Here is a 121,940-nt window from a genome sequence, read left to right as displayed (position 1 = left end):
AGGGTCCCTTCCAACCTAGGTGATTCTGTGATTCTGTGATTCTGTGATTCTGTGATTCTGTGAGAAGCGCATCTCGTTTACCTGGCACAGTAGCACATTGACTTAGTTACAGCTACGGAAGGTTGGTGAGGGCTCACAGGGCAAGGCTGTGTGGTGTTTTCCCAACAAAGGCAACTCCTGTTCAGCCCTTCCGTTCCCCAGGCTGGGGGAGGGACCGTTGCTGCCGTGCCGTACTTTGCCCTGGCCTCTTCTTACTTACCAGCTTCTAGTCTAACTAGTCAGTGTCCATCACTGTACTCATTACAACTTTGGCTTCTCATTCATTGATAAATGGTTCAAAAGCCAGTGCTGACTTTCCCTGAATCTCTCATCATCCTGAGAGAGCATTTAATGAGCAGTTTTATTGAACACATTCAGCCCTGGTCTACACCGCAGACCTTCCACAGCCATCACCTGCCTTACCACTCCTGCGATATGGTTGCAATCACACGCTGTGTCCCCTACTCCTTGATTGGATAAAAATATTTTTAAAAACTCCAAACAGTCCCAAAAAAGGAAGGAATCATAGAATCATAGAATGGTTAGAGTTGGAAGGGACCTTAAAGATCATCAAGTTCCAACCCCCCTGCCCTGGGCAGGGACACCTCCCACCAGACCAGGTTGCTCAAAGCCCCATCCAGCCTGGCCTTGAACACTTCCAGGGATGGGGCAGCCACAGCTTCTCTGGGCAACCTGTTCCAGTGCTTCACTACCCTTACAGTAAAGAATTTCCTCCTAATATCTAGTCTAAATCTCCCCTCTTCCAATTTGAAACCATTACCCCTTGTCCTGTCACTACATCTCCTGATAAAGAGCCCCCCTCCGGCTCTCCTGTAGGCTCCCTTCAGATATTGGAAGGCTGCTATGAGGTCTCCCTGGAGCCTTCTCTTCTCCAGGCTGAACAACCCCAGCTCTCTCAGCCTGTCCTCATAGGGGAGGTGCTCCAGCCCTCTGAATACAAATCACTAACCCAAACCACAGCCTTCCAGGAAATATTAATTCTCATCCAGACAATATTAATGTTAAAATAAAGGTACCTTTAGTTGCGTAACCGTTTCAGTGACTGTCTGGCAACTAGCAACCTGAAGTTCATTTGTTCCTACCGAATATAATAAACTGAACACAGTTTTTTTAATTGCTGCAACACTTCCCAAACAGATGCTTATTCCTCCCAGAGTTAGTCAGCGCTCAGTCTTAAGCCACAAAATTATTTAGATCGTATCACTTCTCCTTTACCTTCACTCTCTCCGTTCCTGTCTCTTCTTTGTATAGGACATCAAACGCTGGAAGTAACACAGATATATTTGCATTTTGAATAACTGCACTTACTAACTGGAGGCAAAGGGACCGTATAGTCTCCATAAAAGGAATTGTGTTCAAATCACATCTGTGCATCACAGTAGTGTGTGAAAAACAAACAAGCAAAAAATCAACGAATCAAAAGCTTCAGCAAAAGCTATGCCTAGTTAAACAAATGAAAATGCCCTATTACCCCTTCCTTGGACCTTACTAAATAAGTTTCTGGGAGAAGCAGAGCAGCTGAGGCTTTCTCAGAGACAGATGAAATGAGTTCTCCTCGCTCCAGGAACAGGTCTCCCTCATTTGTTTGTTTTTAAAATCATTAAACAATCCTGAAACTCAACCGCATCCCTCTCGAGACACGTTAAGGGTGATTTTTTTTTCCCTATTACAGGCAAATGCTCACCATTTAAAACAAATGTGTGGTTTATCCTAAGAAACTCCAAATCAAGTCAGACATCGAAGTCATTCCCTTGCTGCAATTCAGTGAAGGATGCATTCCCAGCAGGAGATAACACAGTAGATTTTTGAAAATCCAGCAAACTTCAAGGGAGATTCAAAGAATGGCTGCTTCATTCCTGCAAAAGGAACCAATTAAAGACCCAGTGCTAAAAGGAATTTTCAATGTATTGCTCTTGAATGAAACAATGTTTGAAGAAGGAAATGAATTTGTTTATGAGAGACATTGTTGGCTTTGCTGAGTTTTACCACCAGAGTTTTCCTCCAAGAGGAAGTATATCATTAAACAAGAAGAAAGCAAGCCACTATCGGTCCCAGTAAGGCAGCCTAACCTTAATGCCAGCAACGACACGGCAAGGCTCCTACCAGAGTTTCATTTGGCACTTTTAATTATAAACCCTCTAGAACTGCCAAGTTCCAATTTACATCCAAACTCCTTCTGAAAAGTTGGGATTTAGACTTGAGCCTATTACATCTTCTTATCTGGGGTTCTTTGGTTTGGTTTGGTTTGGTTTTTAAACGTGGGTTCTTTAGGGTTTGGACTGGCCTTATGTTAGACATTTCACAGAGCCCGTCATAACAGGGCCCCAGACCCCATCAAAATACAAATAATAATTTATTCATCACAGCAATCTGACCTTTCAATGTACATTTTTGGAAGCTGCGTTATCAGGTATATCTGCCAAGAAACAGGCCCCAGAAAATAGGTCCTACAAACTGTATACCAGAATCAGATAATTACATTGTATGATAATGAACTAGCACAGTTAAGGAAGCATCAATACTGCCTTAGTGGTTCCTAAAAGTAAAAAAACTGAATTAGTGTGCCATCAGAGCTGTGTTATTATACCACAGAAACACAGCACAAAGCTCCCAGCACTTCTCTGTTCCTGGCCTCATGTTCCTTCCAGTAAGAGGACCGTGCCCTGCTGCTGCCTCCGTAGCTCCGGCCCATTTCCTCCTCCTCCTCCTCCCCGTAGGGGCTGCAGAGACCTACCCAACAGCCGGGACTGGAACCGAGTTTTGCTGAGATCAACTCATAAGAGGGGAAAAAAAGAATGAGGGTAAAAGAAATAGGGAAATAATATGGGAGTCAGTGAGAAGGAGAACACTGAAGTGCTGCTGCTGCTTTAAACCCTGCTTATGCCTCCTTACAGACACACAGATAAGAGTTGCGGGGGCTGAAGCCCTTAGGAAAGGGAGATGTTGGAGATAACTGCAGCAATCCTAGAACCAAAAGAAGGAGGTGAAATAGTAGCTGACCTAGATGTATAAAATACAGGCAGTTTTGCCTTCAGTAGCCCCATCCCTGATGAAGTTATTGGCCATACCAACTTAATTTGCTTCTATCTTCTTATTTGCTCTCTTCTAGTCCAGTTAAGTCAGTATATACTGACGTAACTAAATACACAATATTCCTTCAAAGTAGAGTTTGCCTTCCAAATTTTACCTAGGGTCTCCTAGAGCACAGCCCTGGTTAAAAAAAAGATGCATGAAGCTTCAGAGAAGTCCCACGCTCAAACAGCTCATCCTCTCATCCTCAGACTCCCCTGTAATTTCCTCTGTTCCTCTTCATTTGCTGTTGAAAGGGCTCCTGTGCTAACCAGAGACCAGAGCCCAGCAAATACACTAGCCTATTCCTTCTTGCAACCTAAATAAACAACGCAGCTCTTAGCTGCCAGCGTATCCAAGTCCTAACCAAGCAGTACCTATACCTATCTCTCTCTTTTTTTTTTTCTTTCTCGTAAAGAAAAAATCAAAGAAAAAAAGGGGAAACCACATTTCCCAACTTCCTCTGAAAGTTTTGAGTCTAACTCAACTCATCTGCATCAGCCTGCCTTAGCTCAGAGCCCTCGCTAGAAGGACTCTGAACTCCTGGCTGGAGCTGAACTCAAGGCAAACCACACAGCTGCGTGGCCGGGCAGGAGTCGGAGCCCCTCATAAAGAGGTACTGAATATATTGAATATATTCCTCTCTCCCTCCCCTAGAAAATCTGCAAACTGCTAATGAGATGTAGAAGCTGGGGATGAGACTGGCCCTTAGATTTCCTTCTGCAGTATGTGTGGAAGCTCAGGCAGATCCTTGTCCAAACTTTGGAGATTAAAAACAAACAAACAGAAAACACCAGGATCACAAGAATGTATTAGGAAATAGCACTGCCTACATTAATAATATGCAGACTAATAATTAACAACAGCCTGCCATTAACAGCAAAAGCTTATTTAAGGAATTAAGAGGGAGCATGTACAACAACTCACTGTTCTATGCTGCTCATTACCTCACACGTGTACACTAGTATATCTTCATTTTCTGTAATAATGTGCTAGTTTGCTTTTCGTTTGACTTCCTTTCACACACATTCAGATCACTTTCCCCACTCCCTTTTTTTTTCCATTTTTTATTTTAAAAATTTCCTTGTGCTCCTTTGTGCAGGAAATCTCTGCACTGCACAGCTGCAGCTGTCCTGTTAACTGAGAGGAACATTAGGTGATTGATCCCATTTGCTTCCCCATCTCTACCTCTACCACGACAGACCTGCAGAATGTGAGGGATAGTGAAAGGTTCTGAGATGTCTCCCTGAATGCACAAAAAGAGGCTCAAGTGGTTTCCCTCTCCTGAAGACATTGAAACCACACTGAAAACCCCTCCTAAATTCATCTTTGTTTTTCTTCCAAAAAATAGTATGGCGTTTATTTTTATTATCCTTCCATTTTTGAGACCTTGTGGCTCACATTTTCAAGCTTATGAGCTAGAAATGTAACTTTTTACTCTTGAATGGAAGCTACATTTCTAATAGAATCACACGAATTCAGAAGGTGGGACTTCATGAAAATACGCTAAATATTGTGAAGTTTGGGCGAACTGGCAGCGCTGGGCCCACCCCCCCAGACGGAGGATCCCTGGGGAGCTGCAGAGCAGTGGCCCATCTGCACCAACCCTCCCCAGCTCCGTTCCAACTCCATCTGGCTGCCAGGCAGTCCCCGGGGCTGGCACTCTCTCCAATGCTCTTTTAAAAGAGATTCCCAACTCAGGGAGATCCTCTCAGACCATGCACTCCTCTTCCACCCAGGCTCATTCCCTGGGTTCCTCTCCATGGCCAGAAGAGTGACTGTATTTGTATCATCCCAGTTCCTCCCCTTGCACAGCGAAGGCAGGCCCAGCTCCCACCCCATTCCCACCGCGCTGTCCTTAGTGTACGAATGGTGTCGCTTAAACCAGGAGTGGATGGTGTCATTTGGGTTCCCTTTCTGTACCCGAATCCTAAGAGAACAGTGGCCACAGTTCACCAGAGGCAAAAGCACAGATGAAGGGTGGGTGGGCACACAGCGCGATGTTCTGCCATGCATGGAGATAAGCTGTGTAGCAACTTGCTTTGCCTTTCCAGTGCACAGTCATATTCTCCCTGCCTAAATTTGAAAAATCCAAATTGCAGCCACAGGGAAGACAGGCAGAATACTCTTCTGCTGAGTTTTCATGGACTAATCAGTTAATAACGATGATCTGCAAAGGAATATAGGGCACCACCAGTGGGATAGAGAATGGGGAGACTGCAAATGAAAGTGTTCACTAAGAAAGAAAAGGAGCAAAGCCATCAGCTCTTCTTAACAGGGGGAGTTCTCCTCATACCTCATGAAGCCCAACAGGACTCCAGTCACCAACGTGGAATCCCAGAGTTACCATACAGAATCACAGAATCACGGAATCACAGAATCAAAGAATCTTCTTGGTTGGAAGGGACCTTTGAGATCATCGAGTCCAACCACAAAAAAAACCCCCAAAAAAACCCCCCCAAAAAAAACCAAACCAAAAAAAACCAACCCACAACACCAAAACCAAACCAAACCCCCACAACCCCACACCACACCCACCCACAAACAGACACAAACCAACAATCTTGGGCACTAGAACATGCCCTGATGTGCCACGTCTACACGTTCCTTAAATCCCTCCAGGGATGATGACTCTGCCACCTCCCTGGGCAGGCTGTTCCAGTGCCTGACCACCCTCTCAGTAAAGTAATTCTTCCTCATATCTAATCTAAACCTCCCCTGCCCCAACTTCAGACCATTTCCTCTGCTCCTGTCATTATTCCCTTGGGAGAAGAGGCCAACACCCACCTCTCTACACCCTCCTTTCAGGGAGTTGTAGAGGGCAATGAGGTCTCCCCTCAGCCTCCTCTGCTCCAAACGAAACATGCCCAGTTCCCTCAGCCTCTCCTCCTATGACTTGTTCTCCAGACCCCTCCCCAGCTTGGTGGCTCTCCTCTGGACACGGTCCAGCAGCTCCATGTCCTTCCTGTAGTGAGGGGCCCAGAACTGAACACAGCACTCGAGGTGAGGCCTCACCAGTGCCCAGTCCAGAGGCACCATCACTGCCCTGCTCCTGCTGGCCACGCTGTTCCTGACGCAGGCCAGGATGCCGTTGGCCTTCTTGGCCACCTGGGCACACTGCTGGGCATACGTGCCACCCCGATCCCTCCTGGGAATGTCAAAATCTTTGTACTCTAATGTGTATCAGAAGAGCAATCATCCTGATATTAAGCTACCCAGGAGATGGATTTCAGGTAGAAAAGAGACTGTAGAGTCTGCAGGTGTGTCCTCAGCCTACAGCAAAGGTAAGAATATTCAGAGGGTCTGATTCTGTCCACACACTAGCAGATGACCTCTTCCATAGCATGTGAGCCACTCTTTATGCATCTCTTCTCCTTTCCCTCTAATCTGTTGCTACAAGATGAAGTCCACGGTAGACCTGCTATTATTACAACAGGGTTCTAGACTCGGCTGTCAAACAAGTCACAATATTCTCTCAGAAACAGCACAGAAATTGTTAATGACAGTATAGAGGTGAGTATATTCAACTTCCCCATCATACTTTCCCAATGAATGATAATTGTTGAACTAGACCGTGAGGAATTATACACTCTCTCATCATAACTTGGACACCAGGAGAATGCAACATGCAAACCTTCAGAAAGCAAAAGAGATTTTTTTCTGATGTTGAGAATACATCTGAACACCCCATCTTTCCTTCAGAGTATGTCTCACAAAGAACCTCTCATGCCAATTAATCTTCTGGTATCACTATTCTTTCAGTACATAAAACCTGAAGATTTGGCCGGCCAAAGTACGATCATATTTTTTAATTACATAATTTTATGTTTAGCCATTTCCGTGCTTATGTTTTACTGAGATGCAGGCAATGTACTTTGATTAAGAACAGTTTGAAAACTAAATAATCACAGCAAGGAGGGTTGGCTGGATGTTTACCTGCTTTAGCTGGTTACCTTTGGCTGGTTACATCAGCCCATTTATTTGACATGAACAAAGAAACAACTGGTTCTTCAAATCTATATCTAACTTCAAAATCATCATTTTCATTCCCCTTCCTTTTACGTCAAAGATTCTTGTCTGCTCAGGACAAGGAGCAATCAGGCAAAATTTGGTATTAGCTTTAGGAAGCCTACGTGGAATTAGTAGCTCATGAAAGTTTCAGTTCCTGGAAACGGCAGAGAGACAGAAGCCGTCTGGTGTGCGCGAGGGCTGGCTGGCGGAGCAACGGCAGGAGCACTGCCACGTTCTATGATCCAACATCAGCTCCTCCATTCCCTCACGCCGCAGCAAAACCTTAACTACAACATTATCTTGACAACATTTCCTCGACTTTGATTGCTTGACTTTGCAGCCGGGAACGGCTTTTAACATTGCTGTTCGTAGGTCTAAATATATGCTTTAAACCAGAATATTTGCTGCACCATTGAAGAAGTTTGTGTCTTCCTTATTTTCAAAACAAGTGTCTCTCGTTTCTGTGGAAAACCACTGCGCTCTAGTCTTTTCAGAGGTCTACAGTATCGCTAGGAGGAAGAGAGCAGGTGCCCAAGGCAAGAGCCAGCTTCCCTTAGGAGATATCTCTGAAGGCTGAGGTTCAGCAGCACCAGCAACCCCAGCTGGTGGGCACGCTGCTGCCTGCACACCACAGCCCCCCCGCCAGTGCCCGAGGCTGGAGGGAAGGACAACCGGCAGATGGAGCTTTAGGGCAACCCAAAAAGTCACTTTCCGCCTTCCCTCCCACAGCGCTTACTTGAAAGTTGCTCTTAACCGTCTCCCCAAAGCCAGCCACAGAAGGCTTCCTGCCAGGAACGCAGAGCCCTTCAGAAACCAGAAGCCAAAGCACTGCAATTATTATTTCTTCAGACGCTTCCTCCATAACCCCGATCCAGACAAACGCATCTCCATCCTGGCACCTACGTTAGCTGCTCTGCGGGACACACGGACACAGAACTTGCCATGACACCCTCACCCAGGCAATGCTGGCTCTGCCAATTTGTGCCCCTCCGTTTCTCAGTTTCAATAGTCATACAAAAGCATACAAAACTGGGAGGGGTGGCTGACACACCAGAAGGCTGTGCCGCCATCCAGCGAGACCTGGACAGGCTGGAGAGTTGGGCAGAGAGGAACCTGACGAAGGTGCAACAAGGGCAAGTGTAGGGTGCTGCACCTGGGGAGGAATAACCCCCTGCACCAGGACAGGTTGGGGTCTCACCTGCTGGAGAGCAGCTCTGAGGAGAAAGACCTGGGAGTCCTGGTGGACAACAGGATGACCATGAGCCGTTAATGAGCCCTTGTGGCCAAGAAGGCCAATGGCATCCTGGGGTGCATCAGGAAGAGTGTGACCAGCAGGTCCAGGGAGCAGGTCCTGCCCCTCTGCTCTGCCCTGGGGAGGCCCCATCTGGAGCACTGTGTCCAGTTCTGGGCTCCCCAGTTCAAGAAGGACAGAGAACTGCTGGAGGGCTACAGCAGAGGGCTACGAAGATGATGAGGGGCCTGGAGCATCTCTCTTACAAGGAGACTGAGGGACTTGGGTCTTTTTAGTCTGGAGAAGAGAAGGCTGAGGGGGGATCTGATCAACACCTATAAATACTTAAAGGGAGGGTGTCAGGAGGATGGGGCCAGTCTTTTCTCAGTGGTGCCCAGTGACAGGATGAGAGGAAATGGGCACAAACTTGAACATAGGAAGTTCCACCTGAACATGAGGAGGAACTTCTTTCCTGTGAGGGTGGCAGAGCCCTGGAACAGGCTGCCCAGGGAGGTGGTGGAGTCTCCATCTCTGGAGACATTCAAAACCCGCCTGGACACGTTCCTGTGGGACCTGCTCTGGGTGGACCTGCTTTGGCAGGGGGGTTAGACTAGATGATCTCCAGAGGTCCCTTCCAACCCCATATCATTCCCTGATTCTGTGATTCTGTGATCCTTTTAATATATGTACACCCAAAGCAATGAGTCATTCAGGTATAGGTTCACTGTAATATATTTATACTCAAAGTGGTTTTTTCTATATGCTTTCATTCTTTGCAAAACAAGTTTAATGCCTATGAAATCACTTCTGCTTAGTCTGGAAATGCAGAGAAGGAATTAGAAGTGAGTAACAACAGGGAAATCCTGTCTTCTGCTACCCTTCAGTATTTCCATCTACATTAAATACAAAAACAAGTTTATTTGAAGTTGCTCTCACTGTGCAAATCTTATCTCTGACTTTTCAAAGAACACACATAGCTAGAAATATATTTTTTCTTTATTCTATAGCCTCCCACTCCAGTACTGCTCCGTTAGTCGTCCAGTTCAGGCACTGGGTGTTTCCAGAAGGAACTTACTGTACCCTACATTACTGGCCAGCATTTTGGGTTTCCCTGCTTTTTTAATACACACACGTGCACAGAGCACTCCTAAAACACCAAATTCTCTGTGTGACGTGGTTGCCACAGCGCAGCCTTCCCCTTCAGTCCTTGAGCTGAAACGCAGTGACACATACAGGTACATACGTGTGGGAGAGAGTGAGGACTGTGGGTCGCCTACGGTTTTCAGCGACAAACGATTTTAGATGCACAAATTAACAGAGAGATGGCTAATTACAATTTTTTTCCTCACTTAGAAAATGTGTCCCTTCTGCACGGATGTGTGATTTGATATCCCCTCCACCGTTCTCCCCCAGCACTCCCCAACCCTCCTGCTGATTTGGCAACTCGTAGCTGCTCAAGTGTCCACAGTCCCTACCAAATTTAGGACCTAAAAGTTAACTTGTTTTACCTAAACTTGCTTTTTCCCAGGTCCACCTTCCTTCAATTCAGCTTCTTGCTTCTAACCTTTCAGCTTATCAGCATTGATTTATTTAATATAAAGAAGTGAGGTTACCTTAGATCAATTATACCTTTTTTTCTGTGCAATTTCCAATCCTTAATACATCTGCTGCTGCTCAGCCGCAGGGACAACTTGTCCAGCTGGATCCTAAATTATTTCAATCCTTAATTCAATTGTATTTTTGCCACAGCCCAGCCAATGAGCATAATTCTTTTATGGCTAAGAAGCCTCTTTAGAAATAATCCAATAGCCCATATTAAAATATAGGTCGTTGTGAAAACTGCCAAGTGCCTGACTTGTCATAACTTTGAAGACAGGCTCTGAGTCTCCTTCGGCATTGCTGATTCTTTCGGTGCTTGGAGGCTTAATTTTAAAACAATCAGCCTAACAGAAACAATTTACTTATAACTGTCCAAACTAGTCAATGTTAGCTGGGAAGCTAATTTGCTACTTGATGCTGCACTCGGAATAAATGCTACAACTGAGGGCAACTGGAGGTTTCCAAGTGCTAAATCAGTTCACAACTTGATGGACCTGTTGCTATAGAACCGTAAAGGCTTTGGACAGTAAAAATAAGTAAAACCCATTCAAACCTATACATGAGGTGACCACAAGAAACCACCTGTAAGATGAATGTGTAAATTTACATAAGGCAAAACATACACAAAAGTTCTTAAACTTTGAGAAGAAATTATTTTTGGCCCTTCAACTAATACTTCAGATGGGATTGGACCCTTTTGAATGTTTATATTTTTACAGATTCACTTTGTTTTTAAAAGAAATAAAGAACCGGTCTTGTTCAGTCTTTTGGAGGAGACTATTTTCAATGAGGCACTGTTTGGATTTTTTTCTCAAAAAAAAGGAGAGATGGAATCACAATATCAGAAGCCTTACGGCCACTGACAGACACAGCGGTCCTTTCTCTCAAGCTACCAGCAATGGAAAGCTAATTGCTTCTATGGAAATAAGATGAATCTGACTTTTTTCTGTGTTTGTGCTTGTTCAGCATCTAGCACAAGAGAACTCTGATTTGGCTATAACTGCAGCCTAAGCCTTGGGCAACAGCAGGGTGAGCTGCTGCTTGCACGCCGCCTTCCCTTATTGAAATGGCAACTTTATTGAGCACAATTCACTTGTTTCTGAGTACTCTCAGAAAAGCCAAAAATGACAAACAGAATTTAGATAACTGAGGCTTTCATTTCCACATCTCCTCTCCAGATCTGCGCGTAGTATTCTCACTGGCCACAAAGGGAGTTCTGTTTCTATACCAAAGGAAATAATGTGGTCCCAAACATTAATATTAGGCCTAGAAGAAAGCACCAACAGCGAATAATTTAAATGTTCTCACTGTTTGTTTGGGCTTTAGTGTAATCAGTGAAATCGGCTGGTTTGCATTTGGAAAAAAGCATCAGCCCTACTGTATCTTCAGACAGGGGTGCATGATGTCTCTTAAAATAAACAAGGCTACATAAAGATTGGCTTTGAATATGTTCAATAATCAGTGTAGTACACAATAAACTTAGGATCAGAAGCCCGTGTTAAGGTGCCTATTTCTAATTAAGCAAGATATCAGTGCTCATTCTCAGTCTTTTTTGCAGCCTGCACAATTGGACATATTTTCCTTGCTGTACAAGCAGAGATATCAGCAAGAGACTGGCACCAAGAGAAAGGGCAGGTCCTCCCAGCAAGCAAGGACAGATTGCTTCTGGTTTTTTGCTTAGTCTTTTCAACAGGAGGAAAATAATACCCACCACAGTAGTGGAGTAAAAAAACTAATCTTAGGATCATCTGAAATTCAATGCGTTTTCATATCATGATATATTTTGGGTCTCAGCCTAGCTTTGGACATGGAGCGAGGTGTCTTGTTCAGGATCCGCAGACAACAGAAATTATGAAGTATCTTACAAAAGCCTTGATTTAGGGAGTTGCATATAATCCTATGACCACATGGAGTTTCCACTTAACTCCCTTTTCACGAATTCTACCCATAGGCATGTAAGCACAGAAGACTGCTACATGCAAAACGAGCTTCCCAAAGGAAGCCAGGTTAATCTGGTACCTAATTCTGATAACTGCCTTTTATAAAAGCAAGGAAAATGTGGTAGATATTAATCTATCACAACTTCACAAAAGCAGCTGCTACAATGACACTTGTAATTACTAGTCTGAGCAGAAGAGATGGAGATAAATAGAATTGTTAAGACAGGAAAGGAACTGATTAAAGAGGATATAATAGTATGTTGTGCTATAAGGATAATTACAGGCTTGGAGTGAGATTACCCATCCTGAAAGATCTGTTATTGGGAACGAGCTTATTAAATATTTGCATTAATATTAGCCACCCAAAAGTTTGTTTTTGCTAATGAAATTTGGAGATGATGAAGTTGGCAGGCAATATTAAATCAGTGAAGAATAGGACTCACACAGGGAAAAAAAAGGAATCGTACGGTAACAGAAATGGGATGGAAGCGAACAGAATAAAATGTTAAACCTGGCCTTTAAGGATTAGAGAAATGACAGAGAAGAATGATTTGGGTGTTTATAATCTGTCTGTGGACAAATTTTTAATATAGGTGTGAAAAAGGCAAGTGAGATTCCCTTCTCATTAAAGTCTTGGCTGATAATCCTGGGAATTACTACTGTTTCGCCAAATGCTAGCAAGACTTCATCTGAAATCTAGGCTATTTTTGCTCATAAAAGGCTTATTCCAACTAGAAAAGAGGGGCACACGACACGGTGAGCCCAGATGGTGGACTACAGTGGGCCCCAGCGTTCTGCTTCCCTCACTGTTCAAAGCAGGGACTAGGTCAGTGCGTGCCCTTGCTCCCTTCTGGACCCTGCCCAGGCAAGATGAAGGCAGGAGGATGGAGTGCACCTCACGCACAGTCAGACTGAAATTGGGAGTGCTCCCAGTTTCACCCCACTTACACACAGCTCTGCTAATTGCTCTCCTACGACTACATCTGAGATAGAATAAGCCTGACGCGAAAGCAGCAGCAAGAGCTAGCGGCTCAAAACAGGTTGCGAGAAAGAGTATTGTTGAAGCTGGAACTTAACTACTGGTGTGAAATGTCTCAAAGTAGATTTATAATCTTTAAAAGACAATAAATGCTAGTAATCTGGAGAGAGGCCAAAGTGAGGTGAGGAGGGTTGTGCCTATAGAGAGGGGACAGTGGTGAAGTGGCGAGGGGTAAACCTCCTGGACTTCAACATCATGCTCTACACCCACACACATATTCTATATGTGATAAAATGATAAAGAGGCCATGGGATAGCTTGCTGGGTGACACTGATGGCTCCCTTGAAGAAGGTCACCTGATGCCAGGGGTAGTAGATCCCAGGTAAAATGAGCTTGGGAGGCGCGTATTTGTGACAATCTCAAGGAACTTGATAAGGAAGATACAAGTGCTACTATCATAAAAAACAGGGAGAGGCCCTGTCTTCCCTTAGAACTTGGCATTCTTGCATAAATGGAATACCAAAACATCGTGGAGTGCGTTTTGTAATATTTATTTTCAGCTTGGAGACAGTTTGTAGCATGACAGACACTGACTGTCAAAATGCAGGGTTGCACCAACCCAAATGGTTTCCAAAATCTCTCAGTGAAAGAGATGCATTTCTTTGGCTCTAGGGAAGAGATACTATGACAACAGCCGGCTAACAATACAACACAAAGCTTTTAAATACTAAGTAAACACTACGTTTGGAACAGCAATATGATTTTAGAGGTACTATGAAGCAAACCTGCCCAACCCACTCTTAACAGTCCAAGAAGCCGGAGCTGATACATATCTACTGTCATCAAAAGGCGTCTGATACAGTCTACAGTGTGGTATCCTTCACCTGCTAACCTAGAAAGATGGGCACCCCTGCCACTGCCATGTTCCTATCACCGCGAAATTGTTTTAACATTGATTCAGGCAGAAGGCTGTTGTCTACTTTGTTCCCAGTTCCTGCAGCCACTGGCTGTGCCCTGACTTTCTTCTGTCACAGAATAACTAGACCTAACTTCGTTCAGCTTATGCACTTCATTTGAAAAATGTTTAGTCTTTCAGTACGGGTGAGCCCCAAGGCCAGGATGAGCTCAGAGTGGTTGTGGATGTACCAGGTCATGAAATTAAATAGTTGGTGTATATATTCTCTGCCCCTTTTTACTCTTTTCATTATACCTTGGATTAGAATAAGAAAGTAATGTCCTGAGTCTTCAAGTCCAAATCCCAGCTCTCACAAGCAACTTCATTATACGATGCTGCTCATAAAACAATATCCTAAAACCCCGGTCTTTAGTTCCCACTGTATTCACTGCTTCGATACTTAGAACTCTTCTTCTCATTTTCCAACTAAAATTATCATTAATCTTTTGTCCTTTGGTTTAAATGGTGGTGGGTTGTTTTTTTTTTTCTCATTGACATTTACCTCAATTTATTTATAAAGCAACCGTATCCCCTCTCAGTCACTGCTTGGTTTGGCTCAACTGACCAGCTCTTTCATCAAGTGTATCAGGCACAACACGAAGCGAGACTCCTCCAGATGCACCAACTGTAGAGTGTGAGTTTCGACATATTTGAGCGCTGTTTGATACAGCCCTTTCTCAAAGGCTGGTTGGTAGGAAGGGCAGCAGCCGGGTCCTGCAGCTCTGGAACAGCAGTGGCAGAGGGCTGTGCTGCCCCAGGTGGAGAATTCAAACCCTGCTGCCGAGAAGCACGGGGAACCTTGGCTCCGGCAGCAAAGGCAGATCTGGAAGCACACACTAAGTTGTTGTTCCTAGGGATGGTTTTTTTTTTTCACAGACACTAACTCGGGAGGGTGAGAAGCCCAGCTCACTGTTACAGCATACAGTATATTCTCCTGTGTGTTGCAGAGAGAATGATAGACAAAAATTTGAATAATTGATGACAAACCTAGCAACACCTGACTATTTTCTGAAGTGAATTATAGGCTATTTCGCAGTCAACAGTGGAATATCGCTAACAGCCTGCCATCTTGCCTGGCTCCATTGAGGTTTCTAAACACAATATTCCCTTTTCTGACTTCAACTCTACCCGCTGTCAGGCTCTATTAGGCATAACAAGATCCAGACAGATTCAAGATTAAGCAACTTTTTTATAAAATCCAATTGAGGACTTTCTTACCTTGAGGGTGCAACAGATATTACATTAACCAGATCGTGCACACTTGCCATGCAAGAACTAAAGACATATATATATATGCAGAGTGACTTAATTCTCTTAGGAAATAAGCGGGGGCTTTCTAGATTCCTCCCACCATAGCCATCATGATCAAGCTCAGCTAATTCAGACCTTGTGGGGGAAAGGGTGTTCCTTAGCAAGGCCTTATTTTTCCAGAAGCAGTATGTGAGTGCTGTTGTCTAGCGTAGGAAGTCTGTGCAGATTATTAAGGCAGCGACAGTCACGTGGAGAGAGGGGAACCAGGTTTAAAAAGCTCCTTACTGGCTAGGCTACGGCTTCGGCTCCCAGACACTGCACTCCCAGAGTGGCGGAACCAAGAAGAAAGAATCCCCCTTCAGTCATCTTCCCCCTCCCCATAGGTACCAGGGAATGGGACAGAGACACCCCCAGTGCTACCTGGTGAGTTTGTCAGCAGGATGGGTTCAGGGCCCCGCAGCTGGGTCGGAGGCTCTGCGTACGCCCAGAGCAAAGCTCGGCCTTTATTTGCTGCGGGAGAAGGGGCGTGCAGGCTCAGCGAAACGCAAGGGAGCGGGGCATATTTGGGGGCACTGTGTATAACACGGGTCTGTATTTGATGCATTCGGTGGCAGTGACTGACGGATGATGATCTGAGGAGTAGGCAGCAGCGTAGCTGCGCATGAGTGTGAAAACGTGGGTTGTGCTGCATGGGCAAACAGCGCGTGTTTACAGGGTACTATGGAATAACTGTGCACAGGGGAAGCATGTATGGCATGAAGTATCAAAAAGAATAGAGAAAATGGGGTTATGTGGAGTATTCAGAGAAGATGAGGGCAGGAAACCAGAGAGTAACAAAAGGGGAACATATGAGCTGCGTGTTCTAAGTATGCAATTGCTCTGAAACAGTATAGCCACTGCTCAAATACTTCACCCAGGCAAGGGCTTTAGGATCCAAGTCACAGTTTGGATCTTGAAGCTTGAACCGAGAGCTTTTTGTGAAGACAGAAAATGTGCAAATTGTCAGTAGCTGTCTTACTAGCACCTTTGTCATCTGTGGCCTAAAGAGAGAAGGGGAAGATGCCCGTATGTGAGCTTTAACTCTGAGCTGGGATTCTTCTTCATGTTCCAAGTTTGCAGAGGAACCTGGTATTGCATGTGAACTCTGCCTAGCACCTCTTCATATATTGCAATTATAATACTGTATTATCAGTCCTAGCAGAGTAAATAAGAATGGTAGGCTGTAACACCACTGAGAATCCTCTGCGATCTGACCTATTCTCATTGATGCCAGGCTGAAGGGAAGCCACTTAACACTGGGGAGGGAGGGGGGTGTATGTGTGCAGTTTCTACCTTTGTGCTCAAATTTTATTCCCTAAACAGACACTGACATACAGTAACTGCTCACAGCTGTAACAGGAAGAGCCCCTGACAACAGCCCCCTTTCTTGCAGCGGTATTTAGCCAACCTGTGGCACCAATCACTGTTGTTCTGCCAGCTAAATCTTTGCTCATTTTAAACCTAAAAGGCCCAACTTCCATTTGGAATAGCAGTAAATAGTTAACGTCCTGCAAATACTTCAACCTGACAATGGAATCCTACCAGCCCCACGCTTTCCAGGAAAGAAAATGCTGGGCATCCCTCGACCCTGGCATGGGAGTATTAGCAGCGTCCAGCTCTGCCATTCGCCCTGCACCCCACCAAGTTCTGATGTCAAAAGCCAAATTCCACTGTTTAACTAAAGCCACGCTAGCAGGGAGGGGGGGAAGCTCAGCCGAGAGAGAGGGGGCAGTGGGCGACCCAGATTAGCTCTACCTGTTGCCGGCTAACGGCGCTTGCAGATTGCTTGACCGGGGATGCGGGAGCCCGGCGGGCAGGAGCGGCTCCGAGCGCCCCGCGGCGGGACGAGCCCGAATCGTCGAACTTCGAGGCGAAGCCGCCGCCGGCGGACGAGGGGCAGCGCGGGGCTCCGGCCGGCTCCCGGGGCGGGTCGGGGCGGCAGCAGCCGGGTCTCCGCCGGGGTCCCCCAGGTGCGGCGGCGGCGGCGGCGGCGGCTGGGCAGGCTACGGGCAGCGGCTGCGCGCCCGCCCGCCCGCCGGCCGCTCCCCCGCGCAGGAAGGGCGCGGGCAGCCCCGCTCCCCGGGGGCACCCCCGCGGGCGCGGGCAGCCGCGGTCCCCCCTCTCCCGCCTCATTTGCATGGCTCTTATTACGGCCGTGCCTCGCTCCTGCCGCGCTGACACCGGCGGGCTTGGAGCGCGGAGTCGCCTCCAGCGGGAAGCGCGCTTCCCCTCTCTGCGCTCCCGCAACCCCCCCCCCCCCCCCGCCTCGCCCGCTCCCCCTCCTCAGCTCCCCTTCTCCCCTGGATGTTTAAGGCAAAGATGAACAAACAGATCCAGCCCGACCGCAAAGTGTCGGTGGTGGCCCCCTTGCCGGAGCGCCCGGGGCCGCCGCCCCCCCCGAAGAAGGACGTGGAGCTGATCCTGGTGAAGGAGCACAACGGGGTGCAGTACACGGCCAGCAGCCTCCTGCCCGCCGCCCCCGCCCCGCGCTACGGCGTCCAGGACAGGGAGACCTGGGGCAAGAAGATCGACTTCCTCCTCTCCGTCATCGGCTTCGCCGTGGACCTGGCCAACGTCTGGCGATTTCCCTACCTCTGCTACAAAAATGGAGGGGGTAAGCGCGCCGCTTGCGAGGTCCTTCTCCCCGGCCCCGCGCCCGCACCGCCGCAGGGGCGGCATCCCCCTCCTCCTCCTCCTCCTCCTCGCCCGGAGTTTCAGGGGGAAAGGCAAGAGCCGAGGCTCTCTCTCCCGGCGGTGCCGGTTGGCGAAAGCAGGAGCGGCAGCTCCCTCGCTCCCCGCTTCCCCCCCCCCGCCCACATCCCCTTCGCCCCCCGGCACCGCGCGTCCCGCCGAGCTCCGGGCCCCCGGGGCGCACGGGTCGCCGCTGCCGCCGTGCCGCCCCCGTCCCGCGGGGTACGGGCTGCTCGCACACCCCTCGGAGTTGAACTTAGTTTGGAGCACAGGCGTATCCGCCGTCTGCTGCCACTTCAGCCTGCTTAACGCTATTTTTTTCGTTCGCAAAAAAATAGCAGCAAGAGGGGAAAAAAAAACACCCCAAGCAAACAAAACCGCTCGAGTAGAAACACGGCATCTAGGAAAGTTAGCGCCGGAGCACTGAAAGGTTCCTCGGGGACAGTTTTAACGCGGGATCAGGATTTCTGCCCTCCATTCTGCATTTTAGGGGTTCTCCCCCCCCCCCTCCAAAGTAGGTAGGAGACTTGTTGCAAACAAAATCTCACCTCCTGCACAGTTTGGCAATGACAGCAACAACAACAACAACAAAAATTACACACAATAACTACGGTTAGCTCAGATTGTCTGGCACATCTTCAGTAAGACCTTAACTCCATCATCCCCTTTCATCCCCCTGCAATACGCTGTGCTGTCAGTGAGGACTCCACACGGTGATGGAGTAACACCATCTGCAAGGCGGGCAGGTGCCTGGGGTGCTTTCAAATCACACACCGGGAGAACAGACCCTGCCTGGCAGATGGAGGGACCGCTCGTGTGAGCGGTACAGATAGAACCGCCGCTAGGTAGAAAGCCTGTTCCGTAAGATAGTTATGTATGTCTTGATAATGCGGTTGCCTGGTGATAAAGGCTAACGGTTCACATTCGTAGCACGAAATACTTGCTGAAAAGAGGAATGCAAGATGGGAAAATCCCTATCGATTAACATGGAATTACACCAATCCTTGGAACTTTATCGGATACTAGAAAGGGCTGGTACTGAAACACTTGGTCTAGTTTGGTACCTCCAAAACTTCTGAGGGGAGTCAAAAAATCTCTCTGCTCACCACCCAGAGAGGCTGAAGGATGTAGTTAGTACTGAAAAACAACCTCCATCCTTATTTCATTACGTCCAAAAATAATTCTAGCAATTCATACTCCGGTAGCACAATGCAGCATGAACCCAGCAGGCTCCCGCGGTGTCAGGTGCAGGTGCAGCAGCAGCGTGGGTGCCACTCAGCACACAGGAGCCATTGCCAGATCTCTGGGTCACCTGGCAATTTTTAGGGAAAGAGATATATTCCCCCCTATCTCCCATTGCACAAGCTGACACCCAGCGTACTTGAACTTGTTTCGTGTCGTATTTTGGGTCACTTAATTTCCTAACCAACTTCCTTTGTAATTTGCTGCTAGCTCAGGCACAGGAGGCAACAGTCTGCAACTCTCTTGCATTTTGTTTAGTCTCCGTGTGTTATGTCAGTTCAGCTAGAGAAACCTGGGTCTTCATCAGCACCTTTTAATTCCACTGCTTCCAAATTGCAGTGGAGAGGCAGCTAACTACTTCACAGCTGTAAGGGGCACCTTGCAGTGAAAAGTTTGCACCGACTCTTCCACACCATCCAGGTGGAATCAGAGCTTTACAAGCAAAGGTAGAGAGGCCCTATGCTATCAAAGCCTATAGAACGGCTGAGAACTCTTTACTGATACAGAGATTACAAACACTCAGTTACTCTCTTCTTCAAGAGAGAACAAACCACAGTATGAAGCATCTCCAATCAACACCTCGGATCTCATTCCTGAACACATAGATAATACCACAGCACCCTTTATTGGCACTTAAAAGGCTTATTTTACCATAAAATGAAAGATGCAATAATCCCGATGGTCAAAACCCATCAGCAATGGGCTTTTCCTAGGGTGGTGTTCTCATGGAGGACATCAGCTGGCTGAGCTGGGCAAAAACACATCAGCCGTGGCTAATAGGGGGACAAGCTAATTTTTACAACTTGATTGTGTTTGGCTTAATGAAGTTTAATCACATCCAGATATTGAGATTATTTTTCTTTTTCTATGCTGTTTGATAGAGTGTGGCCATCGGTACCTCAGTCATGACAGGATTTCCAGGATAGACCCTGTGCTGAAAAGTGGGGAATGGAAATACAGCCAGGGACTGGTTAACAGTTCTCTTCCTTCTCTTTACAACAGTTGTCTCTGTGGTATTTTAAAAAATTTCCATCCATTATCTCCCATGTTGGAAATATACATGTATCGGTTTTGGTTAGTAGAAGCTCCTGTAAGAGATTCAGGCTCTAAAGTTTAACTTTACTGAGTTATAAGCCAACTCAGTCCTTTCTCTCTGTCAAACTGGGTTTGAGGGTTTGTTTGCTCTGTAGGTAAATTTTCCTACAAGAGCAAAGAGCATGAGGCAACAGGCAGAACTATAGGATATTGTTGGATTTTGTTGCTATCTTTCCAGTCCTAGATCACAGATATTCTCAAACATATTTTTTTTTCCACACTGCTACTGGAGGAGGGAACCTTTTTAGCACTACAGCAAGTATTACTACCCCAAAAGAATAACCCAATGGGTTTCATATAAGTGCTGTCTTACCTGTCTCCATACAGAAGATGTAATAAAAATAAAGTACTAATAGATATGGAGAAAATTTAATTTCATTATCTTAGTAGTTTTGCTGGAGTGCAGAGCAAACTAAAGAGACAGAATCAGGCGGCGTTTCTATACCTGGATAGCATGCTCAAACTCGCTCTTTAAAAAAGTTTTACAAGATGCTCGTCATAGAGTTATAGTTTGGTTTTTTATATTTATAAGGAGCTACTAGATAAAGCAAAAAAAAACCAACCCCGAAACAGATAAAAGTTGAATTGGATGAATTGGATGGCATGTATAAAGTAAATTAGTGGAAGGGAAAAGGTTTCCTTTCTTTCTCCCTCAGCTTCTCTTTATTCTAAAAGCCTCAACAATTTCTCAGCCTCAGCGATTTAACTAGAGCTGGCTTTAGACAGGACAGTCAAATGTGGGTTATGAACTTGTATATATCTTCAACGGATTGATACAAAATAGGCAGTGAAGAGGAAGCATGTTGCAATGCCACAAGTACTAAGCCACTAAGGTATTTTTACGCTTGTTTTCAGCACAGCTTGTGCTGTCTAGCAAAAAGAAATTCTGTTATCCTTCCAAAATCTATACCCACAAAGGTTCTACAAATGCTCTTAGATGTTGAACAACAGAGTCAAGGACATGGAAGTGGTAGAAAATGACAACCCCCCTTTACATCTGAAAAAAGTGACGTGGGTGACGTGTGGACTGTTATGTTCCTAAAACTGGCTATGATTATTTTAAAATGCCAGCAGACACACTAAGGGCCTTTCCATGCTTGTAAAAATAAAGCGTGAGAACATACAGGAACTCAGAAGGAAAGCATAAATGCACACTGTATTCCCTCATTCACAGTTGAATTTTACAAGGACATAGATACACACCCCCACCTCATTACTAGCCAAATCCTTGAGTTTTCTTTCTTTGATAAACTCCAGGGAAATTTCCTGATTAAAAACTAAACATGCAGGCTTTTGGGTTAGAACTTGAAGTTCCATACATACAAAACTCTGATAGTTTACTTCAATGAGTTTAACTTACACGAGGCATACACCACCCAGTGGTAGTATATAGACTTTTTTATGTTAAGTAACCAGAGACAGCACCGGTGGTGTTAACAAAAAAACCCCCTATATTTATTTTAACAAGCTCCCAGTAACAAAAAGCTAGAGAGTAAGAAGCATCCAGCAGCACTAAAATGCTGAATGAATAGCCAGAAACATCTGTGTTTTGGGAGTAGCCTGCTGAGAGACCCCAATGGGACTTCTGCACAAAGATAGATGGCAGAATGTAACCCTTCTGTGAACAACTGTGATTTTTGGAAACATTCTTCTCCTATTAAAAGAAAAAAAAAAAAATCCCCAACCTTTAGTAAGATCTAAAAAGCCGGAGCATTTATTTTTTTGTATCAGTTACCTGTTTCCACAGGAGTTGCCTGCCTTACAAGGGCAAAGACAGATCCAGTGGCTGTATGATAATATGAAAGGGGCCACGGAAAACTTTGAGGACGGTTTAGTATGAACAGACTGGATGGGCTCTTGGCCTCGCTGACTTCTTGGAAGCAGGATATGCTCACTATGTGCTCTACACTACTTTATAAGATGATAGGGAGGCTCTGTACAGATGGTAAAATTCTGCAAGCTCTCATTAAGCAGACAAGGCAACACCCCAGAAGGGGGAATTCTCAAACTTCGCCTTGTCGGTTTGGCTGCTCAATAAACGCCACAACTTACATGTATTTGACTGCTGCTCACCGCACAAAGGAAAAGCACTGTTTGCGGCAAATCAAATACTTTTTATGCAGTCCATTTGTGAGAGTTTCAAGGAGCAGGGTATGTCACTGGAGAAATCATCAACTACAGTCATTTCTACTGGCTATTCTCACAAGTGCTGGATCCTCATTATAACTTATTTCTGGCAAAAGCCCATTTTTTTTTTCTATTTTTAAAAAGAGACTCCTTAGCTGTTTGGCTCTGTCTGTAAGTGGTCAGCATCAATGTACTCAAAACAAGTCTTTATAACACATTCAACCTTTTAAGTGCTCCCCAGTTCTGCAAGAGGCTACGCGGAATTAAAGAAGAAGAAAAGTATTAAAATTAGACTCTCATCAACTTAGGGAAAGATTTACCCTGATATTTGGATTACATCTAAAATTTTACTGATGCCAAATGAAGTTGAGTAATGCCTAGTATGATTAACTAATGCGCTCACAGTGGGCGAGGATGATGCTCAGTCGTAGTTAACAAAGCTATTGTAGTTTTTGTACAAGATACTTTTAATGTTAATGTTCATTTTTGTTCCATTTTCCTGCATAGTCATAGGCAAAATTAGTATTTCCCATTGAACTTGGTGGAAAAATAATTTACCAACGTAAAATACTTTTTTTGTGAGCCAAAGTATTTGCAAGGTCAGTCATGTTCAGACTACTCATTAGAAAGCATGTAATTGTCGGATTAGTCACTGGAGACTTACTGTATCATAAGAATCAGATTAAGCTTTTCATGAATTTACGAATAGCTGCAGATAAATATTTTAACAGTTCTCTAGCTATCGTAATATGCACTTTTAATCTCCTCTGAAGCATTATTTTTTTTAAGTGTTTTTAGACGACAGTATCTCTAGAATAAATTGTTTGCTTCAAAGAGCAGTTCGCCAGCAATCAATACATTTTAGAACAGAAGTATCTTACAGTTTATCCCGATGCTCCCTTTCCTATTCATACTTCCCCACGCTGTAACGCAGGACTGAGCAATCCCCAGAACAGGTACCACAGGCAAATCCGAATATCCCCAGACAGGGCCAGCCCAAAGGCAGGAGCCAAGAGCTGTCGCACACTGAGAGTGACACCTGTGAAAGCGTCCCCTCCCGCAGAGCGGTGAGCCTGGCCAGCGCACCGCTTCCCCAAAAACGAGCCATGATGCTGACCAGCAGCACCTTGCCTTTCTACCGGGCTCTGCGCCCTGCATTTCGCCAAATGTCTGCTAGCAAATTTCACCACTATTTTGAGAAAAAAATATAATCTGGCACTTTACACTTCAAAGGTGGATGACCTTTGCCTTGTAATATCAGGGTTTACATTCCAAAATAGCATTGACAATGATAAGAATAAATCAACTTTGAAGTAATGTCACTGCAAAGCCTACGCCAAGAGTTTGACTCATCATTCAATCACAGCTTAGATGCAAATCTAGTGATTTTGGTTTCCTAATAAGGGGTTTTCAATTCCCATTCGCACGTCAAACCGGTGGCCTCCCATAGGTTACACTGATCCCCACACCGCGTCGAGGAGCTTTGGGCTCCCAGACATTGTGTAACACTGAGGACAACGTTCAGTTGTGTGGTGTGACAGCACCTCCTTCCCCAGAGCTGGATTCAGTGGCCAGCTCACAGTTGCTCTCTTCCCTTTCTCACGTGGCTTCATCACTTCCCCGTCCTTTCCTTGATCCGCCTCTGATCATCCTCAGAGCCCACATTCACTGAGGCCATCAGCATCGTAGCTCACTTGCCAGGTGCCAGCTGCTTCTCTGAAATTCACTGTTCTCCTCTACTGGCCTTGTTGGCTCCTCAGAATTAAATAATTCAGAACTATAATGTCTGCAGGGTTATAAACTAATATGTCATACACCTACTACATACACACCATTATGAATAGTTGATAAGGAAGAACTGAATCTTTCTCACCCAAATCTTTCATCAATTCTAAAATTCTAGTTTCTGACTCTGGGGTGAGATACCATGAAATGGTGTATAAGTGGTACACTATATGGACTCTCAGCTAAATATCTGTCTGAGCAGAGGTATTTGTCCCTGTCTTAGCTGTCCCTGAACAATTCTAGCAACCCATAGATTGACAATTTTACAAAGACATATACAAACATAGAAAGGTTCTAGACAAGATGCATACTATTCAGCTTGATGTTACACCTTAAGAGGACCGTCCTGTAATTAAAGCAGGGCAAGCGTTCAGAACTGATCCAAGTTCTATCTGATCACCAAAACTGGTTTTCCACTTTTGCTCCTCCACTTTACCCAGACAATAAAAAAAGCTGGTCTGAACCAAATGAGCTGTTCTGACAAAAGCAAAGATACCTCTTTCTAAGCACACTGAATGAACACTTTTGGATTACCACTCAGAAGCACCTTATTCACAAGTAAGAGGCAGAAAAGACATCAAGTAATAAACTTAGTTCCGTTGTTTGGAAATTTAAAATCTCTGCTTAAGGTCTTTGCCCCCCGCCCCACCTTCATCCCTGTAAGCTCTTCTCCATTCTGCCAAGAAACAGAAGTACTGAAATATCCCTAGAAAGCCATTCCAACAGGAGATGTATCCCTCTTGAACAAGTAAATTCTGAAAGTCGCATTAGGAAGCCTTCTACGTGCATATTAACTCCTATTAAAACAGATACAGGAGTTTCTTACAGTTTGGCTAGAGATCTCAGGTTCTGGATACTCATTCAAGCTGAAATAGCAGGCTCTTAAGCTTCATCTGTTTCTAGTCTGTTTTCTCACTAACATCTTTTTAAGCTCTTTATTAAATTCACTGGGAGCAATGGAAAATAGAAAAGCCATATTAGGAGTGTAGTAGCCAACAGCCCTTCTGTACTGAATTAACCAAAATACCTCTTCGGAGACTGAGACATGGTCTACATGGTTTTGGGGCAGAAATTCCCTTTTGTTCTTTGGCAAAATCTCACAAACCTGTCTGTCAGTTCAGTGACTACATGAATACAGCTCCACCGGTCTAAAGATGTTATTTCAAGACAGGTACTTTCCTCCCCATACTTACACCGACACAAGACAGAATGCTAATACAACTTCTTCCACATGAGATCAGAGGGAACATACAGCTTTAGTCAGTGTTTAGCTATGCTGTGAGGGAAATCATGATTAAAATCAGTCCACAAATTACTCAACCTCTTGCTGTGAATTAGAATGGAAACAAATAGTTTAAAGAATTTTGAGCAGTTCTGAGAAGCAGCATCAAATAGAGCATGCCTTCATTTTTGCTACGTCTAATGGGAAGCACATCAACAGCTCCCAGTCCTAAAGCCTTTGTCCCAGGTTAAACAATTGATTAAATAGTTAAGAACTGTAGCATGGCTCTCTAATAGCGGTTTGCACTGCAAAATCCATAGCATTTACATACATTGTAATTATTTGATTATGTTGTACCTAACTAGTCTCAGCACTATTACAAAATAATAAACCATAACCAAATTAATTCTATACTTAGATACATATTTATATTATAATATTGTAATTCAGGATGCAGGAGAGAAATTCAAATGAAGTGTCTTTGCAATACAGTTATAGATCTTTCAGTACTACCTTTCTCTTAGTACTTTCCATTCTCTTTGTATAAATCCTTCATATAGAATATAAAAACCATGATAACGGATTTGGGGGAATCTTGCAACTGACTCTTGCAACAACTTCCTGACTTGAAATGTGACAATGAGAACTAATAATAATTTCACTGAATTTCACTGAATTTTTTTAGAGTTGGAAGGGACCGTATAGATCATCCAGTCCAACTCCCCTGCTGAAGCAGGATTGCTTAATAATAATATATAATTATATATATAATATATATTATATAATATAATTGTAATATAATTATAATTTATTAATTATATTAATACTAATTGTATCGCTATTAATTAATTAATAAATAATTAATAATTATAATTATATTATATAATATAATAATAATAACAACAACAACAACGAGTATGTAAAGATTCCAGGAATATCACACTGATTATAAACCTTCAGTTTCCCTTCCTCAGGGCATCTGGAGACAAAGGATTCATGTTAGTAGCCTATTACCCGTGTCTTGACAACCTGTAATTCCCTCCTCCAACTACAACTCCTTAATCTTCACCTTTCCTTCTCTCTGCCTCCAAGTTAAGTCTTGAACCTTTCACGGCAAGATTTCATCTGAATTGTGTAGATTTTATGCACGGGCACCAGGTCAGAATAGTTTCAACTGAAAGACTTTATTGACACTCAAAACTTTACTTCCTAAAGATGGATATCCAAGTCCTTCAGGCAACCAGCATGAAAAGTGCCTAGACCCCCCAGTAACGCTGGATAATCCCTGTTCTCGTGGAAATTCTGGAGAGATAACTATAGTATAATTCAGCATCTTAACTTCTGTATAGGTTCAACATACTTAATTTTAGCCATACAGATTTTGAAATCTTTAATCCAAGAAGAAGGAGGAAAGAGGTGGGGGAAATGGAAGGGAAGGAGTTAAGTTCCTTGCCTTATGACATATTGTTCTTCACAAAGACAATAGGAAAGAACCTCTAAACTACTTGTCAAGGCTATCCTCTGTTTTCTATTCACTCTTCCTTCTCCTTTCCCCTATTCTCTATTTAAACAAGTTTTGCAATCTCTCTCCTGAAGCGTGACAAAGGTGACAGCACAGTACTTCACTTTGAGAACTAGGGTCTGCCATTCAGAAACAGAAACTGTCAGCAGGGAGGTCTGGCTACGTCAGCCACATTCTTCTTTACACTCACATTCATCCAAAGCACTCTACCAACTCTCCAGTGCACGGAATTTCCTGATAACGTATTACTAAACAAAACTTGGACAGGATTGGGCAAGTAGTTGTCTTTTGCCAGTCCATAAATGTTTTTTATGACTAGCATTCTGATTGCTGGTATGCAGTAAGACAAGCTGCCCTTATTATACGATAAACCTTTTTATAGAAGATGGTAATTTTTCCAGTGCTCCTACTCTTTAAGGCTTTATGAGCACAATCGCTTACTTCCAAAAGCACAAGGGACTGCAGAAGCTGTGCTCCTAACGTCGGTATTAACTGGTTGCTATCGCTTGGCTGTTACTATTGTTGAAGAAGATACACTAATTTAAGTGTCCAAAATAGAATTCAACTCCAGACTGGTGGTGTTAGACTACACAAATATATAGCCTTTCTTGGACTGCTTTGTTATAAATTGCTTCCCTAGAACAAACCCAACACCAGAAGAGCAGTACTGGTTTGATCCCTCCCCGCTGAAGGATGCAGAAGTTGTGATTTCAACAGCAGAAGAATTTTACTCCTTTACAGTCTTTATTTCAGAGCTGGAGAAAAATATCGCATGATTTCCAAGCCCTGCGATTAGTGACAGAGTGAGTTAAAAGCCACGCTATAGCACTCTTGTCAGTTTGAGAGACAGCTTTTGCGGCGCTGATGTACAGGAAGGATTGTGGCCGGGTAATTGCACAGCGTTCAGCTTTACTCAAGTCCGCAGAACTGCGGGAAGCTGCTGATTTTCTGGCCCGTGGGCCGCACGGAAGAATACAGCCTACTGATTGCCTCGCTGACCGTCCAAACAAGCTGGTACCATGGGCCTAGCGTATGCACTGAAAAAAGCAGCCGAGTATTGTGTATCTTATTTTTTGCCAGCTATTTATAATTTATTCTGCACCTTCTGACCTATGCATACTGGATAGCACTCTTCACTGATTTAACTTTTATTTCTGTTTCTCTCTTTTTCTCTTCTGTAATCAACCACCTCTTGCAATGTCTATCCTGAAGCACGCCAAAGGTGACAACACATTACTTGCCCTTAAGGTCGGTAGCTCAAGGAAAAGTATGATACTCATTCCAGCCAAATTCCACTTTAATTAAAAAAAAAAAAAAAAAAAGGGAGAGGCTGGACTTCTTCTGACACACCACTCTGGAGTAGAATAATGGAAAACTTTTTTCAGACCACAAGGTGGAGCAGTAGATCCTTATAGATCTTATTAGATCCTAACCTGATAATTAATGTAACATCAACCTACTGCATTTCTAGAAATAAAAAAATTACTGGAGGACCTAACAGGGTGGCTCATGAGTTTCAAATGCAGAGCTGCCTAGTGATAGCAGTGATTGCTCCTAAGCAGACCCTTCTTGGATTTCCTGATTCATTTCATTTATTGGGACGCTATAGAAGTGGCAGCTTTTAGGGATACCTAATTCACACCAAGGAGCTCATTTGTCAGCACGGCCACGATGACAGCAAGGAGACAATCCATTGATAACAAGATGTTACCTCTGCACACACCATTTTTTCAAATAAGTGCAACATTAAAATGGAGATGCAGCCTCTTCCCCCCCCCAAGGAATGATACAGGAGGAAATAATTTCTCAAATACTAAGTTTAGGAGGTTGTTCTATGCAGTGCCCTCAAAAGATTTATCTTTGGAAAACAAACAAGCTCCACACAGATTTTCACTGTCATTCTACAATATAGAATGTTAGTTCCATATTGTAGAACTATGATGAATGTTTCTTCTTCAATGTCAGTGTAACCCGCCTTCCAGCAGGTCTCAGCACCCTGCCTTCTTGGCAGAAGAATCATTATTTCACAACACCAGTAACAGAAAGCAAAGAGTTTCAGGGACAAAGAACAATTAACTATATTGGACTAACTACGGTATTAGAAAATTCAAGGCCAAGTGTTATCAAAACATCAAGTTCACAGCTTAGAAGTTACTTAAAAGTATCCTTGCTATGTGAGTCGTTGTCGGCACGCGGGACTGTATCTGTCTACTCATGTCCAATATGACTGATGCTAGAAGAAAGCTCAAAAGCTCATGGCCCCAGCTGAGGGGTGATTATAGATGTACGCAGGCATCTTATTTATAAAATTTATCAAAAAACTAAGGAAAAGATTGTACTGTGGAGTGGTTTTGTCTCCTCTCTAAAGAGAAATGCAGATGTGTCAATGAGATCATGAGGCAGGTGTTGGTGAGACCAGGGACACTCCAGGATGTTGTTTTGGGGAAGAGTTTGATCATTTGCTCTATTTCTGCAGTTTGTTTCTCATTTATGTATGGCTGTACAGCCTTAGCTAAAATCAATAGATTCATAAACCACAAGGGAGAAATCCTGACCCAGCTGAAGTCAATGGGTGGTTTTTTTCCATTGACGTCACTAGAGCCAGGATTTCAACCCAAATAACAGACGTCTCTCTCTTAAGGACTCCTAAGTAGACAGAATTTCCAGACTAAGAATTATGTGAGAAGAAAAACAGAGTAAAGTAATAAAAAACTATTCAGACTAAACTGATATAGAAGACTTCCACTGATCTTCACTCAGTGCGATAACTCAGTACTTCACCTAATAAGCAAAATGTCAGGACTCACAAAGAAGATGGCCATAATTACACAAAATGAATTTACTCTGTGAGAGTTAGGCTATGACCTCGGCATTCTCCTACGCAGGGCTGAAGCAATAAAAAAAAAAAAAAAAAGCACTATTTTAAGAAGTGCTTTTACTCTCACAGTTTCATAGAGACAAATGATTAGGCAAGAATTTCTTTCTAGCTCTCAAGGCTAAAGAGAAAAGCTGGGATGATACAAAGCAAGTACAAGACTAAAATCCAGCAGGCAAATAAAAAGGCTGGACTAGAAAGTCTTCATTTTAAATTATTCTGGGGTCTAACCCATGATTTTGGAACTTTTGAAATTGGCGGTTGTAGCAATATAGCTGGCATCGGTTACTCTCCCTCCCTTGACTCTTCCCTAACAGAAAGAGACTGAAAAGAGTCACCAGGCTGTCCCGAAATTGCAGGTTAACCCTTCACTGACGCATACAGAGGCTGGTGACAAAACCGTTGTTTCTAACACTAAACTAAGAGATTTGGAGATTGAAGATTACCTACACTTTTCCTTTCTAAATACTGTTTTACAGTCATGAGTATTATGTGTTTAAAAGCTGTTTAGAAATATGAACAAAAATATATAGCTGTGTGATAAGTTGAAAGCGCCAAGCTCAGCCACACTGATTTATCACAAGCTCTGAGTAATGAGTGAACAAAATTGCCCCACAATCTGCCTTAGAGAAGGTTTGCTCTGGGATGGAACAAGAAGGATTTTGCTTCAAACTGTTAATAGGCCTCTGCTTCATCTGGGCAGTGAGCTGTGATGGGCCCTGAGGTCGTTTCTACATTCTTCTCCGGCATTTCAAACTAGGAGGCCCTGCGCAGAATGGCAGTGACAGAGTGTGTACTGGACAGCTCGGACTGAGGGGAAAATGTACTTGGTTGCTTGAAGCCTATTAGGAAAACAGTCCACTAAATAAGAACGAACACGAAGCTCGGGTTTCAAACTTCAATAAGAACTTTTGTCTGATTAATTCCCCCAGAAGAGGGGGAGCAGTCCCACGGAAGAGGAAGGAAGGGTGTTGCCAGCCAGCACAGCCGGGCTGGTGCAGCGCTGTTACGGTTTCGTACTGGTCTGGGCGAGACTCAGTTTACCCTTCGGAGCAAGGGAACGTCAAGGGAAATGGCTCTTACAGTCCTCCTGTTGCAGGGATGCTACTGAAAAGTTTTGCTTTGTGCCCGCAATGCCCAGATTCTCAGAGAGCCCACCTGATGGCTCTGTATTGCATCCAGAATATTTCCAGCACTACCCTTGGCCAAACACAGATTTTTTTTCCAAATGGAAAGGTTTTCTGTGAAGAACATGTGGCAGTTTTTGTGAAATTCTTGTGTTCAGTGCTAATAGAAAGGTACAAAGTAAAGAAGTCACAGCCATGTAGAAGCTACCCTTACCCCGGCCTTCCAAACTTTTAGCCCTATCCAGGAGCAGCTATAATCTTTGGTAAGAGTACAGGGGTTGGCATTGTTCCAGGCAATTATGCGGTAGTAGCCATCACTGTAATGGTAAATTTACCAAAGTCATTGCTCACAGCATCACACACAGCCATTAACGTTTACAAATAATTTAAATCGATACAACATTTGTCTTACATAAGAAAATACTATTTATGGCTAGACAGCATACTATCCATTTCAAAATATGTGTGAAAACTGTCCTGTGCAGTTTACATAGCGAGTCTAAGAAATACAGATGTACAAGAAAATTGTACATAAAGAATACTCCCCAGTAGTGTTGACAGAAAACATAGATGGATTTCAATAAAACATGGAGAATGGCTTTACAGTGTATGTAACTGTTTGCCTTCTTACTTCAAAGCCCCGTATAAACATGCATTATATGTAGTTTACAGTATAGTTATTCTGCTTCCTTTAGTGGCATCAGAAAGAACATTCATCATGAAGGCTCCGTGTATAATGACTGAGACTGAAGGTTAGATTTACTAGAATTCTTATAGATAGGAACGTATAACTGTCTCATACTTTTGTGATAGAACATAACCCTTTATTCCTAGGAAGAATATTTAGAGGATTCTGTTGTGCAAGAGTTTGTAAAGATTAAGATAGTACAGAAAAAGTATTACACTATTGCAAATAAATCTCTAATAAAGCCTAGAAGGAAAAGGAATGTTTTGCTTTGGTGATTGAGTCCAAAAATTGGAGTTACAATTTAAAATTGGATTAATCACTAAATGGTAAGGCAAGATCTAAGTGTACCTCAGAGTGTTTATACTTAATTCTTCTCTAGCAGAATTTCAAGGCATTTACCTCCTATTGGTTTGTACATTAATCCTCCTGAAAGCTGCCTGGCACTTGTCTGCAGCTGATTTAAGATGTCTTAAGCACTTTGTTTTACCCTGGCACAGTTATGAATCTCATGCTGCCTAAAATGGGTACTGCGTCCTCTCCAGAGGGTGCTTAACTCTGGGGCTGTTTTTCATTTTGACAACCTACAAAAGAAAAAGCAGTCTTTAAGAGAAACACCCTCCATCTGAGGTTGCGTTGTCAACCAGAAATCGCAGTTACGTGTACAGAACAAAGCACGTTTAACATGCCTTGTCTCACTATGTACATTAGCTACTACTGGGGCTCTAATAGCTCTGCCAGAGCAGTCGTATCGCCTCATATTAGGCACCCAAGGCAGGAGGCATCACTAGGAGGTGGGTCTCCCCGTGTATACCCTGTACGAACTACACAGGACAGCGAGCGGCTCCCACAGGGACAACTCTGAGAATGTTAGAAAGAGTAGAAAGACCAAAGCAAGGACTAACACTGCCTGAGTGAGGGTCTGAAATCCAAAGGATTCATCCCAGGCTCTTTTCTAGTAAGGTGGTGGAGCATCTCAGGGGTACAAACTTGGCATTCCTGAAGCATCAAATGTGCAGCTCAGACAGTGGGTACCGCAGCTTGATGTGCCTACAGAAAGTGCCCACAGAACTCTTCAACCTGCCGATGTACCAACCTGCTGCACCAAGAAATACCTGTAAGGTGGGGATTTTAGGCAGAAAAGCAGGAATCTCTATTACACTGTAATTCATTAGTTTAGTTCACTCAGTCTCTTCAGATTATAGAAAGAAGGCTGAAACACTTGATTGCAGTGCTTAAGCACCTTCACAAGTATGAAATAGAAAGTCCTGCAGGGTATTTAATTCATGAGGGTAAGCACTGCCACAATCAAATGTCAGATATAATCGAATTAGAAATAATGTTATTTTTAAAAAAAAATAAAATATTTTTTTATAGCATCAAAGTTACTAACCTGTGAAATAAACTACCGAAAAAAAGCAAAGGATCTGCCTGACATCTTCAAATCAGGATTGTATGTTTTTCTGACTGAAACACTGGTTTATGTTAGAAAGAAGGTTAGATCAAAGTATCTAACAATCTATTCTGGCATCAAAATCAGATGGATCCATGAATTTTTTAAACATTCATTTTTGTTTACAGCTCACTGAAACAAAACAAACACAAACGGACACACAAGTTCTCTGAGAAGGGAGACAAAAACATGACTAACAGTCTGTATCTGAACCGAAGTAAAACTGTAGTTGCCAAAATCTCCCTGGCATCAAGCAAGGACTTCCCTATGCTTAAGAGGCAGCTAAAGGTGGTGAAGTAGTATTTCCTTTCACGTACACGACAATATTCTGTACATGACAGAAAACAGTTTTTCAGCACACACATTTCAAGGAAAACTTCTCAAATGAGGTTATGTTATTATGGATTTTCTAGTGCTGGAATCCTGCTTATCCTCACCCATGAGCTCACAGCAAATATCTTCTGTGGTCTTCACTGGAAAATATTTTTAGCCATAGATGTTCTGCCACCAATAAATCAGGGTACATTTTGACAGACACTTGATTTTGTACATCTCAAGAACAGCCTACACCTTACATGGGTGGTTTTGTTGATATGCAATTGCAGGTGAATATATCCTTGTGTCACCCCTAATAATTGCGAGCTGGGGAAAAACATGAATAGAACACTCCTATTAATAAAATGATACAGTAGTATTTTTTTTCTTCTCAGTTTAGCATCTCTTAAGCTTCCAGTCACATCTATTGTGAAGCAGCAGCATTCTCCAGCTAGGCATCTGCACCCTGACCCTGCAATCCAGTATTATGCGCTTCCTCTGACCAGCACTTTCTGAAGACTTTGTGAACTAGAAAGTTTGCCATTTTGTTCCCGACAGTGTTAGCTGTTCCAGGAAAGGATACTACCACTCCTGCAAACCCTGTCCTGTTGAACATTAATAATAGAGATTTCATAAATCACCTAACAAAACAGTCTACAAGCTGGCTCCTCATTCCAGCTCACTTACTCTCTCATTTCTTGCTTAAACCAGCCAGGTAGTTGAAAAAGAAAAGGGCACAAAATCAACAAGATGGATTTGGGCAGGAATGTTAGTAGCTGACCTTCACATTGTTACAAACCTCAGGTTATTTACTTACCAAACTACTGTCAAAACTCACTTTGATGCCAATTCATCTCTTTAGAAACAAAGGGGCCAGCTCCAATAGCTATAAGGAGGCACGATGTAAAAACAAAAGCTATCACTGCAACCTTGTAAAGCAGATTTTTGGACTTTCTGTGGTCACACTCACAGCAGAAGACGGGAATGGCTTAATTTCCTAAGCAGCAGTGAGGGTGTTGTGAAGGTCAGCAGCAGGAACCCCCCTGGCAAAGCTTCAGAGCTCCCACTGCCACCCTGGCCATCTTGGACCAACCTGATATTTGTATTCTCTCAAACTCACCATGTCTCTTTATTTATTCTTTAATTTCCTATGAGACAACATAGGCCAGGGTTCTGTTCTTGTATGTTCCTGTGATTATCTTTAAACTACACACTGTTGTAAATGTGATCATTTCATTAATTTATTAAATAGGACCTTGGCCGATGGCTTGGGTGTTATTTATGAATGAATCATGCTGCTCTGAGTAGCTGGGTATATTTAACTCTCATTAATTTGTTCAAAATAGCTACTAATGGGTTTCTTTAGCTCATTACTCTTGTAACAAAAAGCCAAAGAGATGACTGGGTTTGCATGGAAGGGCTTGGGTAACCCTTTCTGTTACAACCCGGTGACCAGTTTATAAATACACTGCACTTAAGTCACTTCAAGTGATTTCAAGGCAGCAGCAGGTTAACAGCTCACAGCAAAAAACGCAGGCTTCAGTTGGCTTCAGCCCATGAACAACAGTGAAACATTTCTAGAAACTATTTGTTTTCACTTTCTTTTGAGTGAAAGGAACACTATTAAAATTGGAATTCTGGAAAAACTGAAGACTCTGGGCCCAAATTGAGAGTAGAAATGTAAATAGGTTCAAATCTTGCAACAGTTTGTTAGAGGGAGTAGCTAAATATAAGGGCTTCAAAAGAAACATGTCATTCACCATGGTATAGCTCCACTGGTTTTATGATACAGAAATACTTCCCATGAAAAAGGTTGCATACTTAGAAGATTTTATTGCATACTTGGAAGATTTTATATGTGCAAAGTGCTGCTAAAGTTTTTATAGTATGTCATGCAATCTGTTTTGCAGAAAAAATGTTATTTTTGACTACTATAATCTATTGCGGGCTGGGCTCAACATCATCATACAGCTGCTGTTAAAATCATCATCTTGGCTTTGACACTGGGGTTACATCATGCTCCTTTGTATCTCTGACTTCTCTTTGCTGGCCACACAAACCCTTATTGCTTTTAATCTCAGGTCAGTAAAGGTCTTCCCTCCCACCCCTTCTTCCCAGGAGCCAGCAGCAGGCTCAAGCTCGCCTCCTCCAGAGGAGCCCTCGCTGGCTGTGCAGGTAGCCAGTCTGTTGAAGAGCCAGAACTAATGTTCACACACTGAGAAACCCCTGCCTTTCCAACTACCTAATTTTTCTACCTGTGGTGATCTTGTACGATCTAGATTTCAAGAACTCTGCATGGGGGACTTCCTTTTCCATTCACAAGAGTCTGCACAGATTAGAGGTTCCACCCATTTTCCTTGTTGTCCAAGCAAGCGTACTACTTTCTACCAACTGTTTGCCGATACTGTTTGATGTACTGTTCTGTATGAAAGAAACAAGAAGTATTGATGAGATATAGAGATTAGGTTGTATTTCAATTCACCAATTGGGAGATCTTTGTTTTTAGACTGTTTTCCTGCACTGGAAACACTCCTATCTGAAAATATACTGTAATATTTGCTCAAAGTTTGTTGTTTTAGCAGAGATCCCCGCCAGTTAACATTTTGACTAGAATAACCATGGTAACAAATGCAGAAGGCTAATGAGCACAAATAGTTCAAACTTGTTTCAACTACCCCTATCCTGGCCTGCTCCTTGTATGTGCATCAACAAATCCTTTTAGGATAACAGCAGCTGTTTAAATGATCTTCTTTCAGTCATTAGTAAATTAATGCTTCTTTCTTTCTGGTATTTAAAAGCAAGATGAGACCTCCTTGTAGGACTGAGAGGAGTATGTAGAGCTGTATTCCTCTTTGCTTCCCACCCTTTATAAGATGCTGTGAACGCTGATGAACAGAGGGAGGAGACACTCTGTGCAAGGATTCTGTTATACCAAAATTTAGAAGTTGTTTTGGCACTGGACACAGGAATGCAAAGCCTGCTTTGTATTTTGTCCTTCATTAATTAAATGTAATAGGGGTTTTTTAAAAAGAAAAAACTTCTGTGAAAGTTTCCACTTGAAGTTTCACACAGATGGTTCTTGTAGAAGCTGAGGGTTTGACCTAATCTAGTTTTGCATAACACACAAGGCTGTCTTAACTCCACGTATACGCTGATGCCTTAAGGGATGTATATGGATCTCACGAAATCTGTTAAGAGAGATGTGGCAATTCGCAACAGTCCAAGGCCAACCTGCAGCTTTTTTGCTGCACATGACTCAGTAGCAAGTCAAGTACGGCTCTTATGCCAGGGCTGTATTACAGATGTTATCAATTACTTCAGATTTTTAGCTCTTAAGGGAAATGAGGAACCATTAGGGATTGCTGAGACCAGTATCGCCTTGTGGGCTGCAGCTGTGTGCTCAGCCCCATCCCGTCACACCACGGGGGAGTGGAATCCCTTTGAGTGCCATCAGCGTGTTACTGCCAAGGCAGCAATCCCACAGATTGTGTTCCATCAGCTCTCTGAGGTAGGTAGGTCTTGGCAAGCCAGCCTGAAGCGTTAGCCAAACTGTGAGCTCCCTCGGAGTTCAGCCACCCGGGCGAGACAGATCTGACCGGCCCCTTGGATTCAGGCAATTAAAGCACAGCAGTTTCTGTGGCCAGTGGCACTGGTGGGAGTGACACAGCTGGCATCATGCCATCACATTTTGACTCCATAGACCAGATTGGCATTAACAGTGAGGCTGCTCCTTCAGAGAAGTCTGGTATGATGCTCAAGTTCACAGCGGTGGACCTAAAGCAAGAGGCCCACCATGATGCTGGCTTGCCTCCTCCCTGGCCCACAGGACGTGCACACACGCAGGACGGTATGAAGTCTCCTTCCAAACACCACCTCTTGTTCATAAGAAACTGTACACAATCCAGTCCTGTGATGAAGCCCCTATGCAATCACAGAGGGAGGGTGATCATATACCACACATATGCTGTTTATAAGCCGTTTGCATACCATTCTAGTCTGCAGCAATTGGCATGATACTTTGACCATCGTTTATTTTTCTTTGAAGTACCCATGATATCAGAAAGGGTTCAGTGAACACCACAAAGTCTGATTCTGGGTATTAGCTAGGAAGAGAAGGGCAAATATCAAGATATTTACGAAATCCCTGACTTTTGGGTATTTTTTACCTAATCAGAAGCTGCTAAACAAGAATTTTCCAGAAGTCTCCAAAACATTAAGTCAACTTAATGTGACTAAGCACCCTTACTTTGGTATTTATCTCAATTTCAAAATACTTCAATCATTTAGTTACCTGAAAAGTTACCCGGCTATGAAACCCTGCCATACTGCTCTTTGCTGAAAATTACACCACACCTTATTAATCCCTTGCGGAGGTAGGGCGGGGGAAGAAAAAAAAGAAAGAAACCTCCTTTAACTAATGCCTGGAATGACTCGCAGCCAAATAGATGACGCTTAAGCAAGTATGGCTAAGTACAGTACACTTCACAGTTCATCATGGTATTAGTCATACTTAAAAACCATGTATTTTAAACTAACACTTCATACGTATGTCCACTACACATCTCCAGGATTAATTTTCTCAAACACGAATTTCCCTATTCAATTTGTGGCATCATGTTTTCCACAGTCTCTTGACATTGACGTTAATCAAACAGCTCTCTCTGCAAACTCCGTACCTCCCAAGTACAAGCGAGGTTTGTGAGTCAGCACCACACGCTGTAATAGTATCGAAGTGACACAAGGATGGAACTTCAAAGGCTGTCACTTACAAGAAATCTGACAGTAATATCACCTAAAATAATTTTTCTAGATATAGTGAGAGCAATATGTAGTATCCCAGATTGATTTAGCAGAGTATGTTTCAACATTGAACAGAGCTCAGAACCACAAGGCATCAAGTATTTGTTGAATATAAATATTTTTTCTCTACAACATTCAAACATATGACAGTTCAACATGACAACCATAGAAAGCAGCTTATGAACGATGCTGAAATATTATTAAAACACGTATCACTGGTACCGTAGTAGCTTATGTGAATGCAGGTTGCATTCACGCTACACTCCATATAAACATCACGAATAAGAAGATTCTTGCCCCAAAGTGATAAAACCAATATATTTCAGCTTTTAGGATACATTCTCAAAGCTTCAAGCTATTCTTTATTTCTGTTGATATACCTTGGCTCTGTTTCATTGCACGATTTCAACTTTCAAATGCCTAAACTTACGACTGACTGCTGAATACATTGTCCTTACCATTATGTTACAGCACGTTTCTTTTAGAAATAGATTCGTGGTATGACTAAGAGAACAGAGTTTGCTTTTCTATTCTTATTCTCCAGTATACACTCAAAATTCCTTCTCTGAAGAGTCACGCCAGGCAGCTCACACTAGTAATAGCTGTGAAAAGGAAACACAAAAGGTAAAGGAGCAACAACTATTCAGACTTTTAAAAGCACAACAGTAGTTTCAGAAGTACTTGTTAAATACGCAATTCCTTCTGCTTACAGGCATGTTTTAGATAGCTGCAGTCATGCTTTTAGCTTTTATACTTTTATAGACTACACAAACCTTCTGCAAGTTTATATATTTAGAAGCAATGCAAACTTGCCTCCTTTTGCAAGGGAAGTTTCAAACTACTGAACCAGTACAGCAGAGTTTAAAGGTTTGCAGTAGTTCCTACTACCTGCTGTTGGGAGAAGTAGCTGCTGCTGGTTTTCCTTTTTTCTTTTCCTGAACAATTTAACCAAGATTTTCACAATCTAGTTTCTTTTTCATATATGTAACTCCTAAGGACAGGAGTCAGTTATTCAGGATATGTAGTTACTCTGCAGGACCTTATTTATCAAAACAGTCTAATAATTTCTTTTTTATACAGACAAATTTTACATGGATTGGACTGTTCTGGAGCAAGTAACCTATGCAATAAAATAAAAGCTACACTTTACAGGTACCGCAAAGCAGAGGACTGACAGAGCATCCAGGTATTAAACATGACGCCAACTATGAAGTTCAACCAGGCCAAGTACAGGGTCCTGCACCTGGATCACAGCAATCCCAGGCACAAACACAGGTTGGGCGGAGAATGGCTGGAAAGCAGCCCCGAGGAGAAGGACTTGGGAGTGCTCGTGCATGAGAAGCTCAACATGAGCCGGCAGTGCACACTGGCAGCCCAGAAAGCCAACCGCATCCTGGGCTGCATCAAGAGAAGTGTGGCCAGCAGGTCACGGGAGGTGATTCTACCCCTCTACTCTGCGCTTATGAGACCCCACCTGGAATACTGTGTCCAGCTCCGGAGTCCTCAACGTAGAAAGGACATGGACCTGTTGGAACAGGCTCAGCGGAGGGCCACGAAAATGATCAGAGGGCTGGAGCACCTCTCCTGTGAAGACAGACTGAGAGAGTTGGGAGAAGAGAAGGCTCCAGGGAGACCTCATAGCAGCCTTCCAATATCTGAAGGGGGCTACAGGAAAGCTGGAGAGGGACTCTTTGTCAGGAAGTGCAGTGACAGGACAAGGGGTAATGGTTTTAAATTGGAGGAGGGGAGATTTAGATTAGATCTCAGGAAGAAATTCTTTCCTGTGAGGGTGGTGAGGCACTGGAACAGGTTGCCCAGAGAAGCTGTGGCTGCCCCATCCCTGGAGGGGTTTAAGGCCAGGCTGGATGGGGCTTTGAGCAACCTGGTCTAGTGGAAGTGTCCCTGCCCAGGGCAGGGGGGTTGGAACTGGATGATCTTTAAGGCCCCTTCCAATTCTAACCATTCTATGATTCTATAATTGCTTAACAGTATTGTATGTAACCATGCACTGGGGGAGTCTTCCTTCTGTGACCTGGACCGTATAAAATCGCTAATAAGTTTTCAGATAGTTTCTAACATTCGATGATCCTTTTGTATTTCAGCTGGCAATACTTTTTATGATAGTGTCACTGACACATCAGGATTCCTCTGTGATTCGTGTCACGTAGGACCACAAAGATAATTGTAGTGGCTGAGGGACTTGGGTCTTTTTAGTCTGGAGAAGAGAAGGCTGAGGGGGGATCTGATCAACGCCTATAAATACTTAAAGGGAGGGTGTCAGGAGGATGGGGCCAGTCTTTTCTCAGTGGTGCCCAGTGACAGGACGAGAGGAAATGGGCACAAACTTGAACATAGGAAGTTCCACCTAAACATGAGGAGGAACTTCTTTCCTGTGAGGGTGGCAGAGCCCTGGAACAGGCTGCCCAGGGAGGTGGTGGAGTCTCTGTCTCTGGAGACATTCAAAACCTGCCTGGACAAGTTCCTGTGGGACCTGCTCTGGGTGGACCTGCTCTGGCAGGGGGGTTGGACTGGATGATCTCCAGAGGTCCCTTCCAACCCCGTATCATTCTGTGATTCTCTGATTCTTCTCTAGGTGACAGTTTCTGTGGTAAGAACTCAAGAGGAGAATCCTGAGTCAAGTGAAGCTGTGTATTCCAGGAAGGCGTAAGCAGCCCCAGCACTGCCCTGCTGCGACGTAACGATGCTGTGCTTGGGGCTAGCAGTGAAACCGAGTACATACTCCACATTAATGGCAATGAGTATTGCTAGGTTGGAAAAGGGTGTTATATCTAATACATTTCATAAGAATAAGGGAATTTATTACAGCAAAAAGCAAAATATGCCACAAAAACCCAAATTCCATATGACTGACCAGTAGTAATTCATTTTCAAGCTAGAGGTTCCTGCAGACACTTCGCACAGTACGATTTAAACCACCTTTACAAGAACTCGCACGACAATTTTTTCCCCTGTCACTGGCCTCCACGCTCCCTTTTGAACATACTACATTTAAAAAAACCCACACTTTAAAATTTTTCAGAGTTCCTTTCCCTTCTAGCTCTGCAAGTGTGTTCGGCATGATTTCTTCTTCAGTTGTTAGTTTTCAGGGACACATTTTTTTTCCCTTTGAACTCAAAAGCAGAGGGGAAACAGAAGTCATAGTCTACAGCTCTTTTCAGGGGTTCTGTCTCTGAGACCTTAAAAAAAACTTACAGGAAAGGGACAAGAGAACATGGGATCTTCCTTCCTGATGTTTCCTTTCTGCTTCCCAAAGGCAGTTGCTTTGTCTTTAGCCCGTAAAAGTAAGCAATAGAGAAAGCAAAATGTAACAAGACTATAATGTTGCATTATTCTCTTTCCAGGTGCTTTTCTTATTCCCTATATCCTCTTCTTAATCATTGCTGGAATGCCCCTGTTCTATATGGAATTAGCACTGGGACAATATAACCGAGAAGGGGCTGCCACTGTGTGGAAAATCTGCCCAGTTTTCAAAGGTAAGTGTCCCTCTGCTCGCTTGAATGGCACCGTGAGGGTGCTACACACTTGTGATCACAAACAAAGTAAAGGTCTCTCACCTTCCCACAGACAGCATGATATTTGCTGACCTTTCCCCAACCCTTGAAGTCAGAATTCTTTTTGTTATCACAGGTGGAGCACAAAATGGGAAAAGTCACAGGAATCGTCTTCAGGGTGATGGCTGAGGAGTGCAACAGAGAGCAATGAGCAGGAGCGGTTCAGCCCCATCCTCCCTTTCCCCTGCGTTTTGGGGAGTGGGAGGAACTGGGTATCTCTGGCTGGAGGGAGGGGCTGCCGATGCAAACATTTGGAAATTCCAAATCCCATCCAAGTCAGGTCAGCCCTGTCTCCCCCGGCGACAAAAATAACCACTGACTCCACTCGGTTCATTGTGTGGAGCTTTCTCTGCAGCAGACAGGGTACCACAGGGGCTAGGACGCGAAAATGGCGTTACGAAGACTGCAGTTCAGCCACTAGACTTGTGACATCACGCGCGTTATCTGTGGCTCTGTGCCTCAGTCTTCCTGCCTATGAAATGGGAACAATGGGTCTGGTAGACTTTGCAAAATGCTTTTCAGATCTAGCAACGAAAAGCACTTACTAAAACCTTATTGAGTGTTTTCCACCAGGGTTAACTCTCCAGCATCATTGAATAAAAGCCTGTGGAGTGTTGTCTTGTGCACGGAGTTGCAATCATTCTGCAAGGGAGAAATAGCTGAAGTTAAGGTGTCTAGATACTGATCGGGGTGTTTGGCATTGATCAGGGATAAAGGGATCTCCCTGGGTGAAAGAAGCCATGTGCTTTCTGTACATGAAACAAATATTTAAGGAGCCTCAAGAATTTTCTTGAGCATTGCTTACCAGCAAAAATGGTAAGTTCCCATATATCTATATACCAGATTGTATCTAAAATTTCATGTAAAAGCCTTTTGAACACAAAGCTATTTGAAATGAAACCAGTCAAGCTCAGCTGATCTTAGAAGCTTAAAATTCACATCATGTTCATCCTGTCACTGACAGAAGCTGAGGAGCTTAACAATAGCAATCCAAACTTGGCGGGTCCGGTGCTTGGATATAGGTTACACTGAGTAAATGTTAGTCGCCTTTCTCAAAATACAGCTTTCCTCTTCGAGGAGTCTGGTGCTGCAGAATAGGAAAACTGTAGGGTGGTTTGTTTTTTTTTTTTCTTATTAGTCAAACCTAAAACTCACAGCAAAATTAGAGATAAAATAAAAATTAAATAAGTGAGGTAATATGTGCCCCAAAATTTTAAAATGAATTCATATAGATTTACCTAGCTCTTCTATAATCCCTTCACGGGAGACACAATTCATCCCAGCACCCTGGAACCTGAAGACCCTTGGCTCAATCAAAATTCCTGCCAGTATCAGTTAATACCTTTGAATGGCAATAAGGATTTTGAAAACCTAACTGCAAAAATTAGACCTTAAGGATCTCAAAGTATTTGAGCCAAATACCACTGTGCTCAGAGGTACTCTATCTGTTGACTTCAGGATTGAAAAGATGATGAGAAAGGAAAATAGAATTTATTTCATGTATAGTCTTGTTGACATTCCAGCTGTGTTTTTAAGCTGACATTTTCAAGGTGGACTAAACATACATCACTGTTGATTTTTAAGTGTTCTTATTACTAGGATATAGAATAGCATAAGTTATTTGATTCTTAAAAAGTAATAAGCATTGTGTTGTATTTGCACCTCAGCACTAGTATAAACTCGGTACTTCTGAAGATTTGACCAAATCTTCTGATTACATACAAACACATTTTACTGCTAATGCATTTAAGTTGTTTCTGGGATAACTCAAATCTCTCCCTTAAATGAAAAGTGTACAGTCTACACCAATTTATAACAGCTGCTCTAAATGAACAGCACTATAGTACTAATTTTAGCTATGAATATTATTGCTATGAACTCTAAGGACTCTGCTTCTAATGAGATGCTCTCATAATGCATGCAATTAAAACTATACCCTGTAACCTTTGAAACAGTCGGTTTCCATCTCTGCATTTTCCAGGGTCTATTTTAGGGGGTGGGTGGTGCAGCGCTACTTTTAAGAAAAGCTAGACCTAGAAAGAAGAGAACAAATTAATTCCTGAACATTCTTATGATTTCAGAGGAGTGACATTTAAGATACATTTGATCCAGTATTTTTAAATCTTAATATTAAATATTAAGATTTAAATGTCCTCCTGAATTGGAGGAATTTCTGGAAATCATGTAATTACAGGCCAACATATATTATTTGTACTTTATACTTTAATATTCACATTAAGAATTATCCCTTTGGGTCATTCTCCCCTCCACTCCATTCTAGCGATCATAACGTATCACTGGAGTGTTAATGTACTGGATTCATTTAAGCACCAAGGATTTGAATATACAGTTTCATCTTTACTTTCACAATCTTTTCCCCAATGTCAGGAATGAGCAAACTGGTCTATGTATTGAAAGCCTCCTGAAGAGCAAAGAGTAACTTTGGTATAAGCAACGGTCTTTGAACTGCCAACTCCTTCAGGGTCAGCATCTGTTCCTTATGCAAATTTTAAACCAAGGATTAATACTCAAAGTGTGTGCTACTTCCTTACTTTAGCAAGAAATATGAAAGCCCAATAATCTCCAACTGCTAGGCCTCCCATGCAGTATCTCCAAAAAACTAAACTGAAGAAAATGAGAAGTAAAGGTTTACACTTAGGTGCTGGGACAGTACAGTGATGGTAGTCACAAACCAGCTGTAGTCTCTACCTGTGATATGTCATACGTACAGCTTTGGGGTAGGATTCAGAGAACAATGCTGCACGCAAAGGAAGGAGGATATAGGCCAAAGTAAAGCAACAATTCTGGCAACAAACTCTCACTCTGCTCTGACATTAGTATCAAAGCTTCCTCCCAAACCGTTGTAAAATGTCCATTTTCATGAGGAGAACATGTGCTCTCTGGGGCTCTCTCACTAGAGGCACCCTCCAAGCACACTTCGCAGTATGCAAAAATACGAAGAAATGTTCAAAGTCAAAAGAGAATGCTTGCAGTGGGGACTCTGTAATCCTGGGCACATAATAAAAAGGTTTGAAGGTCCACACATAGTTTAGCCCCAAGCTTGATATTCACCAAGATTTACTGGCATGCCCAAGAACCACTTGGAGCCCCTCAGTGGAACAGCGCAACATGCGTGTGTTGGACCTAGTTACACACTGATGGAAGCCAATCTGGAGAGTAACAATGGGAAAGAAACAGGAGAGGGAGCGGTGTCTGTTCCAGACTAGCTCAGGGTGGGAACGTGAGGCATAGGGAAACTTCACTTAAGTCTCAAGCTTTACTTTTCCAAGAAAAGTTGCCAAGGACTCTGACATTATGAAGATGAAGTGAGTTTCACTCCTAACATGGGCTTACAATCTTCTGCATTGGAAGCAAATCAGCAACAGAGTTGTACAAGAGCAAATTTCGACATTGCACTGCTTAATTTCTTTTTCTGGCAAATGACTGGATTTCCTAAAAGCCAGACATTTTCCAAAATCATTACTGTAATTGTTTATTTTAAGGTCAGTGACACTGTGTCCACATGTGCGTATGTAAATGTCAAAATTCCTTTTATTGGTGTGAAGATCTGAAATGAATTTGCAACCACGTATGTCTCAGTTTAACTACAGTGTTTGCATATACTGCTGCATGTAAAATGCAATGTATAATCTAGTTTTCCTTTGTCTTTAGGTGTAGGCTATGCAGTGATACTCATAGCTCTTTACGTGGGTTTCTACTACAACGTTATCATAGCTTGGTCTCTGTATTATCTATTTTCATCATTCACATTTGAACTCCCCTGGACAAACTGCGACAACAGTTGGAACAGCCCAAACTGTACAGATCCCAAACTCTTCAATGCATCAGTGCTTGGCAACGGTACCAAATACTCAAAGTACAAGCTCACTCCTGCAGCTGAATTTTATGAGTAAGTGTTGACTTGACTTTGCTATTTATTTAAAATTGTATGTCTTAAGAGTGCTTCCTCTGGAAGGCAAAAGAGCTCAGCATCCAGCCTCCAGAATAAGCATCAGAAGACTAAGGTTAAAACGCAGTTGTAATGTTGATCTGTATTCCTGTGTGATTAAGACTCTTCCCTCTGTGAGCTTTGGTTTCTCTTGTACAAATGCAATACTTGCCACTGAGCAAAATGGAATTGGGCAAAAGACACAGATCCTCCCCAATGCACCCCTTTTCCTTGCACCAACTTTGCCAGGGCAAGGAAACACAGCAATATTCTGACAAAGGCGACTGCGTGCCAAACTGAGCTGACTCTTAAGGCTTTAAAACAATCATTCGTTCAACAGACTTGGCCCATTTCTCAACTTGCAAAGTATCTCAGAGCAGACCTGTGTTTGCTCAGCTGCTTCAGTAGTTCAATGGAGTGAGAGGAAGCAGGAGGAGAGCACCACAGTTGTAGAAAGACGGGCTTTTCCCAATTCCTAAGCAAAAGAGCATTCTGCAATACGGGCCAAGACAGACAAAGGCACCCTCAAATCAAACATTGGAATCACAACCAAAAAGGTCTATAAATTAACAACTGAACTATAAAACAAAGATATCAATCTGTGTATAAATAATTACACCATGGACCTCCAGGGGAAAATGGAATTTGATTAGAATAAAGAAAGGAGGATGGGCATCAGGCTAATTGAATCAGCTGTTGAATTAATCTGAATACTCCATTAATATTTCTATGCTGGGAATAGAAAGCTATCAGGGCACACACCTGCTGAGCAGCGAGTCCAACCCCGTAGAAACAGAGACACGACCCTTACCACAAATAACCTAGTGTGTGTTACAGCATGCCTGGCTACAGTAGGGATCCTGAGGTCTGTGTTTATAGCTCTGGAACATTTGTGGCTGCTATTTCTGTTCTGAAGGCAGCCCAGTGAAAGATCAATAGTGATACATAAACCATTGGCAAGGGTTTGGGTAAACTAAACTCGGTGCTTTGAAAACAATGAGGGGGCTTGAGTTCAAAGGAACTCACTACAATGGCAAGTAATGACAGCTAGGAAATCTACTGCCCGTACAAAGACAATATATGATGTGTTCATAACTCAAATGTAAAGATAGATCCCTTATAGCAAAAGGCTATATACGCATGCAGTCAGTTAAAGAACTTGACTTTGAAGTGAACTGTAAGTAATTATATATTCAGCATCTTCAAACAAAGAACTGCGTTATTACAGAATTTTCATTTGAACAGCATTTTAAAAAAGGTTTTCCTTACAATACATTTCTTGTGCTTAAGCCTTTGTAAAGCAAAATGCAATCCCTGTATTCTTGCTTTGCTCCTTTAAAGTGGTTCTATGCATTTTCTGTTATCACATCATGCTTGGGGTATGATTTTGACTTTGTAGTGGATGAGGTTGTGGTAGAATCTATTCACAATGTTTTGATTTAGTTCCACTAATCTGGGGAACAGCTCAATTTGTGATTCTGTCTGTACATTGAAATTTGAAATATTAGGATTCTTTCCTCACCGTGAGGTAGATTCAAGGTGCAGTGTTGAGAAGGTAAGAATAAAAAGGGAATTTGACATTTCATTATGCTTTGATCCCTGAATTTTGGGGCCATAATTAAGTCCCTAGGCTCTGTACTTATTAGCAACTAGATTATATTACAAAAATGAGAATAACCCATCAAGTAACACAATCTGTAACATCTGCTTCCCCCGATGTAAAAACAGGGAATCACAAGGGGCATTATGTTCACTTATCCAGTATTTGGATTAGCTCATCAAGCCCAGCTGTACAGCTCAGGTGTGGACCCAAACTTGTGCAAAGTTTTAGTGTATTCAGGTCCAACCTACTGAAGACAGCCCAATTCATTCCCACAGTCTTTTTACAACACGGAGAGCTGAATCTTCTGATTACAAAGTTTCACACTATGTGCAACAGGGTCAGGAAACGGAAGTGATAATGTAATATTAAATTTGCATCAGTATAGTGGGTTTACAAAATTATGCACCATATGTTAAGTAATAGTTCAAGTAAGGATCTTGACTGGCTACATACCCTCTGAAAACCCCTTCAAGGAAAGGCTGAATATTCCTTTAATAGTGTGTGTCCTTATACCATATTGCGCTACTGCTTGAAGGATTGCTGAACTTGACCCAAGTGTTTGTATAGCAATCACACCTGATTCTTCCTGGTAGATAGCCACTAGTCACTTCATAATAAACAAACCTTTGCCAGAGGAGAACTACAGTTCCTGACAGAACAGCTTGTGTCAGGTCAGTCTATTCCTTACAGCCAGAAATCCTAAATTATCAACTGGATAGCTAATTTATCCATCCTCAGTAATATTGTGGATGAATAAGAATTTTTAAGTAACAGCATCACGAAGATACTGGTTTCCAAATTCAGTGATCATGTTTACTTTCTTAAGGTTTGTACTGCTATCCAGTGGTGTGAGATATTAGCAATAAAAGCTGTTATTAGCAATAACAGAAACAATTACTTTTTTGGCAATAGATTTAATATGACATTTCAGATTTTGAGTTTTGATCAGTTGTATAGAGAAACAAGGAAATAAAGCAGCTACTTTTATACCAGAGGGAAATCAAACTATGCCACTCAAACTTCAGTGGGATACCTAAGGAAGCCCAGCCTCTGCACTAACACAACAAGGTATGAAAATTAGCATTATTAAAACAGGGATTTGAAAACAGCAATAGCACTGGTGCCCACTGGAAAAGCATCAAAGAAAGGGAGTGATTTTGTCAGTGGAGGTGAAAATATTTTCACTATTCTCCTCAGTACTACCAAGGCTTACGGGAGACTGTCCAGTTTGGAGTATTTGGGGCCATGTTTCCAACTACAGTAACTGGCGTAGCAAGAACTTGCTGCTCTGTGTTACTGGGATGCACTGCTCATGGAAAACTTGTTCAGGATGCTAAATGCACCCAAGCACTTCAGTCTTCAGCATCAAGACTACATGGGAAGTGGTACAGCTTGAACTTGATTCTCTAGGTCGTATATTTTCATCAAGAACATAGGTACATTTTTGCCTGGTGGTGGGAAGGCTGAACTGGAAGCAGGGAGACCAGAAACACCAAACATCTATTTTGCAGTTGGAGAATAACTGAAGAGAGGTACTTCAAAAACAGGCCACAGGCAGAAATCTGGTGTGGTTACCCTTAAGAGAAACAGACACTTCTGCTCTTTGGGACATGATTCCTTCCCAGAAAGCTGGCCTGACCATTAATTTAGGGTAGATAAAACCACGCATCTGCCAGAGCTGACTGTCTCTATCTGCACCAGCACAGGAATAAACTGTAAGAAGAGGTGGGAGTACTGTGATGTGATAGTTTATCTAATACTTCAAGAAAGGCACCTCGCAGTTCAACAGAAATATGCAGACTGTCACCATTTACGTTGAGTGAGAGAAGGCAAATCTTGCTGAGAATCTAGGCCAAGCCTTTCAGCTGTCCAGAAAAGGGGAGGGAAAGCAGAGAGAAACCTTTAAGCCTCAACTTTGGAAGAAGTCACTTCAAATTGCAATTTCCATGCCAAGACAGTGACAGGTGGACTTCGACACACATATTTGGCTCTTGTTTTAAAGCCTTAAGAGTTAGGCAATAGTTCGGGTTGAAGTGGTTCTACACTTAGGCTTCCTAGAGTGTTTCATTTTACAAAGTCTGGTTTCAGTTCTCAGGCTTAATTCAGGCCAAGGTACCACTGACATCAACGGGACAGTTACTTACAACAGGAAGGAATCGGACCTCTACTTCATTAGAGGTGGTTAAAATCAATTATAAAGTAATTGTACACTGCCAACTTAGCAAAGCAAGCACTCCAAAATCTAATAACAACTGGTGCCCTTCTGCTAGTAACAGTCAGTCATAAGGGAAATCCAGTTAGGAATAAAATGTCAATTCCACATTTCTTTGGAGACGCCCATTACTTTAATTACTTCCCTTTTCAGTGGTTTGGAATTAAACACTGAAAATGCAAAGGACCTTCTACCCTTTCAACGTATGTTAAAACAATTCATTATAAACATTTTTTGGAAGAATGCAAGTGCATCACTGCAAAAAAAGTTCCCTTATTTTCTCCATATCACTCCTATTTAAAGACTTTATCTGCATACAGGCATATTTTATACATGTTCTCTCCATTCTTGTGTCTGGGAAAAGTCCGTTACCATCTTGCTTTCATTTACACTGGATTAAAAAATACCAGTTTGGAGGAACAAAAGCACTGTTCTTCTCATGAGGTACTGTGCCTGTAAAAAATCATGATCTGTTGTAGGAACAAATCCGGGCAATTCTTTAAACAAATCGGTGAAATTGTCAACAAATGTATTGAGCTATGGCTATTTTCCTCCGATAGTACTTTTTCTCAGGGCTGTAATCCATTCTTTATGCATAAGAAATAAAACACAGGGAAATTTTCATGCAAGGTTCAGTAAAGGAAATTCACAGAATTCACACGTGTGCCCAGCTGTGAGTAATTGCAAAAAGGTACGTAAGAACAAGGAATAAAGGCAACCTTCAGTGACAGCAGTCTACATCTATCATACTTATGAACATAAATGTATGAGGATTGTGTGAACCAAGAATATCCTTAAAAAACCCTCACCCTAATACAGCAAAGGTTACCTTTGTAGACCAATAGGTTTGTACTTTGGGGTCTTCACCAGAAATACCACCACAGACCAAAGGGTCCACATAGTTTGGTATTAGGTCAAATGGAGTGATCAACACTAGGAGCTCCGAAGGAAGATGCGAGAACTTATTCCCATAAAACAATTGTGAAGGAACCTCTCCCAACAGAGAGAAAACACCACCCCAAAAGTAAGCATAAGTAATTCTGCATGTAAGTGGTTAAAAAAAAAAAAAGAGAGAGTGCATAGCCCTATATTCTGCTGATCACATCTGGTAAGAAACGACTCTGAGCTCATGCTAAACACGATCAGCAGTTTTCAATGGACCAATTTACCACTTTCCTGGACAGCAAACCTCCATCGAATACATCTGAAGCTTCTTTAAGAGGTTTCTTCACACAACATACATACCCTGTAAACTAATTAGAGAGCTCATAAGCAATGAGAAATTAAGAACCTCTCTGGACATCTAGACTTACTCATCTTTTGCATCTTTATTGAAAGGAAAGCTGCCAGATGTTTCTGACAGGTCTGAAGTTGGGTAGCAGTCAGCTGTTTACTTTCATAGAGATCAGGCAATCAAAGATTAACAATAATTCTAGCTAGATTCTGTACCTTCACCCCTATAAAACCCCCTGAATGTAATGTAACAGAACTAGTCCCTGATTTTGGTGGGCTTAGAATCAGGCACATAATTAAATCCTTTATGTGAGAAATTTATGGCCATATGCTGAAACAGCAATAAGCAAGCTGCTTTAGATATCAATTCTATATTAACTGCACAGGCATATTTAAGAAGTGTTTGGGCGTGCTGTTTATTCATCCGTAGTCTCAGACTGACATAGTTGCATCCCTAAACATTGTACAGTTACTTTTTGATTGTGTTGGCTTTTTTGGACTCAGCTAAGTAACTCAGTCTTTCTCTTTTTGACTAAACACACAGAAAATCCTGGTACAAGTATTTACATGCATAAAATAAAAACAGCTATCCACAAACATTTACATGCACAGCTTTGAAATGTAGTTTTCACACATGTTCACATCTTCACGTTTGTTGACCATTTACATACACAAAGAGAAAAGAAATTAAATGCGAGTACAGTGGAAGTCAATCCATATAAGCGTGTACACATGTTCTTAGGCTTTGGACAGCTTTATAGAAATGACTCTTAAACCACAACACGCCCGTGTGTAGCAAGTGCAGAAGACTGGCAGAATCACCACTTTGCCAACTTGAATTTGCAGGGAGGGGGTTATAAAGTACTGCAAGTGTCAGGAGCTGCGCACTACGCTGCGTGCAGTTGGCTTGCTTTGTACTAACGTGTAGGAATCCTGACTGCTTATCTTCCCGTACAGAAGCCTGCGTGGTTTGGTAGTGGCACCGGGCTCTGAGCAGCTGAGGTCAGTGCTGCAGCACCTCCCATATATTACCTTGCATTTAAAATTCTGGTAGCAGCAGCAGCAGCAGGGCCTTTCTCTATGGAACATCTCCACCTGCACACGTGGCCCAAGGCAAAGCCCATAAAGGCGTCTGACACAACTAAACACCCACTTATTTGTATTCACCTGTTTCTCATCGAATGTCCTCTCCAACGCAGTACTGACATAATATCACTGCTAGTGTTTTGCGTGTTGCTTCCTATAGGGGAAATGCTTGCTTATCCAAAACTATCCCATCTAAGCATTAATCCTTGAAAAGGTTACGAACTTAACCTTACTGTGTAAAGCACCCAGCATTACAACAAGTGTCAGACCATGAAGTGAGCATCCGTTTGTCAGAGGTCCTCTGTTCGTGGAACAGGGAATGCCTGTTCCTGTGGCTGACTTTCTTTTGGCAACTGTGTGTCCTCCTTCCATGCAGGTTTTCTGAAATCAGTAAAGCTTCCTGAAAGCTCAACAGCCTCTTCAGAGAGGCTGGCGTTCTTCTTTCATGACTCTCCTGCCTCGGGCAGCGCGTGGCCCGTTGAGAATGCTGCCCGAAGCCCCATTTCACTTGCTGACTAAGGGCTGGGGGCGGCTGGGAGCACACGCGCCCAAACTGATTTCCATGTATCCTCAAATAAACATTTTTCAGGAGTTCGGTATTCATTAGATCTACAGAGGGGTGAAATTCAAGCATTTCCATTCTATCTGCAAATCTCAATATAATGGGTTTAAAAGCAGGTTTTGAAAAATCTCTTTTTTGCAGAATTCTGCACAGACTTGAATGTGCTGAGGTGTGGGATGAATAGCAGGGGAGGTCAGAATTATTAACTTAACCGGAGAATTAAGCTGGGTAAAGACTTCAGTGAGTTGAGATCAACATTCTCAGTGAACGAAGAGTAGCCACATATAATTTCAGGATTATAATGATTGAAAAAGAAATACCATTTCATTGAGTACAAATAATAACTTTATATGCCAGCCAGGGTGACACCAATTTACCAAATTATCTTTCTGTAAGTGATTGCCAAAATCTAGCTTGAAGTCCATCACACAGGTCCATTCTCCAACACAAGGGGGAGCTGAAATATCTTGAGAAACAGAAAACCCAGACAACTAAGATGTTGGCATAAGACAAGGCAGTGCCCATGGGAGCTGCAGTGAGTACATCCAGCTGACTCCCTGGCACACCTCTGCAGCCTGCCCAGCGCTCCAGGGGCAGGGAGAGGTATCTTCTGCACCTCAGATGGCTCTGCTCCGCTCTCCTATGTTCTTGGCTGTGGGAGAGCACTCTCCTGGAGCCAGGCTATCCTTCTGCATTGCACGATGCCATAGAAGACCCTTACAAAGCACCCAGAGGCACCCAGGTGGCTCAGGCCGCAGCTGTATGTGTGGCAGAACTGGGTTGGAGCCAGGCTAATCTGTACCTGATATAAAAATACCAGGAACCTGGCAAACTATGCAAAAAGAACTCTATCCATATCTACTTAATGCAGATAGCCTAACCTTCCACAGATAAAAGAACCAACCGTATTTTACACTCTGAAGGTAACTGGCAGCAATGACAACTGGACTACGGTTGCCCAAATATGTAACACAAGAGACACGTGTTGGAGATCCTTCTAATTGAGCACAATTATCATACTTCAAATTGCTTTCTAAATTGAGTATGTGATTTAATTTCTATAGATTGCAGACTGTATACACTAAGAGTCCTTTTAGCATCTTCAATTTGCATTAAGTTTTAAATCATAAAAACCTAGTCTAACTACCAGAACAGGGAATAGAGCTCAGGAGACCAGGACTGTATCTATTTATATCTTAGCCAATTTGCTGATATTCTATGCAAGCCATTTGGGTTTGACCCCATAAAAGTGACTACTAACTTTTAGAAGTACTGGGAAGTTCTTAGAAGTGCTTAAATTTTTAACTTAATATGTTAACTAACAAATACATTTGTTGGTTAACATACTAATTTTCTGACAATTTGACGACATTTTTGCAATCTGAACAAAGTTGATACAACACATCTAAAAATTGGTTAGATGAATGGCACCCTTATATTGATCACATCAAATTTAGCCAAATTAACTTTTGCCTTTAATAAAAGAAGAAAGAATGAGCCTTTAAGAGCTGTGTGGTCATATTCAGATTGAAACCTAAAACGATAATTGATTTGGGATTGGAAAAATGAGGCATACTCCAAGACCTTTAATTGATCTGTTTGTACAAAACCTAAATTTCCAAAATACAATCATGTAAATTTGCCTAGGGATGAATAATACAAAAGGCTCCTTAGAAAGAGCCAGTCTGGTAAAAAAGTCTAGGAGAACTCTGCACCTAAAACTCTAACCTCCCGTATTCTGGCTATGGATTAAATGTTTTAGAGTGAACAAGATGATAAAGAATATTTTTCAGATCACAACCCTTGGCATTTCTTCTTCCTTTGGTTTGGTTCCCTGTTTATACTCAAATACTCACCACTTCCATAAAGAGTATGTTCTGAATTGCTCAGAGTGGAGACAAAGCAATGGTTTATAATAATCCTTATTTTATAGATGGGAACACTAAGACACAGAGAAGAATTTATTGCTTCCAACATTACCTATTATTAGAACTATGACTGGATCCTTCATTTAGTGAGTCCCACCGAGCAGCTGCCCTCCTCCGCCTCCTCAATAATTTGTCTTTAGTAGGGTTTATGTGTGAATACCAAACAGCTGGGCTTCCTGTTGGCTCTTCATAATCTGACATCAAATTAAAGGGGACTCAAGTGCCACACAAAGGCAGAACAGAAGGCAGTGGTACCAGCAAATGAACTGATTTCAACGGAGCTGAACTATTTCCCTTGAGGTGAATCCAGTGTGGCAGTAAGGCCGGAATTGGTGCCAGAGTGAGTAGGTGACCAGGGGCGTCTTCCCAGCAGAAAGCACAGGGAAGGAGAGGACCAGAAGAAATTTCCCAGAGAGAGAAACCAGAATGTCTGAATGCAGCTTCAATCTGAAATGCCTTCGCATTCCTGCTGCTCTTGCAGATAGGCAGAAAGACCCTTGGGACCCATATTTGCAAAGACATACAGTCTCAAATTCATTGCAAATGTAATTTATACTCCCTTACGTGGAAAGCAGTCTTAGCATAAATCAGGCTCCTTTGCACAAATCCCTCATTAAAAACCAGTTAATTTGTTATCTCTAGTGCATGTTCTTTGATTCTTGGTGCTGTACTAACTAAATATTGCTAGAGGTCTGACTAGAATATCAGAGAGCTTAAACAATTTATTAGCTTCTCTTGTATTTTGCCCAGCAAAATATAATAGGTCCCTGTTCTACTTTCTGTCAGCTCCATCTGTTAATGTTTATTCTCAATCTTTCCCCCATAACATTTTCTTCTCCTTTTTGCACGTATTTCTCATCTACTTTCATTCTGTTCTCAATAACAACAACCTGCAGGCAAAATACTAATTCTAGTTGTCTTACTGCATCTGATTTTTCCTTTCTCTTTGACTGAGACTTGCAAATTATGAGAGTTTATTTTGTTAGCAGATTAGGCAAATATCTCTGTACTTCTGAAACAACAGTTACTTTCAGAAGCTTTCGCTTAAGACATTCTCAGTAGCTTTGGACATAATTTAGAGAAGTTGACAGAGAACAGAGGCTGATACTAATTGGTGCTGTATTTCCTCTGGTTCACAGAATCACAGAATGATATGGGGTTGGAAGGGACCTCTGGAGATCATCTAGTCCAACCCCCTGCCAAAGCAGGTCCACCCAGAGCAGGTTGCACAGGAACTTGTCCAGGCGGGTTTTGAATGTCTCCAGAGACGGAGACTCCACCACCTCCCTGGGCAGACTCTTCCAGGGCTCTGCCACCCTCACAGGAAAGAAGTTCCTCCTCATGTTTAGGTGGAACTTCTTACATTCAAGTTTGTGCCCATTTCCTCTCGTCCTATCCCTGGGCACCACTGAAAAAAGACTGGCCCCATCCTCCTGACACCCTCCCTTTAAGTATTTATAGGCGTTGATCAGATCCCCCCTCAGCCTTCTCTTCTCCAGACTAAAAAGACCCAAGTCCCTCGGCCTCTCCTCGTAAGAGAGATGTTCTAGTCCCCTCATCATCTTTGTAGCCCTTTGCTGTGCCCTCTCCAGCAGTTCCCTGTCCTCCTTGAACTGGGGAGCCCAGAACTGGACACAGTTCCCTGGCTTAGGGATTTAAGAGACATCAGTTTGTGCCATTTTATTTGTGACTTGTACTTGCCTTTATAGTATTGGGAAATGGGACAATCCTGCAGCTAGTGAAGGCAACCGCAATTCAGGATTGGATGTTGGCCACATTGCATTATTCTGCTGTAATACCAAAAGGCATTTTCAGATTATATTCAGGTGTTTTGACCTCAGAGCTTCTTGAATGGGGAATCTTGCAGTATTTCTTACTTCACATTTTCCTTTTTGTGACCAATATAAGGGAAGTAACTGAGTATAATCTAAAGGAACCAGTCAGGGATTTATTACTCAACCTGCCTTAACAGAAACAGGCTAAAAACAGCCTTGGCTGCTCCTGAAATAAGTACTCCTTGTTGTGAGATAAGAATAATTGTGGCATAATTGAGTGAACTTGATTTTCTATAGCATCACTCATGTATGCTAGCTTGGATGAACATGATGAATGCAAAGTTATTTTCAAATTTGCCCTTCTCCAAAAAATTACTCTTTTTCCAAAGAATATTACAGAGCTATATCCTTCAAGCCAAGAAGGTCTAGTCTATATATTGCTTTGGCTGCTGCTTCTTTCCCCCATCTCTTCAGATGTCAGCACATTTTAACCTAAATCACAGTTTAGCACTAGATCTTTTATACTTTATGGTGCTGCTGGAACAGAAGTGTAGCTTCTAGTAGGTAAACATTCAGGAAGTAATTCCTAGCAACCCTCAAAAAGGGCATCTTTTGGAAAGCTTCTATGACTTATCTTCAGAGGTCAGAAAGAAAAACAAGAGGAAAAAAAAAGAAAAAAGGAAAAAGAAAAAAAGAAAAAAGGAAAAGGAAGCAAAACCCACCAGAATTATAGCTCAGAAACAGCAGCTGTCTAGGAAGATTTCCTTGTTCAGCTGCCCAGTTACACAGCTGTTTTGACTGGTTGAAAAAGTATTTTTCTCTTTCTATTTTATGATCCCTTACCCTGATTAAGGGAGCAGAACTCTTGGAATGGAGATTCTCCTGAAAATCCTGGGAATCCCACATTTGAAATGGCAGTTCTGGCAAGTGTTCCAAGCAGTAAGACACATTGCTAGCTGCTTCTTGGAAAGCAAACACACAAGGAAGCAGCTTCTTTACAAATCCAGAAAAAATTTGGGCAAGAAGAATAAAAAGTTAAATGGGCACAAAGAATGCAAGTTCTGATTCAGTTTTTCTGAGTAGACATCTACACATCATAATCCAAACAACTTTCTTTCCAACATCCAGCTCTGATAGCGATAGTGTAACTGTGTAACACAGATTGCCAAAACCCTCCCAACATCTTGGACAAAAGTTCTGATCAGGAGCCATTGAAGCTTTTCCCAGCTACACTTTTCACTGCCCAAGCTGGTAAGTTTACAATGGAATCAGGAATCCCTGCCCAGGATTCTCTTCCACCTGTGGATCCTCTGGCAAATTATACTTCATTAGCAGAAATACAAGTTTTCATTCACACTCTAAGCAAAAATTGAATGAGAGCTACCTATTTATTTACATTTAAATAAAGATAATAGGTTTTTAGATGAGATATTAAGAAGTCTGCCTCTATGTTTGACTGTTTCCATGAGTAACAGCTATAGTGTTATATAATAAGAGTTAAACTCACCTCATACTTTCTAAATAGGAACATTCTTGAATATACGCCACAAACACATGGTCACTACCCTTTTAATGCTTCACTTGTTATTAGCCTTACAATGCAACAGAAATAGATCAGCTGCTGAATTTAGGAGAATGTTTTCTACAAGTATATTTATCCAACCTGGGATAAAGCATTGAAACAAGTTTAAAAATACAGCATTTGTTATTAAACATGCAAAACTACAGAAGCAGAACTGTTACAGCTCTTAGCTGATCATATCTTGATGCTTCGGGGATCAAAAGGGAATTGCATGCAACTCTTTCATATTACTAGATGGATCGTTCTAATGGGCCTTAATTTTCCCAGCATGTTTCTACAGTTTAAGTAGTACAGAGATATTTTTCAGTTGTCCCCATTTAAGTTGACACAGGTTTGCCCTATGGTGGAAGTTATTCAACTATCTCACTCATCTCTGACTTGGTAAGATAAGTGTGTAAGTTAATTCTGAAGCACCATCTATCTAGTAAGACATGGTATGAGACAGCCAACAAAGCTGGAATTATACTCCTCAGGCTTTAGTTTCCACACGTCTGCAGTCACGCAGGGCAAATCACTCAGTGCTTCTGCTTCTCTAAAATGTATTTATCTTCATAAAACTTGTCAGGCTCCTCCAGTGAAAGGGGCTTCTTTGAGCCAAAAGAGATCAACTTTCTATTTTACCCAAGCAATGCATAGCAAATAAAAGGTGATAGGGAAAGGGAGGAGACAAGGAAGGTCATGGCCATTTCATCTGGATGGTAACTGAAACACTAAGAAATTGAATCCCTGAGCCAGCATCCTGTAGATCTGTATCAGACCCAGGAGTTAGCTCTGCAGTTCTCCTCTAGTGCAGGGCTCCAGCCGCAATCCCATTCCTCTTTGCAAATACAGCTTTCAGTAAGGCAAAATATTTCTGCATAAACAGATTTGAAAAAGCAGCAAGAGACATTTAAATAGCATAGAACTGAGTTAAAGCAAGGGAGATCCACTATAAAATCTCTCCCATATCCCTGTGCCTGTTGCACACAATGTGTTTCAACAGCTCTAAGTGTAGATATCAGCAGTCATGGGGACAAACACTCTTTTCTACACTTCAGTCCATTTCACTGTGTACATCTCAAAAGAATTAGCCTGCCCTGGTAAGAAACAGAATTTCCTCTGCTATCACTCCACTATCTCAGTGAACAACACAAAGCACTATACCCAATTTAAATTTACCAACTGTTGCTTTTCCTATCCAGCTACCCTTTTGCAGCCTCACAGCAGACTATTCAAGAAGAAATTGAAAGCAACTTTGGAACTGGCCAAGTTGCAGGAAGCCACCTGTTTGCTCATCTAGAATCACAAAATAATTTAGGCCGCAATAGATCTCTGAAGGTCATCTAATACAACTCCTTACCCAAAGCAAGACTAACTTCAGAAGTAAATCAATCTGCTCGAGGCCTTTACTGGCCTAGTTTTAAAATCTGCAAGGATGGAGATTCTCTGGGCATCTGTTCAGTATTCAAGCAAGATTCAATGAATGACACTTCCAAAATCCCCAAACACTTCCAGCGAAGGAGAGAAGAGAGTGCTATCATTACTGCAGTACGGTGCTAAACAGACGCGGATGGGCCAGTGAGAACATAAAGGCATGGTGGGAAGAAGCACAATACACAGCTTCACAAAACAGATTTTGCTAACTGCCAGTGATATCAATAGGGCAGCTATTGCAGTGCAGTATCCATTTCTGCTGCCCACAGGATGAGATTTGCAAAACCCTTTTTCCCCCAGTGACTTGGCTTTGTTTCTGTGTATCTGGTGTGTAGGCGAGGAGTTCTGCATCTGCATGAAAGCCGTGGAATCCATGACCTTGGCTTGCCTCGCTGGCAACTTTCCCTCTGCCTCTTGGTGGTGGTAATCATCCTTTTCTTTAGTCTGTGGAAAGGCGTGAAGACTTCAGGAAAGGTAGAGCTAATATTATCCTTCTATATCAACTACTTTCTTTGTCTCCTTTAAGAAGTATCTTAATTTCAGAAAGCAAGAAACTAAATCACTGCTTCTGAGTGATCCTCGGGGACCAAACCATGTGAGAGGCCTTCATATACGTACGGTGGAAATACACATTCCAGATTCAGCCTTTATTTTATTTACAAGTTTTGCTTGGGTGATGTTCCAACTGGAAATTTTATTAGCATATTATTTTCAATTCACCATTAATGGTCTCGTCAAGAAAATATTTTGAAAGACTTTGAATTGTCTTAAATGTGCCTCCTATACTTACCCGATTGTACTAACGTTTCAATAGTTTAAGATGCTTTGGTTTTATTACATAAAATGCCATGATAATAGAAATGTCTGATGAAAGTAATTTGAAATTACTCTTTGACATTCCTTAGAAAACACTTCAACAGAAATTCTAGGGTTGGATACATCTGAGAGCTTTTTGTACACTTTCATGAAAGCATCACCTAAGATCAGGCAATGACTGCACTTGTTCAGTAAACAAATGTACAGCTAATCAGCAGTCTCACACACGCTGGAGACCCCAAGTCTTGTTTGTCAAAGCTGTCTCCTACTGGTATCTGTAAACATACATATGTAAAGACTCATGGTAGGTCGCAGCATTTCCCTCTGAGACATCAGATTCTCCACCAAACTGAATGGACAAAACCAAGAAAGTGCCTGCTCTATTTTTTTACACATTCTTCAATCTTCCATAATAGCTGATTAACCTTTGGGATCTCTATTGTCTGCAGGTTGTTTGGATAACAGCCACTTTGCCTTACGTTGTATTATTTGTCTTGTTAATACATGGAATAACCCTGCCTGGTGCATACAATGGAATAAATGCATACCTGCACATAGATTTCAGAAGATTAAAAGAAGCCACAGTAAGTGTACTCTTCTGCTCTCATTCCCTTGTTATTATTAAACTGAAAATACTAGAGCTAATTTCTGAAATTATATTGCCACACTTGTGCTTTTGCATAAGCACTAGTCCACTGTCGTGATAGTCTAACTTTCCAACAGTCTCCATAACAGCACTATCTCAGCCTGAACCCAAACTGTTCTTACCACACAAAAAAAACCTGCAGGAGGGCAGATTCAGATGTGGCAGTCTCTTAAAAGCCCATACTTCGACTGTGCACCTTGTAAACTGCGGTATCCTCTATACATTAGAATTCAGTCATGCAAAAATTTATTTCTCAAAATGCTAAGAATTCCCTCAACAAGAAAATTTTGCTTTTTGAATCATTAGGTTAAACATTAACCTGGTAAACAAAAATCCCAGCCTTTGAAAACCTTGCTAAAACTAAGTCAGGAGGAACTCACCTAATTGTGTCCTTCAAACAAATGAGATTTTCAATAGTATGATGTTCTTATTTTACTATTGAGTGTAATGTGCATTTGCCTGTATCATTTAACCACTTTGCAAGATGTTCTCATCAAATATATCCAAACCAACTCAATTTGTGGAGTACCTTGGAACTTAAAATTATTTCACTCATTGTAAAGCAAGATCTACAAGTATAGTCACTAACTCATTAAATGACCAGCATTTCAATCTATGAAGAACAATGATCTGGTGACTACAGATAGATCTTACCACTATGCTATTCTAAAAAAAATCAAATCATTTATAAGACAGCGGTATCTTTGTGGATGGGTCACAAGGCCATTCAAGTGGTTACAAAACTCCAAAGTGAGGACATAGTTCTACTAGAAGGTAATAAACTGTCTTGAAAAATTGCAGCTTTCAGAGATGTTCATAGTTTGTACATTTCCTGTCTTGATTTTTCCTGAATTAAAAAGGCAGACAAAGACCTCCAGTGTTAGAATACAGATGTATTTTATACACTTTTAGCAAAATACGTCCTTGGTTTTGTAATACTAAATTTGGAATCTGGCATTTCTTCAACGACAGAAGTTACCACCAGAATCCAAACTATCTTACTCCATTTCAGAATAGTCAAACTGAGCTTCAAACATGTGACTTTCAGCCACCTTTGTCACCAAGGCAGTAGCCACCTCAGCAGTTCATGTTTATGCATATACATAAACACAAAGATGCAAGGATGAACGAAGGAGGTTCTTAAACTTTTCTTATATATTTTAAGTGCTGTTTGGAAAAAAAAAAAAACCACATCCTAAGGTCAACTCCATGTCTCTGGAGCTGTGCCAGCTTGCATCAGTTCAGAATCTGGGCCTCCATAATCATAGCTGCCTTCTGCTTTTGGAAGGATATTCTGTGCGCTGCTCTTTCTTGGCTTAATATTTTTGCAGCTGCTATTTGGATGACCCCAAAGTTATTTGTTTGGAAGACTAAATTTTTCAGACAACAACAAAAAAAGTTGCTCTAGAATAATAAGAGACTAAAGATCATTTATAAGGAGAAGTTTCACAAACTGCTTTGTCATGTCAGCCTTTCTCCTGCTCGGAGACTGGGATACCTGCTGCTGCAATAGGCTTCTGTGTTTAATCTTTGTCCTCAGGCTCTGAAGAATAGACTCCTGCTTCACTTCTATGTCAGTGTGTCCTTGAATCTTTCAGATTTATTTTTTTATTCTCCCAAATGAAGAATCTAACAAAGAAACATTGTAAGTCACAAACAGTAATGACCTACAGAGAGCTCTGCCAGTGCTCTTATAAAAGACCTTAGAGCATCCTGATTAGTGTCAAGGTCTGCCTCATTTTACAGGACCACTTACTGCGCAGCACCGAACAAGCCCCCAGACACCTCATTTTAAGAGATATTGGATCCACAAAGGGTATCTTTATAAAAAGGAGAGAAAGATATTTACCTGAGAACCTCTTAACTAGACCAATGCCTGTGTTCCCTGCTGAAAGTCCACAAGCTACAAAGCCATAATTCTCATCTCCACAAATGGATATATGAAAAATCTGTGTAAAACAGCAGCTACACTTCTGTTCTGGTAAAGGAATCTGCATTAAACACAGAGTTAAATCAGACATGAGGAGACACTCGTGCTTTCACACACCTTAACAAGTTTCTTGAAGATTATAAAATCTGGGGGTGCAGCCAGTGTTTCCTCTCCACACAGCACAGTAATTCTTTAAATCCATGTACACAGGAAAGAATACGCACAAAAGTTATAATAGCATAAACAACCATGAAGAAAGATGGAAAAATTGACGACTGCCTCCTATAAAATGTTTAATATTTTTTTCATTTTTAATGCATATAAAAACAATATCCTACCATAAAAATATATTAGACTATGCATCAGTCAGAAGCCATTCAGCTGAAGTGAACAGACAACTGAGTGTAAACTGCAGAAGAACCAGCCCCACCCTCTATTTCATGTTCTGCTTTGTTATAAGAAAGGGAATCTTTTGCATTTAATCTTAGTTCTAAAGGAATTTCTGGTTTCTGCTCTTTTTTCCTTTCACCTTGATCTTCTCAATTTGTTTCCTAATCAGCTACTATGAGCCAAAACTTACTCAACAGATACTTAAGCATATGCATAACTCCTTTGGCAGGCAGCAGGTGCTAACCTCTTATTTGAATCAATAGGACTTAAGCAGATGCTTAACAGTTATTGAATTGTACAAAAGGGGAAGTATCATGAGTACAACTCTGCTGGCAAGACACGAAAGAGCTTGAAAACCATTAAAAACAAGTGCCTTACGGTGGCAGCCTGCACATTTAGTTATAATATAAGCAAAAATTATTTTTAAAAAAATGTCAGGAACTTCATTAACAACACAAGTTGTGAGAAGTTTTAAAAAACAAGAAAAATTATAGGAGGCTTTGCATCCCTCCTTCTGCACTCTTACCCACATAAACACTCCTCAGAGAGTATTTGATCTCAACCTTTGTGTAGAGATAGAACACTAAGTTGTAATGAGGTATATAAAAGGAACGAGCAAGGAATTAATTTTACAGGATTGTTTTGCTATTCAGTAAAAGAAATCCATGACATCTAAAAGCCCTGTATGAACTGAAATTTGGGAAAAATCATACCCACCCATCCACTGGTTTGTGATAAACACATCATAGACTGTTGCTGATATTATCTTTCAAGTAATTAACTCTCAACACTTAATAAAATTAAGTTTCTGTACAAATCCAGAGTTCAATAAATGGTTCACAGTCTTCAGCAGGCAGTAGTTGAAAGTATCTGTCATCTAAGTTGAGAAAGAAACAGATCACTAGTGTAAGTGCTTTCATACGTCATGCTAGGATGGGATAAGGCGCTCCCTCTCTTTCCCCGGGGCCAAATGTGAAAGCTTAGCATTAAAATCCCAATGCAGATGGAGCTCAGAAGCTGCCTAGATCCGTCAGAAAGCTGAAGCTGAATAGACACGTTGGATCTGATTTTGTAGAGATGGATAGAGAAGAAATCCAGTGCTTTTTGTAGTCTTGAGCACTTGGCAGATTCAATCAAACACTGAAGATCTCATTCTGAGAAATTTTGAGTATTATTCACTCCATTGACTTCACTACCCTTGCAGAAGATGCTTGTTTAAATATTTCTGTGTAACAACTGAATAAGTGAAACCCTCATTAACCAGAGTAGACTATTTTCAGGCTTCTGATTCAGGAGACCAGTGCTGTGGTATTGCTCCTGAATGCTGTCTGCACATCTTGAGTGGATGTTGGGCTTCAGGGTCACTTTAGAAAACACTATAGCATTAAAAACATATATTCCCTGGTGGACAATTCTTAAAATGACCAAGCTGCATCTAAACTGAAATTTAATGACTATCGTGGGAATAACTCCATCTCCAACTAAGTGGGAAAGACAACAGATAACCTGCATGGTTCTGTTCACAGCATGTCAGTTGTGCTTGAGCTTCTGAAACAAGAAAGCATCGTATAAAGTGTACTGACAGTCCCATGAAGAGAGCTCTCTTATGGGAAAGAAAATGTCCTGTAACTCTTGACCCATTAACTATTTTTAGTTTTCTGCTTGTACATTCCAAACTAACTTGGAACAAGGACTATTGGAAGTGTATTTGTGTCACCCGGGAGAAAAATCATGTAACCATTCCAGTCCTCAGTAGAGCCTCAGCAGTAGAATCCGAGCCGCACACCCCACCGCAGTACCTGTGTGCGTGCAACTGAGCGCTTGCCCGCTGCTTCAGCCCTTACCGTTTGGGTTAAGCCATTCCAGACCATGACTCTGCTCCATGTGGCATCTCCTGGGGGCTGAGAAGCACTAACACTCCCATAAACATGAATGCTGATCGTTTTTCAAAAACCGGTTGTCTTATACACTCCTGCATTTCCCTGATGTGTCTTTTGGACTGAACTGACGCTGACAATGTTGGTGTCATTATGCAGGTATGGATCGATGCAGCTACTCAGATATTTTACTCCTTAGGAGCCGGGTTTGGCGTTTTAATTGCATTTGCCAGTTACAATAAGTTTGACAACAACTGTTACAGGTAAGACAGCCTATTCTTTCATTACTGCTTCAGAATGATACTATTTAGCTGCAGCGGGGCTAAGTACTAAGCTATCTTTTTGTCTTCAGTCATTTATTAATGATGGTCAGTCCTGTGTGGATATAGCAACCAACCCAAACCTTGACATGCTGACTTCCTTACCGAAATTTTAGCAACAGGAACCTGCTAAGATATCTGCTGTACAGCAAAACAGAATGGGATTAGGTTTGGACTTTAGACAGCTGTGTAAACTGTGCTTGTGTTTGCCTTTCAAAAGTACCATTAAGAGCAACAGTGAACAGAGGATGAAATCTTATTGGTCCAGAAACTAAAAGCAGAAGGATTCCAGTTTCCAGCAGTCTTTCTGTGCTTTGGGATTATATTTCTGATATTTTATGTTGAGCTCCAATTTAGGATATGCACTTTAAATCAAGTCAGTTTGTAAGTGTTTTGCTGAATCACCGCCATGGAAATTCAACCAGAACCTCTGCACCTTCTGAGAACTTCCAACATTTAGAAGTTTTATTAACATTCCATTTTGGAATGAAAACAAACATCACTTTCAAATTTCCCATGAAATACAAATTCAGAAATTACATGTGTGTATTATAAATACATTATGAACTGAAGAATGGCAAAAATGTTAAAGTGAAAAGGTACAAGAAAATACATAGATTTGAACTGCCTTAAAGAGACTAAAAGCCAAAATCGTGGAATAGCTCTCTGAAGTGAGTGGAAGCTTGTACTTAGTGGCTTTAGTTTGCCAGCTGATTATTTGCAGTAGGTAATATTACCAGGTTTGAGAAGCCTTCAGTTAGAACACTAGCCATAGCAGTTTTCCAAAATAACATTTATCATCTTCTGCAAATAATTTTGCATTGGTCTCATAGCAGCATTGTTTTGCTTCTGTATTCTGATTTTGCTCTGAAATGGAAAAAATCCACTTAAAACTAAGAAAACACCAGAAACTAGATGCAAAATCATATTATTTAGCTGCTAGTTTACTATATTTGTTCAATGTCACTTCACAAGCCTTGCCTTCCCTATAAGAGTAATCTGTATTTTCATTAAATACTGTGGTTTAGTTCTCACCATAAAAGCAAGCTTCAATTCCGTAGCATTTACAATGCTTACAAATATCCTTTTTTTTGGTCAAATAACTCCATAATGTGCTGACATATTTTGTTCAAAAGGCCTTCTTGAAACAGAACAAATTGAAAATAGTGCTGTTTCCAAATAAAGGCCCTGACCCAGCACTATACTGTCCCATCTGCACTCCAACACACCTTCCATGGGAGGAACAGTGTCAGTAATGTAACGCAGGGTAACAACAGTGAAAATCAGGGCCAGAAGATACGAGAATCTGTCCTGAAATTATGATCTAGTTTTACATGCAAAATACTGAGAGCTAGCTCAGCTCAGTTCATAAGGAGATAAGCATCACATAATCCAGTTATTGACTGAGCAAAAAGAAGCATTATTCACTTGCATAAGAATGTTTTAGAGTTGTGGGAAACCAGAAATACTGTTGCCATCTTATCAGTGACAAATACCTAGCAATTTTCTTCTTTAATGACTGAAAAGAATTTGAGTTGATAGGTTCAGTCTGGTTTCTCTTGATCCTGCAGCTTCCCCCCAGGAAAACATTATAAGAATTGCAGGACATAAATTCTTCAATGTTATCAAAATAAAGTAATGTAAGGAAGAGGATAAAGTTTGGTGTATGGCACCTATGTTTTTGGGTAGTGTAACCGATGAACGGAAATCATATTTACTTTCTGCTCATTAAAGCACTGTTTGGGATTACTGATGTTCACAGAACCATGTCCTCTGTTCTAAAGGTCATATGCAGCAAAAGATGACATACAAGACACTGTGCAGATTAGGCAGACATCTAAAGATGCATGTTCTTCAAGCCAGGTTTAATAATAGTGATTATTAATACCCAGAACTCATATATATCATAATACTATGGCAGATTGATTAAAAAACGCAACTTTGTACAATCATTGCTATATGATTCTCACTGTATAATATTTAACCTTTAAACTAAATTCACTACTGTAACAATCTGATAAACAAGAGCTGTTTTATTTTGAGAAAAGCCTAGCCGACTTCCTAGGTGAAGGGACCTCATTACAGAGTAAGGATGGTTAATTACCATCCTTACAGATTAAGGATGGTTATCCAGTGCCATCTGAATCTGTCTGCTAAAAATGCACTCCTGGAGTTGTTTGAAAGTACTCCTGAATACCTGCTCCCATGAACTGATGAACAGTAAGGCTCTTCCATTTCAGGCCACTCTCCTGCTGCGCATCGGCTACCAGCTGGGATGACGACATTACTCTAATATCTTAACATTTAATATAGCTTTGCTGATTTGTTTTTTTTTTACAGAAGTCAGTTTAAAATTAAAATAGTAAACAGAAGTAGATCATTTCCTAGCTGATAAGAGCTTTTGATTATCAAGATAATTGCACAATTAGCATTTTCACAAGAATCTCTCTATCGCTATAAGACAATCCCCATCTAGTTCTTAAAGTGCTTTTTTTCACTGGGCTGTTCTTCTCTCCATCATTAGGGATGCTTTGCTGACTAGTACCATTAACTGTGTCACAAGCTTCATCTCAGGATTCGCAATTTTCTCCATATTGGGCTACATGGCTCATGAGCACAAAGTTAAAATTGAGGATGTAGCCACTGAAGGTAGGAAGTTAATTCTGTATTAGTTTTACCACTTTTTGTCCACCATTTTTTGCAAATGTGTTTGTACTTGTTTCAAATCAGTGTTTGAAAATCTCATGGAAGTGACCTGAATTAAATTACTTGGAACCAAAACTCTGCAAGTACATGCCTTGCTGAGAAGTGAACTCTAAACCGTATTGATTCATCTCACCTCTACTGAACTGAGGTTTCCCAACATCTCACTCCTCACAAGTTCAGCCCATGCAACAAGCCGGCATTTATCACTGCACAGTATCTTGTAAAAGTGCTCTTCAGTGCCGTGGGTTACCGGTTTGGATGGTTCTGATAGGCTTAGCTGTGGAGTCCTTTCACTGGTATCAGGTCACCCATGATTTCAGTTCCTATCTCTCTCATCACATCCGGGAGCTCTCCTGTGAAACACTGGAGTCCACATCCACACAGTTCCTTCTCTAACACATCATTGAAAAATAGCTGGGAAGCCTGTGAATCCCATAAAAGATGATTAGAAGTGTAAAAGAATGGGACAAATTTTTTTAATACATTATTAAAGTATTTTTGATATATTTTTTGTATAATGCAAGTTTTGTCTTAACAGCTACTCAGAGTGTGATATGGACAAGAGAGTCAACTTAGTCAGAATTTATCTCATTAAAATGAACACTTTTGTGAAGCTAAGAAACATCATTTAGTAATACTTTTTTTTGGTCTATTTCTTTTTCTATTTCAGGAGCTGGTTTAGTTTTCATCTTGTATCCAGAGGCAATTTCAACTCTTTCAGGATCTACATTTTGGGCTGTGGTATTCTTCATCATGCTCCTTACTCTTGGCATCGACAGTTCTGTGAGTATTTTTTCCTTCCAGCCTTCATATATTTCTTTTACTGTTATATTCTGTAACTGGAGAGGTATCAACCTTAAACAGGGCCTTTATTACATTTCAAATAAACACTCTGTACATTCTCTGAACCTGTTTTCACAGTCACAGCCAACATACCAATAGTATTACTCCTGGCCATATATTTAAAGGCTCACAATATTTGAGAGGTTTAGGAAAAGATCAAGTCTTTTACAAGCCAGCAAATAATTACTCACTGCTGCTTTTTTATGACCTTTCAGAGGGGCTATTCATCAACAGTTATTACTATTTAGAGGTATCACCCAACAGCTATGAACTATTACTACTAGGAACCTGTAATAAGGTTTTGGAACCCTAATTGCACAAGCCACAGTAAGACATTGAGTAGAGTGGTTTCTAGAAGAGATTTTTACATGTGCTGAAATTCATTAATCTGCTCAAGATAAACAATGCCTGAAGGTTGCCTGATTTTTTTCTACATGCAAAGATACAGAATTTCCTGTAAATTTAGTCATAATTTAAAAATCACACCAGAATTTTCATTTTACTACCATCTTACTGTAAAATGTCTACTCTTATGAGTGTATTTGCTTTTTCCATAATGTGACTTTTACTGTACCATGATATTCAGCATCACAGAAACTTCAGCCCAGAAAATATCCTAAGACCCCTGACAACTTTGTACTGCTTTGCTCTTGCCAAAGAGACATCAAGATATCCTGTTATATTTAGCTTAAGGGTTGAATAATTTCTGGGAAAAACAAGCAGGGTCTTTAAGGAATAGTGAACCACGAACAAGCATTTGTCATTTTCAGTAGGGTAGAGGTTTCTTACTATTCTAAAGCACAGAAGTCTCTTTTGTAGTTCCAAATGTGCAGAACTGATCTAGGAATTTTCTTGTTGGAAATGGTAAAAAACAGTGTTTCCATTGCTTACAACTGCAGAAAAATTCATTCATTTTCAAGGAGAAGAAAGGGAAAGAATGAACTGACTTGGAGGAGAGCAATGCTCTAAGCAATCCTGCTTTAGCAGGGGAGTTGGACTAGATCTCTATGGTCCCCTCCAACTCTAAAACTTAGTGAAATTCAGTGAAAACTCAGAAAAATGAGGTTGCAGCAGAAAGCTTTGATAATCATCGGCAAACAGCTGAATGAGATCTTGTGGAGCAAGGTCTGAGCTGTAAAGGTCAAATTCAGGGCTAAATGTTTCTGAAGTGTTTGGATTTTTGGATTCCAGCTCAGGTTCAATTAAGTTTGTTTTTATATACCAAGATCTGGATCCTTATTCGAAAGTTTGAGGCAAGATTATATCTGAGTTTGCAGCTTGGCCATTTTCCAACTGTAAGCAAACATGAAGGATGGAAAGGAAGGGTTTAGCAGAGTGGCAGGGCACGAATGACCAGTAGGAACAGGGCACAATTAAGAAGAAAATACACGCTCAGAAACATTTACATCCAATACAGTTAACTTTGCAGCAGCAGTAAATTTAAAGCAATGTAAAGAAATATTTGAGTGACAAAGACACGGCTTTAGATTGCAGAGCACACCTTTCTTACAAGTGGAGAAAGCTCTTTCTTGTGGAGCTAATTAAAATACTATGAACTGATAAACTGTGGCCAAGTTTAGCTGTTTCTTTCTAAAAGAGGAGGGATCTGCTTGTTCATATTTTGTTTAGGATTTTTCATCATTTACAGGTCATGCAGTATTTTTTTACGGTGGTCTTCTCAAACTTACACACACACACACACACACTTGACTGATCAAATCCCTGAAGGGAAAATTAAAAATTTTTAAATCTAAAAAAAAAAACAAAAACAAAAAACCCAAACAAAACCCACAAAAAAATAAAATAATCAAATAACCCCAAAGCTAAAGAGGAAGAATTTTATATGACAAGTTTTACTCGTGCATATATACCTGTACTGGCACAGAAATACAGACATCTGTACAAAAATGGAGCTGTCAAAATGTTTAAGGAAAGAGAAATCTGATCTGCAAGTTTAAGCAAGCAACAATGAAAAGGATAGAAAATGGAACAAATGTTTGCAAATATTTTTGGAGTAGGTACCTAGCTCAGCACAAGGAATTAACAAGGGGAATAAATCGTGATATATTAAGAAATGGTCCTTAGCAAAAATAATCCAAGCTGTCTCTTTCCATTTTCAATTTCTCCAAGACCATTTAAGTGCCAACAAGGTAAGAACTTCTGAGAACATCAAATATTAACCTATCTTAACTGCAGGGCACTCACTGATGACCCCCCAGACATTAGGAAATACAAGCTTACACTCCATTTTGGGAGCCACCAACCATGGCACTTGATGTCCAGCTCCTTGACTCAGTTCCCTATCTTGAGAAAATAAATTATACCTCAGAATGCCAGTGATTAACAGCTGAAGTGTCAGAAATCATACAGTGGTTGGGAATTAATTATATAAGCTGCTTTACATTCATCGGTGTGTATTTAGAACAGTCAGTAGTGTTTAACCAGAGCTCTTGCCTTCCCTTCCTCAGATGGGTGGAATGGAGGCTGTCATCACTGGCTTGGCAGATGATTTCCAAATTCTGAAGCAGCACAGAAAGCTTTTCACCTTTGGTGTTTCTTTCGGCACTTTCCTACTTGCCCTTTTTTGCATCACCAATGTAAGTACAACACAAGTTTCCATCAACAAGCTACCTTAAAAATGCAGTTAACCTCATCAGATAGAAATACGAATGGGCTCAAGTGACTACTTTTGTTGTAAATTTTAATTCTTAAACAACTTTATGGTCAGAACATTACTTTTAGTGTTATCTACATGAAGCTCCTCTGCTTTTTTGCCCAAGATCATTAGCTATCAACCAAACCTACAAGTCTGTTCCTAAGAAGTGTCTGTGCTACTATTGGTTTTGTTTGTGTTTGTGTGTTTGGTTTTTTTTAAAATCACATTAAATGGAGCTGTGTTGTGTGCTTATTCCTGCATCAGGAACTAAGGATTTCAAGTGACCAGGTCTTTAGTCACCTAGCTATTCTCATCTTGAAGCAAATAAGAAGCATTCACTTCTTGTAAAAGGAGTTTAGAATAATCATCTCCTCTCCCCGATGTGTTTCTTAATGTTTCTTCTTGTACCTAAATCTATCTCTTACTCAACGCCATAAAAACCACGTAGATAACTTATACTGAACATCTAGTAACCTGTATTTATCACTGCCATCATCTGAATTATTTGCCTTATCAGGCTTTTGGCAATTAACTAAAGGATAAGAAACAGTGTTATAGGTTGGAGAGAACTTTCAATTTTTTTTTACAAATATCAAAAAGCCCTATAAACAAAGATGCCAAATTTGTCTGAAAACAACTGAAATTTGAGGTAGCCAGTAGATACGCTGATCCTCTTTCCTTCCCTGGAAATGGTTTCTAGATCTATTAAGATTACTGAGGTGGTATGAGTTTATCAACACCAAAGCTCTTTTTACACTAAAAGAATACCCTGATATTTATACTCTAGTTTCCTCAAACTGGAAAACATTTGAGATGTGAAAAATTGATATATCATCTAAAATACCTATCCTTTTAACACCATGCTATCTCCATTGTCACCTAGAGAACTGAACATGCTCCTTCTTTTTTCAAACTTCAGCTGGAATAAAATTTCCTGAAGTACAAGATCCAAAGGAACTCGGTGGTTAAGAACCTGAACTGGTGCCAAAGGGTGCAATTCCACTGCCTTCGAGTGAGCTAAAGCAGTTCAAGATATCAACTTAGCTCAAAGTTTTCAAATAATGGCACCTGTTTAGAGTTAAGTTCACCCCACCAGCTGGAATGCACAAAAATGCTCAGACTTGTCCAAATGTATTGCTTCACATAACTAAAGAACATTTCTAATGTGTACAAAATACAAAGAAACCCCCTTGTGATACCATCACATTAATCTGTTTGATTTGGTCCTCTGAAATTTTAAGTCTGTATTTTCAAAACATGCTTCTTACGAAACCGCATTTGTCATTCACTTTACTAAGTTTGATAGCAAAGGCATTCGTTTAGAGCAGGTGTAGAACACAAACAAGAGGTCAGACTCAAATGTCATTCCATAAGCAACATCATCTTTCTAACACAACCACCAAAGTTCATTCAGTTTCCGGAAAAGTCCCCACAGAATTAAAAACCTAGACAAGGCCTAATACTGTTCTCTCTAGTTTTGTAAATATGCACAGCTGTTTCAGAAAACCATCTTTTTATAAGAGAAAAAGAAAACTGATAGATTGCAGAGATTAAAAACAGCTAGAGCACTACATAGTACAAAGGCTATTTAAACCATTGGTAAAAAAGTTGAAAAATAATTCCTTTGTTCCTCCCTACTGAACAGGCACAGTCAGACTTAGTTTGGTTGTAAAAAAAGATTTTAATGAAAATCTGCTGCAACTGTGAACATTTCAGTTGTTTACATGAGACAAAGAATGTCCTGAAACACGTTATTCAGTTTCATTTTGAAACGAGTGAACACGCTGTGGTCTTCCATTCCTCATTGGCCCAAACTAAATGAAATGAGCAGTCATTTCCACAAATGCGTACCACATTATAAAATGAGGCAAAAAGTGGTCAAATTCCAGCTTAAAAAAAAAAAAAAAAACAAACCAAAAACTATCAGTGAAAAAAGACTTTAGTAAATGCATTTACAGTTCTCAGTCGCGAACTGAAGCTGACCTGGTTTGCTCTCTCCACTGAGCAAAGCTTGGCTAATGCCGCAGCAAAGAAAGGAAAGAGGGCAAAGCTGCCCCCACGCTGGGCTGGTACCAGAGACCCAACATCCCACTGCTCCCGCTGCAGGAACTCTGGAAAACAGAGACTCTGGAGAAAGGAAACATCAGTCTAAGAGTGCAGATTCACTGGGCTACGGAATTAATTGGTGTTAGGATCCAACCGAGTGATGACGGCTTGTGGAAACTCTCGTAGCACTCCATTTCTGCCAATAATTTAGGAAGATCTTCATTAGCTGCTGTAGACAGTGGCCCACAAGCTGCCAAGCGTTGCCTCGAACAGCCCGTGCCTTCGATTTGCACCGCACGCCCAGTGCCAGGAGCGCTCGTTCATCACGTTGTGCTGAGGCTTCTGTTCCCCAGCCCAGCGGGGACGTAGGTGACAGGAAGCCTCTTAAAGAGCTGCAACTCCGATTCCACGATTTTCTACACAAACACCAACCCACGTGTGCAGCCTCAGCTCCGCATTCAAACACTCGGGTTAAAGATAATCTTTCAAGTAAAGCAGATTCCTGTTAACTAGATACTAAACTACAGAGATGATTCTATCTGTAACTTTTGTCACATCTTTTAACTCCCCAACGCCAGGGTGGAATTTATGTGCTCACGCTGCTGGACACATTTGCAGCTGGGACTTCGATATTGTTTGCTGTTCTAATGGAGGCCATTGGAGTTTCCTGGTTTTACGGTAAGCACTTCGTTTTGCACCTGCAAAATCTTTTTCTAAAATCCCAAGTGCTCGTGACAGGCTTTCCCATTGTTTCAAGGGAAAACAGCACAGCCTTGTACACAGGAAACCATGACAAGCCAGGTTCCATACAGTGATTTTCCTCTGATTTATGAAGAGTGACAGGAATGCAGACGTTCACTGGGCCAAACTTGGAAACCCAGCAGAAAGCCAAAGAAAACTGCCTTGTGCCGGAGACTGCAGTGGGATGGGAATGTTGCTGCTTTGGCCAGTATTTTGCAGCTGTTAACACAGCTGATGACTTGCGGTAGCAGACTCATACCTGGTAGTTTCAAAGCAAGTAGATTAGCCTAAATTCAGGCTCACCTGCTCCTCCTCTCCATGATTCCCCCAGGGCCAACCTCAAGCTCCTGCCGTGCAATAAAGGTAGTTTGTCTTTAGAGAGTTATAATAATTCCTACAGTAGTCCCTTTTGTTTGAGATGAAATTCTACTTAATTGTAAAACACTAGTAGTTTAAAATTTACCTTATTTCATAGCATGGTATGGAATACCAAACATCCTATATATCAGAACTAATACTATTTCCAGTACTTCATACTAATTTATGCCACAAAAAAGGTGCAGTAATTTGCTTTATCCTCAATATGGCAGGCTTTAGGAATATTCCGTTGATCTCTGGCACTAGGCTGGGATCACTGTGTGCCAACCAGAGTGAAGTAATCTGCTACAGAACCCTGAAAAACACATGGCTCACAATTTAAGTCATGTCTCAGAAGATGTGCCCAGCTTATTCAGTAACTTCCCTGGCCTCGTTTGGTCTTTAATATTTCTCTCCTCCCTAAAGTAACATAAATAAAAAGCAAGACACTTGATACACAAGAAGAAAAACACTTTTTTTTCTTTCCCACTGTATAAATGACCACAATGAGGGCAAACAGCCACATTCACTGCACTAAACCCCTATGGATGCTCTTGGATAACCTTAACTGGGGAAAACTCAACAAATTGAAGTTGTGCTTTCCACCACAACGGTGACTTTGACAACACAGCAGGACACTGAGTCTGCCTGAGCTCTGTCCTTAGCCTGCAGGAACTTCACAGTCTCGTGAAGTGTCCCATGTTGACTAATTTCACCAAGGAAAAAAACCCCAATCCTCTGCTATAAGTGACGAAGTTGAGCCTTACTATTCTCAAAGTACTGAAACAAAAAGGTTAAACTGAATATTGCTTAGAGTAGAAATATTTAAATTTTTTATTATATATAGCCTGCTAAACCTCTGATTATATGAGAGAGTATCTGGCCTGTGAGTGTTCTCCCCATCCCTAATTCAGCATTTAATAGATGAGGTGTTTTCAAATATATGAAAAGAGCGTTTTAAACATTTTCCTTTTTCCCTACTCTCCCAACCTAGAAGAGTACTTTTTATGTTCTAGCACTGACCCAGAGTTCAAAATTTCCCGTATCATATAGGAAGGTAGGACAATCCATAGCCTGGAATTTATTTACTGGAAAAGATGCCGCCTCCAGGAGGGCAAAAATTACGAATTGCTGTTAAATCACCAAATCAAGCAGAACAAAACAAGTCATAATTTAATCTGAATTAGGTATATCTTGCTAAAAAAAACAGTGAAAGGGATTTTCCCTTTCTTTTGGGGAGAATGCTATCAGTTCTTTATCTTGTCACAGACCGGGTTAGTAAAAATTCTAAGGACCTAAAAAAGAATATCTCACTTTCTCCAAGTAAAGCAATAGGATTCTGCATCTTAGGTCTTATACAAGTCATCTCACTGCAACAGTCCAAACTATCAGCTATATCTGAAATTGCTTGCTGCTAAGATTAATGAAGTTTCTTGAGCTCTTGTTTTTGTTTCTCATCTCCTCTTAATTTTCATGTCATACTTTCTGCTTGGTCACAACTCCTTCCATTATTACCTGATTTCAATGCCATAGCAGCCTGCAAGTCTCCTACACATTTAAGTCTGTATTGAACTAGCTGCTGATTGTTCTTCCCCTGAAAGTCATCTTTATTTCTATTCAGAAATAATGTTTATAGTTATTGTGTGATTCAGAAGGTTCTTAGACGTTATCATTCTTACTGCCATTTACCTCCCTCAGTCACTTATTTATCTATCCATGCTGTGCCACCATATTCCTCTATTTGTTCTAGTTGAACAAATTCTCACTTGCAGTTAAAAACTGTTGATGAGGGAATGAGGTGAAAAAGGGGCATTCATGCATAAAGCTGTTCAATGTACTAAAGAAACAGTTTCTAGCTGTAACGTATACTAATTCTGTCACCCAATATCAGCATGGAGCTAGCAGCTCATATGTTGTTCTCTCTCAAAATAGTGGAGGCACTAGATTTCACAGACAACTGTCTTTAATCCCTGGAAAAGAACTGAATGCAGAAGAGTGACCATAGCTTAGCTTGGGAGCAGAGCCATAAAAATATTCTTCAGATAGTAAGGGCAAGTTATTATCTGCTGCTATTAAAATAGGATTTACTGCACTTCACAATAGCTAGGCTTTGTACGTTGTTCACAGATCACAAGGTTAGTGAAATTTTGTTTGTGGCACCTTCTGTCCTTCATCACCCTTTCCTTTCTCCCTCCTGCCTCCCCATAACTGGGAAAATATCTACTCATCTGTCTTAAGCGGCTGACAGATGTTTTTACTGACACAGCATGACCTGTTGCTTTATAAAGAACTTATTGCAGCCCCGGGTGCTATGTAAACTGATTAAATCTGGCATGGTCTTGTCTACCTCTTCTTTCTGACAGACCCCAGTTGCCTTCATGACCCAGCTGAATATTAAGCCAGCCTGAAGGCAAGCGCTGGCATTTTGCCACAGACCAAAAAAAGGTGGAAATTTAGTTCAAATTATACCTATGGCCACTTACTGTGAAGTTCCTTCTTGCAGAGGCCACCGGTATGTGTAAGAGAAGGAAGAGCTAGTTTGTTTTACTATGCAGATGTATTTTAGTTACGACTGCTAGCTCGGTACCATGTTTCCTCTTGTGCAACCCTGGTATCACCCCTCTGATACGCTCTCAGTAAAGCCAGACACCTCTCCCACTGACACAAAACTGCTCTTTGGTTTCACTTGCAGGAAAATCACTACTCAGACAGATTCTAATGTGAACATCTCCCTGAATGACTAGAATAAGCTCAGTATGAGCTAGCAATGACCTTCATCCTCACCTCTAATCTCATTGCTTTCATACAATTTCTAAAAATGATCCCTTAGACTGAAATTTTAGACCAGAAGGTGCATTTATTTGAAAAAAAAAAAAAAATCTAAGGTTGATTCTTTGGTTTTGCAAAAGGGAAAGAAATTAACCAAATAGTCTGCTGGAACTCATCTTTTGCTCACAGAGGCTTTTGCATGGATGTGTGCCTGGTGTGAAAGTGGGAATCCACACATTTCCATGAAATGGAAATACAAACGGGGCAAACCAACCTGGAGACCTTACTGCACTGCTGTGGTGGGGAAATGGTTCCTGCTCTTCTGGTTGCTCTTACACTAGCACAGCTGCCCTTCTTTGGGACTGGTATGGCTTACTCCCCTATTGCCACCAGGTGAAGGTCACCACCAGCAAATATCAGTGTTGCTCCAGAGTTAGAAAGGAGACTCAGGAACAAAAACGGACAGGTGTTGTTACTCCGCTGCATAGCTAATCAACAGATACCTTGTTCTGTGCTCTGTAGGACGTGCAAATGAATGCCATACAATGGTTTTTTATTCCTTTTTATCCCATCTTTTTCATGTTCCCAATGCCAACGATTGCTGAACTGCATAAAAAAAAAAAACAACCTGTCTTTCCTCATCTTCTCCTGGACAAGGGCCCATATGACTGCAGTTCTGCATAGATACATACACACTGATTAGGACAGGAGCAAGAGACAGGTGTCGCCTTTACATGCAGAAGAGCACCTCAAATGTAATGAATGGATTGACAGGATGGCAGAGTGCTTGTGGGTCAGGGCAGAGGCCATCAAGGGTGACATTGTGGAGAATATTGTTACAGAGCACCTGATCAGGGTCAGGAAGTGGAAGAAGCCTTCTTTAGGCAACTTAAAGAAGTGTCCAGATCAGACCCTGGCTCTTAGAGATGAAGGTAGCAGGAGCAACTTCTTAGCATAGATGCTAGGTGGGTAAACCAGAAGCGACGCTCTTCTGGATCTGCTACTTGCACTCAAAGAAGAACTGCCTGGGGATGCGGGCAGCAGGCTAAACGAGTCAGAAGAGTGATCTGCCAGCATATAAGGCCAACAGCATGCAGAGCTCTAACAGAAGCATAACCAGGAGATAAAGGAAGTGACTATTCTCTTACTTGGCACTCGTTAGATTGCGCCTGGAATACCGTGTCCTGTTTTTAACCCTCTGTAAAAGAAGGTGGTGTTAAACTGGAGAGAGTCCAGTGATGGGCCACCAAGATATTCAGGAGCTGGAGCACACACCCCGTGAATAAAGTCAGAGAACTGAGCTTATTTAGTCTGGAGAAGGCTTAGGGAGGACCTGATAGTGGCCTTCCAATACCCACAAGGAACTTATCAAGAAAGATACAAACTGTGTGAGCTCATACACTGCTATGCATGTCCACAGAAGTAAAACTCAATATGGAGAAAAAAAAAACAAAACAGTAAAGGAATGTTCACAAGGAAATGGAATTAAGTGCAAAATAACTTGAAGTTTGATTCAATATACCTTTTTTTCTTACTGCTATATTATTTCAGTGTAGTTCGTGTGATTTCTTGGATTTACTTAAATGATATGTATGGCATTAAAAGCATTATTACTAATTTTTACCTTTCAAATTAAAAAAAAAATCCAAGCATATTAAAGAATACTATACATCACAGTTAAACAAGACAGGAGGGGAAAACAACACATACAAGGATTGCTTGTAGGGATCCAAGTGGTTGTTGGATCTATGCTACTACTTCTCGGAAACATGCCCACAAATTATTGCAGCTACAGCCCCTGAGCCGTTTCAGCTCAGGGCCAGGACCTCCTCAAGGGCCTCCGTGCAAGTGAGTGGTTCTGAAGCCACTGGCTGAGCCCATACAACGAAATGACTTCGGAAGGTCTAGCAGGCAGCTGGTGCAGGAGGTACCAGTAACATGTAGAGTTTCATTCTATCTGATCATCACATCTATCTGATTCATCACTGAGATGAAAGAAGGTTGTCCCAATGTGAGGAAGGTAACTTGCAGTTATAGCCAAATGCACTTTTTACTTTCTTCCCAATCTGTTCCTTTTTGCATATTGATTTAATTCCCTTGACAACATGGTATTATGTATGTAGAGAACGGGCCAAATTTTCTGTGCCATTTAACAGACTATTACAGCAGAGACATTCTCAGGTAGCTGCAGTGTTTATTAGTTCAGAAATTACACTGAAATTCTCTTTGGGTTCAAAGTATCTGATCTTAAATTCTAAGTATTTCTTACTTGGTTTTCACTGGAAAAGCAAAGAGATTATTTCTATATTCAGCACCAGTTCTCCAGCAAGTAATCTGGAGTTTTGTTTGTGGCACACCAGTTGCTTCCAGTAACTAAACGAGCTACCCACGGTTTCAGTTTATCCTGCAGAATCACAAAAAACCTAGTCAAATCCTTTCAAGAAGTGAAAAAAACCAAGCCCTACAGGCACCATCATCTGTAGCTACAGCTATGTTCTACTTTACAGGGTGATTCTTAGAAAGGTTATTAGAAGACATAGTTTTGAAAAAACATGCTGTTGAAAAAGCAGTCTGAGAGCATGGACTACTTATCCTCCATTTTCAGTAGAAATCAAACACAAAGCGCTATTTGAGCTCTAAGTACATCTGTCTGGAAACCTATGAATAAAATTTTTTGGAGATATCTAGTCCTTGCCTTTGACTTTCTGCACAACGATAAATTTCACTCAGTATTCATAGCAGTTGAAATTCAGTCACTTTAAAGTTCACGGAAGGCACTACAAATAGAATTAGATTAAATTTAAAGAGCATTTGCAGATCCTTTTGGCTACTTTGCTTCACCTGTACATAATATTGGGGGGTGTGGAAATCAAAGAGAAGTTTATGATCAAATGTCCAGACCTTGTAAATACGTTACACCCTGGCTGCATGTAAAGGACTAACTCAACCTGTCCCAGTTACATTAAATAAATCCTACCAAACTGATCCACATGAAGAGAAATAATTTTTATGGTAAACAATACATCCTCTCTAATGAACAAATATGCATGGCAAAAAGCTGCGTTTATGCTCTTTGCCTAATAGGGTTCAGGATTAAAAGTAAACTTCCTGAACATATGAAGTATAATAATTACAGACTAGTCTGACATGATGGATTGCACTAGAAAGAACTACTTCTCTGTGAGCCTGAAAGTTAGGGATTGCTTTGTTTGGTTTTTTTTAAGAAAAAGTAAGAAGGATATTTTCCCCCATTTTTATATCAGCGATAATCATCCAATTCTAAAATACAGTGTGGAAAACAGCATCGGCTTAGACTAAACTTTTGCAAGATACCTCATACTGGTAAATCCAACCAGAATAAAATCAATAAGAAAAATTGTGAAGAAGGTACCATTCAAATGGAAATTTTACAGTCACTATAAAATGCTTATTTACATTTACAGAAAATGACTTAATGCAAAGAAAGTGTTTCAGCAAACACTGAAGATGGAAAATGTCCCACTGAAGACTAAAGTATTTCCAGAAAGTCCAAAACATGCAAGTTAACATTAATTAATATTACTAGAGTAAAAAAAAAATAAAAATATTTCTTACATACAGACAACTTAATACCCTTGTAGTCTACTCAAAATGTTTGGCTAGATGAGGCTCGTGCCACTCACAGAAAGCACATTATAGTTGTGCAGTTCAGACACAGAATTGGTAACGCTTGCTAAATGTGTAAAACCCACAAGGAATTAAAAGGCACTGACTGAAATGCCATTTCTTCCTTCTTTGCTGTTACAGAATTCAGTATGTCCTAAGGAACCCAGGACAGCAGATTTTTTTGCTTTCCCCTTGCAGCATGACCTATCCTGATTTTGCAGTCACTGTCTAGAGAGTGCTTCTGAAGGGGAGTCAACAAGGTCACAGGATCTTCCTTCCTGCGCTGGCCGGGGGAAGAGATTTCTACTGCAGCTATTTATACTGGTTTTATAACTATTAATACTTCAACTGGCATAAGTACTAAATACAAACCCGTGCATTAACACACACATGCAAAGTCCCAGGCTAGACGGATTCAAGGAGTATTACAGGCTGAGAAGTGGGTGTTCGCAGCTCTTCTCCCCTCTGGCCATCTCGTCACTTGCTAAACACTTGGTTCTGGTGCCTCCCTTCCCCTGCACTGCAGTGAATCCCACTGCAGGTAGCTAATGTTTGAGTGGTTTTTAATGAAATACTGCTACGTATCTTTCCTGACAATGGAAATCTTGTCTATTATCTTCTTGCGTGCTAATATACAAAGTCTTACACAGCAATATTGTATGTTACTATTAAAGTTTTGCTAATAATCAAGAGATCAAGCCATCCATGTTTCTAAATGCATATTCTATATTCCTGGTATAATTATCAGGATTTATATGTCACCCATGTCTTCATTTAATGATTTTCATGTTTTCCTCTGCTGTTTTAATTACTGCAGCAAGTAAATTCCTGACTACTCTTGGTTTTTACTCACATGAACAGATCATGTATCTTCTAAGGTATCTACAAGAGCTACATTACTAGATATTTAGATGTATACAGAAGTAGCCATTTTAGAAAATTCTAGTTGGTATTATAATTTTCCAAAACACACAGGATACTCTAAAAAAGGCCACCTCTTTCTAGCTACTGTAGTTTTGTACATACTTACTCCTAACAGAAGCATCTACCCAGTTCCTTGGAAAGCTGATAGAAGATGAAATTACATTTGCCATGGATATAACAATCTGGGGTATTTAGTGAAACACTGAAAGATAAGTAAAGTATGCCATTAAGTGGAACAAATAAGCATCCTTTGATAAATTAAGAATCATATGAATCTACCTAATTGTCAGTAAGCAGTGTGTGTAAGGGTCTGGGTTCTGCTTCGGTGCACTTATAATAGTATTGGGTAATTAGGGCACAATAGTCCACAACTATTAAAAAAGTGTGTGCACCATTCACAACTTGAATTCTAGGTATTTGTGAAATGCCGCTTTTCAATGGTAATGCTATTTGCAACAGACCTTAAGTGCTCACAGGCATTTGTCTTGGATACGGTGATGTCAAAGACACAACTAGTCATTCAAAGGAGATCAGTGTTGTTATATGCCTTCTGATTTGAAAGTCATTATTGTCTGCTTCCTGAAAAAGCAGATGGTTTTGGGTATGCAGCATTGCAACAGTTTAGATTTATGCCAGTCTGATGTTCACATCCCTTCTAGGTGTGGACAGATTCAGTGAAGATATCCAACAAATGATGGGCTTCAAGCCAGGCCTCTACTGGAGATTGTGCTGGAAATTTGTTAGCCCTGCTTTTCTACTGGTGAGTGTTGATAATTATTTCATCATGAAAAGAATTTTAGTATGTTGCTTCCTACAATATAGAGTAGGCACCGATACTCATTGCTATACCTGATGTTGTCAGGATGACAACACGCTCCAATTTAATTCTTTTTTCTCCTCAACGGCATTGGTTATATTTTATGTAATAGATTTCTGTTGTCAAAGAGAAGCCAATTGTGGCTGTGGTCATCTTCTGTTCCTTCACTTTAGCAGAATTTAAAGAAAGCAGCTTTTCTTAGGGAATATGGAACACTTTGACAGTGTTCTCCCTGTCCCCCCAGCATCTATGCACATTAAACATAAATCATTCTGATGGGAAAACAAACTAACCAGGGATAAGAGACTGTGTTAGCAAGAATTTATTTTTCATTGGATGATACAAAGATCCCCGAATTGTGGAATGACACCTTAAAATAGCTAATATGCAACTACACCCAGTAATTAGCTGTGTGAAACACTCAAGAGATGCATTAAATATACCTTGTAAGTGTCTTGATGTGAAAAACAAGTGCTTCGTTACATTTGGGGAAAAAAAATCCCAGAGTATAAATTTCGTTGCTTTGTGTAAAGGTTAGATTCAGAACTAAACTACAGTATTATATTGGTTCCTTTTCCTATGCATATTTGTAAATCAAAAGGTCAGGAGGAATAATATGGAAATTTGACCTCACTATGATTTTAGGATACTATTCATTGCTTAAAGCTATGCATTCTTAAAGCAGTGTTGGTATTCCAAAGATACACTGGGCAGGCTTTTATGACAGCCTTCAGCTCCCCTTGTTGGTTTTTTTTATATAAAAGCTTCTGGTCCCAATTAATCAGTAAGCACCTATCAAGCATGTGTTAATTATCCTTTCAAATACTGTTCTCTAAAGAAGCTTGTACGGAACTATATCCTGCAGCTCTTCAAACAGGCTGACTCAGAATGGAAAAATGCTGCCCCAAGGATCATTAGGTTTTGTGCATTAGATTGTTGAAAATTTCAGTTTTACAATAAGCGGAGTTCTAGCAAGGTAGCCAGAGAAAGCTGAAGTGATTGTCAGTCTAACCTTTGCGTGGCTTAAGATTTCTTGGTGAAATGGGCCCAGTGCCTTCCTGCTGGAATTCTGCTAATACTCGTGTTTACGGTCAGAATGAATCTGTAGGTAATGCATCTTTCAGCCATCACAATGCACAGATTCTTTTTTCCAGCTGGAAGTGCTAAACGTGGAACATATCAACTTAATTACTAGGAACCAATATATTTTAAACCCCATGATGACTGGGTAGGGGACATTAAGCAGCTTTGTTACAGCTGTAGAGTTTCTCAATTTTCTAAAAGGCAATGTGGACATTACAATCTTGATTTATAGGGGAAAAGTAAATAGGATGAAAGTAAATGGTAAAGCTGGATTGAAATATAGAGTGACTGCCTAATAAAACACATGAAATCATTTCTTCTTCTCAAAACTGTACTTCACTTTATTCTTTCTTCCCTAGTTTGTCGTGATAGTCAGCATAATAAATTTCAAACCTCTGACCTACGATGACTACACCTTCCCTCTCTGGGCAAATCGCATTGGCTGGGGAATAGCATTATCTTCAATGATACTTGTGCCTGCCTATATTATCTATAAATTTATGAGCGTGCGTGGGACCTTTAAAGAAGTAAGTGGAATGCTAACAAAATGTCATTAAATGTTGCTATGAAATGAAATGGCTGGATCTAAGACGGCAGTTTTTTTCTCTTACTACCAAAACTTGTTACTTATGAGTGACCTTTTGGATCCAACCATCAGACGGACTGGAGTTTTGAGGTAGGATTACTACATGCTGTTTGAGTTTCTAGATAGAAATTAGCTTTCCAGAAGGCACCGTAATCATTCTGAAAAAAATATTTTCGATGTATGTAATTAATCCAATTGACGAGGTTAGCTTTTTCCTTATTAACTAAAAAATATACAAATTACGGTATCTTCATATTCAGCATAGAGCTATGGTCTTCACACGACTCTACCTAAACAGAGGGCAGTCCAAGGTATGCTTTATCACTGTATATTGGAGTGTTGTAAACCGTTACATGTACCAAGTTAACTCAGATCCCTCCTATCTTAGCATTGTAAGGGTCTCTAAACACATATCCACATGCTGGGAGGGTGGGATGTGCCCCCAAACCATCCCTGTGTTCAGGACAGCCTTTGTTCATTTAATGAGCATCTAGAAAAGACAGAAGAAATACTGGGTCACAGCAATAGCTCTATTTAGCCCAGTATTCTGTCTTTAACAGCAGCCACTTTGTATTTGATTTTCTCTGTCAAATATGTATTCATCTCCTCTATTTACTGGAATTATTTCAACATTCTAGAATTTTTGCAGATCTTTCTGTTGTGTTCATCACTAATATCAGAATGCTTGAAGAAACTTAATATTCAAGGTAGACCAAGGTGCTGAAGTAGATCTGGAAATCAAGAAACAATTCTGATATAGGCACCACTTACAGTCTCATCTAGCCTGCTGCTTTTTAACTACTTCATTAAAAGAGTGATAATACTAGACAGCCCCATCTTGCACTACATAAACCTACTTCGTGTATAATATGCCTGATGTGTGCACTAAATAAAGCAGAAACTGAGGGAGAAACAATTTGTTACCATCTTATTCTAATTATTTGCCTAACAGCAAAATAACAGTTTAACATTACAACATTAATAGTGTTCTCTTAACTTCATTTATGTGTTTATGTGTAATATTAATATATTAATTCTCTTTAAAAGAAGCTGTTTCTATGGGAAAAAACACAGCTATATTTCCTTGAAGTTCACCCCCCTGTACTTTCTTTATTTATCAGTTCAAAATGGCACAGGATTAAAGTTCACTGATCATATTAATTTTACCATGACTGTCATAGTAAATTATCTATAGTCTTAAAACCTTTAATAGAGCTCAGAAGCAAGACTCCTCACCACTATACATCATCCATTTTTGTCCCATCACATGTCATAATTTTATAACCTCATCTAGACTCTGTTTTATACCTATTTCTATTGGTCTCCTTTCCTCCAGCTGGAGTTACTCAATGGTGTAGAAGATATTGATGCTCTTAGGCAAATCACTGAACCACCACCACACAGAGAATTTAGCAGAAAATGGGATCTCACCCTTCTCCTAGATAGGGTGCACCCCCCTCGCATCAACCTGGCAGGCCCAAAGGGATAAATGCCTTGTTTCTGAAACATTAACATCCCCTCACTTAATGTTCTGAATGACCTCAGGAAGTCACCCCAAAGTCGGTGAAGAGAAACCTCTTCACCTGCCCTGTTTTCATCAGCTCCAACACCTCAATGCTGGGCACAATTTCTAGCTCTCATTTCCAACAATTTGTTTTGTTCCACTCCTGGGGGGTTTACAAACCCATTTGCTAGGAGCATCTAAATGTCAAAAAATAATTTGTACTGGCCCAACAGGCTTTTGCCAGCTTGCACAAGTTTACTCATATTGGGATGCAGAAGCCTTCGGCCAAAAACGCATTTGCTCCTTCATTTTGTAGTGTTAGCATGTTCTGGTTTGTCTTTTACAGCCCTGGTAGACAGCAACTCTTCAGTCTCCCTGTAAGACATACAGCGAAAGGCTACTAAATTATATCCAAATAACTATCATAAGATATGACACCCTAAATTGTGGCTCTTAAAGGTTTGGGTAAACCTATACTCAGTCTAATGGGAACTCCTTAAGTTGGTTGGAAGTTCAGGATAAACCAAAATCTATATATGATCCCAAATGGCACAGCGCAGGGTAGACAAAGGAGATGAGCTGGGAAATAGTCAGTACCTCCTTCCTCTCCCTCCGGGACAGCACTAACAGAAAAGTGTGAATTTAGGGGATGTAATGCCTGTGATACCAACTTGTTCCCGATGTTCTTTTCCATATGCACTTGCTAAATATTTGGACTTAGTATTTGCATAAACTCTCTACTGTTGCTTCTTATATTAAAGGCTAATATCAAGGGGCTTACAATAAGCTTGTTCTCTCAGTAATCAAGTTAAAGGCACATGATACAGTGATATTAAAGATTTAAGTTACCGTTTTAAATAAAGTTCATGCTACTTCCTCATTATAGATTGGGGATTACAGACATAATCCCACTTCATATGACTGACTACTTCTTCTTCTTCCCATCTGGTTTAGAGACTAGCTTACTGCATCACACCTGAAAATGAGCACCAACTCGTGGCCCAAGGAAATGTCAGGCAATTTAAGGTTTGTACTCCTTTCACCATGCTTCCTCTCCTGATACCAACCCTCTCCTGTCGTTAGCAACAGCTACAGGTTTGCATCAATCTCCTCACAGTGGATACCTTTGCAGGTCTGTGGTTCCTTTTTTTTTTTTTTTGGCAGCATGACAAGATGCAGGAGGCTCACTACCATGCACATCAGCTCTGTTGGAAGGCTTTTGACACCTCCTTTCCTTGACTAAGCAGAACCCCCAATTTTACAGATCACTTGAATCCCGTATTTTAGGTTGTATCTGAATACAGTGAGCTCTCACCAAGAGATGAAGGTATTTCCCAGCTACCATGTGCATTTGAACAAGTCGTAGCCTCTCCCTCAGTTATTGCACAGCAATCTGAAGTCATGCTTCCTAAACTCAAATTATGTACCACAACCCACAGCAAACAGCGAAAGAAATAGCCAGTGTCACAGCTCAGACATAATAGCCGTGATGAAATAACGTGCTGGGTTATGTGGAATAGGCTTTCCCCACAGGCCTACAGTTGATTGAAAACACTGCTGGAGACTTCTTAAGCAGCCATGAAAAATATGCTATAGGTTTCCAAATGCTGCTTTCCTTTTAGCAAATAAAATGAGCTTATTGAAACAAAGTCCTTTTTGTAGAAGATAAAAAGGATGCAAATATGAAGCTTGTTACACTTATCAGCATTCATGCTGGACCGCTTTCTGTCTTCAAAGTTGAAAGCAACTAGAATTATGCACACCACCTCAAAACATGACCCAGATTTTATAGTGGTGGTTTGTATGTTGGTATTGAAAAAAGAAATCTGCCTTTTGCTTACTCGGAGAAATACTGAGAAAAATACTGTTTGAAGTATAATTTTGAATTTTAAAGGAAATAATCCAAGTGTAGATTTACGGGATGCAGGATGAAAGCAGGAAGAAAAGGCTTCCTGTTTTATGACCACAATTTATTTGATGTGGCCAAGAATATGCAGTAGCACAGCACCTCTTCCTGCCTTCTCTTTCCCCCAGTCCTGCCCTCAGTTGTCCAAAGATTTAATGTTCCAGCTGCAAGTAATAACTTGATTTTTCCAGAGGCAGAAGTTCTGTGCGAATGGGCTATAAACAGCCATTCCTACACAGTACTGGGCTTCTGAACCCAAATCTATAGTGGTGAAAAGGAAGCAAATGAATTTCATTTAAATTAGAAAAGATTACACTCAGAAGTAAATTCCTAATGATACCTCCAACCATGTTAAATACTAGAGCATATTAATTTCTTGCTGTCTTCAACAAACAGCTAGGAATAGCTTTGTTATCGCTAAAGATTAGTTAGTGCTTTGTTCATGATGTTTAAGTTTGTAAAAAGGACACCGAGTACCATAACCAAACAAGTACAACAACTTTCTTTTCATGTTTGGCAGCTATGAATTTTAAAACTGAACTAAGAACTGACTAACTAGCCTTCGTATACAGCACATTTCTCACTGCAAACCGAATCCCCATAAACTTAGTTCTCATCTATATGTTATTTTGAAACCTCTTTGTAACTCCAGATTTGTCAACTAATGTGTTTAAAACATATCTCACTATCATCATTTGAATCAATAATGTTATTAAACAACTACTTTTGTTCCCTTACAGCTTCAACACTGGCTAACTATATGACAACCAACAGGTTGAGGAAAAAGCCAATATGTTAAGCTAAACTGGGAATACAGAAAAGTCAAGTTCAAAGCTCCCTCGATTATGCTTGGACCAGGCTGGCTCAGAGCTTATCTACTGACTCTTTGAGGGAAGACTTCTGCTCTCTGTTCTCAATGCCTCCCTTCTATTACTTGGCTTCAAATGATCTTTAAAGACTATTTAATTTTTCTTATATCTTTTGGTGCCATGAGATCCCTAAATGACCAAAACTTGTGAGTTTTGCTATTGGGAGAAGTGGAGGAGGGGGGAGCAGAGGAAAAAAAAAAAAAGCAATCAACGTAAGTTAAATGCTCTTTTGTCATGAAGAAGTGAATTAAACTTTTCTGACAGTAATAATTACTTCAGATATTTGTGCCATGACCTATTTGAAACCAACAACACCTGAACGTTTTCAGATCTAAGGAAAGAATATGTCTCGATTATGAGGAAAGAGCAACTTTAACTATGTACTAAAGTCATTAGCTTTCTTGCCATACTATCCTTTGGGGTATGAGTTTGCATCCTTCTGAAGTGAAGACTCAGTGCTTCATTTTCAGTGGTTTGTTATTAGTTTCTTCTCTTGGTGAAGAAGGTTGTCTTTGCTGCCTGTAGATGTCCATGCCATTTTCTGTCCAGTTTAATTATAAAAGCTGAAGAGCAGCAGGAACAGAATTCCTGTTACAGCTAAGTACAGAATACAGTCTAATACCACACTGTACTTAATTAAAAATATATTCCCTTATATCAGCAACTAAAATGGCTTTATCATATGATCCATAATGCATGGAGTTTTTCAGCTGAGTATGAAAGTTAAATGCAGATAGACAGACTTTCATCTTTTTGATAGATTTTGTTCCAAATAAAGAATGTAAGACACACAGGAAGAATGATTTTTAGAATTACATAATCTAGCCAGAGGCACCAAAATACCACACTTCAGCTTTATTCTCCTGCTGTGAACATGCTTTTATGATAATCTAACCTGGATTCACCTACCAAACCATAGCAAGATCACGTTGAATAGTTTAGAAGGATATTTTAGGCATACTCAGCTCTCTAAGCCTATTCCGGCTCTTCTCTCTGGTAGCATTATGCAAAGTAGAAGATACAGAACAAACTCTGCATTTGGGTGCTGTTCTTATTCTGTGGTCACTTATCACTGTACTATCTTCCCAGTGATCACTAGATTCGGTAGCTTTGAGTTATTTCTTGCACTTATTTATCACTAAATCTAGAGTAATTTTCAGAGGCTTCTCAGCCGAATCCAGCCCAGAGTTTACCTCTAGATCTTACCTCTGAATTTTTTTTGCTTTCATACACTCAATTCACCTTTTCTTTTAAGTGTGTGTAGTGCTTCCTCTTTTTAAAAAGACCATTTAAAAGGTTGGGGCTTTTTTATTTATAATACAGTTTTTGTTGAGGGTTTTCTTTCCTTTTCTAAAATAGCCAAATTTAAAAGTCCCAACTGATTTTATCCTTTTCCATTTAACATTGATTTCTGTTCAAAATAATGAAAGGGAAATTTCTCTCCTTATTTATCCTCTTCATCCAACATAATCAATACTTCGGAACATATCAATTATTGTCCTTTTCTTAAAGAGTCTCCGTGACAAATAGCAGTTTTAGTTAAACAGGGTTTTAAACCAAAAGGATACTTTCTTCTAATGATAAAGGAAGTCATATTTTCTGGCCCCGCTGATAGCTGGCCAATAGCTGTTTAAACCCTGTTATTAAATATATTTCAATAATAAAGGAGTTTCAAATGTTGCAGTGCTAGTTCTATAATTACACAAGAGACCAAACAGTGAAAATATACTGAGGGCTTCAAAAAAGCCATCCCACAAACTTCATAGTTAATCCTGTTTTTATTGTTTGCTAAACTACATGAGAATATTTTCATTGCTATAAATTTTACTTTTCAATAATACGGCTGCTTCAGTCACTGGCTTGGCATGGCTCAAAAGCTTCTTAGCATAGATATAATTATCAAGTTTTGAAACTCTTGGGGGCTTTAATATCTCATCACATTACACGTTGGTTTGCTCATGATTGGAAATGCTAACATCCTGCATCAATGTGCACTTGTGACACAGCCCATCACCACCACCCCGTATGGCAAAACCCATACAGGAAAAGTTGCAGTTCATCACCACTCTGCTCTGAAATAGGAGCAAAGTTATCTTAACATGGAAGTGAAATCAGCTTTACCCAGCACGTTAGGGTTTGATTGCACTTTTAATACCAACTCCCAAGGCAATTGCCTACTACATTATTTTTATTAGTGTATAATTTCTTAGGTTCAGTGTAGTATTTATAGCTCAGGACTCCATTGCGCTATTGCTGTCTTGTTCTGAGGTTTTATAGACAAAGGACTTGCAACCTATACAGAAGACAATAGGCAAATCAGAGAAAGCGGGAATCTTATTACCAAGAATAGCCCAAATTAAAAGGAAAGATAATACACATTACGTGCCTGCACAGCTAGGCTTTAAGTTCAAGATGTTGCCCAAAGGAAGTCTCCCCAAAAATAATACAACTTCTGTCCCAGAGATGAAGAACAATGTCTTCAATTCTTCACAGAATAAGATGTTCAACTACCTCACGCCTCTTGGAAAATAAATGATGCCCTTAGACACAAACTAGCGTCTGTTCAAATGACAAATACCTTTGTGAAGACCAGGTTATATTCTTTTCCTCAATCCAGTGATATGGTACAGACATTTCAATAAGAAGCCACAGCTCTGGCACTCAGCCCCTCTTAGGCACCTGCTTTGAGCTAATAGATTTTCAATATGGAAAATACCAAATGCCACCAAGATACTCATGCCCCTTCAGTTCAACCACTTGCACTTTAAGTAAATAAACAAATAAATAAATAAATCGCACAGTCAGGTCCTTATCACCCATCTGGTTCAACTGCAAGTCTTCCTCTAACTCAGTTTTGAATTTTCAGCCAAGCAGCTCACTCTTTCCCTCAGCTACGCCTACTGCGGGAACAGAACAGCTCTGGGGACTGGTGCTCTCCCAGATATCCCTGTGGATTATCTGTACATGCTGAGGGAATAGGCAGCCCACTTCCAAAAGATGAAAATTTTTGATACAAGTGTATTCAAGGTGCAGTAACATCTGCTTGCTACTTATGTAGGCTCTTTTGGTAACAAGCCAGTGGGAAAAATTGAGTGAAGCAATTAAATAGCTCATTTGACAGTTCTAGAAAATATTTTCTTGAAAGCCTTTTTTTTTTTTTATTTGATAAAGGAAGCAGCTGTCATACATTAACATCTCTCTTCCAACCTTCCTTCCCATCAGTGAAAAAGACCCACCTGTGATCCATATTGTTCCATCACTCCACAGAAAGATAGTTAGCACCGAGAGAAGAGATACTCCCTTTTTTTGTACTCCTGCTGTCATTCAGCAGAATAATTCTTCACATACTTGGTACTGCTCTAAAGCTACATTACTAAAACTCCAGAGGTGTAGATTTCTGGTAGAGACACAGTCAGTCTTTCATAGGCAAGAGTCCAAAAAGCACTAGTGCTATTTAGTGTTCGGCCCCTGTTTGAACCGTATCTTTTTTGTGAGTCCTTCTCGTGTTCTGTCATGTCCCGAGGCATACACCCTGGCAACACTTGAAAGACATCTTACCGTAGTGAGGGATCTTGCAGGAAATCCAGGTCAAACATGATATTCTAAATATAAAATCTAGGAGAAATACTTGGTAGTTACTATTGTACGTGTTCCCTAACTGCACGTGCAATGTAAGTTGCATGTAATTTTCCCAGAGGAAATGCCATATAATTGGTCATTTCTTCTCAGCAAAATACCATTTAAATGCTATTATTTATAAAGGTCAAGCCCAAACATTTTGTATATACATCCACTTCTTACACTATTGTTTTGACATGAATTAAGTTTATTTTGTACTGTTAGGTTACAGGAGGCCACACAGAAAGTTCTTTTGCTTTTAATGTCTCATTTGCAGTTCTTCCAATTCATACAGCACTAATTAGCAGATACTTGCTTTTATGGGAGTAGATAGCTTTCCTTCGTACCCTGGGCTGATTCATTAAGTTTCACGAGGCATTAGCAAAAATTTAAGAATTTCTTTCCTAAGAACCAAATTTAAACCGTAGATCAGCAATTTCAAGAGAGATGAGACTTAGAAATGTTTTACTTGCAATGCCCCATTGAAACATTTTAAAATGTGCCTGAAGGACTCAGATAAAAGTTATCACAGCTCAACGAATGGCAGCATATGATGTACCTGCAGAAATTATGTGGGCACTCTGACCCTCGTAGAGCAGTAAAATTGGATATGTTTATTCTAATACAGTTTGTTTTCTCAGGGCTAAGAATATTTATGGTTCATCAAGCAGCTCATGTGCAAGAACTCCACCTCCTTAAAGGCCAACACGATGTTTCAGATTAGACCCTTGAACAAGTTTGGAGCCTTGGCTATAGTACAGGGAGATAGATCTTCTGGAAACACCTCCAGAAAGTCTCCTCCGAAGGAAAACACTCTTTCAGTCTACCTTCCTCTGACTCATAGCCATGTTCCTGTTGGTGACTATGGGCTGACCTAGCTAAATCAGTGGAAAGTTGAGTTGTAAGAACATGAAGCTAAACTGTTTATTAGAAAGTCAGAAACAGGACCCCGAAGTCCTTGCTGACTTTACTTGGTTCATCTCAATATACAAGCTGAGAGTAGAATATGGACTATTTTAAGCAAAGCTGGCCAGAGATCACCGTACAGGACTGAATCTGTGAGCTGCTTGGACACCTGAGTTATTACAGGTCTTCGTTTAGTGAACTAACATTAGCTGGTACATGAGAAAGCCAGTCACATTCCACCTTCCTTTAGGAAAATGGTACATTAGTACAGGATACTGCAAAACAGTCTGAAAAACATTTTAGAGCTTAATGTACAGATGGTTAAGCCTTCAGTTAAGTTCTGTTACACCTGTGACCTTGTATCACTGAGTTTCAGAGAGGATCATATAGAAGGAATAGTTGTATCTCAAACATCCATGTTTGAGTGTTTCTGGCTTGTTCAACCATTTCAGTCTGGTGTAACTCAGACTTCAACTGGAACATTTCACCAAGCACTTGCTCCCCTCTAATCCATATTCTCAAAGGACAGTTTCTGTTGACAATCAGCCAAGACCACTCAGACTGACTGACAAGGCATGCACATGTCCCTTAGCTGTGATTAGATGAGCAATTACTCAGTTTTGCCTGCTTAAGCTTAGCTGGGGAATGACAAGACTTCAAAGCCGTGCCATGCACAGAGAAACATTTCCTAGGCCAAAAAATTTCAGATTTTTTCACAGTGTTCCTAATAAAAATTAAATCAACGTAGGACCAAGATCCTTAGCTGATGATTAATCTGTACAGTGGTGCTGCTCCCTGCTCGAGACTGAATTTAGAAACATTCTCTACTATAGAGAACTAGATGGCCAATAAAGACATTTCAACCAGCAGTTGAAATGTTCAACCAGTTGTTCAACCGGAACAGTGCAATATAGCTGCTTTTAAGTACAGAATTTTATCGGTGTTCCTTCACCATTTAAAAATGGAATATGTTTAGACAAATTGCAATCACTGTATGACCAACCTAGCAGAAACCCGCAGAGAAACAGAAAACCGCCAGAAGACTCTAAGTAACACAGATATCATAATTGTATTCAGTGAAAGTCTTCCTTAGAAGAACACGTAGGTGTCTAGATGCAAGTGGTTGGGATGGAGCCAAGAATGGGAGAAACTGAGAGGCTTAAGTCCAACAGCCTTCACGCAAGTTAACCATTACTGCCCTTAGTTCTCATGTGGAGAACAGTGGGCCTTTTTTGCCTAAGCAGCGATGGCAAGACTGGGCCACCTGTGTGCTTCGCTTTCCTCCTTTCCTTTAGCCACCATACGAAAGAAAAGTTGCTTAATTTCTTTAATAAGGGAACAGAATAAATTCACTGAACTAAGAAAATTACTAAGCCTTAAGCTGGCTCTCTTTCAAAGGTGTCACGTTGTTTCTTGGTCACTGCCAAGAGGCCTCAAACTTGCAGGTGACCTGCATTTGTAATTTATGTTGTACACTCTGTGAATCTATCTGCAAGCTTTTGTTTGCTACTGGTAATATCAGTTACAAAGGGAGAATCTCCAAATAGTACATTTTGAAAACAACTTCTAATAGGTCTGATGAAGATTTGCCTTACAAATAAAAGCTTTATAGTGAGCATTTACTTGGTTTACACCAGTGTTTTACTTAATTTTTAACGCCTTTTTATAGCAGTGACTAGACTTTACCTTAGATAAGGGTACCTCTGTATAGGAAATATTTTAATACTTTTACCAGTTTTTTTTAATTTTCATAGAATATAAGTGTATATCGTAAGGCGAGAAATTCAACTTTGATGTAACAAGGTTATCACACAAGACCTATTTCTCCGTTATAAGATTTTGTAGTCAGCCAGTCTAGTTCAATAATATGTTGGCCTTTGATGATAAACGTAAAAATGTGATAAAGGAGAATAGAACATTATCTACAGCTAATGCACATTGTAGCACAATATTCTCCATTGCTGCCTTAATCTCATAAAAGGAGTCATGTGTTTTTAATTTATATTCTAAAAAAAAAACAACAAAAAAAATCTAGAGCATCCTTTGACTGCAATTTTGTGTTGTAATAAGACTTAACATTAAACCAAACGTGTTAGTGTCCAGTAGGTCTACTTCCAAAGCAAGAGATCACGTTGCAGCTTTCAGGAATAGGTTTTCATAGGAGTTCAAAACTTGCCACTGGTAAAAACACTCTCCAAAGTGCCCCAGTGACCAAAAGTGTCCAACAGCCACCACATTTCCATGCCTGATTCTGTTAATTGTGCAATCTGCAGGTCCATTTGCCTTTTTTTCTGTAAGTCTTTGGTTATCTGGGGGAAATGGCATTTCAATGATTTTTTTTTTTTTTTTGAAAGGGAGACACCTACATGCCCATGTGTGTAACTAGAAACAACTACATTTCTTATAAATATGGATATGGATGTGTGTGATGTGTGCTGGTTAACTATACTTAAAATGCTGATAAAGATGGTGAATGTAAAGTATTTGTCCTCATTCCTCTGTCTTTCTGTGATCAGTGTAAATAAGATCTGTTTTAAGCTGTGCATTAATGTAACAGATTATTCCAATATTGTGTATAAAATTATTTAAATAAAAATCTGACAAATATGCACATAAAAAGAGTATAAAGAAAAGTCTTATGTACCAAGAATTTACTTATGACAGTCAATTAAAAGCTGAAATGAAAGTTTTTCTTGTTGTCGATATTATTTGCAGCTAAAGCTTCACAGTGACAGCCAGCCCCGGTTCTGCGGTGATCTCCCCAGCGGTGGCACGTGTGCCTCCCAGGGACAGGCGTTTCTGGAGCAGGACTGCCTGACAGCCATGTGGAAAGGGCCTCTAGAAGCCAGTCTTGAGCAACTCTAAAGACCACCAGACAACTGAAAACAAAAGCCCCAAAGCAGGAACCCTGTGTGTAGCTCTCAACCTCCAGGAGTTAGTTCACATCCTTTCGGTGCCCAGGGGATGCAGTGAACAGATTAATTTCTACATTTGAACTCCTATCAGGAATGTAATTACTGTAACACAACGAAGCTTTCACAACCACACGTTGAAAGGAAATAATCAAGACCTTCTAGGAACATGAATCCAAATGCATAGCACAAAAGCTGTAATTCCCCAAGGCTACGCTGTTTTCCTTTTTACACGCAATTCCTTTTGTCTCATTAACTTTGCCATAAGTAGCAATAGCCATAAGAGCATTATTCTTAATTTATGGATTAGCCAGGAAAAAGCTACTTTTATCTGACATGAAGGAAGAATAGATAGAATAGATTATTTTTTTTTTTACTAAAACTTAAACCATTTTCTTATATTTCCACATGAAACATTACAAAATTATGAGAAGCACAATTTCCAAAGTACATTTTGTTAGGCAATCTCAATTATCTCCATATAAATTTCATATTTGGCACATACAGAGACTAATCTATTCCCTCAGCGCTGGTTTGTTTTTGTTTGTTTTTTTTTTAAGCAGATCTCAATATTATTAAGATACAGCCTTCAATTGTTCATATTCCTCCACGGCCTTCAAGCAAGTAAGAAAAACATGGTTTAAATTATTTTCTAATACATCTGAAAAAACAAATAATGAAATTTTTGTATGTCAAGTTTCAATAACGTAAAACACTTAAAACCACAAATTAGTATTAAAATAATTCAAAGTTAATTAATTTCAAAATACTTTAAGGATTTCACAGAAGTTTCTTTTAATCTATTTTGCTGTTTAACAAAAGCCTGTTTACAAAATTTTCATTTTTCCCTAGTCTTCACTCTCCCATTTACTGTTTTCACCGAGCTTCAGTCAATTGAGAAGTCTTTTAGACTCAGCATTAGCATAGCATTATGAAAGTAAAATTAGGCAGGGCTCACTTAAACTCATGGAGGAATTTTGTCCTTCTGGAAGTATTATAGAAACCAAGTTTCCTGTCTGCTTTTGAATAACTACATCATCTCTTCTGATACTCCCCTAATTTAGTCTAAAAGCAGGAACTTAATTTACATCCTTTTTCAACATCCAAAAGAGAAGAGGCAGGTTCAGTACCGATGAGGCTAGCAGTAAAGACAACAGCATCGCTGAGTCTTCAGCATCTCAGGTTCACACAAGTAAACTTGAAATTTCAATTTGCCTTCTTACCTAAGCTAATATTTATAACCTAAATTAATTTAAAATGCAGAAGCACAACAAAAATTATCTTTGAAAAGAAAATTGAAGGCTGGGAAAAAGTCAGAATACATCTGATCCTGTTTTCATTATAACACAAATCAATAATGCTGCCAAAAACTTAAGAGGTTACGCTCTTGGAAATGCAAAGAGAAAAAAGAGAAAAACAGATGTGATATGTTTAGAAGTAGTAATTACAAGTAACTAACTGTTTTCTGAAAGTTCAAAGGAAAACTAGTTTAGCCATTTTTAAAAAACTAAGAATACACTGATATAATTGAGAACCAGAAATGCTCACTTGCATAATCCACCAATGTGTAATTCCAGCAATAAATCAAAAGTCATTCCTAGAGAACAGAAAAGTGCTCTGCTTCCTCCACTGCAAAACCAGGGATAATACTGCATATCTCCACCAAGTTTTGCAAGATCTTGGACAGACCAGAGCAATGGCATACACGAGCCAAATATTACTTCACTCTTACAGTTATTAAAACTTACTGAAGAATCAAAACCCCCCAGAACGTTGTACCCTCCTACAAGCTCTTCTGTATTTTGGAAATAAATTTGTCTTAGCTTTCTTTCACTTCCGCATTGAAACGTATTCTTTTCAGTTAAGGTCTTTAAATCATTCAAGTGGCAAAAGCACTTGGCCTTTGAAAGGGTCTGCATTTTACATGGGTCTGAAAGTAACTTCAACAATGTTTTCTGCCGAAACTATCTGCTGCTCCCTGCTTCCTCCTCTCCCAATCCAGCCATACGCCTGCTCCTCTTACTCCTATTTTCTTCAGTGCTGTTTTCAAAGTCACCTATACATTTTGTGGGGTTTTTAGTATCCTCCTGAAAGCAACCAAGTAGCCTCTTTCTCCCTTTATCTTCCTAACATCCTCACAAGAGCGTGTTATCAGTGCTTACAGAAGTCCCAGGCAGACAAAGGTCCAGATCCACAGGAGACACCTTGGACATGCCTTGGCAATCTCAGAAGCCCACCATCTCCTCCCACAGACCTTCCTCTCTGAGGAGGTTTCCGTGCACACAATATACGGGAACTTACTGCCTAACTCAGTACTGTGGATTCCAGTCTGAGGGTCAAGACATGACAAAATACGCCTTGGGATGCCAAGGCTCCTCATGGGTCCTGCCCCCAAACTTGACCAAAGTTGCAAAAGAGATAATTTCTCTCACAAGGTCAGTGAGGAACTTGCAAAACCACTGCGTAATACAGACTAGGAAAAGAATGGCCAGTCACAGCCCTTCAGCTACCGTACCACTGCAGCTGTCAAGTTATATTCTGTTGTTTCCCAATATGTTTCTGGATGCAAGTTAAGAGACAGGCAAAATTGGCTCAGGTATTCACCTCTGTATTTAAAGAGCTGTGAATGTAGAACATGAAGTTGAAATTAGAGAGTCACATTTAGAGTGACTACTACAGTTTTCTTCCTACATCAATATGATCTTTCCCTATGCTATCACAATTTATTGGCTAACCATTTGCCATAAAATCATCCTTATGCTCTTGCTATGAGATTAATAATTCTTTGGTATGGCAGAATAGGTCAGTTCCTATATTCCTTCAGATACAGGAATAACAGCATACAGTAAGTTTATAGGCCCAGGCAGCACGTACATCCATATATTGGGTATTTTCCACTGAATTATTCTAGATAACAGATTATGTTTAACATCAGCATTCTGAAGCACTGTTCTCTCAAATGTCATAGCAATAGGACAAGGAATCAATCTTCTGGTCTTATAAGAGGCTCATTAGATTTAAGTCTCCACCTCAGCCAGCAATGACAATCTGGAGCCAGCATGGACCCAGTTAAAGGAGCAGCATCATTTACATAAACACACACAAATGAGTTGCTGAAGGGAACGGCCATCACCATATCTTCCTCTTGCACATTCAAAATAAATTGAGAGCTAAATAAATTTTAGAGCTGCATAAAGTTGATATCTACCCCAAAAACTCTGTTCTGCCAAATCCAAGCATAATCTGCATGGCTGCTTTTACTTCAGATTGGCAAACATCAGTTGTGGGCAGATGTACAAACAGAATGTGATGAGACGCGACAGAAATATGCACAGCTGGTGCCATGACTAAATAAATTACCGTGCTAGATTATTTTCAGAATTACTTTTTGCAGGATAATCTTGCTACAGAAGTCATTTTGTTCTGATTTAAATGCTAAGTTTTACATGTCTTCAAACTACAGAGAAAGTCTCATATCCAGGCATTATCATTCTAAAGGCTTGAAACACACAAGAGAAGCTGAAGTTTAAAAATATGGAAGTGTTCCATCCCAGAGGGACAGAACTGTGTATTTATACCACTGAAGACAAAGCAGAAAACACACAAGATGAAAGTTAAAGCCAAATATTTCTATAGGAAAACAAACATTTTTCAAAATTAAAAAATAAATACATAATAAACAGGATTTTTAGCTTGATTGCCTTGCATCACAAGCAGAGGTAAGAGAACAAAACAGAAAAGAACAAAACCAAAATATTCAGCATTTAAGAATTAAAAGTGTTTTCCTATTATTTAGTCGGATTAAAATTAGATGAGAGGCAAAAATAAACCAGGTTTGAAGTTTACCCATCAAACAACTTTTGATCAGTCTGTAGGTGCCAGCCACTTTGAAAACCGCTGTTTCAGCTTTTACAGGGCTGAAGACATATGCTGCTCTGCCCTCTCCTCATTTGTGGGAGTGAAACACCTGAAAAACACAGGAAAAAATTATTGGCCAGAGGAAGATACATAAATTATATACAACTTTTGTCTTCAAGAATTCCTGCTTTTTTTTTTTGCCTTTTTTTTTTTTTTCTCAAAAATCAATGACATTTGAAATTCTTTGCAGATACACTGTCCTTTTTCTTTGGGTTTTTCATTGTTATGGAAGAAAACTAATCCAATAGTTATACTTGGAATGCTTAATAAAGCAGTAATTTCTTCAGTGTATTTGAAGTTAGATGATCTTTATGGATATGCAACTGCATTTCCCATTAGAGGACAGAAAAGCTCAGTACTTCAAATTTCAATCATCTACCTGCCAGATTTTCTAGAGGAACAAGTGGAATCTATTTTTCACAACTCTTTTTTTTTTCCCAGTATAGAGAATTAGTTAAACTCTAACCATAGATGCTAAAACAGCTAGCAAACTTTTTTTTTTTCCTCTAAACTGACTTCTGTGAGAACTTAATGTCCTATCTAACTACAGCAGAGAAGAATTTTAATTCATGTTTAATCCTGCTTTGGGTCCATTCTCAGAAAGCAAAACCCCAAGGCACCAAACGAGCATGCCACGCTGCAGAAACACCCCCTGTTGTGTTTCCATCTGATGATGCCGTCAGCTCCAAGGGTTTGCTTGATTCATTCTAAAATGTTTTTCTACTGTTCTGACGCAGTGATCTTAAAAACCAAACATAAACAGAATAATTTCTATTTTCCTCCTCCACAGAGTTACCCTAAAGAAAAGTAACCCGCTCCTCTGGTGCTCAGATCACAGTCAGATGGGGTTTGTGACTTCTTGTGATGACCTGGGTTACTCACACAATAGCACTGCTATTTGGGGCTTATTGCACTTTTGCTAACTCCATTCTGAAGCAATGAAAGGAAATTCTCTGGAAAATGTCTGATGAATAGTTTACTCCTTTAACTCCCACCTACCACTTGTCATTTTCTCCTTCAAGCTCCTTCATAGTAACATCACCTCCAAAGGACAACTAAAGCAACTTACTACAAAATCAACTGCAGAACTGTCCCCCCCAAAACCATGAAATGTTTAAATAAACAAACATTTCCTCAAAACTACGTTTAAGAATACAACTTGGGTCCCTGCAAAGATACAGGTGTCAGGGGGCTGATTGGATGTAGACATGGAAAACTAGTTGAAGAAAAGAAGTCCCTGCTCTTACAAATCACTATGGACTAAGTAGCGCTTGTGATAAGGGAGACCCAACTTTAATTCTCCCCTTCTCATGGTTTGCGATAAAGAATAGAAAGAAGGCAACAATTTTCTTCTTAGATGTCTACACAGTGTCTGTGGAAACATCCACACATTTTAATGAACAGTTATTCCACATTATACAAATCACCACCATTGAACCAAACCGGAATGCTAAGCACCAGTAGATACTGGTCTTACTTTCTCCTTATACACCTAAGCAGACTAAATATTCAGCCACTCATGAATTCATCTCTCTTCAGCATCTTGTTAAAAGTTAATTGTAAAGTTTACTGTCATTTCAGGCAAAAATGTATGGTCAAGCTATTGATTTCCATTTCAGTAAAGATTTAGTTCTCAAACTACACAGAAAGAAATCAATTTTAACCAAAATATATGACCCTGCATACATTTTCAGAAGGCATCAATATTGAGGTTTTATTACTTGTAGTCACTGAGACTGAGGAAAAAAAAAAAAACCCACATGATTTCAGATACCTATATAACAGTGAAACACACTTTAAAATTAAAATCCATTTTTTGTAATGACTTTCTTTCTGCCAAAGCCAGAAAACAATCACACAGGGAATATTGTTGGTCCATAATGTTTTTCTAAATTCCTTATCATGAGTTTTCCACAGACTGGCTTGTAAAACAACACTTGACGTTCAAATTGTCAATTGACACGCAACATCAGTCCTGAAAAATTCATGAGATTAATGCTCAGATTAGGTTTTCAGGTTTATCCAAAAAAAGTTTGCTTTTCACAAACACTAAACATGAAAATTATTGCTTCTACAGATATTTCTGCAAGCAACTATTTGCAACAATATTAACAAATGTGAACACAGCAGTTTACAAATGGAGAACAAAACTGACATTTTGGTGTAAACGGTTATTGGTGAACAATTTTGGGAAATATTTGCTCAGCTGTGCCTCTGCAATTCAGACAGCTTGGAGTACAACACTACGCTACTGAGGTTCACAGGTTGATGTTTGGTCCTTGTGACTGTGCATGGCTGCTGTTGGATTTCCAGAGCTGTAGAGGAGTGTTCTTGTTCCTTGGGAACTTCCACATTGCATACATCTGTACTTAAAAACCCCTCTGGAAATCAAGTTTCATTCCATTCTCTTTTATTGTAACACATAGAACACCTTCTATTATTAAATGACTTTGTGCCATTCTCCTGCCAAATCAAATATGCAGAACGACCATTTCTACTGTAAAGCCATTTTTGCAATTCACTGATTCTGGGCAACGGAGCAACACATCAGGATCATGGATGAATTCAAGAGTACTTTCACATGAAATCTTAATTGTGTGAATTCAAGCAGGGACTAGGATTTTGCTGGTCACCAGCATTATTGACATGTGACTGGTCTCATTTTCCAGCCCTGTTATGCTGTGGATGGTGAAGGAACAGCTACACCAGCCTAATTCGTACAAAGAGTCATTAGAGACCTTGGAGACTGATTCCACCTTTTACTCTAGATCGGATAGCCTCAGTGAACATAAGGCAGGTAGAATTAAAGCCCCGTTTGACCTATTAGCTCCCAAGTCTTCAACTTGAAAGATTACAAACAGAGTGATAACATGTTTAAACAGGTTGTCTTTTTAGTTCAGTGTAATTATTTCAGTACAGAGAAAAAAAAAAAAAATTAATCTGTGGCTGAATTTAAAAGTCAGAAGGAAGAAATATTCCCAGCCTGAATGCTTCAACTCAGTAATTCCAACCCAGTTCATGCAAGTATTTTTTCTTGTAATATTTGTACTTTTAAAAGACTGATTTTCATATATAAGAAAGTTCATGAAAGAACCTGGCTCACGACTTGGCTTTTAAGGAAAAAATCCAACTCTGAATTTCACTGAATTTTTTAGAGTTGGAAGAGACCATAAAGATCATCTAGTCCAACTCCCCTGCCGAAGCAGCAGATTGCATGTTACTCAGGACAGCATCCAGGCGGGTCTTGAAGATCTCCAGAGAAGGGGACTCCACACCCTCCCTGGGCAGCCTGTTCCAGGGCTCTGGCACCCTCACCGTGAAGAAATTCTTTCTCATATTCGAGTGGAACCTCCTATGTTCCAGCTTGTGCCCGTTGCCCCTCGTCCTCTCACTGGCAACCACTGAAAAGGGTCTGGCTCCCTCCTCCTTCAACCCACCCTTCAGATACTTATAAGCATTGATAAGGTCTCCCCTCAGCCTTCTCTTCTCCAGGCTAAAGAGTCCCAGCTCTCTCAGCCTTTCCTCATCAGGGAGATGCTCCAATCCTTGAATCATCCTTGTTGCCCTTCGCTGGATTCTTTCCAGTAGTTCCCTATCCCTCTTGAACTGGGGAGCCCAGAACTGGATGCAGTATCCCAGTTGTGGCCTCACCAGTGCAGAGTAGAGGGGGAGAATGACTTCCCTCGACCTACTGGCCACACTCTTCCCTATGCAGCCTGGGATTCCATTGGCCTTCCTGGCCACAAGAGCACACTGCTTGCTCATTGTAATTCTTCTGTCTACCAGGACCCCCGGATAGACCCCCAACTTGTGTCACTGCTTTGTTTATTGTATAAACTGGACAAAGAAAAAGAGGAGCGCATCTAAAGAAGGGTTCATAATAGCTTATTCTGTGTTACTTTCAAAGGTTGTAGATCATGGATGTCTGAATAATCAAAAATCATTCCCTTATTAAAATTTGCATGTGACATCTACCTATTCACTACAATGACCAACTATACCATTGCTAAAGAAATAAGAAAAATTACACATTTTTCTCAGCCATGCATAATAGTTCGTCACATAGATTAAAAGCCACTCATTGCATCAAGCTATTCTCTGAAGACATAATAACCAATTTTGAGATCCCATTAGATATAAACCACATGCAGTAATCTCTGGCTGCAACAAATTGCTTCTAAAGCTAATAGCTGTATTTGCAACAGATATTTTAGGAAAAAACATAAAAATCTAAAAGCCACAATCCCACTTGCCAAATGACCAATTAAATTGCCGATTGACTGTTTAATTTCAAGAGCAGAATTGTCACCTACACACAGTTAGTAAAGGTGCTTCCGACCTACCATTTCCAAATACCATAAAACTTGGATCAGGGGACGTGAAAATAGGATATATTTAAGGTAACACTGAGAACACAGTGAAATCAGTGTTAAGCATCAGCTGCATATGCAACATTCCAATGGATGTTAGGGAACAGGGCTCAAGGAAAAGCAAGAACACTTTTTGAAAGTGTCCTCCTTGCAATTTTTCCTGCGTATGCGTACTCTCAACACACCAAGAAAGAGGTTGCTGTATCCCTTGCTCCACATACCCCATTGACAGGTAGGGACTTGTACAGAATGCAAGAGATCTAGGCCCAAATCCTATTCCAATTCAAGCAGACCTGCTTTTAATCTCACTCTTAAGTGGTTTGTCTGTCTACAGAACACCATTCATTATGAGTCAGTATCACAGGCTGATTTTCAGCCCAGATATTACGGCGAGCTGCTCCTGACCCTGTTCCGAATCTGGCAGTGACTATGCAGTTTGAGGTTTTTGTTACCTGGTGCATCTGTTAGTGTCACCTCTCTGTAACTTTGACTGGAAATCCCATTCCCTTTGAAGGTTTCACCTACATCAATATATTGCCATTACATTTTGGGTTTCATGACTCATTACATTTTACCTAAACCTTCTCAGACTGCTACAGTAGAAATATAGCACATGTAGACAAGAAAAAAAATAATCACAAAAAGCTATCATTTCTGGTAGAGAAACAATACTACTACCTTTCAAAGAAGAGATGATTGACACTTCATTCTGTGGTGCCCGTGAAGGCAAGTCTTTTGAGAAATTTGTATATTTTGACATTATTTGTGTCATTTGTATTTGACATTGACAGTGACTGGAAAGGGTCACAGTTACAAAATTGAAAACTTCATAATTGATACTACATATTTTCAGCCACTTTTTTAATTTGGAGGAAAAAAAAATTCATAGACAGGAAAAACTTCACAAACCAAAAAATGTGTTTCTATTACAACCTTCATCCCTGCAATAGCAGAATTCTCTGATAGTATTGACCCCCTTAGTGAGGGGCCACCAATCTGAAAAGCTCTGTAGAGAGACTCAGATACACTCATTCAACATAGAGAGAATTTCCCAAGGATTCCCAAGGGCTCAAAAGATACAGGACATAAAACATGGGACTAAATTTAACCCTGTCTCCATAGTTCCATCTCTTCTCCCACACAGCCTTAAGTAAAAATTCAACGTCTACCCTAACTCTACTTTAGTATCTTATGTTTTGAAGAACCCTTAAAAATTACAAGAGAACACTTAAATGTAATGTTCTGTACAGTAAGAACTTTACATGTAAGATTTTACATGTAAAAACATACTATTATTCTTTTCGAGCATTAATGCATGGATTAGAAGAGCAGAAGCCACACACTCCTGTGCTAGTACTGTCATAATTCTTTCTCTTCTCATGGAAGAATACTGGATGCACCACTAATGTTACAGCCAGACAAGACAATTTTGGGAAATATCACAAGCTATGTGGTGTTATTTGTCATTAATATAATCTTAACCAGCAGTAACCCACATACTACTATTGCACATAATAAGCCTATTCAAAGAATGGGAATGACAAGCAAGTTTTAATAATAAAATAAACTCCAAACTAAATCCACACTTGTTGGCACAACCTTTTAAAAGGCCTGAAGCAGTTTACCTCCACAGGCAAAGCTGTCTGACTACTGCTGACCATACTAAATATAAATTACCCATTGCTTATTACTTATAGTTTATCTGCATATAAAACCTCTGCTAGAGCAGCTGAAGCAGCTAATCTGCAGATTGATGTGTGTCAACAACATACTTTTTCATTGCCAAGTATCTATCTTTTCTCATTAGTGCTTGCAGCTGAGCAACTATTGCCTATGAGCAACAGGCCACCTTAAAATTATGAACACATCAATCTTTAAACCAACAAAATTTTACAAATAGGAAAGCTATCCCATACATCCTTCTAAGCTGGTATTTTACTTCTGATCTTATGCCACAAAAGTTCTAAAAGAGAGTGCCTAGGTACAAATATAGGATATTTGTAAGGAGATTTTTTTTTTGTATATTTGTAAGGATATATAAGGATATTTGTAAGGATAATGTTACACAAATAAGATATTTGTGTAATGATAATTTTTTCTTTCTGATAATCAGTAGGGTTTCCTGCAAATAATTATTTTATTCTTTGGTAGATGGAAATTTGGAATTTGTTTGTTGGACTCAATGATCTCAAAGGTCCTTTCCAACCAAGAAGATTCTGTGAAAAATTGACAACAAAACATGCATTTTGCAAAAGACGTTTCAAGTCACTAAGATAAAGTGGAAGCTACAGACAAAGTCTTCCAAGACAACTGCACCCATTGCCAAAGGCACATCACCACATACACATGTATATACATGTGTAGAGAAAGAACAGAAAGGCAAAAAAAATCTCTGGAAGAACAAAAGGTCCAGGGATGACTTTGTGACCATTAATCACTTCCAAGTCAATTATTAAGTAAGGAGCTCAACAAAAAATTTATACTGGCATTTCACCCCACAGCAGACAAGAGACATGGAAATAAGGCTACAGTTTTGGCAAAGCTGGCAAATGAGAGCCCATGAGCTGGAACACAGCAGCCACCTGACTGGATAGCAGCTTCCTCCAGAAGAAAGTTTGTGACAACTCCATCCCGTAACAGAGCAAGCCTTACTCTCCACTGTTACTGCTCTCACACCTGCAGACAGCGACGACCACAACCCTGCCAGGGTGCCCAGTGTTCCATCAAGTAACAGATGCAAGTGAAAAATCACTTTTTAAAATAGTACCACAAAAGAATGATGCTTCATTCTTATATTTATATGGCAAAGCCCCAAAAATCTAAAATAAAAGATCAAAGATTTCATTGCGCCTATCGAGCATTATGCATGAGTCAATCCTGGGAGACTGATGTGAAAAGTTCTCCACAAAAAACCTGCTCTCTTTATGGTGCAAGAGCCAACAAAACTGAGACAGACAATTAAAGCAGCTCCCTACAAACACCTGACTCACAGGCTACTCTGAGTGCAGGTGGCCCAATTATAGAGATAGCTTATGTTCTTTCTCCAAGTGCAATAAGGGAAAAAAGGGAAAAAAAAAAAGGGAGACCTGTTCAGTATATATTTAACTAAGGCTAATTCCTCCCTCCCCAAGAAGGGAAGCTTATCTTGAATCACGACTTAAATATGGGTGATTTGCTTGCAACCAAATACACATGTATCTAAACCATTTCCTGACTTCTTTCCAGAACACACATTAAAAGAACCAGAGACTAGAATTTTTGAGCCTGAGGTGAAACAGGCACTGACTGCAAGATAATGGATCATGTCCTGGTTTTAGTTCCTAGAACTGATTGATTTTTCTGCCACCTACTGTCTTCATTAGAACTTTGGTCCCAAGAGCTGAACAACATTAAGTCTTCCATGTTCTGCTAAGAGGTCACTGACAGCTTCCCTTAAGCTTCTGCTTTCAAACCTTAAAGTTAACTAAACTTGATTGTAAAGAGTATATTGGTTTAACTCTACAGCCAATTTTTAATTCTGCTGTCACTAAGCTATCACCATCAGTAATGAAAATTCTGAAGGGGATGAAGTCATTGTAGGGCTGTGTGGTGAAGCGCACAGTTCACCAGGAGTTTCTCACAGTGAAAGAAGAGCCCTCTAAATGAACATACAGCGTTAATGAAGTAATGCCACAACACACCTTGACTGGCATCAGCTCTACCAGCTGACACTAATACTGCCCCTTACCTGCACCGTGCTACAGGTGACTGTCGTGCCTTTGCTGTCACCTCGGGTTTGCCAGCTATGCAACCTGTCTATGGGTTTCCTAATCCTCTTTACTCACAAGGACGGGAGTCAGCTGTGCTGTGTAAGACTTTTGGAGCTCATTTGGCCTAGGACAAGTAACAGAGCAGTTGCATGAGAGAAGGGTAACCTGCCATGCCTTTGAAACAGAATGATGTATTAAGTTTTCCATAAAACATTCCAAAATCTACAAAAACATAGATAAGGGTCTGGATTTGAAAATTATGAAGTCTGAATGCTAGAGAGAGCTGATTTATTTTATTTATTATGTGAATACTAAATTGGGCTTCCTGCTTCAGTGGGCTTCAGTGACACCATTCCTATTGGGAGAGCAAATTAGGCTGAGAATTGACTGTGTAAGAACATTGATTTCCTGGTTTTGGAAAAGGACAAACTGCTTTTCAATTTCAGGTTGTCTCATCCAGAAGAATGGCAAGAAAAGCTTGGGTGGTGATTGAGTGCCAGTGCACCTACCTAGAAAGGCCAGAAGCCCTCACCAGCCTTGCTCTAGTTTGAAGCACTTAAGCAGCCTAGGAATTTCAAATTCCATCTATAAATCACTATTTTGCTCTTTTGCTTTTTGTTAAGCATGTTGCAGAGCAAAGAACTGAGTGCACCTACTGAACTGACCCTGATTCCCTTGAACTATTTTGCTCTTTGTTTTTAAATATTTTATTTAAAAATTCAACCTGAAATATTAATGTCCCTCCTAGGCATGAAGAATATTCTTTGTTATCCAAGAACAGAATGAGCTGTTTTCAACTCATCTGATTTGATGTTTTTGTCCTTGCAGTATGCCAGTTCAGTAGTTCACATCTTCCACTGACTTTTCAATGCTTTCTGAGGCCCAAATGACATTACCCTTTAAGTACATGAGGCTGCTGTCATCAAGAAAGAGGCAGCACAGAAAAGTCACTAGATACAAAGCTAAGATAAAATTAAGCAACTAAAAAATAAAGCAAAAAGAATCATGATCAACCATTTCTGCTCCCATTCACCCCTTCGGTGCAGAGCTCTGTTGGAGATATATCGGCTCTGACATTCTTCACAATACAAATCAGGATCGCAGGCGAGTTCAGGTCAGAAAGAGTTCAGTTCAGGCTCTGTTCTGTGGGTCAGGTCTTTTGGTGCGTTTTTTTTTTTTTTCCCCCCAGACATAGGAGTTCCATGTATGACAAAACTTCAAAGATAACTTACCACCTCTTCTCGATGCTTTGCTTTAAGCAATATTCCTTGAAACGTCTTTTTAGGCATTATTTAGACTTGTCCCAAAGACTTCTGGGATATTTCAGTTTCATATTTTAAAGAGACTTATTTAATTTTTCGCTGGGTTTTGAGTTCTAGTCAATGACAAATGAGTTATCACTGCTATTTCACATTAAATGTCATTAGCACCTATTATCAGCAATACCAGCTTGATTTCCAGGAATATCTTCAACCCAGCTACTCATCGTATAGCTACACCAGAACAGCCTTTTTGCATTATTTCCTTGTTAGCAACCTCAGTCTCCATAAGATTAAAATTAGAATTGACCAGATGAGGACCTCAGTCACAAAAATGGCTTATAAGCTAAGTATTTTGTAAAATATAGACTGTATTTTCAGGCAATAAGTTAAAGCTTCTGTCTAGAAAACTAGGCTAGCACTCCCAAAATTTTGTTTCAGAACATTTTTCTTTACAAAGCAGGGGAGAGATTATTTACTGCTTTCTTCTATGTAACATTTGCTACAATTTCAGCAAAAATAGTCCTTTTATGTATACTGAATAGCTAACTTTTGCTCATGTATTTAGTAAGACCAGAATATGTAATACAGAATAAGTACATATGATAGAGAAAGTTAAACCACTCTGGATCCTGAGTTTTCTCATACTGCGTACCCATTTCTGGGCCAAAAACAAAGTGACGACCTACAAGAATGTTTATTAGACTGCATATACAAAAAAAATGTTCCGTACATATTTTGATCCTGTACACATAAAGTGGGTAAAAATTTATTGCTATTAACTTCACAGATTTTTCCTCTACTTCTACTGGGTTTGAAAAATCTCTGTACTTACAACTTGGGTTTGCATAATCCTTAATTAAATCTCTATGTGCCGTATTTGCATTTTGAGTCAAAATGGTAAATAAGAGACAGAGATTGTCAGACATTCCCAGGGATTTTCTTCCTTTATTTCTGGAGGATGTTATTTAACTTATTTTGTATAGCAGAATAAGTACTTATTACCTAGCTAAAACACATAGATCAGGAGGGTATCAAAGTATTTGGAATAACAACTACCACCAATTCTTAATTTTCAGGGCTTCATTTCCAACATAGAAATAAAGACAAACTGCTGTGAGCTAAACACTAAAAATTAGAAAAGTATCCCTTAGAATTATTTGAGAGGTTTCAAAGATCTTCTGCAGTTTTAATACAATCCATCTTCAATAATGATTATATGCTTGAGAAAACCTGGCATTTCAACAGTTCTTTAGCCAGTTGGTTTCCTTCCAAACTCCTGCTGCTATCTGATGTTACAAAAGGTCAAACTTACAAAATTCCTTAAAATTTATTTAAATAATAAAAGTCAGTAAACTGCCCACAAACCACAGCATAATTGCTGTGACTACAAGAGTTTAATCCAATTCAAGATGAAAAAAAATTTTGGTTAGCTGTCTGGTATCAAACTCATTCAGACAATTTTAACTCTAATCTAATTCACAAAACATTAATCTGTCTGGCTCCTGATCTAAAAGCTACCATTCTCAAAAACTTGCACTTGAGCTTATGTGAATGTTTTCAAGCGGTATAAAAACCTGTCAAACATCATCTAGCAGGAAAAAGGATGCGCAAGTACACTATTTTGATTCTTGTACAAGCTTCCAGAAAAGCCCTTTTCATGATTTACAAATATAAACATTAAGTATCACCCCAAATTTAAAGTAGTTAAGAAATATCCAAGAAAGCAAAGTAATTCCTGAAGCTAAAGTTCCTGCAGTATTTTCTTCTATATTTATAATTAATACAGTTTGTACACATTCATACAACATACAAAATACAACAGAATAGCCTGATGTCACGCAATGCAATGTGCCTATTTATAGAAAGCTTCTTTACCATAGCACTTCCACAAAATGAAGTTCATAAAACAACCTCTCAGCTGCTGTTCCAGCTTTCTGCAAATCTCAGAGAACACTCCATTCCAACCCTGTCCCTATTACCATTCAAGTATGCACAGTTATAGATTCCTCCTTATTTCTTGTTTATGTACTTTGTGTGCCCAACCAATGGCAACTAGATTGATGCATGTTTACTCCAAGAGAAAATTCTTGTATTAAACCTGGCTATAATAAACTATAACTCAAATCCACTGACGACAGTTAGCATGATCCCTAGAGAGGGGGCTTTCATTATTTACTCAATTTTCCACAGCAGCAATACTTTCATAAAACATCAACCCAGAAATATACCCAGATTCAGCTGTGTGAACATATCCATATCTGTCCAGCAAAAGGCATTGAGAAGATCTGCAGAAAATTCTCAAGCTTGGCTATTTGGTGAATGACCAATCTCTTTTGAAATGTTCACAAAGACAAAAAAAAAAAGGTAGGGCAGAGGAAATATAGGGGAATATCTTGCACAAATATCTATTAGAATTCAACATGAAATTTTGAACAGACAAGTGTCTGCCAACATGAAAGTTTTCTGCTCAAAGAATGAAAGAAGCTCCTGAGGGCCTAATTTCCATTCTACCAATTGCGTTTGTTAATCTCCTGTGGAATAATCTAGGACCACAAGGCTGTGCAATCAGGCACCTTGGTAAAAGTGAAGTTACATGCTTAGATGACCATATTGTCTTCATTTATTTGTGTCACGTATTAAAGTCATAGGAAAAGGCAAACATCTAATACATTATTGATAACAGTGTGACCATGACTTTCTGTGGACACCACCACAGAAGGTAGGGTGCACTGAAGACAGCTGCAATATCTCTCCATGCAAGCCAAAACATGAGGAGACACAGATAGGAAATGCGTGTTAAAATCACAACCCTGATTTCAATTGAAGTACTAAAGTATACACATTTAGACTTCCTCTGGAGTCAGTAGAAAAGGGCATCACCAGACATCATTAAAGATTCAGATCTTTGTTCTTTATTAACTAGATCCTGTAATTATGAGGGTCAGTTATAGTATGATAGGTTCACATTTCATATGGAATAGCATCCTAACTGACCCACCAAACTTTACTTTCCCCAACATCAACTCTCTTGAAAGCTGGATGAGTAGACAAGCACTGTTCGCAGAGATACCTTCTGACATGGACAGTCTGAGAACACAAGTACTCCTGGGTGATACAGATACACAGGCATACATTTGAATTGACCGTTTCAAAGAATAATTAAAAAAAAAAAAATTGCTGGAAGACATAACGAGAAGGAACTTTGAACAATAAACGCATTGAAGGATTTTATCTAACAGAAGTTTCGTACCAGGAATAAAAGGCGGGATGGAGGGGTTATTTTGTGAGCCACTAACGGCTTGACAGCTGTGTTTTGCAGCCCGACATCCAAAGCAGATGAGTGGAGACTCCAACAGTTCATAGTGGTTATGCTTTTCTATTAACTCTGAAGAACTTTAGACTTCGTTCTGTTTAGAGCAGTTGTTTTGTTTAAATCTTACGAATTATAAAATGTATATTTTACACAAATGCATGAAAAAGGCATGAATTCAAGAACATAGCAAACGAATTTCTGAACATTTAATCTGAAACCATAGTTACATAATTTCACGCCAAGTGTGGCTATATTTTGCATTCTGTGCTATTTTAAAATAGTAAACAAACTTGTACCATTAGCTTGTCAGTTGAGGCAGTAGAACAACATCTGTAGTTTATTCCATGCTTCTGTCAACTACAGTAAAGGCCGTGGTAAATGAATATGTTAAAATGTTTTCCAAACACTTTTAAGGAATCACGCATGCCATCTTACTTTTTCTGAGCTATGACAGTGCCCTTTGCTCCAAGAAAACAAATGGACTCCCCTCATGATTTCACTCAAACCAAAGAAAAAGCTCCCAGAAAGATGTCTCCAGGAGTACACAGGCATCAGGTTATTGACATATAATAGTTGTAACAAGCAGATGAAAGTTTTTCATTAGTTGTTGTTGGAATGATTTTATTATTTTTTTTTTTTTTAAAGTCTGGAACAACATTATTAGAATTCTAGAAGGAAGCTTTCCTTTCCCCATCTTAGTAATATTAGACTGCATTCTCTAATCAAAAAGCCTCATCCATTTATAAACAAGGTTTACTATGGGCTATGCAATACATTCCCTATAAATAACACTTGTCAAAAAACAAAATCCATTACCAAAACATTATTAATTGTTACCAAGTCACCAGATTAAAATGTTTAAAGGGTTTAGAAACAGAGAAAGAAAAACTGTGCTCCTACTATACATGGGCAAAGAATTTCAAGCCTCTGACCTGGCAAGCAAATCCGAAGCACAAGAAAAATCCGTAACCTGTAAAACAAAATGACCACTCCCTTCTGAATAAATAAAACTTGTATGCAGACATGAAGACAACCGAACTACCAAGGACCATGTTGAGCTGCAGAACGGTTTTACTGCCCCAAAAAGGAGCACTGGCAGTAATCCTGTCTTTGAAATCAGTCACCATCCCAAGCTCCTGTGGGGTATAAGTGACATGGCTGGACCAGGAGGAAAAGCAGTACCTTCAGGACCGCTATTAGAACTGGTCTCACAACACATACATATTGCTTTACGTTGATGTGCAAGATACACAAACATTGTGATTTCTGTCTCCTAAGACACAGGGCCAGAGATGCCCAAGACATATTATCCACATGGTAAAAATATGATGATATGCAATTTTACTTCAACTCGTACATCCTTTTCCCCTTGTCTTGCCAACTATAAGTAAACCAGGTCACATATCATTAAATTTTTAAAAAGCTTCAGTTCCACGACAGAGCAGGTTTCCCAAATGAAAAATCATTGCTGGAGAAGCTGGTGTTTCTCCTAGGGGTAAGCTGATGCACACATGCTTTTGGTGCATAACATGACAATAAACAAAGCTTCTGGCTCACAGACAAATACCATGCAATTAATGTCAAATTAACTTGCGTAGCAACTGCTAATAGTTTTCACATATTTGGAAAACAGAGCTTTTGTTATCTGTTACAAATTATTTAAGGCTGACTCATTTTCAAGGTTTCTCAGCACCATAGGGCTCCACAGCTTTTTTGTGACACTGCTTGGCTTTCATAAAAATAACACCAAAGAAATTTTAGAAGTAATGACAATAAACAAGCCTGACATGACCTACTGGGGCTTTTTATTACAAAAACTATTTAGACAGCAATATCTAGAGGCAGAAGAGAGCTCTTATAGCAATAACAAATCAGTACTTTCAGCCTCAGGAAGTACTTCTAGCATATCCCACCCCTACCAAGATTTGGTGTTAGATAAGACTCTGAAGTAACTAACAGTACAGATTTTTTTATTTTTTTTTATAGCACGGAATAAGTATTTTGCCATTTTAAATACACATCACCAAGGTCCATAATGTAACCTGAAGGTATGTTCAGACTCATAGCACAGGTTTAGAATCATAGAATCACAGAATGGTTAGAGTTGGAAGGGACCTTAAAGATCATCGAGTTCCAACCCCCCTGCCCTGGGCAGGGACACCTCCCACCAGACCAGGTTGCTCAGAGCCCCATCCAGCCTGGCCTTGAACCCCTCCAGGGATGGGGCAGCCACAGCTTCTCTGAGCAACCCGGGCCAGGGTCTCACCACCCTCACAGCAAAGAATTTCTTTTTAGTACCTAATCTAAATCTCCCCTCTTTCAGTTTAAAACCATTACCCCTCATCCTATCGCTATACTTCCCGACAAAGAGTCCCTCCCCATCTCTCCTGTAGCTCCATTCAGATATTGGAAGGCTGCTATGAGGTCTCCCCGGAGCCTTCTCTTCTCCAGGCTGAACAACCCCAGCTCTCTCAGCCTGTCCCCACAGGAGAGGTGCTCCAGCCCTCTGATCATCTCCATGGTCCTCCGCTTGGCCTGTTCCAACAGACCCATGTCTTATTTAAGTAACTGCCATGCCTTATTCTTCCCCTAAAAAGTGAATGCTGTGATATTTAATTCCCTCACAGAAATAAGCTTATTCATAGAAGTTCTAGGAATCCTCCAAAGGAAAAATAGTGAATTTAATGTAATTTCTCAGCTTTTCTGGTTAATACACTATACACAGCCACCATTCTTGATTCATTTCAGTTGCTGTCTTCTACTTGATAATATTGCTTTTCTCTCCCATAAATCAAAGGTGATAAACACTAATATTTTTCATACATTTGAAAATACCTTAACTTATAAGCAGCAATGAAAAATAGTAATTATGACTAGTAAAATAATACTTTTAGAAAGCCTGTGGGGCTGATCTTTACAGATTCCATCTGTGATTGGTTCAGCTTGAGAATTGTTCCTCAAATTCCAAATATCAAAAATGCACAGAATGTACATAGCTCGAAGTCTCTGAACCTACAGGTGTTCAGCAAAGCATCAGTGTATATCACCCCATCCAGATCTAACATTCCTACAGCACATCATAGCTTCCTCTTCTGTGTGCAAGTCTCCATCACTTATTATTTTCCCTTGGTGGGCCTGAAACAGGGTAGAGATTTATTTATTTAAGAGACAGAACTATAAATCTTCATGTTTGCAGTGATTCAGTCATATCCCTTAAGTTACAAATGAGGTACAAAATGTGTGTGTGTACAAATAAATCATTCCTTTATTCAAAGTTGCCATAGAGACACACTACTTCCTATTGACCAGAATGGCGGCTCCCGTTGAAGTAAACAGGGCTGAGAAGACAAGAAGATAATAGATCATGAGATGTAAAAACTAAGTCCCATTAATCTACCTCTTTAATAAAACTCATTAGTTACATAGAAATGAACTTGGTGCTGAATATTCCTGTGGGCTGTTGCAACCCACTGACTTCAATGGAGTTACCTCAGCCATGAATTTGTCTGTTAGTTATACTGAGGCTCTCAATTCCTGATAAAGCTTATCTGCCAGTGTGGAGCTGAACAGGAGGACTGGGTCAATAACAAGCTACCTCCTAACTTAAAGTGGAGTAACAACTCTGCCAGCCTAAATGAGAGGCCTCAGAATGCAACCCCACAAGCTTCATTGTCAGAGCTGGTGAGGGAAAAAAAAATAAATAAAAATTAAAAAGTTGTCAGACCTTGAATGAATTTTACACTAAATTGATTTTAAATGCCCCTTGCAATTCAGCAGATATATACATAAAATTTATACACACACACGGAGTCTGTTACAAGCTTTAACTCATAACTTCCAATTCTTCAATATGCCTTCTCTTTGCCTCTGCCAACTCTCCTATCACCTACATATGGGTTTACACATAAGATCATTCTCGTATTTTATCAGTGCCTTTCTCCTGGTGGATTATTCAGAAACCTTCCTCTGCCCAGCATTTCTGACATCCTTATTAGGCTGGAAACATGGCATCTTCAGGAAAATAAGAGTAGACCAAGGTCATTCTATCCAAAGGAAAATCTGACCCTTCTAATAATGCAAGTGAGAAGCAAAAGCCAGAAGCCCCAAGAAGCCATTTTACCATCACCTCAAAAGTTTCATTTGGTTTGATTCAGACCAGTTAAGGTCCTCTTATTTCAGTAAGGCATGCACTGACATCCAAGCCAAGAGCTCGCTCATGTAGCAAAGATGCCACTTAAGTCTATTTAACAACTATTAAAGCAACAGGTACATTTCAGCCAACGCAGATATAGCAGAGATTCCTGCAGGACTCTAGAAAAAGTGATTACAAAAAGCACATGGGACTTCAAAACAAAGTTGTATTTACTATCAGGCAGGTCACAGCTTTGCTGCCTGTTCATTCAACCGATAAGACCCATTTACATCATGGTGGTAGGACACCAGTCTGTCATACAGGTGAGGAAACAACAGACATACAATGAAGGGAGAGTGGGAAGTAAACTAACAGCTGTGGTCCACCTCATCTCACTTTTTTTCCCACACGAGTTGAGTCTGGAAAACAAGGGAGAATCAAAGGCTGGATTGCTATACAATCGTCTGCTCCCTTTTCTTTCCTATCCATCTATTGACTACCAGGGCAAACAGTGTTAAGACAAGTGCCAGACAACTGTCAGCGTACTTTGCAGAAGACAGCTGTGACGGGACATCAGCAAGCAAGAAAGCTTTTCAGATTTCAGAGACATTGCTACAGGAATTTCCCTCCCCCCCCCCCCAACATTTTAAAGGCTTCACAACTAAATATGCTTTTTAAATATCAGACAATTTCTCATATTCTGCTGCTACCGGGAAAAGCAGCCACAGCACCAGGCACACAAATACATGATTTAGTTCTGAACAGAAATTTTAACACTATATCCATAAAGACAGACAAAATCTAATCAAGTGATGTCATAAGATTTGCAAAGACACATGACATTTAAAAATGGACAACAATCCATATCCTTCAAATCTTCTGTAACATGTTTTTAACGAAGAAAGCCTTATTTGTTCTTACATCCTGATTTTAATATCGAAATAAGCACTTTTGCCACCAAAGGAATATGATGTCTATAAAAATGCACATAAAACTGAGCAAAAACCTTGCTACTTAGGCAAATTTTGTTCAAATTGAAGTAAGAAGAATGAATAATGCAAAAAGGAACAGATTTAAACAACACAGAAGTGTGAGCTGAAATGAGAGCTGTTTTTCAACATTCAGTCCCCTCACACTGAAACTTTCCTCAGTCTTATGAGTCTTTATAAGCAGAAGCTGCTGCGTACTGTATAGCAACTAGAGCTGTAACTGGCAGTTTCACCTTCTGGAAAAAGAAAAAAGAAAAAAAGAGTAATTTATACTGTCATCTGTTAAACCACAGACTGTAAATAGTTTGGCTGGAGAAGGCGATTCTAGGACAATTTAAAACATGGTAATATTCGTCACTAGTTCTCCAAACCCTTTCCTTCCCACTCATGCTTGCCAAAAACAAAGAGAGGCTATGGATATGTGTTGAAGACCAACAGATAAGACTCCCAGAAAATATACCTTTAATTTTCAGAGACCTTATTCTTAGAGGAGCCACCTAAACATCTCTAAAAACACGGCCTCAAAAGGAAACAGAAGGAAGCAGAGAAAATGAAGCAGAGTAAACTATTGATGGGGTGTCACCTGCAGAAAGATTTCATTAGTACACCAAGAGGGCCTTCCAAGGAAAAAGCTGCTTCTTCCTTGCTTTCTAGTCAAATGTGAAGATCCAAAGCTTCAGACCTTTGGCCCTGAAGGGTTTGGTCTGCATCAGGCTTTCTGAAAATAAAAGAACCCATTACAGCTGCTGTTTTCACTTCTTTTTGCCTGGAGGAATAGGCTGACACTCCCATTTCTCCCTGTCGTTAGTAGGTCTTGTAGGAGTTAATGTCATCAAGAACTTTGATTCAAGTTTTTTTTTGCTCTCCTTCTAGATTTTATAACCAAGGACAAAAAAGTAAACTTGCCTGTGTGACCCACTGCAGCAGTAACAATAATCTTCCAACATTAACTCCTTACTGAAAACTGTATCACATGTAAGAGATTACCATAAAAGGGCATCTTTTTAGCCCCTATGCATTACTGAGAAGTCATTGCTCTATTTGCAGGATCCTGCAGAAAGATAATAGCTCATTAAAAACAAGAAAGCTGGAGAACAACCTTATCTACCAATTCCAAAAGTCATCATGGGGCATATGAGGTCAGTTTATACCCTTATGTCATGTGTCTCACAGCATTAATCTTCCCATGAGACAATGAGACTAAAGCTGCTGGGAAAACCTGCAGGCACCACAGTGTCTCCAGCAGCATTTCAAGGCCACTGACACAGCACAATTAATCAGCGTGTGCAGAACTGTGTTCCACAGAACTTATCTCCCTCTGTATCTGTTCCCCTAATGGCTGTAGGGCACTCACATCTATAGTGTGGCGCAGCTGCGTTGGCTTCCAATTTGGAAAGGTGAGGGATAGCAGTATCAAGGGAGAAACAGTATAAAGCAGAGATTCAGTTACAATTTTTTCTTTGAGAAATGGGCCTTCCTGCCATGACATTCTACACACAGAGCCTGCCCCTCGCTCACACATGAGTGTCTCCACCAGCTCCTCTTCTCCCCGCGGTCTGGGCAGAAGGCATGCTGCAAGCTGGTTTTTTCCCTTTAAGAAAGAGACAGACTAATTGGGTTTGCCAGAAAGATGCAAAAAGTTACAAGCTTACACTTCAGGGATCTGATGACCCCTTATGTACAATTTCAGGTAGAACTAGAACTATGACATAGCACCAGAATGTTGGTATCTCTACAGGTTTTTAAGATTATTTCAGAGGCAGAGACCATAGCGCTTATTGTTGTATGGAAGGCACAAACCCAGCTCCCCTTCTCTTCCAAAGGAATCAGAGGGTGAATATCAAGAGTTGCTTCTGGTCCCTTCCACTGATTCCACTCAGGGAGAGGTGGCTCACCTTCAGTGTGTGTTATACCCTGCACATCCAGATGGCCAAATCAGAGCCATCTGCCATTATCATCTATTGCTCACATAGATCCTCCCAACAGTCTCTTCTGAAGAAGCCAGGACGCTGTTGTCTCACTTCGGTTCTCATCTCACTTTGCTCAACCCATTCAAGACTTGTGCACAAATACCAACTATCTGCCTACTGCCACACACGTTTTGTTTGCCCATTCAGTTCTCCCCATTACATTTTTCTTCTCGTCTACTGTATTCTACCACGCACAGACCCTTCTGTTTTGCCAATCACTGTAACACACTTGAATACTCCAGGACTTTGTATCACAACCTCCATAGACTCATCGTGCATCGCCTCTGTCCCTAGACAACAATTCTGGCAAGAGACTACTTTCCCAATGAGGCCATTTAACAGGACCTATAGGACATACCTAGTTTTGATCCCAATTAAGTCCATGGCAAGCTTCATATCAGTGAACACAGGATTTTGGTCACAGGAAAACATTTCATACTGAACTTTATATAGCAGGGAGTCTCTAATCTTTTTATATAGTTAGATCTGGGAACCAGCTACACGCCCATTTGTAATAGCACAGCTTCCTGTCCCAATAATAGCAAAGAAACTATGCCAAGCCAAAGGATTTTAAATTCTTATCTTGAAACTTAGCAGGCAAAACCAAGAAGTTATCAAAACATGGCTATCAATCTATGCATCAAAGTTTGGTAAACGCTGCTTTAAAACTATCATCACAGCTGAGTCAGAGATAATAGCCTTTCATGTGTAAGCCCATAAAAGATTATATGAAGCACTATGTCCATAAATGTGCACATATAGCTTATTAATGCCAACTGAAATTATACTTTGGTGGGGAGTACAGAACAGATATTTAAAACTTTCCTTTTGAATCAAAATTACAAATCATGTATTTAATAAATTCATTAAAAAAACATCTTGATGCATTTACTTTAGCATAATAGGAAAGACAGAAATAAAATACCAAAGTGGGTTTTGGTAAGGTCTTTTATTGTAGATAACAGCTCTCTATGTCAGGGTAAGACCTCAGTAAAGCAAGCCAAACTCTTTCTTGCCCTTCTCACATACAATCCTGACATACGTGAATGCAGTTCTATTTTGCAGGGGCAAAGCCCTCAGAAATTACTAATTTTATTAAACATTCTGCCATCAACTACATATTTGGGTTCACTAGATGATTTGGCCCCGAGGACTGAAAAGTAAAGACACAAAGACCTCAAAGCAAATGGGTGGATTTGCTCAGACTAACCCAGTCTGCAGAAGGACATTTCTTTCATTTTCCTCAGCAGCTCCTTTATGTGGAAGCAGCAGAGGAGAAGACACTTTCTTCCGTTGTGCTGAATAAATTTAGATTTCCTTGAATCAAGGAGTCTGTTGAGTCTGGATAGGAAAACAGCCAGCCAGCTGCTGCCCTTCAGTGCTTCCTTCTGTTTGCTATGATCATTTAAGTGGTAAAATAGAACCTCATGTTTGGTTCTGTCATTCGCACACCTTTAATTCAAGTTGCTCATGCAATATTTAAGATATACAATGAGTTAATATCCCAGAGAATACAAATCATTAAATCACTCCGTCCATGGAATTAGAGATGGCTTATACATCCCCTTTACTAAATAGCGTTCACTTCAAAGGGAGAAGAATCTCAACTGAAATTTCATGGGCAATTTCCTTCAAAAGGATGAAATATTGCAAGATTCAATATAAACCCATCAGTTGAGCACAGTTAAAGAATCTTAGACACATCTCTGCAGGTGCAGAAGCCAGAAGATCCCCATCACACATTCTCACTTAAGTGAATCAAATCAGTTAGTTTGGGAGCATCACAGTCAGGATTCCCAAAGCCTTAGCAGGCTCTAAAAAACCCTCTAAACTATGACAAAATCTCAAGGCAACATTAAAAATCACATTTAAGAAAAAAAGATCAAACACTTAGACATAGTGGTTTAGAAGTTATAAAAGGGATGGAATGGGTTTTTTAGACTCTTTCTACACCAATGAACTTTAAGCAAATAGGTATTTTTTAAAAAAGAGAGTTGTCAGCTTTTGTTCAGCTGCAACGCTAAATTTTTGGATTAAAAAACTGGCAGGCAATCTGTTTGCAGTTCAACACTATGGTATAGGGTCAAAGCGCTTTTATAAATAGCAGTAATAGCTTGTGCTGTTTCTTTTATGAAGAAAGCCAAGAATAGCGACAACCAAAATACACTATGCATTCACAGGAATTCCTCATTCTACAGAAAAAGCTGCAACCCAGCAAAGTTTCATGTAGAGCAAGTAGACTTTGGCAAGCTGTGATGGGCAGTTTTCTTCAGCCAAAAGGCATTTGCTTCCACTTTGATTCACTTCGCCATATGAAACTGAGGAAGGGGATTCCTTTTACTGTGCACATGGTGTAGACGTGAAACTTTGTGGAATGGATCC

The 121,940-nt window shown here is 40.4% G+C and overlaps 1 protein-coding gene across 2 annotated transcripts; it reads left to right on the top strand.

The window, feature by feature from the left end:
• Positions 1-15,488: 15,488 nt before the first annotated feature.
• On the top strand, positions 15,489-90,761 carry SLC6A2 (solute carrier family 6 member 2). 2 transcript variants are annotated; one of them, XM_074157817.1, is made up of 15 exons: positions 15,489-15,518; positions 17,448-17,748; positions 41,436-41,567; positions 45,318-45,555; positions 59,324-59,462; positions 60,254-60,388; positions 64,807-64,910; positions 67,492-67,616; positions 68,344-68,456; positions 70,985-71,113; positions 73,797-73,896; positions 82,314-82,414; positions 83,914-84,081; positions 86,599-86,670; positions 88,291-90,755. In XM_074157817.1, exons 1-15 carry the CDS (start codon positions 15,489-15,491, stop codon positions 88,312-88,314), a joined length of 1,911 nt encoding a protein of 636 aa, XP_074013918.1. In that variant the 3' UTR covers positions 88,315-90,755. The 2 variants fall into 2 exon arrangements, with proteins under 2 accessions (XP_074013918.1, XP_074013920.1); XM_074157819.1 differs by lacking the exon at positions 15,489-15,518 and having other exon boundaries at positions 17,317-17,748; positions 88,291-90,761.
• Positions 90,762-121,940: the final 31,179 nt, after the last annotated feature.

Source organism: Numenius arquata, chromosome 13, assembly GCF_964106895.1.
Source record: "Numenius arquata chromosome 13, bNumArq3.hap1.1, whole genome shotgun sequence".
NCBI lineage: Eukaryota > Metazoa > Chordata > Aves > Charadriiformes > Scolopacidae > Numenius > Numenius arquata.
Note: the sequence above shows the minus strand (reverse complement) of the source record. Positions and strands in the feature narration are given on the sequence as shown.

What these genes read in the sequence shown, in the direction of transcription:
- SLC6A2 (XM_074157817.1), top strand. Translation starts at nt 15,489, where the DNA reads ATGGGACAGAGACACCCCCAGTGCTACCTG. An exon ending in GACACCCCCAGTGCTACCTG is followed by an intron (nt 15,519 to 17,447) that starts GTGAGTTTGTCA and finishes TGGATGTTTAAG; the next exon opens with GCAAAGATGAACAAACAGAT. An exon ending in GAAGATTAAAAGAAGCCACA is followed by an intron (nt 60,389 to 64,806) that starts GTAAGTGTACTC and finishes GTCATTATGCAG; the next exon opens with GTATGGATCGATGCAGCTAC.